The 107,798-nt window shown below is 49.4% G+C and overlaps 1 protein-coding gene across 7 annotated transcripts; it reads left to right on the forward strand.

The window, feature by feature from the left end:
• Positions 1–37,927: 37,927 nt before the first annotated feature.
• On the forward strand, positions 37,928–106,627 carry DMBT1 (deleted in malignant brain tumors 1). Of its 7 annotated transcripts, XM_044240670.1 has the most exons (46): positions 37,928–37,991; positions 59,962–59,991; positions 60,825–60,869; positions 61,733–62,056; positions 63,032–63,061; positions 63,910–63,954; positions 64,699–65,022; positions 65,950–65,979; positions 66,831–66,875; positions 67,659–67,982; positions 69,360–69,389; positions 70,211–70,255; positions 71,024–71,347; positions 71,769–71,795; positions 72,393–72,425; positions 73,390–73,422; positions 74,252–74,296; positions 75,038–75,361; positions 75,790–75,816; positions 76,410–76,442; positions 78,023–78,055; positions 78,867–78,911; positions 79,663–79,986; positions 80,408–80,434; positions 81,027–81,056; positions 82,021–82,053; positions 82,883–82,927; positions 83,670–83,993; positions 84,422–84,448; positions 85,042–85,074; positions 86,655–86,687; positions 87,499–87,543; positions 88,287–88,610; positions 89,032–89,058; positions 89,656–89,685; positions 90,650–90,682; positions 91,512–91,556; positions 92,300–92,623; positions 93,059–93,085; positions 93,640–93,669; positions 97,305–97,325; positions 98,692–98,842; positions 100,087–100,295; positions 101,116–101,300; positions 103,341–103,729; positions 106,006–106,627. In XM_044240670.1, the coding sequence occupies exons 1-46, from the start codon at positions 37,931–37,933 to the stop codon at positions 106,298–106,300; spliced, it is 5,268 nt and encodes a 1,755-aa protein (XP_044096605.1). In that variant the 5' UTR covers positions 37,928–37,930; the 3' UTR covers positions 106,301–106,627. The 7 variants fall into 7 exon arrangements, with proteins under 7 accessions (XP_044096605.1, XP_044096607.1, XP_044096609.1 ...); XM_044240672.1 differs by lacking the exon at positions 85,042–85,074; XM_044240674.1 differs by lacking the exon at positions 76,410–76,442.
• The last annotated feature ends 1,171 nt before the right edge of the window (positions 106,628–107,798 follow it).

Genomic DNA, 107,798 nt, shown 5'->3' on the forward strand with positions numbered 1-107,798 from the left:
ACCACGAAGATGGCAGCTTGGCACACGTTGACACTGTGTTTGGTGCCATGGCCACCCTGACCTGTGGCACCCAGGGTCCTGAGCTGGCTGCACCCCACGCTCCCATGGCAGGTTCTCACAGGCCGTCTTAGGACCATTGTTTCCTCTTCTTGCTTTGGGTTCTGATGGAGACTTTTGCAATATAAAGGAGCCTCACAGCCTGGAGGCAGACTTGAGTTGAAAGCATAACTTTTGGAGTTAGACACACAGGGGTTCAAGTCCATGGTCTGTGGGCACCTGGGCGGCTCTGTGAGTTAAGCATCTGACTCTTCCATGTTGGCTCACGAGCCCTGCGTCGGGTTCTGCAGTGGGTGTGGAACCCAAACCCGTTTGGGATTCTCTCTCTCCCTCTCTCTGTCTCCCTCCCACCCTAAAAACAAAACAAAACAGAACAAAACTCAAAACATGGCCTGTATCTTCCTGGCTGTGCAACCTTTGAACAAGTTAATTAACTTCTCTGTGCCTGTTTTCCATCTGTACTGCTTCTTATGACTGTTGCAGAGAGTGAATGAGTTAATACATGGCGCGTGGTGAGCATTTGATAAATCTTAGTGACATGGATGTTCGCTGATGTCTTTGAGCCTCAGTTTCCCCCTCAGTAAAAGAGGGACTGATAAGTGTCCCCCCTCGCCCTGGAGCTGTGAAGGCTGACCCCGAGGGCGCAGGCTGGAGAGACGTGCAGCTGCATTGTTTCTGCTGTTACCAGCCTGTGCTCATTCCTCCGCTGGCAGGCTCAATAGGAACATCTGTGGGGCCTTGCCGCACGTCAGACGTCACGCCTAGCGTTTTACATTTATTCGCTGTTCCATTCTCTGATCAGCCCTGAGCTGGATGCTATCTTTATCCCCTTTGAGAGGTGAAGAAATTGATGCTCAGAAATTAAGCATCTTGCTCCAGTCACGGAGCTGATAAGGGGGGCTGGGACATCAGCCCACGTGGTCTGAGCGCCTGGTCCGTGTGCAGGGCTGGCAGCCCCTCTTGTAGGATGATAGCTCCCAGCCTGTCCACCTCTGAGCCGGTCTCGGTCCAGCCCCACTTCGAGAAGCTGGTTATGGGGGCCTGCAGCCTGCCCAGTGTGGGGTTCCTCCAGACCCTTTCAGATGCATCCATAGCTGGTGCGGGGCTTGCGGGGGGGCGGCCAGCGGCCCCTTCTCTGTCTCCCGCAGAACTCCTGCTCACCCACACTTCTCCCAGTCTCGGCTCCACGGCTCCAGTCCCTGCTTCCAGCTTTTGTGAAACCTTGAGTGACGCCAGTCGGCACATGTGCATGGCTTGGCAGGTCCCCCATCCAGCCCTACCAGATGCTTCTCTAGATGCGTGGGCCAGGAGAGAGGCCACAGCACGAAGGGGGCTCCTTGCCATATCTTCTGGGGCCCAGCGGAGCAGGTGCTGTGCCCAGAAACCATACAGGGTCCTAGTCTTTCCTGGCTCCATTTCTGCATCTGCAAATTTTGAGGAAGGCTCACGTCTGGTGGGTGTCATGAGGAGCAGCCGCGTTTTTAGTAGAACGTGCGCCGTGCTTGTCTTCACTCGGTCAGGACCTCCGACGGGCCCGAGACTTGGGCAGTGGTATGTTGACTGGCTAGCGAGGTCACTGGCCCATTTCAGCAAACGTCTCTAAAGGGAGCCGGCCTGAGTCTGAGCAAAAGGGTGTGTATATTTGGGCAAATGGCCCAGTGCAGGTTCAAGGTCACTATTAGAAAGCTGGCCTCTCCTTGAAGGTGGTTCCAGGCAAGGTGAGAGGTAGGACAGCACCGGGATGGCACGCAAGTTTCTACTGTGTTCTGCCAGCGTGGGGCAATGGGGAGGAGCTGCCCGCAGCCCTGGGCTGAGCAGGTGGTAAGGCCTGTGTCTGAGTGTCACCCTGGGCCATCCTGGGGAATGGCTGGAGGGCGAGCTTGCTCTCCCAGCTGCTCTCTGCCCCATGCCCCTCACCTCCGGGCAGCTCCTCCTCACCCTGAGGCCTCCTGGCCTCCATGCTCACCTCTGCAGCTGGCTCCCAAGGCCAGCGTCGGCCACACGCCCTTCCTAGGCCCTCCTGCTGGGGCCGAGCCCACCCAGTTCTAAAGAACTCTCCCTCCAACTGACTCAGGAGACGCGACTGCCACCTGGGATCTGAGAGGACCATCAGGATGCTGGCTTGCAGAGCCAGGCCCCTGTTTTAAAACACGTGCTGTGTGTTGTGGGCTGCATTTCAGAGCCCCCCCGGCACCCCCCACATGCCCCTGTCCACCCCCCACCCCCATGCGCTCAGCTACAGCTCATGGAGGGGAGTCTGGCTGCTAAGCAGGAGGCCAGTTCTTGGAATCAAGCAATGCCTGCATGTTAGAAGCTCTGACCAGAGGGCCGGGGGCTTGGCAGGGCGCGAGGCCCAGTCCCGCAGGAGCCACAGGAGCCACACAAGCCACCAATACTGTATGTGTCCTGCATCTGGGGCCCGGTTGGGTGGACTCATGGCTGCCCACACGGGCTGCCCCAGGGGGCTGGCCGTGGCCCTCGGCCCTTCCATCACCCCGCAGGTGGAGAGCACAGCGCGGCCTTCCTGCCATCGGGCAGGGGTTTTACTTAGCCCTTTTCAAAGTGGTGGCCTCGGTGTGGTGCCTGCCAAGAAGCAGCTAAGGCCAGATGAAGTAAACACTAACGGCAGCATTTTTAGTTAAAAACAAATAAAAAGCAACTCGGACTCTTGATGGAAACGGGTTTCCATCAAATGGGTCTCGCTGAGCCCGGTAAGCTCTTGTGCACACGCTGCCTGCTCTCCGGTCAGGCCATCCCCTCCCCCTCCTCCTGCTCCTACCCCCCCTCCTCGTGCACCCCCACGGTCTTCACTGCCACCCTGACCCCACCTGCCACAGGACTCTGCCGTATGCGTCTCGCTTCCCAGCCCCCTGAGGAGGCCGTTGTTTCTCCAATCCCCATTTTACAGACCAGGACACTGAGGCCCAGAGCATCCAGTAGCCACCCGGGGGTCACACAGAGGAGGGAGGTGAAGCCGGCGAGTCGGAGCTCGGGCTTCTAGCTCCGGAATCCTCTCTTCTCACCACAAGGCCTGTACCCACTCCTGCTGAGGATGCTCAGTAACCTGTGACAGAATTTTCCATGGGGCCGTCTCTGAAGCGGTGAAGAAAAGTTGGCCTCACGTGGGCTCCGTGGCTGGTTGGTAAACAGCACTTTGCAAACCGAGAAAGCTCGGCCCCTGGTTCATGGGCAGTGCCCCCACAACAAGGTCATAAAAGCTGTGAGGAGGAATCGAGCCCGCGGGGGCCCTATCTCCTTACGCCCGCAGATGGCCCAGACCCCGCAGGCTCCCCCGGGCCTGCCTGTCTCGGTGGCTTTCGCTCCGTGCTGTCTCCCAGTGAGCCGTGAGAGCTGGACACAAGGGCTGAGGCAGTCCCCGGGGTAAAAGCGTGCTTCACTGTCAAGGCTTTGCCCTGATATGGAGCATCAAGAGTACATCCTAGAAACCTCAGGGAAGGGAAGGCTAGTGCATCATGTACGTAGGACTCAAACCTCTTCAGAAATCCCAACATCAAGAATCCTCAATTAAAGAAAAAAAAAGTATTTATTTGTTTGACAGACAGAGATCACGAGCAGGCAGAGAGGGAGGGGGAAGCAGGCTCCCTGCTGAGCAGAGAGCCCAATGTAGGGCTCCATCCCAGGATCCCGGGATCACGACCCGAGCTAAAGGCAGAGGCTTTAACCCACTGAGCCACCCAGGAACCCCAAGAATCCTCAATTTTTAAGGCTATTTTCCAGCTTGTTATATCCTGTTTCCTTCATAAATTAATTGCACTGACATTTAATGAATGCGATCAAGAGAGGCGGCATCGGCATGGAAGGTTCTGAGCTGCTCTCTCGTACCAGGGAAAGTAGACTGAAGCACACAGAAGCTTCCAGAGAATGTTCTGTTGAATTATGACAACCGAGCGAGGGGCTTATCAGCTCGGCTCATTTTAATCTTGGCTGAGACTTTTCTCCTGCCTGGTCTCGTGCCTGGCACTGTATGGAGGCTTTGTAGCCACCATCCCAAGGAATTCTGAAGGGCTGACCATTGCTGCCCCTCTTTTCAGAGGAGGAAACCAAAGCTCAGAGAGGCAGCTTTCCCTGTTCAATGACACACAGTAACAAAAGTCAGAGCAGAGGGCTCCTGGATGGCTCAGTGGGTTAAGCCTCTGCCTTGGGCTCAGGTCATGGTCTCAGGATCCTGGAATTGAGCTCTGAGTCGGGCTCTCCGCTCAGCGGGGAGCCTGCTTCCCTTCCTCTCTCTCTCTGCCTGCCTCTCTGCCTACTTGTGATCTCTCTTTCTCTGCCAAATAAATAAATAAAATCTTTAAAAAAATTTTAAAAGATTTAAAAAAAAGTTAAAGCAGAGGGTGAAAACCAGGATTCTGCCTCCGGAGCCCACAAGCTGGTTCCCACAGCAGCGGCCACAGCACATCCTCGTGGGGGCACCCGAGGGGTCTTGTCGTGGCTGCCTTGGTGGTCTAAGCCCTGAGCCCAGTCCCCGGCTGGATTTAGGTGGGGAAGGGGGAGAACGATTGTCAGCCATGGTTTTCTCAACACAAATGACTTAAAAAGTGTGAAACTGGAAACCCACAAAGAGTAAAAACATTGAAAAGCATCTGAAAGAAAACTCGTCCACACAAAATCTTGCACACAGATGTTTATAGCAGCTTTATTCACAATTGCCAAAACTTGGAAGCAACCAAGATGTCTGTTGGAGTCAGATGGATAAATAAACTGTGGTCCACCCAGACAACAAAATTTTATTCAGTGCTCAAAGAAATGAGCAATCGAACAGTGAGAAGACATGGAGGAACTTCAAATGAGTATTTTCGAGGGAAAGAAGCCAATTTGTGAAGGCTGCATACTGTAGGGTTCCAGCTGTATGACATTCTGGAAGGGCAAAATTCTTTGGAAATAGGAAAAATTAACCAGTGGCTGCCAGGAGTTAGTGGGTAGAGAGAGATGAGTGATTTTTAGGGCAATGAATAAGAGACCCGCACATCTTTCCAAACCCATCGAATCTACAACAGGGAGTGTGAACTCTAACATAAACTATGAATTCTCGGTGATAACAATGTGTCCGTGTCGGTAACAATGTACCCGTCTAGTGGGAGATACTGATAATGGGGGCCCTGGGGGTGGGAGGGGTGAGGTACTTAGGAACTCTGTACTTCCTGTTTAATTTTGCTGTAGGCCTAAAACTTCTCTAAAAAGTAAGACTTATTAATTAAAATAAAAAAGCAAACTTCGGAACCATATGAGGTTCTAGATCAAGCCCTAGAGCCAAAGGAAGCACCTGTCTGATCCAGGAAAATGCTTCAGATTCGGCACGCTCCCACCAGCCTCCAGAGCGGCCCCCCTGTGCTTACCTTGGCCCAGACTGCACATCCAGGACAGGTGTCCTGGGCAAAGGTGAGAGGGGAGTGTCCCTCAGAGAAGAACTTCTGGAAGCAGCCTTCTCTCCCATCAGGTTCAAGCCTGCAGAGTTGACCTTAAAACAAAAATGAAAAACCCAGTCTAACTGCTGCAGGTGTGGCCCCAGGCTCGTCCACATGGTTCTAAGCCCTGCTCCTCCCAACCTGACCAGCCCCAGCTTCCCGATCCAACATTTTCCCAGGACGGAAACATGTGTCCCGAGGGGAAAAGAATCTGTTCCTGACCCCTGAGGCCTGGGAACGCTATGCCTTGGGCTGGAGTGGCGCTGTGAGGTACTCAAGGGATGGGGGGGGGAACCACTGGGGGAGTTTCTCCGCCCTGGTGCAGACCCCTCTCCTGGGGGAGTGCCCTGCCCTCCTTACAACCCAGAAAGGACAAGGAGGCTCCTGATGACCAGAGCTGGCTCTACTCCACGAAGCCACTCTCATGTCCCTCTTGGGCTCTCGGGTCATGCCCTTCGCCCCCGCGGTGTGCGCCTGCCGGGCCCACGGGCTCTCGTCCCTTCAGGCATGGCCCCCTCTGCACTGTGTGGGGCTCCTCGGTTTGGGACCACTTGGTCTCTGCTCAGACAGGGCCCCTCTCCTCCCAAGGGTTGTTCTTATAACACCCTCTTGATCTGTGAGGTGGGCACACTGCATCTGAGCCCCAGAACCCTTGAGTAATTCCTTACTAGGCTAGCAGAGGTGCAAAGTTTCCCTTGAACACCTTGGCTGGGGTGATGGCAGAGGTGTGTCCACTAGGGGGCGAGCTGGCTTCAGGAAACTCCGGGGAGGCATCCCGAGACCTGGAGGTGAAGGGGAAGGATGCCAGGAGGAAGCAGCCAAGAGAGCAGGAAGGGACAGGAGCCGGCAGCTTCCTCCTGCCCCGCCTGTGCATTGCGCGGTCCTGGGCAGAGGCTCTGAGCCCACCGCCTCTCTGCTCCCTGCTGCCCTCTGGTCGCTGCAGCCCTTTCTTGTGCACGGTGCTCCTAAACCCCAGTGACTTGTTTATTGCTTGTTTCTCTGGCTGAAATGTCAGCCCTGTAAGGGCAGGGACCTTGGGTCACAGCCCATAGGAGGATGAGAGTGCGGCAGGCGAGGAATGCTGGAGGAGAGGCTGAAGACGGGCAGTCGTAGAGACATGTCTGCGGCGTCCTGCCTGTTCTCTGGGAGGCATCCTGCAGCCTCTGGCAGCCTGCGCTTTGGAAGTTGGGACTATTTTAGGGGCAGGGGAGCACCGCTTGGCCCCGGGAGCACTTCTCAGATCTTCCATTTGGGTGGCTTCTTCTCCCTCCTGCTGTATTTACCTTCCATTGATGGCTAAGCATTTCTCCCAATTTTGAAAATTAGTGGGATTTAGGTGCCCCCCGGCACTGGGCTGTGATCTGGTTTAAGCCACTGTGCATTTGCTCGTGGGGACACTCCTGGCCCAAGGACCCCCTCCACCATGGGTGCCTGACCCCACACACCCACCCAGAGCAGAGCCTGGGAACGTGCCTGCTAACGGACACTCCAACTGAGAACCCCCGCCTGCAGAGACCAGACAAGGGGTCTCCTTGTCATGCTGGGCCAGAAACATCGGGAACCAAGGCGACAAGTGGGTCTTCTCCAGGATGGCAAGTTGTCAGACTGGGAACGTTTATTCACAGCCATGTCTGCCTTCCTCTGTGCCCACCCCCTGCCCCTGAGGGCCCCTGGGTCCCTGCCATCATCGGATGCTTTCTCGAGCTCTGATGTCGTCACTTGCCCCTTTCTGGGGTGCTCAGCAAGCATTTCACCCTCCCTGGGCCTCTGGAGCCCTCACTGGTATTACCGGTTGAGGCTGCTGGGGGTCCAGGCAGAGGATGGGGAGAGAGGGGGACAAGTAAGGAGGAGGAGCTGGCAGGCATGATGGGTCCAGCGGGGCGAGGCAAAGGCAGGAGCTGAGCAGAACGGGGTCAGAACGCATTTGCTGCTGGTCCATAGCCGAGAGCGTATTTTCACCAGCATCTCAGGGACGCTGGAAACATTCTTCAGCTGCCTCTGCCTTGGGCTTCGGTTTCTTCCTGTGTCTGACTCTAAGCAAGCAAACACCCCTTCTCCGTCCAACCAGGCTTAACAATTGTTTACACTTTGCTCTACTTCCTGTTGATAAATGAAAAAAAGAAACACCCCGCAAACCTATCTGAGCTCTCCTTCGACTACTTTTGGCAATCCCACTCTCCCTACCCCTCACGCCCTTGTTATTAGTTCTCTGTGTCATTTTTTTCATACACGTGTATGTTACATATGTACCTATGGGCAGTGTGTATCGGTTTATGTGGCTTTAGGAATTTTGTTAATGATATCTAGTGTGTACTATTGTACAACTTTTTTTTGTAACTCAACTTTGTCTTTTGAGATCTACCCTGTATGTGTAGGTGTGTATATATACATTTACATATAATATGTAAAATGTGTATGTATAAAATAAATATATATAAAATAAGTATATATATAATATAATAATGCATATTATAAAATAAGTATATATACACACACATATTTCTATTTCGCTCCATGTTAGTATTCCATCATATGAACATGTCCCAATCGATTTTTCTATTTCCTGAACGACTGGACCTTTATGGCGATGGGGTTTGGCCTCTTGATCTGCAGAGCGGGAATTGCTACATCTCCATCACGTACTGTGGAGCTTATGGGAGGGGTCACAGGGGACAGTACCTTGCATGGCAATTGGCCACAAAAACTTCTCAAGACCTTTCAGGGGGAGTGGTTTTCAGCTCCCAGGTTAAGGCTGGTGCAGGACACTCTATGTCCAGTGTCTTCTCCAATGTCCAGTGATGGCGGCCTCTCAGGTTGACCCCACGAAAGGGGGGCTTGTGACCCAGCGAGTAAGGTCAACACTAGGCTCCATCAGACACTGGAAGAAATGTTAGGAGTCATGTAACCCAATTTCCTCCACAAGGGACCACCAGGGGCTGCCCACTCCTTGCGTGCAACGCCCCCCGCCCCAGGAATGGGGAACCTCTAGCTCCAAAGGCAGCTCAGGCTTATATAGGCTCAGAAATCTGTGTGTCCTGGTGAGTTTCACTTTTCTGTCTGGGGCTCCACGGTACGTGGTATATTTAGCAGCAGCTGGTGTACCAGCCCCGACCCCAGTCTTTCATTCTCCGGGCTAACGTCACACTTCAGAAAGGAGATGCGACTCTCCGAGGACACCTTCTCTCACGCCCCTGCCTCCTGCTCATCCTCTGAATGTGCTCCTGTTCCCAGTCTTCGGTGGCAAATTCCTGGCTGAGCTGAGAGCCGGCTGGAATGCTGGGGCCTGTAGGACACACCAGCGACGGCATGAGGCGCCCTCTGCAGCTGCTTTCTGCCTTTGTACAAACAACCTCCTCCTGAAAGCCTGGGGCTTTTCTGCCCTCGCATCTTCTCCCCATTCATCACTTTGCTTGGAACTGACCCTTCAACCAGTTTGCACGGAAATCCAGACGGGTGTCTAGGTAGCCTCTTATTAATCAGTGCGGCCTCTCTCCTGGCACCGTGAGGGGACCGGGGGGCTGGTGGCTCTGCGAGCCTAGACCCTTCCTTCCTGGGCCTCTGAAGCCCACTCCCACGGGCCCCCATTCTTTGATGAAGACAAGTGGTGCTCAACCTTGGATAACTTACACTTGAAAGCAGCGTCGAGCACTGCCTTTTCACTTGTCTTTTCAGTGAGAACCAAGAGCTTCTGGACTCCAGGTTGTGGGTCTCTTAGAAGGAGCCCATGCAGATGTGAGAGCTGTAGGCCGCCTGAGGCTTCCTTGAGAAGCAGAGAAAATGCAACGAGAGAGATGAGGGGCAGCGAGAGCAACAGAGAGAAGGACGTGGACGGGCAGAGCGAAGGAGGGGGTCCCGGTGCGTCCCAGCCCTGGTTCCCAGCCACTTGGGGGGCCCACCAGATGCCCCGCGTGCTCATAATGAGTCTTCCTTCGGCACGAGCCAGTTTCGAAACTGTGCAGTGTCTGTTCCTTGCAACTGTGTGAGCCTTGATTGATGCAAACACAAAGCCGAGACAACTTTCTTGCCCAAACCAGCCACTTGACCCACTCCGGAGCCACTCCTGCCCGCTCTCTGCCCCTGTGCCCGTGGCCTCTCGGCTGCCGTCCTCCCATCTGCACTTTTGTGATGTGTTTTTATCGCGAGCCGCGCCTATTGCCTTGGATGGTGGGAGGGCACAAACCTGGAATTAATAAAACGTGGGAACATAAGAGGAAACTCCGCGTTAAAAGGGCCAATCTGGTCTTTGTTAGGGACCCTGTTCCCCCAGTTCATCTGGCCTGGAGAGAGGAAAACAGCTGCCAGATGGAAAACACCTGGACTTAGAACCAATCTTTCAGTTTACGCAAGCAGAACCGTCCAGCCCGAGGCCGCCGGAAGTGCTCGGCTGTCTGGGCCTGGTTCAACATCAGTCACACGAAGTTGCTAGAAAAATTGCGTTACCTAAGGAGAAAGTCCACTCCCATCCCTGGCCCACTTCGGGCCACCCAGTGTGGCAGCTCAGAGCCTTGAGTTCCGCAGCAGCTCTGCTGGGACGCAGGGGCCGCCTTGGTTCTGGCCTGAGCTCAGCCCTCAGCTGGGCCACCTTGGCCAAGGGAACCTTCACTTCTGTGGGTTGTTGTTGTTGTTGTTGTTGTTGTTTTTTAATGGTTGTAATGAATCCTGGGGCCCGCCTGTTTCGCAGAGTTTTAGGAGAATGAAATAGTAAGAATAAGGAGTGAAGGAGTTTTTGCCGAGCAGCCATACGCATGACAAGAATGGCTGCCATGTCTACTGAACGTGGAAGGGTGTGGACTCTCGTATTTCGTCCTTCAACACCTGCAGAGGATGAGATGAATTTGGATTTTTCCTGGGCAGCCCAAAGAGAAAGGTTAGCAGGCTCAGAAAAACCAAGGGCAGAGGGGGCAAGGGGCACAGCGTGTGACAGGAAGACAATGGGAAATTCTTGAAGGTGTGAAGAACCGAAGGAAGGATTTCTCCTCTGTGTCCTGGCTCTTCTGTAAACTCCCTTCCTTGCCCCCAGACTTCAGTGCAGGTTTGCTCATGGGTCAACGCTTGGCAGAGAAGAGCAATGGGGGAGGTGGTAGTACCACGACAAGACCTGCTGTGGAGCTTAGTGGGCACAGGAAGCTTGAGCTACAGTGACCTTGAATATGAGCTACAGAAGTCATGGGGATTGTGTTGATGCCCTCAGCAGGTGGCAGAGGAGCGGGAGCCCTTTCTACGTAAATCTTATAGACCTGAGCGACTGTCATGGAGAAGGACTTGAAGGTCATGGGCACCCAACACCTCCATGAGAGGTCACCTCTGCTTTCTACTTCCCCTCCCGTGTTCTGATGTCACCTCTCCATAGCACATCCAGAGGAAACTGGGTGTCTATCTGTGACTTTCTTGTTCCTGTGAATTTATTCCCTCCCTGAGCTAGGATTCTGGCACACAGAGAAGAAGAGCGTGAGCTTCCCATGCTCCAAACTCACTGGCTTTGTACTTTTAAGAATCTTTGAGACGTATGGCCGAGTCAGCTGCCAGGATCATCACCCACAGTCCCCATCACAAACACAACCCAATGCTTTAAAAGAAAACCTTCTCGGAGGAAAGCTGAGGATAGAGCATCTCCCGGGACAATACCCAGCATGCAGGCACAGCCCAAGATAGTGCTGCCCAGGGGCAGTGTGGTGCTGGGTTGTTATGGAAATGGTTTCCTGACTGGAGCCAAGGGCATTTCCTTTGGCTTGACCACACCCTCAGCTTCTTTTTATTTTGGATGAAAATAGCCAAGCAATTTGGCAGGAGACCTTGACCACTGGATGTGGAACTCGTAACTTCTGGGAAAGAGATTAGCACTGCAAGATGTTTATATGGTGACTCTTAGGATGCTACATTTTTCATGGACACTTTCTCTTCTGTTGTGTTCTTTCAGCCTTGAGGGGGCCCAGTGCATAATGAGTTAAGGTAGGTGTCATCTCTGATGTTTGCAAATGTTCTGTAGATTAGTTTCATAGCTTAGCTAGGCCCTTAACATATATCATCTTATTTCATCTTACCATAAATGAAATAAGTATTATTTTAGTCTACGTAGAAGAAAACTGAAGCTTCAGGTTTGCCTGACTCCAAAACTCTTCTCCTCTCCTCCTACCTGATGTGTCCTTCCAAGCTCAGCTGGAAAGCCTATTGTTCTAGAAAGCCAATCCCTACGACTGCCACCTGGGGACTCCCCCAGCCCCAGCCCTCTTTCCTGGATTCCTAGACCTGTGCTTGTGTGATGTTGGCTGAGCACCCCTACCTCACACCACTCCATGTCTTCATCCCAGTTCCTGAAATCTGTCAATATGCTACCCTAGATGGCAAAACAGATTTTTGCAGGTGTGGTTAAATGAAGTATCTTGAGATATGAGAATTATTCTGGACTATCTGGGTGGGTCTAGTGTGACCACAAGGGTCCTCAAAAGAAGGGGGCAGGAGGGACAGAAGGAAAGAAAGGAGATGTCACTAGAGAAGCCGAGGTTTGAGGGATGCCTTGGAAGGCAGAGGAGGGGACATGAGCCAAGGAGTCTGAGTATCTCCAGAAATTGGGAAAGGCAAGGAAACAGCCCCTCCCCTAGCACCTCCCGAAGGAATATACAGCCCAGCTGACACCTGGATCTTAAACTGTGAAGCCCATTTTGCTCTTCTGCCCTCCCAAACTCTAAGAGGATAACTTTGTGTTGTTTTGAACTACCCAGTTAGTGGCACTTTGTTATGAGAACAATCAGAAATGAATACAGTCTGTGTTGGGATTTCTTTTCCCTGCACTTACATCCACCTCCCTGTCAGGATGTACGTTTCTGAAGGCTGGGACCACTTAAGTCAGTAGCTATATTTTGAGCAATCACTCTATTTTTGAGCATCCTGGAAAGCAAGGCAGACATTAGTGACACATGTCTCTGTCCTCAAGAGAGAGAGGTTCGTAAAGATACAAACTTTGTATTTTTAGAGGTCCCACTCAAAACCTTGCACAAAAGAGATGGGCGGTAATTAGTGACTGAGGGTCCCCATGATACAAAGAAAAAATTTTGATAATATGGAAGAAAACACGAATATATTTAGTAAGCTTTTATAAATGAAACTAGAAATAGGGGTCCTCTGATTTTTAAATTAACAGCCGTGAGAGTAAAAATGTCCTTAAGCTTAATTTAATTCCAACTGAAAGAGGACAAGGAGAAGGGGAGGCAGCTGGAGCCTTGGCCCTGTGAAGGGGGGGGGATTTGTGAGAGGCTGGTGGAAATTAGCTGAAGGCTGGGAAGGTCGAAGGGCTGGGAGGTTCTGGAAGGAGGAAGGGCTTGGTAAACTCCTCTAATTAAGTCTGCCTCTATGACCTGTAACTGCTTATTCTTGACTTTGAATTACTAGCTAAACAAATTAAACCATTTGCCCAAGGTTAGAGTGGCCTTTATCTTTACACCTTAGCTCTTACCTCTGAAAAGAATAGCGGGCAGCAAGAACTGGAATTGTTAGCTTCTGCTCCCCGCACCAGGTGTGCCTTGACCCCTATGTCAAGGACAGGCATCCACCCTGGGAGGGAGGGAGACCGCCCTGTACCCAGATAGGTCAACGGCTTCAATGTGCAATTCTCAAAGATCACCTGTATCAGAATTACGTGATTCATATTAGGGTTCCTGAACCCTTCCCTTTCCAGACCACTTGATTCTTTTTTTTTTTTTAATTTATTTATTTATTGCAGAGGGTGGGGTGGAGAAAGAGAGGGAATGGGGAGGGGCAGAGGGACAGAATCCTCAAGCAAACTCCCTGCTAAGCACAGGGCCCAACTTGGGGCTGAATCTCAGGATCCATGGGATCGTGTCCTGAGCCCAAACCAAGAGTTGAACCCTTAACCAACTGAATTACCCAACGGAACCCCTAACCAGTTGAGGCACCACCCAGACCTCTTGATTCTGATGTTACCTAAGATTTGAGAACAGTGCAACTTTGCAAAATAACAATCTTGGTAACTTTATGAGCTCCATTAACATGAAGTTTGGGACCTTATTACACTCGGACTAGACCAACTGATTTTTGTGATTGATTTTCCTTTTAATCTCTAGAGAATTGGACAGTTGGATAAACCATACCTCATAATTGCCCTCTATTAAACCATTATTAGGTGTAACAACAGTAGACATTTTATGGCCATTTCCAGCATGTGCCAGTTGCACGAAATAAAAATTTATTACTCTACCCGTTTGACACATGCTATCAGATTAGTACACTACTCAATAGCATGATGTACGGCTCATAGAAGTCCGATGCTTGAAAACATAGAGGATGGTGGACTTTGCCTAGAATACTTTTGTGGGAGCACCTGGGTGGCTCAATGGGTTAAAGCCTCTGCCTTCGGCTCAGGTCATGATCCCAGGGTCCTGGGATCGAGCCCCGCATCGGGCTCTCTGCTCGGCAGGAAGCCTGCTTCCTTTCCTCTCTCTGCCTGCCTCTCTACTTGTAATCTCTGTCTGTCAAATAAATAAATAAATCTTTAGAATACTTTTGGGAATCAGTGCTATCCATAATAATAAAGCCACTGTTGGGAAAAAGTATATTCCCACATTCCAAGCGTTTGATGGCCTGGATGTCGGTAATTTGGTTGTTTTACAACATGATGAAGCAATGAATATTAATCTTTCTGGCAGATTATTTCATCACTCTTCATTACTGGCATTATCTAAGCTATAAATGATTAACGGCCATGTAGAGATGGACACACTGGGTAATGTCCCTGCATGCAACGCTAGGAGGCTGGTAGGATTCCTTGTGCTCATTTTCATGCACAAGGAACCAGTTTGATCAGTGAAGGTCGGGCAGCTCCCCAGCAGGTGGGCTTCTAGACTCTAGTCCTGGGCTTGTGGTTGGAGATATGAGTTACTCATGATAAAATGATCGGAGAATGGTGAATGGTAGATTTCTTAAAAATGGCATTGAAAAGGAAGGTCAACACAAGGGCTTTAACTTTTTCTAGATCATGGGTGCATGTTGTGTGGTGTTCACATTTAGAATTACACTGCATTTTTTTTTTTTTTTTTTTGAGGGAAGGTAGGGGGAGGAGCAGAAGGAGAGGGAGAGAGAGAATCTAGGCAGGCTCCGCCCAGCATGGAGCCCAATACGGTGCTTGAACTCATGACCCTGAGATCATGACCTGAGCTGAAATCAGGAGTCAAACGCTTAACCGACTGAGCCACCCAGGCACCCTATGCCATATTTTTTAAATTGCTATTTTGAATATGCTTCCTGGAAAATCAAATATGTAAAACAGATGAGCCAGAGGGAGTGTTCACATTACAGCAAAAGTTTTGCAGCAGGAGCCAGTGGGAAGCAAGCAGGCCTCTGGAGGTGGATAGAATTGGGGTTCAGCTGTTGCTCAGCTAGCTTAGTTACTAGCTGTGCGTCACTGGGCATTTTTCTCAACTTTATTTCATCTCTAAAATGGGCCAACAAAGTCCACCTTATAGAACTCTGGTGGGGTTTTGAGACACTTCATATAACATGGCAGCCCTGAGGTTGATCCTTGCTAAATGGGGGTGACAGTGGTGATCCTCAACCCCATTATCACTCTTCAGTCTGACCACTTAAAATATGTAAAACAATAATTTGTGCCTAATTTTAAAAACAGTATTGATTAAAGAAAATGTGTTCTGCCTCTTTTTTTCCCCCTCCAGAGGGATATATGAAATGTTTTATTAATCTTTGTGATCACCTTCCCTCCCACAGTTACCTGGGGCCTAGGGCCTTGTTAAGAGGTGCACGCTACATAGACTGCGGTTGAATTGGGTTGGCAAAGCAGTCTTGACAGGGGGTGGGGAACTTGGGTTTCTCACCCTGTAAGCAGACCATAATTAAATAGCTAGACCTGAGAAGAGTCAACAGAGACTATTATGTCCATATATTTACCTGTAATTAGGATGCACAATGGTTCTTTGAAATAGGTGTGCACTGGGCGTCACAGCTCCTAGCACTGCGAGATCTTGGGAACCTGTCTGGATTTCCTTTTTTTCTAAATTCGATTTTGCCGGAGACGTCTTTGGGGCCTTCTGGTCCCTGGCTCTGGATCCAGTTTTAACAGCAAAGGGAATAAGCTAGAGTCTCTTTGTAATCATAGGCTCCTTGGCTACCATGGGCTTCCACGGGAGGTGGCAAGCATTTCTGACCATAGGAAGAGCAAATGCAGGTCAGGGTTAAGCACAAGTCCCGGCACCACTTCATTGTTCTGTAAAGGGGGTGTGATCATCGTCATACTTGTCTTGGAAGCTCTGTGAGGACATGAGATAAATGCTGCCACCGTTCTCAGCACGTGCACTGAGCCAGATAGAGCTTACTGCTGTCATATCGTCTGGTCTTCCAGGCTGGCTGAGTGCCCTCCTGTGGGTGACCGTGACTGCAGAGCATGGATTTCTGCACGTCAGGTAACAGCATGTACAGCTCCGACTCGCCTGAGAATTGGAGGAAAGCCATGAATTCCACCCGTGTCTAGCAAACGCACACCCCCTACCCCTCACTAAATGTCCATGGGGCCCTCGATTCCATAAGTCTGTGGGACTGGGTTTTGGAACATGCAGCTCAAAGGAAATTACCAGCAAACGTATGGAGCACTTACTGTGAACTGTCCTTGAAGTCCATCAGGATGCAAAATGGCAATGGCATTTATTACTTTTCACCAGCACTTTCTTCTTCTTCTTATACACACACACACACACACACACACACACGTATATATATAAAACTTATTTGACACAGAGAGAGAGAGATCACAAGTAGGCAGAGAGGTGGGGGGAAGCAGACTCCCCGCTGAGCAGACAGCCCGAGGCGGGGATCGATCCCAGGACCCCGAGATCATGACCTGAGCTAAAGGTAGAGGCTTAACCCATTGACCCACCCAGGCACCCCCCCTTTCTTCTTTTTGAAGCTGAGTGTCCAGTGGGCTGACCCCAGCCTTCTTCCTTGAATCTCAAGTTTGACCAAGGTCAGAATCTGGATCTCCACAGAGGAAATGTCTTTCCCAGCGAAAGGTCTAAACGCTCAGATGAGAACATCCATACTAACGAGAATTGCCTTTATGGCGCTTCACTCACGTTAGAAGTATTCTTATGGTCAAGTTCAAGCAAGCTGTCCCAGTAAACTTCTTATGGGGAGGGATGAGGTAAATCTTGAACAGATCACATGGTTCTTTTCTGGTGGTTAGTAGGTGAGTTACCGAATAAGGTACTTGGGGGAATAAAATAAAATAGGAGTGAATAAAGGAGAGAAATGCTGGTTCAGTCCATCTTTACCCACATGCTTGCTTGTTCCTCCTGCAGTCTAGAAGCCCCAAGTAGGCAGGGCCCCTGAGTTCGTGGCTCGCTGCACAAGAGAGCCTGGCCCATAGGAGACCCAATAAACTGTCGTGCTGTAATTGATGAGCTCTGATTCTCAGACCCCTGTTCCGTGACGGAAACTCCACCAACTGGCCCAAGTGCCTCCATGGGTATTTTAAGGACCCATGGAATGGTTTTGGCATCTCTCTTTGTGGTAGAAAAATATATTAAGAGAAAAAGTGCTTAAATATATTAAGAGAAAAGTGCTCATATAGAGCACTGAGCCATCCAATATATCTTTCCCGAAGTTCTTAAAAATTCAAACAAGGGAGCGCCTGGGTGGTTCAGTGGGTTAAAGCCTCTGCCTTCGGCTCAGGTCATGATCCCAGGGTCCTGGGATCGAGCCCCGAGTCGGGCTCTCTGCTCCACAGGGAGGCTGCTTCCTCCTCTCTCTCTCTGCCTGCCTCTCTGCCTACTTGTGACCTCTGTCTGTCAAATAAATAAATAAAATCTTAAAAAACAATTCAAACAAGGCTGGCACAGCTTATGCGAGTTAAAATGTTTCCTTCCTGGCTGTTACGGTCATCTTCGCTTTAGTAACATTTGCTGAATCTGTGACTAATTTGTTGTTGAGTTTTTGACAAGGAATACAACATCCAAATATGATATTGTTTTTGTAAGCTTTTCGGTCATTTTGCATTAAAGCTTCGGTAGTTGGTTTTATTATGAATGTATTTTATGTATGTGCAATAGATTTAAACGATGTCAAAGTTTACACTGTAGGAGTCACATTGCCACTTTCAGAGGCAAATATTTTTCATATCTTGCTGTTTGGTGATCCCAACTTTTATGGATGTTCACATTTACCGATACGACTGGAGGGCCAGGAGATGGCTTTGGCAATGCAGGTACCAGTAGGAAATAGTCTGAAATCTGCTAGTGAAAATACGGGTCTTTGTCTGGTCTTTTGCACTCTTTGAGTGAAGATCTTAGACTGGTACTCGGCTTTAGCATTCCCTTCACAACTACGGGTCTCTTTTCACAATGATAGAACAAAACTCTGGTTCTGATCCATGTTAATCCAATCTGTATTTTGAAAAGCAGAGTGTGTCCTTATAAGCACATTGCTTACCTCTGGGAGCTCAGAGTTAAGCTCAGGAGATGAGAAGTAGACATAGAAGAAATTTGACAGTGCTAGATGCATATGTGAAATGCCCCATCAGTGGGCAGACATTTTCTCATGCTCCATTAAAGGCGGCAGCTCAAGGTGGGTCTTGGGGGATAAAAAAGTTGCAGAAGGAGCTGAGCTGTTATAAGAAAATGAGATGAGTTGAGGCAGGGTAGGTCTATTGCTGGGACATGGGTCGGCCAGGAGGAAAGGTTGTGCAGACGCCAGTGGATTGAAAGGAGATAGTGGAACGCCTTGAATGTCAAACTTGGAAGTCTGTCTTGTAGACGACGGGCACTGAAGGCTTCTAGAAGATTGTCTGATAGCAGCGGGACACAGGGCAAAAGGCTAAAGAATGGATTCAAAGCCCAGAGAAAAAGCCCAAAGCATAGGGGTGGCTATTACGGGCCTCTAGGTCCATTCACAATTTCTGCAGAGAGAAAGCTGAGCCTCGTTCTGCAGCCACAGATGCACCGTCTCTCCTGGATCAGGTGCACGCACGTGGCCCACCACAACTGGCCCACCACGATTGGGCTCCTCCGTGCTTCTGAAAACCCAGCTCTCGCCACTTGCCTTCCTGGATGTTATGCTTCCCTTGCAATTCTCCCAGCGTGTCTGTGCTTTGTTTTTAATTCATGCCCCTGTACATACCAATCCCCGTGCCCTGAAAGCCCTCCTCTCCCGCCCGCCCTCCCCGTGCCTCTCCACTGCCGCCTCTTTTCTTTGGTGACTTGGCCCAAGCACCCCCTTTATGATTAATGCTCCTGCCCTGTGCCCTTCCCTCCAGCTGGGAGCCTTTCCTAGGTGTCCACAGAGACTCTTTGTCACCTTGTCATGCTCTGTTGTTGTCACAGGCCTTCCCGTCGCATCATACACTCTTCAAGGGAGGAGACCTTCTTTTCCTCATTTCGAGTACCTGGCCCAGGACTTGACAGGGAGCGAGCGCTCTATGTACTCTTACTGAGTTCATGATGGAGATGAACTCCTCACTTTCTCCTCCCAGGAACTGATTTGAGCTAAGGCAAAACATTCTGAAGGGATAGTTTCCAGGACGTAAGGATAGTGAAACCCTAGGAGTGAGGTTCTCAAGCTGTAGGCTGTGGCCCCTCGATGTGTTACGAACTCTTCTCAAGAAGGGTCTGTAGAGGTGGATAAACACTTACGATACATTGTTGTTTTATCTTATTATCATGGTGCTGATTGTAGGCTCACCCGGCTAAACAGGGCCTTTGAAGTGAGGGAGCTCTTTCCCTGATCTTGCTTCTAGGAGGCTTAGTGTGAAACTGGGTCAGAGACAGATATGGAGGTGAGGATGTGAGTATGGAAGAGAATATAGTCTGCAATAAATATTCCCGATCAAACGGAAATATGGTCGCAAAGGGCAATTGAGTGACTATCCCACTAACAGTGGATGCTTTTATAGAAGGCATGGGAATTCTGTTGTAATCTTTAATGTTGTTTGTGTCTTATATTCTTCGGGTTCCTTCCTGCCAATATTCTGGGTGGGAACTGCTGCCCTAGAGAGTGTTCCTGAAGGTTTACTAGGCCCCCAGTCAATAGGTCACAGGTCTTAGGGTGCAGACCATGGGGGATGTTAGTGGCCTCCTTGTTCCCTAAACCTGCCACCATTTTTTTTTTCAAACCGATGAAATGATAAAAAGTCAAGGACTGCTCTGCTCTTGTTTTAACAAAATTGTCTCCCTTTGGCAAGTTCTACAAATGTGTCTTGTATTCCATGTTATGTAACCACTTCCCAGTAGCAATTATTTTTCATCTGGGCTATTCAGGGGCAGATGATTTTCAAGCTAAGAGAAAGGACATTCACAATCACAGTGTGGAAACTTACTACCCCTTTTACAATTGTCCTGAAATTGTGTTAGTGGATGGCTCTTCATACATAGATGGTGACTAATGTCTCCCTTCCATATGCATCTCTTCTTCCTGCTTGATCAGTAAGTGTCTGAGAAAAACATGCTGAGAATAACCCCCACCAGGCTTGTGGTTTTATGAATTTTTCTTTGCAATTGTGTCAGTTTTTGCTTGACATGTTTCAAGATGATTTTGACAGATGCAACCGAAATTTGGTAAGATGTTTCTTTTATTACTCTGTGGCATTCCTCTTTCTATTAGTGATTTTTACCATAAGTTGTATCATATTTTGCTATCAATTAACGTCTCCATGCCAATTTTGATTTAGCACTTACGTGTACAGCCTTTCCCAATATTTTCTATGCCATCTTGTTTTAGGCATAACTTTATAGACAGGATATAGCTTGACGTTTTAAAAAAACTATGAATGGATAGTCCTTTTCTTTTAAGCAGTGGGCATAACCTATTTACATTTATTTTGATTCCTTGTATATTTGAACTGATTGTAAAGACCTCTCTTACATTTTGTGCTTACCTTCCTTTCTGCTTGCATCCTTTTCCCATTCCTTCCCACCTTTACTTAGACTGATGACATTTTATTTTGTCCTCTGTTTCCTCTTTTTCCTGCATAAATTTTTCATTTCTTTTTTTTTTAAGATTATATTTCTTTATTTGAGGGAGAGAGAGGGAACACAAGCAGGGGGAGAGGCAGGCAGAGGGAGAGGGAGAAGCAGGCTCCCTGCTGAGCAAGGAGCCCGATACAGGGCTTGATCCCAGGACCCTGGGATCATGACATGAGCCAAAGGCAGACACGTAACCAACTGAGCCACCCAGGCGCCCTGAATTTTGCACTTCTTATTTTGACTCTTGCCACTAAATTTTAAAATATAAAGTTATTCATATCTATAGTTTTCCATCTTGTAATAGCTATTAGCATTTTGATAACATCTTTCCAATGCATTTATTGTGTGTAAACATGTCTCCAGGAGTGATGTCATCATAACTCATTACACCCACCTGCAGACTTACAAATACTTTGTCACAGGTTTCTACTGTTTGGGGTATTTGTCTTCAACTCTTTTGGAAATAGCCTTCCTTTTTCTTTTGGAAACTGTTTCATCTGGGTGGGAGTTGCCATGTTCTTGAGAACCTCAGCAGCTGCCCTTTGACAATTGGATGATGGGTGAGCATGTGACCTCAAATTAGGCCAATCAGAGTCCTTACCTGATTTTTTTGAATGGGAGCAGGAAAAAAAGAGGGCTTGTCCTCTCTAGCCATAGATGCTGGGATGGCTCGTGGGTGCATGAGTACCCTGGCCTCCGGTGGCTGCTTCTTCCAATCCTCAGTGGAAGAGAATGAAGAAACAACACAACCCATCCAAGAGGCACATGACTGAGCAGTTGACTCCTCAGGAGAAAGTACGTGAACTGTCTGGAGGCTGTCAGCCTGCTGAAGGACCTACATAGTCAAATGAGCACCTACATTTAGGGAGGAAAACCCCTTTATGCCTAAAGTACAAATGTTTTTGACTTTTCTGTGGAGATCTAAAAAGGGTGGGGGGGATGTTCGAACTGTAATCATTGTCCTTCAAGGAATAGTGGGAAGAGACTAAGAGGTTCATGCACACAGATACGCCATCCCCTGAGGGAGCAGCTTTGGAAAAGAAGAGGAAGCTGGAGTGGGATTGGAGAACAGTTTCTGGAATCAGGGAGGATGAAAGGATCAAAGAGTTACTCTTTGAAGTCCATGGAAGTGGTCCCTTCAGAACAGGGGACGGGACCATGAACTATGATATATGCTAGAGGGTGAATTCATATACCGTGTGAACGTGAGAGATGACACTGTCTAAAATAGAACATTCAAGATGAATTTTGAAGAAATTTTGAATGACAGGCTTGGTTTAATACCCAACCTCTGCCTGAATCTTCTCTTTTCTCTGTGCTGGTTTGGAGGTGCTCATGTGTGCACCTGCTTACAGCAGGCAGAGGTTATGTGCCTGCCAGGCGGGAGCTGGAGAGGCATGACCGTGGGCCGCTCTAGCTCATTCCCGTTTGTGCGTGTCTCCCAGGAGGACGGGGCAGGGTTGGGGGGAGGATAGTATTGGCCCAGCAGTGCTGGGACAAAGGGAAATGGGTGTTTTCTCTTTCTTATTTTGGGCTGTGTCTAACAACTTTTATTCTCATGGCTTTTGTGCTTTGTTTTCCATGAGAAAGGGTGAGTGAAGAGAATGGGGCCTTGGCTTTTGAAAACCTTGCACAATGTGCAGGCTTCACCATTAGGGCCTGGTTCAAAGAGATATCCTAGCTTGAAGATGGGGGGATATGTTGGCTTCTTAGCTTCTTGTCCAGAGATCTTCAGATATTACATCTGCGTGTGCTGAGATGAACGTGGCGGTGCCAGCAAGCCCTGGCCAGATGCCCTTACGGAGGACACCTGAATGCAGACGCTGACGCTTGGAGTGTTAGCTCACAGGCTCCTGATGACGGATGGCTGCAACACTCTGAACACATCCCGAGGCAAAGGAAAACAGAGAGTGATGGGGAGAGGAATCCCGTGAAAGAGATAGCTGGGAGGGACACCTGCTCCAGGCGCATGCCAACAGGAAAGCAGTCGGGGTGGTGGGGGGCGGGGAGATGGGCAGCCAGGCCAGGGACAAGAAGCCCCGGGCTCTCTGGCAGGACCAAGTGTGACTTCTGAGATGGGGCTGCTGACACACGGGGTGAGCTGGGAGAAGGTGTAGAAAAAGGTCCTGAAAGCCAGCAAGGCAAAGGGGAAGTTAGGACATCAGCTGCGGTGGTTCCAGAAGAGCGTGAAAAGAAAGAGGGAGATGGACCAGGAAAAGGCTGGAAAAGGTTAAGGCCTCACAGCATGGAACAGCAGACACAAGGTGACCGAGCTGAGGTGAGAGAGGGGAGTTGGGCAATCGTGTTGGCAGCGCGAACAGGAAGCTGCCCCGATCCCTCGGCAGCCTCTGCCATGGGCATTGCCACACAAAGGGCACCAAGATAATCTGACCCTGGTGCCAGGGCTTCTGAGGCACCATGGGGGCTGTGATGGATACTCATTAATAGACCATTTCCTCAGTCCTTCTTCCGGAACACACTAACTGCCAAGGGCACCTGTGTGGAGAAGAAGCTGTGTGAGCTGCCCCTCCCCCCCCACGGTGGCTGTCGCACCACACACATCCCTGCCTGAACTGTCTGGAGGACCAGCAGCTCTGTGTCCCCGCCTGCAGCTGCCCTTCCTGCAGGAGGCCTTTTCAGAGGCAGAGTGACCAGTGGTAGGAAGAGGGGTCGCATCTATTCTGCCGACTTCCCTGAAGCTCTGTGGTCTCATCTGTGACATGGAGGGAAGGAGAGAGAGGACTGGGCACAGCTCTTCTCCGGGTGCCTTGCTGGTTCTGGGATCCGGTGACTTAGGGGCACCTTTAGTTGCAGGTGTGCGAGTTTCCAAGTGGAGAAGGGAAGGGGTCCTGGAAACTGCCGTGTTCCTACTCTCTGGACACAAGGCCAATTAATTTCCCTGTCTCAGCCAACAGGAAAGAAAAATTTAAGCTAAAAGTGAAGGGAACTAAACTAACCCTTGGTGCCACATGATAAGTAAGAAGCCCAGCTCCAGTTAGGGGACAAAGAAGCAGCAGGGCTGGGAGGCACAGCGAGACCACGACGGTCACCACGGTGGTTCAGAGAGTAGATCCTAAGAGTTCTCATCACAAGGAAAAAACACATTCCTTCTTCTTCCTGCTTGCTGCATCTCTATGAGAGGCTGGATAGTAACTAAACTTACTGTAGTTGTCATAAGTAACGCACGTCATTATGTTATATACCTTACACTTAAAAATGCCGTATGTCTGATATCTCAATCAAACAGGGAAAAAAAAAGTCTGACTCCCCCCACCCCGAAATCACTAGGAAATGTTATTTTAAGGTATGGGAGGGGTCCCGATGGATTCCTTTAAATAACCAACTTCTCCAATTGCCTTACAAATAGGGTCCCATTTACGCAATGTTTCTCATGAAGTTTGAAGAGCGGGTCTGTTGGGTAAAGAAAAATGTAATTAAGATTCTTTCCGGGGCTGGTTTGTGACTCATAAATTATTTATTTATTTATTTATTTATTTTTCCCCAATTTATTTATTTTCAGAAAAACAGTATTCATTATTTTTTCACCACACCCAGTGCTCCATGCAAGCTGTGCCCTCTATAGTACCCACCACCTGGTACCCCAACCTCCTACCCCCCCGCCACTTCAAACCCCTCAGACTGTTTTTCAGAGTCCATAGTCTCTCATGGTTCACCTCCCCTTCCAATTTACCCAAATTCCCTACTCCTCTCTAACGCCCCTTGTCCTCCATGCTATTGGTTATGCTCCACAAATGAGTGAAACCATATGATAATTGACTCTCTCTGCTTGACTGATTTCACTCAGCATAATCTCTTCCAGTTTAAGAATAGATGGGAGCCTGTGTTTGATGGGAAGCCATTTATTTTATTATTTTATATTTTACTTAAAAACTGTGCTCATCCTTTAGAAATTCGCTAGTATAAGTGATCCACTAAATAAGTGTAATCGACGATATCATCAAAACACAGTTTACTTTTTGTTTTTTTTCCCTTAAAAATGTATTCAATGGGAATCTCTTCCCCTAGTCCAGTAAGAAAACTTGGGCTGGAACTTCTTCAGAAATAGAGTGCTATGGCCCTTTGAATCACAAAGCAGTTTTTGGGCTAGTGACCTGGGGTCACTAAGGCCTGGGCACTAAGCTTAGGGCTCAGACACAAGGGTCATCCACAGCTTTGTGATCCAGCTAGCCGGGGCAGAAAGCAGGTGCAGCAAGACCTGCCTCCAGCAGCTTCAGTGGTGGGTGGGTGGGAAGACCAGGAGTAGCACAGTGTCCGTTAACCACTCAGGGAGGGTCATTGCAGGAGGCAGGAGGAATGCTGAAGGAGGGTGGGTGTGGGCCTTCTCGTCAGCACTGGTGAATGAGAAGCTTATGGCCAGAGCTGATTAAGAAAAATTACTGTAGAATTTCTTCCATCTCATTATTATGGGGGCAAAGACAAAAATGTATTCTCCTTTCTTCTTCTTCTTTTTTTTTTTTTTAAGATTTATTTATTTATTTTAGAGTGAGCATGTGCGCAGGTGCATGCGTGAGCAGGGGGGAGGGCAGAGGGAGAGAGATGCTCGATCAGACTCCAAGCTAAGTGTGGAGCCCAGCGTGGGGCCCGACCTCCTGGTTCCAAGATCATGACCTGAGCCGAAACCAAGAGTTGGATGCTTCACTGACTGACCCACTCAGGGGCTCCTACAACTGTATTATCCTTCTTAAGGATATTTATTTGGGAAGTGTATTTAATACAAATGTAAAGTGAAAGACGGGGATATAGTTTGCTCTCTTAAATAAAATAAAGCATTTTCTCTTTTTAAAAAAATTGGACTTTTTCTTCCATTATGAAATTACAAAATGATCTGGAAATTAAATTTTGATCACTGATTGCAATGATTGGTCAACGGGACTGTTTTTGGTTTTGTTTTTGTTTTTCCGTTTATCATTTTTGCTTCTGTTTTTGAGGAGACTGTTTTAAACCTGGGCATAAGTGATAACTCAGGACTCAAACTTTATCTCATTTTGACTCCCTCTGGCTGCTGTCCTGTCAGTACATTAGAATTATCTGAAATGGTTTGTGATCAGACACTTATGAGATCTGGGGCTATCTCTTCTAGAAATGTCAAGGATCTTCCCATCCCCATCCGCGGGGCCCAGTGGAAGCTCTCACCTCCTCTGTGGAGCCTGGGTAGATCCCCTGTGTCCACAGAACTGGCTTCACAGAGCCCCCCTGGCCCAAACCACCCACCAGCTCCAGTATGGGCAATCTTTGTATTGTTCGTGAGTTCATTTTTACTTTTGAAATTAAAAAAAAAAATCATTTGTATAGATAATAGTTCAAACCAACCAGTGATTTTCTATTTGTAAAAAGTTAATAGGTAATTTAGATGAAGATACACATTTTTCAATGTCTAGGCACTGCTAGTTACGGCCTCATAAATCTTTTACTATTATGGATCTAACTCTTATCTGTGCCCCAGAGACAAGCTTAGAAAGGTCTTTGAATTCACCGAAGCCTGTTTTCTTAAAGCCATTTGCCTCCTGAAGTCTCTAGCACGTGTCTCTAACGCCAGTCCTGATTCAGAGGTCTCTAAGGGGCCAAGTGGTTTTCCTGCGTTATTTTCCGCTGTGCCAGTGACATTTCTCTCCAGTTGGATTGTAAATGCCTTCAGGCAGGGATCATTTTCTTCTTCCTAGTAGGTTTCCAGACCCCTGGCACAGAGCCTTGGGTATGACTGTGTTCTTGAAATATGTGTGCCTCCGTGTACCCCAATATGCACATGCTGTCATGTCTTGTTCTGCCGTCTGTCTTTATAAAACTCACGTCTCACTCCTCTCCTCCTCAAAACCCTGCCAGGGTTCCCCATGTCCCACTGAATTTTATACAGAGTCCTCGAGGAGCTATTTAAGACCAGCGACCCAAACCACTTTTCTGCTCATCTCAAATGAATCCCCTGCGGCCCCATTCTGAATTCCCTCCCAGCCCAGCTCAGAGCGTTTCTCTGGGGGTGCCCCCAAACCACCTAGGAAGTTTGAACAGAAACATCTCCAGGCCCAACACCAAAGGCGATGTATCAGAATCTCAGGGTGGGGGGCCCAGGCATCTGTATTTTAAACTGGTTTCCCTGATGATTCTCCTACAGGACCCACCATAGCTCTGTGACCCCCATCTTAGAATGAGTCCTGAGGAACCCCAGCAGCCTGCCATTGCATGTGGTTCTATTGAAAAACAAAATGGAAATTCAGCCAGCTCCGACCCCGTGTAAGTTTCTGAGTTTAATGAAGATGGCTTCTAGAAGGACCTGGAAAAAGCAGCGTGTAGTTTCTCCGTACCCAGGGAGGGCCCTTCTCACCTTTGGGCCACAGGGCAATGGGAGGCAAGGTGGTTTCTGGTTCAACCGGGAAGCCAAGCTGGAGAAATCTGTCTCTCATATCTCTACTTTTATCTAGCAGATTTCTTTACAGCTTGCTACGGACCAGCAGAGCCTGGTTGAAGAGTAGCGAGGAAACCGACCATGAGAGCTCTGTAGGGAGGCCACAGATGGACGAGGAAGACCCATGACTAGGGGGTCGGGAGACCGGGTTCCAGACTTGGGAAGACATATCCCCTTCTGGGGCTCCATTTCCTCCTTGGAAAATAAGGGGCATTGATTAGGTGACCTCTAAATTCTCTTTTTCTATTGGGAAGATATCTAAGAAAATAGTCATTTCTAACCAATCTATTTTTGTTGATTCTAACATATATGTGTTTTGTTCTGTTTTTAACATTTCTCAGATGGGGAATCATTTCCCCTCAAGAGACACTTTTTAAAAAAAATGTAAATTCAGCTAATCAACATGTAGCGTATTATTGGTTTCAGAGATAGAGGTCAGGGGTTCATCCGTTGCAGGTAACACCCAGTGCTCATCCCATCACATGCCCTCCTTCACGCCCATCCCCCAGCCACCCCGTCCCTGGCCCCCACATCCCCCCCCAGCAACCCTCAGTTTGTTTCCTAGAGTTGAGTCTTTTACGGTTTGTCTGCCTGTCTGATTTCGTCAAGACACCATTTTAACACGTCTCATCTTTCTTCCTCCCTCAACATGGTTACTTGATCCAATGGCAAGACTTACATACAACCCACAACATGCTGTGACCGAGAACATTCTGCGTCTTTTGTGTGGGGGAGGCAGTTTTCTCTCCTTGTGGAGGGCGTGACTTTTTCCCCTTCTCCTTGGTTTCTGAGCAAAGAAGAGACAGTTCTATAGAATTCTTGTGGGAAATAACAAATGTTAGAAGAGGAACTCCCTTTCCTGGACGCTTGTTAGCCCAAGTAGGGCTCGGACACATCACCCAGGCTGCTGGCAGTGAGGAGGAAGTGGAGGAGGGGCAGGAGGAAGGGCATAGGGCATCCACGTGTGGGACCTCGTGTATGGGATTGAGATTTTGCACGTCTGTCTGCGTAGAAGAGTGAAAGTTGTCCGGGAGTTTGGGGTGTTAGAAAATAGGGTAGGATGGAAGGTTTTCAGCAAGTCAAAGTCAAAATTCCAGGCAAGAACTGAAAGGCAGCAGATACCTATCTCTGGGCTGCACAGGTCACATGCTGGGTGGTCCTCAGCATTCCAATGGCTGTCGAGAGACTTCTCTGCTGGAGCTGAGGCTGGTGGGAAGGGGGGTGGCACAGGAGCACAACCAGCCCCTCATCCTCTTCGTTCACCCAATGGTACCTCTGGATGTGGGACTATGCTTGACAGTCTCTGTTCTTCACCTAGGTCATCTGTCCATGAACCCTTTGGGAAATGCTTTTTTCAGGTCTAGGGAACAAGAAGAATTAACACCTCTAGGAACAACAGATGGGTTAAATCTTATGCTGATCTTGTTTCCTTCTTTGCTCGGGTGCCAGGAAGCAGACAGCCACAATTCCAATTGATCTCCAGCAACGACAGTCCTCTAGGGGAGGGCCTTACGGCATTTCCTGTGTGGTTTGTAATTTCACCCCAGCCTCATGTTTCTAGCCCATCTTTAGTTTTCCCTTTACAAGGTCTTCAAAGTTTCTTTCTTTGGCTGTCACTTCGTATGTGGCTTGAAAATTGCGTGAAATTGTTTTAGAGCAAAGGCCCAGGCCCACATGGCGTGTGAAAGAGAGGAGGCCCAGGGGATTGTGGGCCCTGGTGGCAGGCAGAGAGAAAAGTCTTCCCGGAGGGAAGCAAGACAGACTAATCCAGGTTTCTGAAACATTGTTGGGCAATGACAGAGAAGGAAAGAGACCTTGAATAAGTTTCTCGTGGTTGAATGAGAAAGCGTTACAGCCCTTCCCATGCCCTGGCACTTTGGGCATGAGGAAAGGGTTGAACCCTGGCATGCCTCCCAGTCTGTACCCCGTCTGCAGAGCCCAAGCCACTCTGGGAGCGACCCCAGAGGTGCTGGAGGGCTCAGCTGCCCCAGCCCAGCCTTGGGTAAGCATGGCTTTTCCCACAGGGCTAGTGCTCTCTGGACTGGCGCCAGCTCCCCGCAGGGCACTAATCTCTCAGCCTGATCAAAATCACACTTTAAGGTCATGGAAAAAATGTGTTCGCCCAATTACATCCAGTGAAATGGTGGGTCCGACCTCTCCTGGGGGATCCTGTCCAGGCACACATGTGCGTGCACACACACACACACACACACACACACTTGTGCTGGCTCTTGGGGCTTTGTGTTGTAATAAGGAAGAAGGAAATAGGAATGAAACCTTTCTCACTCAAGGAACCAGCTTGAGAGTCAGAGATAGCTTTGTGGAGGTCATCAGTCGTGGCTTCCTTCTTCACTGGACGCACATAAGACGTCCATTATGGCTGGGCTATTGTCAAGCTCTGGGGACACAGCGGGCACATTTGTTTCTTTGGTTTGGCTGAGGGTTGCCTGCTTGTCATTACCCCTTAGGTATTTAAAATTCTTCCTTTGTTCGAATTTCCTTGGAGTCATAGCATTTGTTGTGGTTTTTAACACCACCTGTCAAGACCATGACAAAGACTGACGTGGTGGTTGTTGATGAACAAAGCAGTGGACTTGAACCATTGCCTTGAACCCAAGGTGAACCAGTTCTCCAGAGTGGAAGAGCCATGGCAATGGCTTCCTCGTCTCCAGGGCCATACCTGCCACCTGAGCTCCCTTAGGACTACAGCCAATGTGGGCGACAGATGATCTTCTTTTTGAAGAAAAAGCTTTCCTTCTGCGGGATGGCTGTCCTTCGGGCTGCTCCCCTTGGCCTACTTTGCTTGGAGTTTAGAGCCACTGCCTCCCTTCTCAGAGTCCGAAGGAGAGCAGGACAGAGGCAGCCTCTCTGAGCCTGGAGAGGAGGTGGTGTGGGCCTCATGGATGTCCCCGTGGACTCCCCTCGTGTTGACCTCCAACCCCGGGGCACAGAGAAGTGTGAAGATCGGCAGCGCTGGGGACGGTCAGGCTGGGCTTGAATCTGGGGCCCTTCCCACCAGCATCTCCCATCTTCTGAGCTGGCTCTGCTCTCTTCTTGTTCCCTTTCCCTCCTCTGCCCCCGGCTGGTGCCTCACTGGCTTGAAAGGCTTATACTCCTTGTTAAAGGCGAGAGAGTGAGAAGGACAGGGAGTTCCAGATTCCAAGGGGAGATGCTCCATGAAGTCATCCCACCAGGACACTGGTGGAAGTGGACGTGGGTTCCAGCAGTCAAGGCCCTGGATACAGAGTAAGAAGCAGGATGGTCTTAGGACAACTAGACAGACGTGTGGTCCTGACTCAGGCTCAGCTGTGGAGTTTGGTCTTTCTGTGAATGTACTAGGATTGCCCGCGAAGGCTTCAGCAGAGCAATGGGATCCATCCTGTTTTTTCAAGTTCCCTGTAGCTGCTGGATGGAGTTGAGATTGGAAGGGGGCCAAGGGGCTGTGGGGTGAGGCCAGGCTTGGGGTGGGGGGCTGGCCCTGGGGCTGAGCAGTAGGGGGAGTAGACCTCACCAGCAGGTGACTCAACTAACATCCCTCCTCTCTCTTGGTGGTTTAGTGTCCATTAATTTATGAAATGGTGATGAAAATAGGGATTTAAAAACATTTTCGGGGCACCTGGGCGGCTCAGTTGGTTGAGTAGCTTGAGTCGGTTTTGGCTCAGGTCCTGATCATGGGTGCTGGGATGGAGCCCCACGTCAGGCTCCGTGCTCAGCCGGGAGTCTTCTGGAGACTCTCTCTCTCTCCCTCTCCCTCTGCCCCTTCCCCCACTCTCTCTCTCTCTCTCAAATAAATAAATATATCTTAAAAAAATTTTTTTTTCATTTACCAAATACAGGATGATGGCATTGTGTTAATCGCAAAATAAAATCTGCTTGAAAATCAACAGGTTCATAACAATAAATGTTTGGAAACAGTAGGCCTGCCTGGAGTGTGACAGCCCAGAGCGCTTCATGTCTTGGACCCTCTTCCCAGTGACCTTCCTTTATCCCCCATGGCCACTCCCCAGGTCTTTGGAACTTCTGGAAACTCAGCCTGATGCTGCCAGACCCCAGTCCTCGCACAGAGCCCATACCCTCTCCTGTCTTTGGTGCGCACACACGGATGGTGACCTACCCAGGCCTCACCTCACCGGTGCCTCTGCTCCTCCTCAGTTCATCCACCCCACGCCCAGTCTTTCAGTATACCCATGACCTTCACGTTCCAGACCCCTGGAACCACTGACAGTTTTCTCCACCTTACCCTGGGCCTGGGCCCCTCTTATTCGTGCCCCAATCTCAGCCACTCTGACTGCTTATTAGACCTTCAGTTCACCTTTCCCAGGGCCCCTTTCCCATCCCTCCAGGCTTAAATCAACTGAATATGTAGATGAGGGTTTTGTGCATGTGGAGATAGCCAGCAGGTAGCCAAAGACAGGGGAAGCCAGTTGGATAGAGAATCAGGGTCAGAGGTGCAAAGCTGTGGGGGTAGATGGAGTCCTTCGGGGGAGGAAGAGCAGGGACCTCAGGCAGAGCTCAGGAAAGTGCCCATTATTCCCAGTGTCATCACCCTTTCTTCCTCCCAAGTTCCCTGTCTCAGGTGATGGCTCCTTTAGTTGGTGTCCCAATGACTCAAAGCAGAACCGGACATTCTAGGCTCCCCCATCTCTGTGCCCACTCCTCTGGCATCTAGCTGGACCCCAGCTTATGGCTCTGACTTCAGTTATCTCCCCCTGCCAAAATCTTCCCCACGGCCACTGGCCCTGCCACATTCCTGCAGTGCAGGGCTCTGCCTTACTGGACTGCATGCCCCTGGTTGGGGATACGAGCCAGGCATGTAGGTGTGCTCCCTGCAGTTTGCTTAGTTAGTGTCGCTGTCCTGTGAGCAAGCCTTGGGGTTACCCAAAGGGCCTTCCAAAGCACGGATTGCTGGGGGCCACTCTGCAGCCCAAGATGTTCAGTTTTGACAAGTTCTTGGGTGATGCTGACCCTGCGGGTTCAGGAAACTCACTCCGAGAACCAGCAGTTCAGTGTATCCGATGCCTGGATGAAGCTACATGAGTATCGATGTTCTTGTCCATCCGGAGGGAACTGGGTGCTCCCTCCTTCAAGGCCGCATGCATCAATGAGGACACTCTTGGGTGCCTGTGCTCTCAGTAGTGCCTTGTTCCCCTGGGCTCTGACTACCTTCCCAGTCAATTCTAACCCTGCAGGTGTTGTAGGAGACGAGCGTGAGGGACCGTCTTATGGTTCAGGATGCCCTCTGGGGAGACATTGACCAATCATCAGCCCCTTTGGATCCCAAGACTTCTCCTGACATAACTAAACTTCAGCCTCTTCATGTAGCCAAGCGACCACCAAATGTTATCCTTCTGAAACAAATAATCATGAAGTGAACCGCACTGGCTGTGGCCCAAGTTCACCCGTGCTCCGGCTGGAGGTGCCCTGCCTAAGCGTCTCCCTTGTTTCTTCCATAGCAGGGGCCGCTTGTCTGGGAATTGGGAGCGCAGTCATGACCATGAGCATTTAGAAGTGCCCTGAATAGTTCCTTTTGCAGAGACTTCCAAGAAAAGACAATGACAGGCTCCATTATCTTGAGAGTTTCTTTTGGATACCATCCAGTTTCCTTGTTCTTATTCTTTGCTCACCAAACTATTGGCATATAATTTGGTCTTTCAAGCAGACTGATCCTGGAGCCAAAGTATACTCCTATTGTAAATGAATGAATTGGGCTCCTGGCTTACCAATTAGTGTCTGGTGAGTATAGTTAGTGTAACTGGATTTCCTAGAACCTGATCGCCCTGGGGTGAATTGAACTTGAAAAGACTAACACTCCGTGATGCTGACGTCTCACATGAGGGTGCCCCCACCGTCTCCCAGGCTCCTTCCCCTTGCTTCCTTCCTTTCACCACTGGACCTTCACCCTTGGGGGCTCCCTGCTCAGTTATAACGACCCCCTTGGAGAGGCAGTGCATCGGGCCTATGCTTCCATGGGAAAGAGTTGTAAGTAACTCTTTTGAGAATGGTGATGGTTGTTGAAGGAGAAATGGCTCCCAAGTGTCTGATGGTAGGGAGAGAAAGGGGCAGACAGGCAGCAGAGAGAGACTGGGAAACACAGTTCTGATTTCCTCTAATTTTTCCATTTAGTTGTGAGCCAACTCTGGACGGCAACTGCCTATGTGGCTTCCAATTGTCTTGGTCTAGAGCTAATGTTGTCCTTAAAAATACTCTCTCTTCACTCCTTTGGGGACCTAGGGTCTTTCATAGGGCATAGGTCAAAAAAAAATCAGCACCTGTTCTGAAGACCTCAGAGCCTATTTTCTTTCTTTACTCATTCCTTTGAATGTTTCTGAATATCAGGTTGGCCTTTGGTGGACGGCACTCAAACCCAAGGCTCTGCATTGGATTGGAAATACAGTCTTCTAGGGGTAGGATGAGGAAGGTTTTGGGGTTTAGTGGGAAAATACCAGGCATTAGAGTCAGACTCCTGGTTCAAGTTCTAGCACTGCCACTTCCTAGCTGTGTGATTTTGAGTAAGTTACTAGCCCTCTCTGAGCCTCAGATTTCTCCAAAGCAGTTACTGAGCTACTGTGATATTTGGGTCATGTCGTCCAAAGTAGCTCGCTCTTCCCACCAATACGCTGTTCGATCACCTTGTTCACTTCCTTCCTAATTCTCCCCACAATCTGAAATGCTTGTCCCTGCTTGTGTATTTCTTGTCTGTTCTCTGTGTTGCCCTAATTTATAAAGCCAATGAGGGCAGGTAGCATGTCTGCCTGGCTTTGGACTTTAGCCCCATTACTTAGAGCAGTTCCTGGCACATCATAAGTGCCCAGGACATATTTGCTGAATGAAGAGAAGAACAAATATAATCTTTAGCATGTGGTCAGTACCGGCACTCAGTTAATGTAGAGCTCATTCCGTGTGAACAGTCCTGGTCTCCTTCCAGATCTCCTCACACTCGCTCAGTCAATTCAGTCTGCAAATATTTGGGGGGCACCTACTATGTGCTAAGCATAGATTCTGGGGTTACAGCAGTGAACAAAATAGACACAGATCCCTGCCTTGTAGAGCGTGTATTGTAGCGAGAGCAGACAAGCAAAACAGTAAAGATATAAATTCTAAGGAGGCCAGCTGGTGAGGGGCACATGGTGAGCCAGGAAGGGGTTAGGGAGTGTTAAAGAGGGGTGGTTAGGAAAGTCTGCAGGGAGGAGACATAGACCAGAAAAAATCTGAAAGAGGGAAGGGAGTGAACTCACAGATTTCTGAGGGAAGTGTCTTCCAGGCAGAGGAGACAACAGATGCAAAGGCCCTGGGGCTGGACTATCATTGGAGTAAGCTGGCCCTCTGGGGCCTGTAGACCATGCCAGGGCCCTCGGCATTATCCTGAGACAGATGGGAGGAACGTGATCAGACTTCTACTTTTCAAAGGTCATTAAAGAGTTTGTTTCTGGAAGATTCTTCAGTTGGCTTGTGTCCTGATGGACAGTAAGCTGTATCCATCCTCTTACTCTCCATCCTTATTATGGGAGGCAGTCTCTGCTGGAAGTTGTCCTGGACACTGGCCTGGCTCTGTGTTACCCCCCTCCACCCCACCGCTGCCCCTATCTCAGTGTCCCCACCTCGAGGCTACATGTTGGTAACCCTGGAAAGCAGGAGTGGGAGTGCCTTCTGAGACCCACCTTCCACAGCCAACACCTCTCAAGCCCCCACTCTGCTTGAGACACGGTGATTTCAGAGGAGCAGCAGGGATGGGGAGACAACTTGGTCTTCAGATCATGGCGGGGCTGCACGGGGCGGGGGTCCCTCGTAGCTTGGTTGGGAAGATGGGGTCTCTGAGAGAGCAAAGCTGAGTGGCACCATAAGCTTTATAGACACAGTGCCCCAAGGGTTGTTACCATGGTAACAATGGCTAGCAGGTCTGAGCTGTCAAATCAGATTTCAGAGGTCAAGCTGAAGGGGAGCCACGGTCATACAGACTTCTGGGACCCAGTGGCCAGAAACACATGGCCGTGTCTGAAGTTCTGGCAGCCCACCCCTTCCCACCCAGGCTCTCGGGCCTCCCTCTTGTACCCTCAGCTCAATGACCTGGTTAGTCCCAGGTCACAGGGCTCATGGACTCAAAGACAGGAGACCCAGTGGCGGGGGCGGTGTTGGGGAAACTGTATCGCCTCCAGCTCCCCCTGGTGGCCAGCCGGGCACTTGTCGGTGCACAGAGCCAGTCTCCAGAGAAAGGGGGCTAGGCCACCTGGCTCTGGGGAGTCTGCCTGGGACCCCAGCTCAGCACTGGGGCAGTGCCTCTGGCAATCTCCGGAGGCTCGCTGGGCCTCCAGCTCCCTGCCCTGTAAAAGGAGGGGTGGAAATTGCTCCAGGAATTCGCACAGGCCGCCCTCTAGGAGGAAATGGGATGCGCAGTAAGAGAGAGGGTGGTGAGGACAGAAAGGAGGGCTGCTGACCCCACCGGGGACTCCTCCTACCACGGTCTGAAGAGCTCTACTGACTTGTTCTACCTTTGGGGGCTTCCCATGAATTTCTATTTAGGAAAAGTTTTTGCTGCTGGAAAAGTAAACACCACTTGCAAACCTATAGGATTCCAGCGTGGGCCGCGCCTCCGGGATGGAGGGCGGGGGGCAGGGTGCTTGGTTTCACCTCCGGAGTCTGCAAGCAGGTGGCTATCAGGATCCTATTTGCCTGGGGAAGGTCCTTCACACAGGGGGCCTGGGGGCCGAGCCTCAGAGCTTTGATGAGCTTCTCTGTCCTGTTGCTCTTCCTGGCAGCTCCATAGCTCTGGTCTTCCACCCAGACATGCTGCAGACACATGGGCTTCTGAGCCAGTGGGCTGGAGAAAGGCAGGCCCTCAGAGAGGGAGCAGATGCTGCTGGAATGGGGTGGGGGGTCCTCCCCAGAGCCTCTTCTCCACACAGGAAGACCTGTCTGAATAGGCTCTTATCACCCACAAAGGGCCTCAGCACAAGGGGTTCCTGGTGATGAAGGACCTCCCATGATGGCGGCAGGTGCCCTCAGCTCCACTGTGGTCTTCCTGCTTGCTCAGGACACCCACCTTCCTCCTGCTCCGTGACATCGCCCATTTTCCCACTGGAGTCAAGTGGCTTTGAAATGATGGGCAGGTTCCCTCCACTTCTCTCTCCCTGGAGCCTTATGAACAAAAAGCGCACAAGCTCTCGTTGCCTTAGGCTCTTTACTGCTGATGAAAGAGGAGGAAGAACGGGGTCACAGAAGTAATAAAAATGGGGGAGCTGCGCTGCTGGGAAAATCATACCAAGTTCCAAGAAGGATGTTCCCAGTCTGAGCTGAGCTGTCGAGGGGGTTTATCCCCTGGTCTTCTGGCAAGACACCCTCTTGCCGCCTTTCTCATATGGTCCAGAGAGTGATTCCTTGGTCCTCTCCGGGTCTTCCCACTGGTGGTCACCGGATGGCCCCTGTTTATATATGAAGACTATGTTTAGGTGTCCCCCTCTCTGAGAAACTGCTTCTGTCATCTGATTCAGATACTTTTTTTGTGTGTTCCCAATGCAACACACATGCATGACTGTTCACTGGTCCCTGTTGTGACTGTCACCATGTGGGTCAGGCAGTGTGCTTCAAGTAAGAGAAAGACATACTGATCCCCTTCTCCCTCGCAGATATTTCATACTCCTACCACCCCTTTGCTCTGCTCTGCTCAAGGCAGACATCACTAAGCAATCGCAGCTCCCTTGTTCTGATGATCCCAGACCCACCTCCATGTTCATTTTCAGCCCAGCCCACCAGGAACCAAACTGTCATAGCCTCCAGCAGAGGAATCCGACGTGCTATCTAGTCTCAGGCATTCCTAGCAGATGGGCTTCCTTGCTCTCCTGTCACCTGATACCTACCAATTGTTGGACTGACAGCCGGAGAATAAAAAACAATGAGGCTGTCTTCCAGAAATGTGCCTGCTTTCATCAGGGGGAGAAGTGGAAGTTGAGAACAACAGGATTAAAAATGAAATCCCTAGGTTGAATGTATCTTTCATCTGGATGAAGCCAAGTGTGGATGCCCAGCATTAAATCCTGCTTGGCACAGGTTCCTGGTATCCTTCCAGAATGAAGCACCAGGAAAGGATGGGTTAGCACCTAATGACAAGGCAGCCAAGTGTCATCTGATAGTCTCGGTGCATCAGTGGAGAGGAGGGACACTGCTCCTCCAGGTCAGGATAACAGAGGCAAACGTTACAAAGCTATATGCTAGGGCTACCAACCCCTGGGAGCATTTTGATAAAAATAAATGACAGGTAATCTTCTTGGAGATGGTAGGGGTTCACCAGAGTCTGGTAATAGAGGGCAAAGTGATATCTACATAAGAAATCCAAGGAGAGGGATGGTGAGTGAGGTAGAAGGAGGTCAAGGATTGTGGGTTTGCCAAGCTCCAAGAGTTATACAACGTGAATGCCAAGGGCCAAGAAATCAAAGCCTGTGATATGGTTGGAAGTGGTTCAGTTTGAGGTCACATGTTTCTCAGCTCCTGTGCTACAGGATTAGTGTGAGATCCAGAAGATGGTGGAAGTTAATTCGAGCCCACAGAACCTATGGGCTCAGCCCTCATACCTTCTGCTCTTCCATCATGTTGTTTCTCTAAGGCAAGGGGCCAATAAGAGAGTGCATTGCCAGGACAAATCATCCCAGAGACACTTTTCCCCTTGGCACCACGTCCTGTGTTTGTCCAGCAGCCCACATCCTGCTCTGCCCCGCATCTTCTGACTTCCCACAAGTTAATTCAATTTCTCCACGATTAAAATTGAGCCTCTATTCAGAGAGCACCTGAGAGTCCTTGAGTTGCTCCTAAAAGGAAATGGGGAACTGTATCACTGTCCGTGTGTCTGGCACTGGAGAACAGCCAGATCATTCATACAGCAATCAATCTAACACACCTAACTTGTTCCCACTGATTAGCCATTGACTGTTAGCTCAATCCTCACTTCCTTTACGCTGATTTATGGCAGCAATAGAAATATACCACCCTGGGGGACACGCCTCTTTTCAGCAGGGAACCTATAAAAGTCAAGGTATTTTTATTCTAACTGAGAAGAGCCCAGCAAAATGGGGATCTCCATAGTCATCCTTGAAGTATTTCTTTTACTGGATCCAGTTCTATCTACAGGTATATATATCTAACTCTGCTATTTGTTAATTTCACTCTTGGAATCCAAGTCATGGCAGATTCTATCTACTTACTCCCTGGTGCTAGACTTTGCATTGTGGGGGTAGTTTTGTACCAAAGAGGAGGCAACGCTTTGCTCATAATTGTCATTGCAAGTATTGACAAGGAATGGCTTTTTTTGGGGGGGGGGTGTTCTGTTTTGGCTGAGAAATACAATGGTCATAGTTAGAAAAAGTCAGTCATTATGTTGATATTCCGAGGAGTAGCTCAACTAAGAAAATGATTGATTTGCTGTAGAAAAATTCCTGAAGTTAAGGAAAAGTGCATGTGTACTATTAATTGACGCGAAAACTTTGGCATAGTTGGTTAAGGACGTGGTTTGTGCACTCTAAAATGGGCAGTAAGATGGCCCCTGAAAACACTCATTACGTGGTTTCTTTCTGCGGGTGTCTATGGCTTGGTAGTATTCACCAAGCAAACTCAGGTCAAGTTGCTGAACACAGTCAAGATCATTAAGACTCCAACTTTGTGGCTGTCACTGTCTGCTTTAGATAAATGATCTGAAGCTTAGGGTGTGAAGGTATTGAATGTACACCAAAGAGCCACTGGCAAGTCAGTGTGGCTGTGGCATCTCAGTGTCCATGTAGGGAGAAACTATGTGAGCTGGCCGGCTAGCCAGTCTGCCTGTGAGCTACCTGTGTCTCTCCCCTTCTGTCTCTGCCTCAGTTCCTCCCTTCTGTTTTTTCTTCCCTCCCTCCTCCTTTCTCTGCTTTCCTTCATTCCTTTCTTCCTTCCTTCTTCTCTTCTACCTCCTTCCTGCTTTCTTTGGTGTAACCCTTTGCTATGTTCATGAATTTCAGAAGACAGGGCAAAAGTACCCTAATTTCTGGAGAGCTTCCAGAACTCTCAGTCCTACCCCCAGGTTTTGTTGGGGAACCTCTGGAGATGCAAGTTTGTTTGGGAAATTGCCTTCATGAAAGCAGCACCCCATAAGGGACCCCCCTCCACTAGTGCAGGTGAAGGGGCTGGGTCTGCCCTGTGTGATGTGGGCGGCTGGCATCGTGTCACAGGTGGGCAGGTGGACAGAGGACGCCCACCTTCTTTTCTTGTCAGGGGGACACCAGGAGCACTGGCTCGGGGGCCCTCTGGGGGCTGGAAATTGTGTCTCCTTCAAAATACTTGAAAATGGCCAGGCAGTGCTGTCAGCTCTAGCTTCCATCTCTGGAATGTGGATTGGCTGGGCTTGCTTTGGCTCTGAAAGGGGACGTGGGATTTAAGTTGGCCCCTGAGGGACAAGATGCGAGCAGCCCCGGTCTCATCTACAGAGGGGGCGAGGGCAGCAGCGCTCGTGGCTTGAGGGAACCAGTCGTTTTCCCACGACGTTCTGGGCATGCGCACGCACATGCGCACACGCACTCACACGCACACGCATGCGTGCCCACGCTTGCAGTTTAGAGGTGGGAGCGGACCTCCCCAAAGTGCTTGTTCTGTTTGGAGCGCCCAGCGGAACAGCGTGCCTGTGTCCTCCTGTCTCAGTCTGCTGACCACCCGAGAGCTCGGGGTCACCACTTCCACATGCAGATGCGGGCAACAGCCCCAGGAAGGGTGCGTGGCTTGTCCCAGGTCGGCCGCGGTGAGCGGCTGGGCCAGGATTCCACCCTGGAGCTGGTCCACTGGCACGAGGGTAGCAGTTTCGGCCCAACGACCCTGTTGCTCCGCGCAGAGAGCCGAGGAGATGACCCTCGGCGTTTGCCTCACGTTGGAGCCCCAAGGCGGGGCTGGGGAGCCAGGCGCCAGGCAGCTGGCACGGTCCTCACCTCTGGTCCTTGCACATGCCCTTGAGAAAAAGCTTGTGCTCCCAGGATCGTGCTGGACGGGACGAGCCATGGAGCCCCTGCCTCTTCTAGCCACGTCTTTGGTGCTGTCACTTACTGGCTCTGGGACCCCTCCAAGCCTCCATCTGCTCATCTCATCTGGAACCTTGTTCCAACCTCCCAGGTGGTGTGGACATGAGGCCAGCAAGCAGCGTCTGGCACAGACAGGGTGCCTTGGAGCCACTCACTGTTACTGTCCTGGGTCCCAATGTTGTACCCAGACCTCACTTCCCAAGTGCAAGGTGGTGTCTTAGATTGGATCCTAGAACGGGAAAAGGAAAAGCTGGTGAAGTCCACATAAAGGCGGAGTTCAGTGCGTGGGGAGTGATCGAGGGCTGGTCCCGCACCGTGACAAATGCATCACGGTCTCCCTGGATACCCTCTCGGGAACGGGGGCAGGGTGTGTGGGAGCTCTCTCTCTGGATTAGCTCCGCAACTTGTCTCTCACTCCAAAGTTACTCCAAGAAAAATTTTAGCATCACTGCTTTGGGGTCCATTTCTTGTAGGCCTATGATTTGCAAAGCGAGGAAGCAACAATTGCTTACAAATGAATTCCTAGGGGCGCCTGGGTGGCTCAGTGGGTTAAAGCCTCTGCCTTCGGCTAGGGTCATGATCCCAGAGTCCTGGCTCTCTGCTCAGCGGGGAGCCTGCTTCTTCCTCTCTCTCTCTGCCTGCCTCTCTGCCTACTTGTGATCTCTGTCTGTCAAATAAATACAATCTTTAAAAAAACAAAAAACAAAAAAACAAATGAATTCCTGGGGCACCTGAGTGGCTCAGTGGGTTAAAGCCTCTGCCTTCGGCTCAGGTCATGATCTCAGGGTCTTGGGATCGAGCCCCGCATCGGGCTCTCTGCTCGGCACAGAACCTGCTTCCCCCCCCCTCTACCTGCCTGTCTGCCTACTTGTGTTCTCTCTCTCTGTCAAATAAATAAATAAAATCTTTAAAAACAAAAACAAAAAAATACCCCAAATGAATTCCTAACAGATTGTTCAACCTTGTATGCACCTTTTCCAGTGCTTAGTAGGGGTTTTGCCATGATTAATGCCTTAAATAAGAAGGAGGAAATCGAATGAAGGGACATTCAGATGTTGGAAGAACGTGTTTCATGTGGGTGGCATTTGGACGGTGGTGGGGGTACTTCTGAATCATTTAAATAACAGGCCCCCAGGCTACCTTCTGGAGAAGCTCTCCTTTCTTCAGCATATGTATTATGCAAACTCACCCATGGGTATCTTGGGACTTAGCCTGATCTCAGTTGCTGGATGTTTAGAATGAGGAGAAGGTTCATGGCGGTGTGTCAGACTGAGTCCTGGTTGGGGGGCCTGGCATCCAGGACCCCGCAGTCCTGCTCAGTTGTCTTCTCCAGCCCCATGTGTCTCCACATCTTGCTGGGCATCTCCCACCTGTGTTGCTGTTCCCCACACGGTCCACGCTGTTTTTGACCCCGAGATTTTATTTGTTCTGCAGGATACCTTGGAGCTCACTGTCTGGTACAAACAATCTGTACTCCCTGCCTCCCGCACTCCAGTAGTGCTGCCTCTTTGCCTTGTTGACTACATTCATGCTCTTCCCTTCACCTGGAACAGACCTGGAACAGTCTTTTTTTAAGTACCACGGACACTGCCCATCCGGAATCTCTCCCTCCTTGACATACACTCCCAACACACACACACACACACACACACACACACACACACGGCACCCGGGTGACTCAGTCAGTTAACCATCTGCCTTCAGCTCAAGTCATGGTCGCTGGGTGCTGGGATAGAGCCCTGCGTTGGGCTTCCTGCACAGTGGGAAGCCTGCTTTTTCCTCTCTCACTCCCCCTGCTTGTGCTCCCTCTCTCGCTGTCTCTCACTCTGCCAAATAAATAAATAAAATCTTAAAACACACACACACACACACACTCTGACACACACAAAAACACAAACACATATAGGGGTGCCTGGGGGGCTCAGCGGATTAAAGCCTCTGCCTTCGGCTCAGGTCATGATCCCAGGGTCCTGGGATCGAGCCCCGAGTCGGGCTCTCTGCTCCGCAGGGAGCCTGCTTCCTCCTCTCTCTCTGCCTGCCTCTCTGCCTACTTGTGACCTCTGTCTGTCAGATAAATAAATAAAATCTTTAAAAAAAACCACAGACACATATAGACACACATACGACACACGTGGACGGTGTCATCCTATGGTCATCACTCTTATTCTCCCATGACATCTTAACTCTTGCACCAAATTATCTGTGAATTTTTTCTAGGGATCCTGCTATGCTGGGGGTCCATAGAGGGCAAGGACTGTGTCTTGCTCATTTAGTACCCAGCACAGCACCTTGCGTGGCCAAGAGCCTCCAGCGAGCCTGGCTCCTGCTGAACATAAGGGAGTAGCCTGGATGCCTGGGGCAGGGCCAGCTCGGCCAGAGAAAGCGTGTGCCCATCAGGCGTCTCCAAAGGCGTGTCCCCAGGCTGGGCCTGGGCAGGATTTCTGTGTCTTTGTGTATAGTTTATGGGAAGCAATATTACCCACATTACTGTGTATTATTACTGCAAGGTGTTTTGCTTTTTTGACACATGGCAATGGAATCTCATCATTTTAATCTGAACTGGGAGAGGCACACAGCGGAGTTCTGTGGCACCCTTGCTCAGGGCTCTTGACCTCAGACATGAGTTTCCCTTCTTGGTAAGCTGTGTGACTTTGGACAAGCTGTTTTACCTTCTGAGTCTTGGATTTCCAGCTATAGAATAGAAGTGCACAATACTTGTACTGTAACAGATTTTGTAAAGCATGTCTAGCACTTAGCTCCATGCTGGGAATACAGAGCTTACTCAAAAATATTAGCACTTCTTCTTCTGCTTCTTCCCTTGACCTTCCTCCTTGTCCACTGCTCTCTACCTTGTCCACTGCTCTCTACCTTGGTCTTCAGTTTCTATTTCACCCTTGTTCTTGTCCTTCAGCAGGCAACTCCAATTCCTTCTGCACTGAACAGACTCTGCCTCACACAAAACCTTTTACCCCATCTCCACCTTCCACTTCAAATTGTAGCTCCTAATGCACAGTTAGTGCAGAAAAGGCAGAAACTAGAGAAAAATGAGAGAGAAAGTAATAACATCCCAAATCCATCACTCAAGATGGCTGTTGTTAAAACATGTGTTCCTTTCAAGATACATGTGATATAATGTAACATACAGTTTTTCTATAATTTATCTTCGTATTCTGAACATTCTAACATGCCATTCATAGTTTTTGGACATTGAGGTCATTTTAGATTTTCTCCTTTTTTTTTTTTTTTTTTTTTTTTTTTTTAAGTTTCAGCTTTAGGGGCACCTGGGTGGCTCAGGCGGTTGGGCCTCTGCCTTCAGGTCAGGTCATGATCTCCATCCAGGTCCTGGGATGGAGCTCTGAGTCAGGCTGCCAGCTCTATGTGGGGAGCCTGATTCTCCCTTTCCCTCTCCCTCTCCCCCTGCTTCTGCTCTCTCTTTCTCTCTCAAATGAATAAATAAAATATTTAAAATTTTTTAGCTTTATTGAGGTATGATTATTAATAAAGTTATAGGATATTTGAAGTGCACCCCATGGTGATTAGACAGAAGTATCCATTGTAAAGAGGCTCCCCACTGAGATAGCACATGCATTATCTCTCTCTCCATTTTATTTATTTATTTATTTTGATGTGAACTTTTAAGTTCTATTCCCTTAATAAATTTCAATTGTAAAATACAGTGTGATCAACTGTAGCCACCATGTTTGCGTTAGATTTTCAGACCTTACTCATAGCAGAAATTTGTACCTTTTTACTAAACCCTCCCTTTTCCTTTACCCCTTTCAGGTTCTTTATGTAATGGGCAGTACTGTCAACGCCCACACTTCTTTGTTTACATTGTAGAAATTATCAGTTTTTCCTTTGGCTATATTCTCTCTCTTTTTTAAAAGATTTTATTAATTTGAGAGAGAGAGCACGAGCGGATTAGTGGGGGAGGGGATGAGGAGAGGCAGAAGGAGAGGGAGAAGCAGGCTGAGCGGGGAGCCTGAGGCGGGGCTCAATCCCAGAACCCCGGGATCCAATTGTGTCCTGAGTTAAAGGCAGATGTTATCTCTGCTATTTCTTTCCAGGTGGAACATCGTACAACTGATTGATATTTTAAAGTTGTTAAGAACTATATAATCTCAAATCCTCACTGCAAGTCATCTCCGTCTATAGATGGTATCACTTTATTATATAATTTAGTTTTGCTTACTATAATCCATTGTACCTATCAGACTACAAAAGTATATAAAAAAAGAAGAAGAAAGAAAGAAAAAGACAAGCCAGTGAGAAAAGGAAAGAGAGAATGGCTTAGGGAGCTGACCTGTTTGAAAAATGGGAGACCCTTTTCATTCCTGAGTGCTCAGCCTGCAAAGGGAACCCCAAACTACCCTGGGATGGGATACATGAGGGCCACTCATCCTTCACAAACTTTATTCTTCTTCCACCAACCTCAGAGTATGTGTAAAACTAGGATACTCATTAGTTCACTGGAACCTAATGATGATGAAATCCAAGCCCACCTTAGCCACACTCACATGACATGAAGTGTATGAAGTGAGATTGAGCACTGGAATCCCCAAGACACTCAGCAAGAGAAGTTGCAACCCCTTTCTCTTAAGAAAAGCTAAAGGACATTGGGGAGGGTATGTGCTTTTGGATAAATTGGAAGGGGAGGTGAACCATGAGAGACTACGGACTCTGAAAAACAATCTGAGGGATTTGAAGTGGCGGGGGTGGGTGGGAGGTTGGGGTACCAGGTGGTGGGTATTATAGAGGGCACGGCTTGCATGGAGCACTGGGTGTGGTGAAAAAAAATAATGAATACTGTTTTTCTGAAAATAAATAAATTGGAAGGAAAAAAAAAATAAAGGCTGATGTTTAACCAACTGAGCCACCCAGACGCCCCTTCTTTGTCTATATCCTTTGAAGTGGAATTACAGAGTCAAAGAGTTGATTACTTCTAAGGCTTCTAAAACATATTGATAAGTTATTTTCCCAGACGTGTACCCATTCTTTCCCCTATTGGTAAAATACAAAAGTGGCAATTTTCAACACTTTGTCTAGATCCGAATATTATAGCTCAAAAATCTTGGCTGAAATGCTGGATGAAAATGGTATGGAGTTAATTCAGTTTGCATTTCTTCGCTTACAGTGAGGGTGAACATTTTCAAGCCATTTACATTCTCTTTCCTTGAGAAAAGGAAAGTATATTGTCTATATTAAAAAAGTATTGTCCAATATTTTTGAAAGTTGGTGTCTTCCTTGTCAACTTACATAAACTTTGTATATTAATTGATCATGAATACTTTGTCCATTATATTGATGACAGATATTTTCCCAGTTTGTTATTTGCCTTTAATTTTGGATTTTGATTTTTTTCCTGAACAAATATTTTTTAATTTTTTATGTAATTATTTCTTGCTGTTTTCTTTTGTAATTTCCTACTGATTTTAAATCTAGACATTTCTTACAGAAATCAGATAAACGTTTAACTAATTTCTTATTTTTGTGTGTTTAAATATCTAGTTTTTTAGTTCTAAAAATTATTTTGCTTTTTGGTGCAGTGTCAATCTTCAAAATTATATATATATATATATATATATATATAAAATAATCTACACACACATATATAATAGAGATGCAAGCAGGGGTGGGAAGGGGCAGAGGGAGAGGGATAGAGAGAATCTTAAGGAGGCTCCATGCACAACATGGACCCCAACGTAGGGCTCATCTCAGGACCCTGAGATTAAGTCAAGAGTTGGATGTTTAACCAACTGAATCACCCAGGCACCCTTTTCTCTATATTTTAATTCACATTGCCCTATTTTGAATATTTTTGAGCTAATGATTTTTTTTGAATGCCAGCTACATGAGAGACATTATCTTAAACACTTGATGTATTTTTTTTCTTTGTTTTGTCTTCACAATAACCTTATGAAGTAGTTCGTGTACTTACCCTTTTACAGATAAGGAGATTGAGGCCAGTGAGGTTAATGACTTGCTCGGCTTTAGAGAACGAAAGAACAGCGGAGCTTGAATTTGAACCCGTGGACCCCTGTCCCAAATCCTGGGTGTACAAGTCCCACTCCCACCAACCCTACTTTGCTGTGTCAGAATCTAATCCTTTTCAAGAACTTATCTTTAGCCTGTTAGTTTTTCCTAAAGAACTTTGGCACCCTTTTTTAAAGAGCAACTCAATTAAAGAAAAACCTTCAAACGGGAATTATAGTAAGCCTGTTGGTTGGTTTACAGTGACTGACATTTCTGTATCCAGTCCTTCCATCCAGAAAGCTGGTTCATCGAGCTCTTCCTCTACAGGAGATTGCCAAGAAGCTTTGCATGGAGTTTGTGTTTTTATTCTTTTTATTCTTTCTTTTATTTTTTATATTTTTAAAGTAGGGTCCATGCCCAATGTGGGGGCTTGACCTCACAGCTCTGGATCAAGAGTTAGATGCTCTACCAACTGAGTCAGCCAGGTGGCCCTGTACTTTTATTCTTATAAGACTGTTTGGAAGGAGCCCTTAATTCATAGTGTCCCAACTTCCTCAGAGCCCACTGTAAGCCCTGACTTCTTTCCTGCCTGGCCCACGTCTGCTTGTAGTTTCTGGAGTAGAACCAGGGAGCCACAAATGATCTCCGCCAGACCCTGGGCACCTGTCAACCGAAGTCCCTTGCCCTCTAGCTGGTTACGTGGCCATGTCACCCACTAGAGCAAACTCGTGAAGGACGAAGGATGGTGGAGACACCGTGCCGTGTCAGATCTCCCCATGCCTGAGGCGTCCAGCGTCCTGCAGGGTCTCTGTAAGCGGTTGTTGAAGGACATGTATCTCACCTGCCTCTTGAAACTGCTGTTACATTTCCCTTACATAGGCTGCAACTCAGTGAAACTCAGATCAGAATCACCTGGAGCGGGGCACCTGGGTGGCTCAGTGGGTTGGGCCTCTGTCTCCGGCTCAGGTCATGATCTCAGGGTCCTGGGATCGAGCCCCGCATCAGGCTCTCTGCTCAGTGGGGAGCCTGCTTCCCTTCCTCTCTCTCTCTGCCTGCCTCTCTGCCTACTTGTGATCTCTATCAAATAAATAAATAAAATCTTAAAAAGGAAAAGTATCACCTGCAGTGCTTGTTACAACCCATATTTGGGCTCTGCCTCCAGAGCTCCTGATCTGTAAGTCTGAGGGAGCCCTAAGGATCTGCAGTTTTAAGAAGTTCTGGGTGATGACTGCTGCTGCTGATTCATGGCTCCCACTTGGAGAGCAGCGGCTCTGAAATACCTTTTTACTTTTTTTTTTTTTAATTTAAGAAAGAGAGAGAGAGAGAGAGAGAGAGAAGAGAGAGTGTGAGCCGGGTGAGGAGGAGGGCAGAGAGGGGCAGAAAGAGAGAGAATCTCAAGCAGGCCCCATGCCCAGTGCAGTGCAGAGTGTGATGTGGGGCTCTATCCCAGAACCCTGAGATCATGACCTGAGCTGAAATCAAGAGTCAGATACTTAACCGACTGAGCCATCCAGGCGCCCCTAAAATAACTATTTCTAAAGTGACTGGGAAAGGTAGTTTGTTGGTTACTCAAAAATGTCATTTAAAATGGGGAACCATAAAATATGATACATACAGATTTTAAGTGTTTTGTTTTAACTGAAGACACATCAATACACTTTGAGTAACAAGTTTGTTGCTGTAGGCTTTTCTCCCAGGACGGATCTTCTGTGGATCTGCACTGTCTCTCTTACATAAGGCATACCCATATGGCATATCTGTAATTTCTAGTTTTTGTTTCTCCAAAGGGGAGCGTGAAACAAAAGACACTTGCAAAGTGGTGTGAGCCCCAGAAGGACTGTTGTACGTTTTTCTGTCACTCTTCCCTGTCCCACCTGCCTGGTTTCTTTTTTAGCAACTGGGTTTTATTTGCAAACCATTCAACCTTATTTGTATAGAAAGCCATCTTTCTTTTTTTAGCCCACATTTCTTTGATTTACTTAATATTTAACTGATTTTAATGCCAAGGACAGCTGTCATAAGCAAGTTCAGGGCTCATACCTGCCTCTAGCTCATCACACAATGAAGCTTGTTGGAATGGAATTTACTAGTTAGACTAGAAAACAGCCTACCAGAGCTTGTGATCAGTGGGTTTACAGGGAGGATGGAGGGCATTAGTTGACCAGCGAGGGGCTTAAATAAAGGTCAGTGAAGGGAGCTTCTTGTTTACTGCCCACCTACTGGGTGCATCTCTACTAGAATATTCAGGTACTGCAAATAAAAATACAACTCACCAGTTCAATATGAACTTCAGATTTATAAAGAAAAAGAAGTTTTTGTTTTGCGTGTCTGTGTGTAAGTGTGTCTCAAGCAAATATATTTGGGACATACTTATACTAAAGAAGTATTCATTTTTTATCTGAGATTCAAATAAAAAGAATTTTTTAAGTATAATATGTCCCATAGAATATTTGGGATATACTTATATTAAGACATATCCTTGTTTATTTGAAATCCCAATGTAACTGGGCATCCTGTATTTTATTTGACAATCCTTTTGCTCCATTTTTTTCATGACATATGTGTATGCCTTCTTTCAAGTCTAGAGGAAATATCTGACCCTGTCTGGAATCCTCCTGCTTCTCTTCTAAGCCTATGAATCGCTCCCTTTGAGGTTACCAGCAACCTGTCCTCCGTGTTCCTGCCAGGGCAAGACCAGAGTACTGGCTACCAAGTCTGGCTGCCAAGTTGCCTCTGAGATCCGAAGGCTGAGCCTTGCCTTGCTGATGGATCCCTTCCTCCTCCCTGACTCTCGGGGCAGTGTCTCCTGGGCAGTCAGGGATTAATCCATACCTGATGAGTGAATTATTTAATGAATGAGGCCCAGATAACCCTCCAAAGTCAAATTTGATGCAGCCCCCTCCCCTGCTTGAAATAGCTAGGTGGTCAGATCTAATGCTTGTTTTCAGAAGAGCTCTCATTTGGCCCTTAGTCTTTCTCAGCAAGATCACTTGCTGGAAACACTTTTGAGAGGACACAGACATCAACAGGTAACTCTAAACTCTTGGTGGTTGTGGGGCCCACACCTACCCCCAAGGGCCTATGAGGGACTGCTGCAGAGAACCTTGCTGGGTCTTAGATGTAGGACAAGGAAGGACCTCTTCTAATAGGGTCCACCTGGGCCCTTGGCCCCTTCCTCACAAGGTTCCACACAGACCAGAAGACAGCCCTGGAGTCTCGATGCCAGCCAGTGCCCAGCCACACCTCTTTCCTAAGATCTCTGTCTCCCTGGGTGTCCCTCAGCAGGACAGTGAAGGCAGGTGGGGACGGGCGCATTTAACTAAAGCTCTCTGGGTATAATCAGTTACTATTCTTCTTCTTTCCTAGATTTTTATCAAGTGTTGGGAGAACAGTGGAAACTTCTACCTCTATTGACGCTTTAAGTGCCAACTTCTTCTGCCATTTCTTGGTCTTATTACAGTCCTCTGTGTGCATGAGTGTGCTTGCTTGTGCAAGATGGCAGACCTTAAGATGGGGCTACACAGGTCAAATGTTAAATATGTGTACCAAACTGTGAAATGGTTAACAGCAATGGCCTCAGTACAAAGTCCTGCCCCTCATCACTTACCAGTCGATCGGTCTTGGGTCGCCTTCCTGAGCCTTGGTTTTCCCACCGGTTATTTTGAGGATTAACTAGGATGATACATGGAAAGCCCTTGAATAGGATCTGAGGAAGTCACCGTTTGGTCAGAGCTCAGGACAGACTGTCCTGGATGAAGTGTGCTGTTCAGGAAATGAATCCTACCTATGACCATGGGAGAGATGCCAGGATCATCTGCTTGCTGAGGAGTGGAGGTGGTGGGCTCCAGGAGATAATGGGTATTACATGACTCAGGGCAGAGTAGTAATAGCAATGACCCCTGTTCTCCAAACTTATTTCTCTATCTGGGAAATGGAAATAAGAATAGTACCTTGGCCAACTTATTTTACCTCCAAGTGCTTCAGTTTACTTCTGTGTAAGAGGAGGGAAACCCACCTTTATGGGTTGCCATGAGGACCAAGAGGGACAATGTGGGTGAAGCACTTAAGACAGTGAATGTTGGAAATTGTATGATCATGGTCAGAAATGAGGTGAGGATGTTCTGATGCAGATATTTCCTAGGTCTGTGGCCTTTGTTGGAAGAATGTTCTTGCTCTCTGTTTCTATCTCATATTGCTTTATCATCCTCAGGCATGTGCAGCCACATGTCTTTACTTGCCCTCTTACTGAGTCATCAATAACATGAAGCAGGGCCTCTGGGAAGTGCATTGTGGACCCCACATTCAAGGTGTTGAGACAAATGGCATAGTTCTCTGGCATCAAGTCCCCTCATTGACCTCTTGGTTTTACCAGAGAGATTCCAACCTGTGAACCTCTGACCGTTGCTCCAGCAGCACTCACATTTACAAGGAATCTGAGTTTGTTGGATGCCTCAACTTTCCTTATACCAGGAAGTAAGAAAAAAGGGATCATGAAAACAACCTCACTTGAATTTTTAATAAGAATTTAAACCTAGCAATCCCCTTTTAGCAAGTAGATTTTGGTATATAAGCATTAGAAAAACTAAAAGTTACCATCGTCTTTCTCCACTTGACTTATTTCGCTAAGCATTCACAGACCTGTAACCCTGGGGATAAAAATATATTATATGTTTATAAAAAATAAATTTTTTTTAAAAAGTCACCATAGTATGTCCTTCTAGCAAAAGGAGATGGTCTGAGATCTTGCTGCAAAATATCACCAATGAAATCCTTTCCATTGAAGTGGTTGAGAGCACTATTTGTTTATTTATTTAATTTTTAGAGAGGAGAAAGAGAAAAAGAGAGAGAGAGGAGGGGCAGAAGGGGAGGGAGAGAGAGAATCTTAAGCAGGCTCCATGCCCATCTTGGAGCCTGATGTGGGGCTTAATTTCATGACTCTGAGATCATGAACTGAGCTGAAATCAAGAGTCAGATGCTTAATCAACTAAGCCTCTCAGGCACTCTGAGAGCAGTATATTTTATTTTTGTACTTAAAACTATATTAGTGATTCCTTTATTTTTGAATTTGAAGGAATTCATCTAGGATATTATCAATTGAAGGCCCAGAATCTGAGATTTCAGATGTACAAGCAATTTCACAATTACTCTTAGCATCTACGGGGCTACTCTCTATCTCTTTACATTCCTCTTCTGATTCATCTAGTTATTGAGAAGCATCTTCAATGTCAATTTTCTTCTCTTTGCTGCTGGTAATAGACAATGAAAACGTCTAAGTTCTTAACTGCAGTCAATGAACGCTGAAAGCATCTTACAAAGACAGTGCCTCCAGTCTTTTTAAAAAATACCTTCTTGAAAGGTAATGCAGTATTTGGGGCACTGAAGAATGATGACCTATCTTACCACTTCATCTTTCTTCTAGATAATGCTACCAGTCTCTCACTGTCTTATAGAACTCTTTTTTAGTGATAGTTAATAATTAATGAGTAATGATGGACCAATTCCTTGAATGATGAAATAGCACATTATTTCAAGCTATAGGAAAAATGAGATCATTAAGAGCTTGTAATGTATTTTGGATTTATAGAAGGATCCAATGAATCCATATAGTGACTATAAGATACAATGATTTTTATTCTATTTTCTTTACATGAATGAATATTCTTTTTGTTCTTTGGAAGATCTTCTGAAACATGTAAAAGTCATGAAATATCAATCCTCACAGAGTGAGACCTGCTGGAAAAAGAAACTCGAGAAATAAAATTGAATCTGATGGACCTTGAAGGTGTCCTAAGGGTTAACTTGAAGTAGAGGGACTTAGAGTGCTTTAGAGTGATCTCACAAATAATAAAGACCCAGGGCCCTCTGCATGTTGGCTTTGTTCAAAATACATTAAAAATTTCTCAGGATATGGATCAGAAGGCACAGGATATCGGACAACAAAATATATACTTATTTAGGGAGCCTCTGTGCGGCTATTCCAAATGCTAAGTTCACTCAAATTTCAGACTGGAGTGAGGATTCAACTGGCATCCAGAGTCCTTGACAACCAGTCTGAACTGCCTTTTCTTGCCCTGCCCTTCTTCTGAGCACAGATTACATCCTGTAACTATAAATTGTAGCATTAGGGGACAGAGTAAAAAGACATGTACTTTTTTACATTTAAAATTATTCAACACCCCACATCCAACCCACTTGTAATCTACTACTGCAAAATCCAGAACACTTTGCAAGAATGCAGGAGGCACAGACCCAAGAGTGAGCCACCGTGCCCCCTGGCACGATCGTAAGGTGATACTCAAGCCAATTTCTGTGACTGTAGATCATTTACAAAGAGTGGAACCTCCATTCCAAGATGAATTTGTTTTCTTTCTAGATCTGGAGAGTTTCTCAACTACAGACTATGGGAAAACCTTTTTTTCTTTACTTGTCTTCCTAGAGTTTTGCTTACTGGCAAGGACAGTCAGTTCTGCTTTGCTGTTGGCTTGTTGAGGCTGAGTACAAGTTTGGCCACAGAGCAAATGCCTGCCTTTTGGAACGCAGGGATGGGAAGGAGGGGGTCAGATGATGCTGAGACCCTAGGAATGTCCCAGATGCACACTCAGCCAGTCTCATCTGTCACTTTCCTTTTTTCTTCTCTCTGCCTTTCAATCATTTGGCGCATGGGATTAGCTTCAGCTTTGTGTCAGGAGACATGGATGATAAAAAGTCAGTGCCTCTTCTTACCACTAGTGACAGTTATCTGGAAGATGGCTAATATCCCACAAACATTTGTTGTGTACCTTGCACAAAATTATTTTCATATACCAAATAAGTTAATATAGAGAAAAATCATTTAATATACTACTTGCTGCATAATAAGGGTTCAACGAATGCAAATAGTAAGCACTATGGTCATGAAATCTTTCCAACATTTTGAGGTAAGCAGTATTATTACCCCCAGGTTGCAGATGGGGAAACTGTGGGGAAACTGTGGCATAGTTAGGTCACTTGTAAACAGCTATATGTCCAAGGTCACGTGGTGACTAAGTGGGCAGAAATTAGAACTCAGAACAGGCACCTTTGCCTCTGTCCACTATTCTTACTAAATCTATCCATCTCTCCTCATCCTCTGAGTGAATACACACACTTTGCACTGAATTTGATATGTCAGACCTCGATATGCTCTCTTAGGACAGTGGACCCTGACATGGAATTCTTGGCTCTGTTGAGGTTAATCCCTGCCCATTCAGAGCATGCTCTGAGAGTCCAGAAGTGACCTGAGAGAGGCTTTAACAGAGCTTTCTGGTGATTGACACCCAGCAAAGGGCAGGTTGATGCAGGGAGACTGAGAGCTCTTCTGCAGGGACATTCACAGGAATGACCAAAGAGGACAGCAGGAAGGGCTGAGGAGGTCTGCAGTGCACCTTCGGAGCACTCTAGAAAGAGCCCAATTGGCTTTTCATTACAACAACCTTACAACAACCACAGAAACCATCTTCCCCCTCATCTTACATCTCATTCCAACCTCTCTGGTCACTCCCTGACCATAGATTTCTCATAAATTCAAACTAACCACTGAAAAGCCATACCTAGGACTCACCTCATGCAGTCATGATGTTGGGCTGGATCTCTCAAGACCTGTTCTCTGTTCTGCTTGCATAATTAGTGCAGGTGGTTTAGCGGGCTTGTGTCAGGCAGAAGCATGGTGCCCATGATGGTGGCACTCAGGCTCTGTCAGCCCTCACAGGAGGCTTGAAAGGTGAGTTGAGGCCCGCTCTTGGATGAGTGCTGAGACTTGACCCTGAAGGCAGCAGAAAGTAAATTGAGGCATTTTGAGTAGGGAAGTGAGTTGAACATATCTGTATTTTACAAGGTAAAACTTGGGACATTCTAGGGGAGAGAGGTAAATCCTGTCAGCATAGGAGTGGGCACAGAGTAAACATTCCATAAATGCTTATTGAATCCACCAATGTGGATGGATTACAGAGGGAGGGACAGGGAAAGGGAGATCCACAGGCAGGCCCCTGGAGTAGGCCAGGTTCAAGAATAGGAAGATCTAATCTAGCAAAATGGTGGTGTGTATAAAAAGAAAGACAATCTTGTTGATAAGTTAGATATAAGAAGTAAAGAAGGGGAGGAATCAAATATAACAACCAGATTCCCAACACATTTCTGTGGAGCACGGTGACACTGTTGATTCAAGTGGAAGAAACAGTCTGTGTTGGGTTTGGGACATAGGGTGGATGTCCAAGAGGCCACTGGAAATACGTCTAGAGCTTGACTGGGATTGTAAGGGTTGATCAGCATGGGAGAGGTGGATTTTGGGTTCTTCCTTCTAGAAAGTTCTCAGAGTACATGAGCTCTGTCAGAGGGAAGACAGCATGAGAAGAGACCTAAGACAGTGCTTGGCAGAGCAGCAACATTTAAGGTGTAGGAGGGGAGAAAGCAGGTGAAGGAGATGGGGCAGTGGTGAGAGGAAGGAGGAGACCAGGGGGTGCTGGTGAGTGAAAACCAGGGAGGCAGAGAGAGTGGATGAGGGCTTTCCATTGTGTCAATGCAGGTTTGCCTCTGAGGCTGGTGAATTGAAGTGACCGGTGTCAGGGTCGTATGGAGGTCCTGTACCAAGGCTACTGGGGTACCGTGTGTGATGATGATTGGGACATGCAGGATGCAGATGTTGTTTGTCAGCAGCTCGGCTGTGGCCTTGCAGTGTCGACACCAGGCAGGGCCCACTTTGGTCAGGGCTTGGGGAACATTCTCTTGGGCTTTGTATACTGCTCAGGATGGGAGTCAAGCTGCTCCCACAGTGGGTGGTACAAATACAAATGTGGCCACAGGGAAAATACCGGAGTCGTGTGCTCAGGTAGAGCTGACCTCACCTTAAATGTGCCACTTGAACAATAGGGGCTCCTGCTCATCTAACATCCCCTTGCATGTGGACAGTGCTTTGTATTTTACCTGCTTTACTCTAGGTCATGTCTTATTTGATGTTAGAGGGCAGGTTCCTTTTCAGATAAATGGAGGCTCAGAGAGGGCAAGTAGCTTGCCTGGAGTCCTAAAGCTGGGGAAGTGGTGGAAGCAGCTTTCAACCTCAGCCTCCTCCAGAGTTTGCCAGTGCCTTCACTCAGTGGTGTTGTTCTGAGGATCCTGCCCTGGGGTGACAAAATACCTTTCTACATAAATCTAAATCAAATAGAGAAGTAAACAGTATGTTCTCTTTATTGGGGATTAAATGACCTGCTAGAGATATATACACCTGCAAAGGAAGACAGAAATTCTTCCTGACCCAACCTAGGGAAACCCAATGCTGACTTTCTCCTTTGTTCACAGAGGGCTGATTGGTAGTCACATACCAAGAGGTCTTTTAATCCACAAAGAAACTCTGAAGATAACAATCATTGTGTCCCCCAAAGGGGGTTTCCTAGTTGAGTTGTTCATCTTTAGAGAGACCTCTGGCATTTGCTCTGTGGATTGGTATGTGCGCATGCCACCATGCATGGGATGTGATCCTGATAATCCAACTATGACATGAGAATGGCTTCTGCCAGAGAGTATGGCCCTCCAAGAAATCACTTTGGAGTGGGTTTATTTTAGCATTTGGGGATGCATCCTTGAAAACTACCTTTCTTCTTAGTTGGGGCCACCTTCCAGGAATTCTCAGCAATGGTAGATATTTCTCATCTTAGGGGGTAGATAAGCTATAGAAATAAGAAGTTGGAATTTGAAAGGTGAGCTTGTTAATCAGGTAGGCCTGTTCAGCAATGGGATGATTTTTTGTTGGAGACAGCAGATGCAGAGGGGTGGGAGGTTGATTGCAGGAGCAAAAAACATCTCTGGTGGCATTCCAGCATTGCATAAGGGCTGGCAAAATGGCAGAGAGATGAACTCTGTCTTGTAAGTAAGAAACACAGACTTTTAGCAGTGGGTAGGGTCACTGCATCCAGCCCTTGTTTCAGAGCTGAGGAAGCAGAAAGCCAGCTCTTCTCAAATGAGAGCCAGTGTCAAATGACCTCTTCTGTCCTCCACTCGATAGCTTCTTTGTCTCCCACAGAGGCATCTCTGGCAACCACTGAGGCAGAAGGTAACATTGCATTTATGTGGGATCCTTATGGCCTCATTACCTGAACTCGTGAGGTCATCTCTAATCCAGAAGAGGTACAAAAGGTTTAAGAGATAGGGGTGCTCAGTTCCCAAGAGAGAACCTCTGAACAAGGCCTCAGGCCTAAATGTGTAACCCTTCCATGGGCCATGTCCCTGAGACTGGGAAGGGATAGACCTGCACAGCTACTTCCAGGGAGTTCCAAGTTCGAGCTTGGTGTCCAGGCTTTAGAGTGGGTCCTATTGCTCATGCTCAGAGCCTACCCTTGTGGTCCTTACCACTGCATGCTGATGCCTGGACAGACTGGGGTGCTGGGTCTCTGGCCGCAGGGCCTGGAAAGGCAGATGCATCAGAGGTCCCATGATCCTCCACCCCCTGGAGGCACTGCCAATGAGAGAGCTGAGAGGTAGTCAATACAGCTCAAGTTTTTGGCAACCCGAGCTTTGGGAGGGAAAGTCACTGCTTATAACCCATGGGAAACTTTGACCCTAGGACAAGAGAAGGATAGCCTTCCCATGAAGGCCCCTGACCAGAAGTCAGCATGGATTATTTGGGAATCTTAATGGTACACATGTCAGGCATTTCTGTTCCTCAGCTGTTATGCTTTCCTGTCCCTAAAGCCCATAAGGTGATGTCTGACTTGACCGTTTTCTATTCCTTATGATTAAGGACACAGATGTCACTAGAGCTAAGGATGAGACTGACTTTATGAGACTGACGCGCTACCTACTGCGCTAACGAGGCACCTGAGACTGACTTTATTATAATTTAACCATGTCTCTCCCAAGATTCTTATTTGCAGCAGCTATAAGAGGAGAATCTACTCCTCTCTACAGTAGCTTCCCATGAGAGCCCTGCTAAGTATTAGGAGTTATAGCTGGGCCTGACAAGTTCTTTTGCACAACTAGTTGATCCAGGGTACAAGTGAGGGGCTCAGGGGCTTGGCTATCTAACTATGAGAGAGGACTCCAGATAGGCCTTACCTAGAACTACTTTTGCAGAACCTCGACTGTGGGGTGAAGGTGGGAGCATACTTTCTCTAGATCCAAAAACAAAAAACAAAAAACAAAAACCTCATATAGAAGCCCAGCAGGGCGTTCAGACATACAATGAATGCTCTGGTGTCAGTGGACTAAGAGGAGCCATCAGTTCATCTCCTCTTGAAGCCCTAACACCCAGTAGGCTCTTACTGGGAACTGGGGCAAAGAGCACAGTTTCTTGAAGCAATTTAAAAATAATAATTTTAAAGCAATAATCTTACTTAATGGGTAAACATTAGAAGCATTTTCACTAAAGTAAAAAGGCAAGAGTGGCATTCAAGCCTCTTGTCATTTAACAGTGTACTAGAGATACTAGCCAATACAATTAGACAAGAGAAATCAATTGGAAGCAGAAGGATTAGAAAAGCTATTTTCCCATCTATTCATAGAACCCTGCACTGGTCACATGTGAGATGGTGAGTATCAAGGTCAGTAGGTTAGTAAAGAGATATTCCCCCAAAACAGCCTTCTAGAATGAAAGAGTTTGAGGTTGGCATGTTCTGTTCCCTTTTCTAAAGTTCCATAACAAGATAAAATCCAAGTCAGAAATGATATCTCTTAGCAGATTCTACTTTAATTTCAGTCCTTGAATCTCCTCAGAGAGGACCTAACTTTACATTTTCTTTTTTTCCCTTGTCCTTCTACAATTTGTCTATGCAGATAGCACTATAGAGGAGACTATGCTACTAATACAATAGGTAATGAATAATTTTATTTGATTCTCCCTCTGAAGGTAGTTATACCAACTGTATACATGGGTTTCACCCTTATACAGGGAGACGTCTAGGGGATGGGTTAAAAGGGTGTTGTGTACATATAGCACAAAGGAAGATCCCATGTGACCATGCAGAAAGCAGTTTTCAAAAGCTGTTTTCCATGATGTCTAACTCTAGTCATTACCTTTGTTACTATATATAGCCACCACCTGAATCCCCCGCTTTGCATCTTCAACAACAGATATAGATAAATATTTCAATCCACCACCCAAGGATCATTCTCAGCTTCTAAATAAAGTTTGGGTTTGCAAGTGACAGGAGGCATCTCAGGGTGTGTCTTTCCTTATCCTTGTCCCTGTGTGTGTGTGGTTGTAGAGCTGGGACTAAAGAGAGAAGTCTCTGAAGATCAGATCCCGGATCTGATCTTAGAGCATGGCCCACTAATTCCACTGAGATCCTGGGTTTATTACAAAGATCTTCTCCACAGTGCTCAGTGTAAGTTCTGGGGGCCTCTCCAGGACTGCTGGGACCATGCAGGTCTTGTGGCTCCCAGGCCATGAGATAGAGCCCCGAAAAGAGAAGGGCCATGTGCTGGACTGGCACATTTCTTCCCAGGGCGCATCACTTCCTGGGATGTTGGCAGAAACAAGTCAGGATGCCACAGAGGGCAATAAGTTGCCCATTCATGCACAGGTCTTGGCATGCCCCAGTAACTGTAGAGCTCCATGCTGGGTGTGCCCAGGGTGGATTAGGCTTGTCCACCCTCCCCCCACCTTCATCCAGGTGATGGGGTGCTTCTTTGCAGTGGAGCATCCTCAGTCTTGAGCTGATTAGGATGTCTCTGCTCTTTTACTTGTGCTGAAGATTAACCACTGGGCATGCTGAAAAGTCATAACCTGCCCAGGGGACATGACCCAGAAAGAAGTCACTGAGTCTTACAAATGCTTTTAGCTTATGACCTTGAGATACACTCAGTGGGGGATTTCTGTTCTTTATCCCTCAGAAACTAAGTCAGGTTTGAAACTGAGGCTGGTGAACGGAGGCGACCGTTGTCAGGGCCATGTGGAGATCTTGTACTGAGGCTCCTGGGGCACCATATGTGATGACAGCTGGGACTCCAATGATGCCAATGTGGTCTGTAGGCTTTTGGGCTGTGGCTGGGCCATGTCAGCCCCAGGAAGTGCCCAGTTTGGTCAAGGCTCAGGGCCAATTGTGCTGGACAACGTGCGCTGCTCTGGGCATGAGTCCTACCTGTGGAGCTGCCCTCACAATGGCTAGAACTCCCACAACTAGAGTCAGGGTGAAGATGCTGGTGTCATCTGCTCATGACACCAGGTGGGGATGAAATATACCATTATCTCTCTCTGAGATTATCTTCAACGGGAAGAAACACTACCCTTGATAAGATCCACATCTAATGCTTTTTGAGGTATTCCATGAATCCCAAGGTTTCCTGGTAGCAGCTGGCTACTGAGTGCAATGGAAAGGAAAGTGTTGGGTCACTGTCCTCCCTATTTGACCAACAGAAAAGAACCAATATCACTTGGTAGCAACATGGCATACTGGGGTAAAGGGCCATCCACTATTCACTGAACAGAACACTATTCACTTCCTTCTTGGTAGGATCATGTATTCTGCCAACACCCCTCTTCCCAGGGACTGATGATCAGGCACAACTTTGGGAACACAATTGGAAAATAAACCACCTTCCCTCCTTCGTGGTTGTATTCCTCTGGGTCCTCCATGAAGCTGACTCAGAAAACAGGATTGCAGTCTACACTGTGAATTTGGGAGGGCTATAAAGAGCAGTTCGGAAGTAGGGAATGGCAAATCGCTGGAACATGGAAAGCTAATGAGTCTGATGTAAATGTGGAGTGTGAGCCTGGCCCACTGCAGAAAGGTCAAGAAAGCTTGTGAAGCCTGTGAGCATTGCACCTGGGCTGGTGGAATTTGGCTCCTTCTAAACTAACTGCCCTGAATCATTCTTGATGCTCCTCTACAGAGGGAAAGCTATGTCTTTGATAGTCCATGCTGGCCTGGCAGGGATTTTCCTCCTCCTGGAACAGTAGTACTAAGGCCCAGCAAGGCAAGCAATGGGAGGGTGAAGCTCCCAGAGGACTGAGGGATTCAGAGCGGGCTCTGGCTCTGTCCACCCAAAGGCATGTGGAAGTGTGATCTCAGGCAGTATACACTGACTTTCTTCAACCTTTGGTCCATTTGGGGCACCTGTGTCTGACTCTTGTTTCTTTCTCTCAGCTGCATGGACTCAGTCCACACTTCAGACAGGTGAGTCCTCTGCCACCCCACGGGGCTCTTCTCTCCCACCCACCCTTCTTCAGTCAGGCTGGTCAACCCGCTGCTCTTTGTGAAACTTATGGACACTTTAATTTTCCCCACTGTCACTGAGATGCTGGCAGATGGTTCTTAAGTAGCTGTGGGATTTCCAAGAGTATCACCTTCCTATGAGTCTATGAGATTTCATCTAGTATGTGGAAACTATCCCAAGAGATGGCAGCCTGCAGTTTCAGAGAACTGGCCCATGTGCCATGAATCTCAGCTCTCACGTAATCCGGGCTGATAGGTTGAGTGGGAGAAAGGATGCTGAGGACCGCCTAAGTTCTCATGAAGAGCCACCAGGGCAGGCTGGCTCCTATCCTGGGCTCAATGCTTGTAACAGCCTCAGATTCCTTGGACAGAGATGTGCATCCAACGAGGCAGCGACAGCAGTTGCAGGGGATGGGACTGTCAGAGGTGATGGAGGTGCTCTAGGAACTGGGATATCTAGTTGGATCTGTAGTGACCCTCAGTGCACCTGAATCTTTTCTCCAAGCCCCGGATATGCCAAAGCCCTCAGATCTACATGAGTCAAGAAAGACGGGTGGCAAAAGTTTTCTATGGGAAAAAAGAACATGCCAGGCTTAGAGATATGGAGGCACCTGGCCGACCTCCCCATAGCCTTTGTCCCAGAAAGATTAGAGCAGGAGACTTGCACAGCCCACCCTTTGGGAAGGTGGCAGGAACGCAGTTGGGCAAGTATCATGGTGTCTGTGACAAATGGTTTTCAGAAAATGCTTATCATAATGTTTAACTCTGAGTTTTACCTTTCTTGCCCTATGCAGACACCACCTGGTTCACCGCCACCGCAGCTTCGAACACAGAATTTGGTAAATATTTCAGTCTACCCTCCCAGGATCATTCTCAGCTTCTAGATAAAGCTTGGGTTTGGAAGTGACAGGAGGCATCGCACAATATGTCCTTCCCTATCCTCCTCCTTGTGTGTGTGTGTGTGTGTAGCTGGGGGATAAAGAGAGAAGTCTCTGAAGATCAGATCTGGGGTCTGATCTGAGATGGTGGCCCACAGATTCCATTGGGATCCTGGGCTCGTGTTGAGCAATGATCCTCCCCCACTTGTTGAGTGTAAGCCCTGGTGGCTTCTCCAGGGCTGCTGGGACTATGCTGGTCTTGTGATTCCCAAGCCATGGGTAGAGCCCTGAGAAGAGGAGGGACATGTGCTGGGCTGGCACCTTTCTTAACAAGATGTATCAATCAGGTCCTGGGATGTTGGCAGAACCAAGTCAGCATGCCACAGAAGGCAATAAGTTGCCCATCGAGGCATGGGTCCTGTCATGCCCTAGTAGCTATAGAGCTCCATGCTGGGTGTGCCCAGTGTGGACTGGACTTGACGATCCAGGTCATGGGGTGCTTCTTTACAGTGGAGCATCCTCAGCCTTGAGCTAACTGGGATGCCTCTGCTCTTGTACTGTGGTGAAGATTAACCCCTGGGCATGTTGAAAGGTCATTACCTGCCCAGTTGGGCAACCGTCATGATGCCTGTGACAAATGGTTTTCAGAAAATGCTTATCATAATGTTTAACTCTGGGTTAAACAGTCCCTAAGGAGACTGTCAAACAGTTAAACAGTCCCTAAGGGGACTTAGGCCAGGAAAAAGCCCCTGAGTCTTACAAATGTTTTAACCTTATGACCTTGAGATATACTTGGAGGGGCTTTTCTATTCTTTATCCCTTAGGGACTGAATCAGGTTTGTCCCTGAGACTGGTGAACGGAGGTGACCGTTGTCAGGGTCGTCTGGAAGTCCTGTACCGAGGCTCCTGGGGTACCGTGTGTGACGATGACTGGGACACCAATGATGCCAATGTGGTCTGTAGGCAGCTGGGCTGTGGCTGGGCCATGTCAGCCCCCGGAAGTGCCCGGTTTGGTCAAGGCTCAGGGCCAATTGTCCTAGACAATGTGCGCTGCTCCGGGCACGAGACCTATCTGTGGAGCTGCCCTCACAATGGCTGGAACTCACACAACTGTGGCCATGGAGAAGATGCCGGTGTCATCTGCTCAGGTGGGGATGAAATACACCCATCTCTCTCTCTCTCTGAGATTGTCTTGGATGGGAAGAAACATTCTACCCATGACAAGGCCCACATCTAAACCTCTATGAGATATTCTGAGCCTCCCAAGTTTTCCTGGAGGCAGCAGGCTACTAAAGTACAATGCAAAGGAGAGTGTAGGCTCTGCTGTTCTCTCCTATTTGGCCAACAGAGAAGGGTCAATTTCATATTGGCAGCATGTTGGCAGCAACATGGCATACTGGGGGAAAGGGCTATCCACTATTCAGTGAACAGAAAAAATGGTGTTTTTCCTTCTTGGTAGGATCATCATCTCAGTCCGCAACCCTCTTCCGAGGGCCTGATTATGAAGGCACAGCTTTTGGGAGCACAGTTGGAAAATAAACCACCTTCCCTTCTTCTTGGTTGTTTTCTTCTGGGTCCTCTATGAAGCCGACTCAGAGAACAAGATTGCAGTCAACATTGTGAACAGGGGAGGGCTGTGAGGAGCAGTAGGATACTGGGAAAGGTGCAAGGAATGGCAGCTCGCTACTCATGGAATGCTAAAGTAACACCTAGGAATGTGGGGCTTGGATTGACTCCCTACAGAAACCCTGAAAAACCTAGTGAAGCCTGGGAGCATTGCACCTGGGCCTGTGGAATTGGGGTCCTTCTAAACTAACTGCCCCAATTAATTTTGTATGTTTGTATGCAGAGGGAACCTAAAGCCTTTGATGGCCCATCCTGGGCCAAGCCGGGACATTCCACTTCCTGGAAGGCCAACCCTCAGTCCCAGTAAAGCAGGCAATGGCAACAGGACAGAGTATGGGGCTCCAAGAGGACTGAGGGATTCAGGGTGGCCACTGGGTCTGTCCACACAAGGTCATGTGGAAGTGTGATTTCAGGAGGTATACACTGAGTTTCTTCAACCTTTCATCCACTTGGGGCACCTGTGTGCTGTGTGTCTGACTCTTGTTTCTTTCTCTCAGCTGCTCGGCCTCAGTCCACAATCCAGCCAGGTGAGTCCTCGGCCACCCCACTCAGGCTTTTCTCTCTGCAGACCATTCTTACTCCCCCCTGCCCCCGATCTAGACTGCTCGAACCCCTGCTTTTGTAGAAGCTATGGGCACCTTAATTTTCCCCACTGTCACTGAGATATTGGCAGGTGGTTCTTAATTAGCTGTGGGATTTCCAAGAGTCTCACTTTCCCATGAGTGCATGAGGTTCCATCCAGTATGTGGAAACTGTCCCAAGAGATGGCAGCCTGCAGTTTCAGAGAACCGGCCCATGTGCCATGAATCTCAGCTCTCATACAATCTGGGCTGATTGTATGACTAGGAGAATGGATGCTGAGGACTGCCTATGTCCTCCTGAAGAGCCACCAGGGCAGGCTGGCTCCTGTCTAGGGCTCAGTGCTTGCCACAGCCTTAGATTCCTTGGACAGAGATGTGCATCCAATGAGGCAGGGACAGCAGTTACAGGGGATGGGACTGTCAGAGGTGATGGAGTTTCTCTAGGTCCTAGTGTAGCTATTTGGTTCTGTGGTGACCCTCAATGCCCCTGAATCTTTTCTTCAAGAACGTGATGTGCCAAAGCCCTCAGATCTACATGAGTCAAGAGAGACGGGTGGCAAAAATTTTCTATGGGAAAAAAGAACATGCCAGGCTTAGAGATATGGAGGCACCTGGCCGACTTCCCCATAGCCTTTGTCCCAGAAAGATTAGAGCAGGAGACTTGCACAGCCCACCCTTTGGGAAGGTGGCAGGAACGCAGCTGGGCAAGTGTCATGGTGCCTGTGACAAATGGTTTTCAGAAAATGCTTATCATAATGTTTAACTCTGAGTTTTACCTTTCTTGCCCTATGCAGACACCACCTGGTTCACCGCCACCACAGCTTCGAAAACACAATTTGGTAAATATTTCAGTCCACCCTCCCAGGATCATTCTCAGCTTCTAGATAAAGTTTGGGTTTGGAAGTGACAGGAGGCATCGCACAATATGTCCTTCCCTATCCTCCTCCTTGTGTGTGTGTGTGTAGCTGGGGGATAGAGAGAAGTCTCTGAAGATCAGATCTGGGGTCTGATCTGAGATGGTGGCCCACAGATTCCATTGGGATCCTGGGCTCACGTTCAACAAAGGTCCTCCCTCAGGTGCTCAGTATAAGCACAGGAGGCCTCTCGAAGACTGCTGGGTCCACGCTGGTTTTCTGGCTCCCAGGCAATGGGTTTGAGAATCGAGAAGAGGAGGGCCATGTGCAGGGCTGGCACCTCTCCTCCTGAGGGGCAATACTTCCTGGGATGTTGGCAGAACTAAGCATACCATGGAAGGCAGTAAGTTGCCCATTGATACACGGGTCCCGTCATACCCCGGTGGCTGTAGAGCTGCATGTTGAGTGTTCCCAGGGCAGATTAGGCTTGTCCACCCCCTCACCTCCATCCAAGTCATGGGGTCCTTCTTTACAGTGGAGCATCCTCAGCCTTGAGCTGATGGGATGTCTTTACTCTTTTTCCTGTGGTGAAGATTGACCTCTGGCATGTTGAAGGTCACTACCTGCCCAGAGGATTAGGCCAGGAAGAAGCCCTTGGGTCTTACAAATGTTCTAAGCTTATGACCTTGAGATAGACATGAAGGGGGTTTTCTGTTCTTTATCCCTCAGGGACTGACTCAGGATTGGCCCTGAGGCTGGTGAACGGAGGTGACCGTTGTCAGGGCCGCGTGGAGATCCTGTACCGAGGCTCCTGGGGCACTGTGTGTGATGATGACTGGGACACCAATGATGCCAATGTGGTCTGTAGGCAGCTTGAGTGTGGCTGGGCCATGTCAGCCCCCGGAAGTGCCCGGTTTGGTCAAGGCTCAGGGCCAATTGTCCTAGACAACGTGCGCTGCTCTGGGCATGAGTCCTACCTGTGGAGCTGCCCTCACAATGGCTGGAACTCACACAACTGTGGCCATGGAGAAGATGCTGGTGTCATCTGCTCAGGTGGGATGAAATAGACCCATATCTCTTTCTGAGATGGTCTTGGATGGGAGGAAACACACTACCCACAAAAAGGCCCACATCCAATCCTCTCTGAGGTATTCTGTGCCTCCTAAGCTTTTCTGCAGGCATCAGGTTACTGAGTACAATGGAAAGGAGAGTGTAGGGTCTGCTGTCCTTCCATATTTGGCCAATAGAGAAGGGCAATATCACTTGGCAACAACATGGCATACTGGGGGAAAGGGCCATCCACTATCCAGTGAGCAGAAAAAAATGGGTCTCTTCCTTCTTGGTAGGATCATCTGCTCTGCCCACATCTCTCTTCCCAGAGCCTGATTATCAAGGCACAACTTTTGGGTAATGGTTGGAACATAAACCACCTTCCCTCCTTTATGGTTGTATTCTTCTGGGTCCTCCATGAAGCCGACTCAGAAAAGAGGATGGCATTCTATACTGTGAACTGGGGAGGGCCGTGAAGAGCAGTAGGTACTGGGGAAGGTACAAGGAATGGCAGCTCACTACTACATGGAATGATACAGATACACATAGGAATGTGGGGCTTGGATTGACTCTCTACAGAAACCCTGAAAAACTTTGTGAAGCCAAGAGCACTGTACTTGGCTCCTTTTAAACTAATTTCCCCAAATCATTCTTATTGCTCCTGTACAGAGGGAACACTATGTCTTTGATAGTCTGTCCTGAGCCTGCAGGGCTATTCCTCCTCCTGGGACAGTAGTACTAAGGCCCAGCAAGGCAAGCAATGGGAGGGTGGGGCTCCCAGAGGACTGAGGGATTCAGAGCGGGCTCTGGCTCTGTCCACCCAAAGGCATGTGGAAGTGTGATCTCAGGTGGTATACACTGAGTTTCTTCAACATTTGGTCCACTTGGGGCACGTGTGCTGTGTGTCTGACTCTTGTTTCTTTCTCTCAGCTGCTTGGCCTCAGTCCACAATCCAGCCAGGTGAGTCCTCGGCTACCGTCCTCAGGCTATTATCTCCCACCTACTCTACTTCCGTCATGCTAGTCAAACCACAGCTCTTTGTAGATCCTGTGGACACTTTATGTTCCCCACTGTCACTGAGATCCTGGCAATTCTTAACTAGATGTGGGATTCACAAGAGTCTTAACTGGATGTGAGATTCCCAAGAGTGTCACCTTCCCATGAGTCCATGAAGTTCCATCCAGTATGGGGAAACTGTCCCAATAAATGGCTTCCTGCGGTTTCAGAGAACTGGCCCATGCACCATGAATCTCAGCTCTCGTGTAATCCGGGTGGATAGGTTGAGTGGGAGAATGGATGCTGAGGACTGGCACCTTCCTACCAAAGAGCCACCAGGGCAGGCTAGCTCCTATCCCTGGGTCAGGGACAGCCCCCAATTCCTTTGACACAGATGTGCTTCTAACGAGGCAGGGACAGCAGTTGCAAGGGATGGGAGTGTCCCAGGTGTTGGAGGTGCTCTAGGTTCTGAGAGAGCCATTTGGCTCCGTGGTGACCCTCAACACCCCTCACTCTTTACTCCAAGTTTTGCTATGCCAAAGCCCTCAGATATACATGAGTCAAGGGAGACACGTGGCAAATGTTTTCTATGGGATAAAAGAGCAAGCCAGGCTTAGAGATGTGGAGGCACCTGGTTGGCCTTCCCAATGCCTTTGTCCCGGAAAAGCTAGTAGAGCAGGAGACTTGAACAGCCCACCCAGGGGGAATGTGGAAGGATTCAGATGGACAGCTGTCATAATGCCTGCCACATGTGGTTTTCACAAAATGCTTTCTGTGTTATCTAACTGTGGTCTTTCCTTTCTTGCCCTATGCAGACACCACCTGGTTCACGACCACCACAGCTTCAACCACAGATTTCGGTAAATATTTCATCCACCCTCCAAGGATCATTCTCAGCTTCTAGATAAAGTTTGGGTTTGGAAACAACAGGAGGCATCTCATGATGTGTCCTTCCCTATCCTCCTCCCTGTGTTTGTGTGTGTGTGTGTGTGTGTGTGAGTGTGTTTGCATGTGTGTAGCTGGGGGATAGAGAGAATTCTCTGAAGATCAGATCCGGGGTCTGATCTTACAGGGCGGCCCTCTGATTCCATTGAGATCCTGGGCTCAGGTTCAGTAAAGATCCTCCCCTAGGTGCTCAGTGTAAGTCCTGGAGGCCTCTCTAGGACTGCTGGAACAATGCTGGTCTCATGACTCCCAGGCCATGTGTTTGAGCCCTGAGAAGAGGAGGGCCATGTGCTGGGCTGGCACCTCTCCATCGCAAGGGGCATCACCTCCTGGGATGTTGGCAGAAACAAGTCAGCATGCCATGGAAGGCAGTAAGTTGCCCATTCATGCACAGGTCCTGTCATGCTTAAGTAGCTGTAGAGCTCCATGCTGGGTGCTCCCAGTGTGGACTAGGCTTGTCCACCCCCTCACATCTATCCAGGTCATGGGGTGCTTCTTTCAGTAGAGTGTCCTCACCCCTTGAGCTGATGGGGTGTCTCCGCTTTTTTACTGTGGTGAAGATTAACCTCTGGGCATGTTGAAAGGTCAAAACCTGCCCAAGGGACTTAGGCCAGGAACAAACTCTTGGACCTTACAAATTTCTTAGCTTATGATCTTAAGATATACTCAGAGGGGGTGTTCTATTCTTTATTCCTCAGGGACTGATTCAGGATTGGCCCTGAGGCTGGTGAACGGAGGTGACCGTTGTCAGGGTCGCGTGGAGATCCTGTACCGAGGCTCCTGGGGCACTGTGTGTGATGACGACTGGGACACCAATGATGCCAATGTGGTCTGTAGGCAGCTTGAGTGTGGCTGGGCCATGTCAGCCCCCGGAAGTGCCCGGTTTGGTCAAGGCTCAGGGCCAATTGTCCTAGACAACGTGCGCTGCTCTGGGCATGAGTCCTACCTGTGGAGCTGCCCTCACAATGGCTGGAACTCACACAACTGTGGCCATGGAGAAGATGCTGGTGTCATCTGCTCAGGTGGGATGAAATAGACCCATATCTCTTTCTGAGATGGTCTTGGATGGGAGGAAACACACTACCCACAAAAAGGCCCACATCCAATCCTCTCTGAGGTATTCTGTGCCTCCCAAGCTTTTCTGCAGGCATCAGGTTACTGAGTACAATGGAAAGGAGAGTGTAGGGTCTGCTGTCCTTCCATATTTGGCCAATAGAGAAGGGCAATATCACTTGGCAACAACATGGCATACTGGGGGAAAGGGCCATCCACTATCCAGTGAGCAGAAAAAAATGGGTCTCTTCCTTCTTGGTAGGATCATCTGCTCTGCCCACATCTCTCTTCCCAGGGCCTGATTATCAAGGCACAACTTTTGGGTAATGGTTGGAACATAAACCACCTTCCCTCCTTTATGGTTGTATTCTTCTGGGTCCTCCATGAAGCCGACTCAGAAAAGAGGATGGCATTCTATACTGTGAACTGGGGAGGGCCGTGAAGAGCAGTAGGTACTGGGGAAGGTACAAGGAATGGCAGCTCACTACTGATGAATTTCTAGAATAAAAGTGAGGCTCAGTTGGGTGGAGGACCTGAGCCGATGACCAAGAACAAATTCTTGAGATATCTTTGGTGAAAAATGGTGGTTTATTGTAGCCTGGGGACAGGTCCTGTAGGCAAAAAGAGCTGCTGTCACCAGGTTGTGAGGGGTGGCCGATATGTAGGATGTGGTTGGGAGGTAAGGAAATGGGAAGTTTCAATAGAACTTTCATAACTAAAGAGGACCTACAAGATATTGGATACCAGAGGCCTTGTCATTGTCAAGGTCCTTTTCCCCTTTTTAGCAAGCTATTAACATTAAGATAGTTGGGAGATTCCTAAAGAATGTCACATATGTCCCACCCAGGAGTGGGGTGGGGAAATGTTGCAGGGTGTCAGCTTTTGATTTGTCCTTTGCCAGGCTTCTGTTCCCTCATCATAGTACATGGAATGCTAAAGAAACACATAGGAGTATGAGGCTTGGACTGGACCTTTAGAGAAACCCTAAACCTTGTGTACCTTGGGAGCAGTGTACCTGGTCAGGTGGTACTTCTAGACTAATGGCCCCAATTCATTCTTGATGTTTCTATGCAAAGGGAATACAATGCCTTTGATGGCCCGTCTAGGACCGGCGGGGACATTCCCATACCTGGAACACCAACCCTCTGGCCCACCAAAGCAGGCAGTATCAGCAGGACAGAGGGTGGGGCTCCCAGAGGACTGAGGGATTCAGGGCGGGCCCTGGCTCTGTCCACCTGAGGGCATGAGAAACATGATCCTAGGTGGTATATTCTGAGTTTCTTCAAACTTTGGTCAGGCTGGGGCACCTGTGTGCTGTGTGACTGACTCTTGTTTCCTTCTCTCAGCTGCTCGGCCTCAGTCCACAATCCAGCCAGGTGAGTCCTTGGCCACCCCACTCAGGCTTTTCTCTGCCAACCACCGTTCTGTCACACTGGTAAAACCACTGCTGTTTGTAGAACGTATGGACTTTTAATGTTCCCCACTGTAACTGAGATCCTGGTAATTCTTAACTGGATGTGGGATTCCCAACAGTGTCACCTTCCCATGAGTTCATGAAGTTCCATCCAGTATGTGGAAACTGTCCCAAGAGATGGCTGTCTGTGGTTTCAGAGAACTGGCCCCATGCACCATGAATCTCAGCTCTCATGTATTCCGGGTAGATAGGTTGAGTGAGAGAATGGATGCAGAGGCTGGCGCCGTCTTACCAAAGAGCCACCAAGGCAGGCTGACTCTTGTCCATGGGTCAGGGACAGCCCCCAATTCCTTTGACACAGATGTGCTTCCAAAGAGGCAGGGACAGCAGTTGCAAGGGATGGGAGTGTCCCAGATGTTGGAGGTGCTCTAGGTCCTGAGAGAGGTATTTGGCTCAGTGGAGACCCTCAAAACCCCGGACTCTTTTCTCCAAGCTTTTGCTATGCCAAAGCCCTCAGATCTATATGAGTCAAGGGAGACACATGGCAAATGTCTTCTATGGGATAAAAGAGCAAGCCAAGCTTAGAGATGTGGAGGCACCCGGTTGGCCTCCCCAACGTCTTTGTTCCGGAAAAGGTAGTAGAGTAGGAGACTTGAACAGCCCACTGAGGCGGAATATGGCAGGATGCAGATGGACAATGTTCACCATGCCTGCCACAAATGGTTTTCACAAAATGCTTTCCATGATGTCTAACTCTGGTCTTACTGTTCTTGCCCTATACAGACACCACCTGGTTCACCAACACCGCAGCTTTAACCACAGATTTTGGTAAGTATTTCATCTACCCTCCCAGGATCATTTTCAGCTTCTAGATAAAGCTTGGGTTTGGAAGTGACAGGAGGCATCTCATGGTGTGTTCTTCCCTAACCTCCTTCCTGTGTGTATGTGTGTGTGTGTGCGCACGCGCGCCTGTGTGTCGCTGGGGGACAGAGAGAGAAGTCTCTGAAGATCAGATCCGGGGTCTGATCTTAGGGTGGCCCACTGATTCCATGGGGATCCTGGGCTCATGTTTAGCAAAGGTCCTCCCCCAGGGGCTCCGTGGAAGCCCTGGAGGCCTCTCTAGGACTGCTGGAACCATGCTGGTCTTGTGGTTCCCAGGCCATGGGGTCGAGCCCTGAGAAGAGGAGGGCCATGTGCTGGGCTGGTACCTCTCTTCCCGAGGGGCATCCCTTCCTGGGATGTTGGCAGAACCAAGTCAGAATGCTACGGAAGACTAAAGTTGTCCATTGAGGCAGAGGTCCCGTCATGCCCCAGTGGCTGGAGAGCTCCATGCTGGGTGTGCCCAGGGCACATTAGGCTTGTCCACTCCCTCACTTCCATCCCGGTCCTGGGTTGTTTCTTTCAGTGGAGCATTCTCAGCCTTGAGCTGACTGGGGTGTCTCTGCTCTTTCCTGTGCTTGTGATTGACCTTTGGCATGTTGAAGGTCCTTCCGAGCCCAGGGGATTAGGCTGGATCAAGCCTTTGGTCATACAAATGTTCTCAGCTTATGAGCTTGAGATAGACGTGAAGGGGGATTTCTGTTCTGGATCCCTCAGGGACTGATTCCGGTTTGGCCCTGAGGCTGGTGAATGGAGGTGACCGTTGTCAGGGCCGCGTGGAGGTCCTGTACCGAGGCTCTTGGGGCACCGTGTGTGACGACAGCTGGGACACGAATGACGCCAATGTGGTGTGCAGGCAGCTGGGCTGCGGCTGGGCCAGGTCGGCCCCCGGAAGTGCCCGGTTTGGTCAAGGCTCAGGGCCGATTGTGCTGGACGACGTGCGCTGCTCCGGGCACGAGTCCTACCTGTGGAGCTGCCCTCACAACGGCTGGAACTCGCACAACTGTGGCCATGGAGAAGATGCTGGTGTCGTCTGCTCAGGTGGGTCCTCAAGATTCTGAGCCTCTACTTCTGCTTGTTAATTCTCTAGAAGAGCTATTTTCTCTCACAGTCGCTTCCCCTTCCTGAGTTTGCTGAAGGGCGGCCATTTTCCCTCTTAGCTTGAGAGGAACGTGCATCACCAATCTCCAACCATACTGATGTGGCTGAGTTTCTCGGGAGGACACAGCATCTTTATCAGCCCGTCGAACAGCTGTGTGTTAGTGGGCATAAAAGCTGTGAGAACAAATTCCTGCAGCACTTTTTTTTTTTGGTGGTTTCCTCTGTGAGGCTACCACGGGACCCTTCTCTGAAAGTCTTCTTAGCGACAGGGGGTCAGGCACTCAGCATTTCTGGTTCTCTGGATCCCGTAAGGCTTCTTTCTGCACAGAGACTGACAATGTGTCCTCTTTTTTTTTTGTAGGAGTACAAAGCACTAATACTACCCCAGGTGAGTAGCTATATCCCAGCCCAGTATATTTCCTCTCTGGAATTCAACTCTCATGTTTCTAGAAACTAAAGAAGAGGTCTGGCCCTTCTCTTGGAGGCCTCTGGTATTTGTTACAGTGACCAGCTGCGTCCCCAGTGCTTTGGCTCCAACTTAGCTTAGCCTCAGGGCCCACCGGGATCCCCTGCCACTGTCCGCTGCCAGATTTGCCCAGGGGAGCTGAGGCGGAAGGATTTTTGGTCTCCTCTGCTCATTTGAGAGGAGAGCAACTGCTCAAGTCAGAATTGTGATCATTTGAGAGATAAGACAGGAAAACGCCAACCACGGCTTGTGTGTACAAGAATCCTATCCCGTTGGGAGAGTAATCCCCAAGGTTGCCTTTGCCCCAGTGAAAGCATTCAGTGCCAAGTCTGTTGCACAGGGTAGCTCCATACTCTTGCCCATCTGGGCCATTCCCAGTGCACACTGGAATGGTCCAGGTTCTGAGAAGTGCGGCCGTCAGGGAGAGATTTGTGTAGAGTTACGTTTCCTTACAAACTAGTGACCATGGAATGAAAACTTTCCCAATAAAATCCTAAAGTCACTTCACTTTCCTTCCAGATTGGTGGCACTCATCACAGACAGCCACTGCTGGTAAGTCTCACGTTTGTCCACCTGAGGGCTTGGGCTGTGGACGCAGCCGGTGGCTGTCAATGCCCAGCCCCGGTCAGCCTGTCAATGCAATCTCCCCGCTGTATTAGGCTCCCAAGGTGCCCACATACAAGAATCTTCTATCTTCCAGACACTCAGCCTTTTATCCCCGCTGCAAGGTGGATGATTTTCGTTTTAATGAGGAGACCTACTTCCCCTTCTTCTAAGGAAGTGAAATAAGTTGTTCTTCAAAGAAGAAACTTAAAGGCTGCATTTCTTGGGGTACCTCAGAAGCTTTGAGAGAAGGGAGAGAGACAATGAATGGATATTTTCACCAATCATCTATCCTTTCAAATAAGTTTACCTCGTGGCTGTTGCTCGATTGCTTTCCCTCGCTCTTAAGAAATGATAGGGCCACTTGATTCTGTCATTGAATATTTTCTCCCCAGCCGTTTAAATGCCTGCCTTGTATTTCATTACACAGCTGTGACCATGAAATAGTGAACTAGTCCTGAATTGCTGGACACTTGCGCTGTTCACATTTCCTGATTCTTAGGAATGATCCTCTGATGCAGAATAGTTTTTGAGTCTCTGCATCCCTCCCCAAGTTTTCCCAGAGGAAAGCAGTAAGTTTACTGGACTAAAGTTAACATAGTGCCTGGTACATAGAATGTGCTCCCTAAATGCTAACGCTTGTGATGCTAAGTATTCTATGGTCTTTGCTATATATGTGGTCCAATGGCCGTCAAGGCTGTTGTCACATTTCAGAATGTTGGAAGAGAAACTGATCTCCTCCCTCTGCTCCCAGAGGACTGAGGGATTCAGTCCTGGCTCCCCGAGTCCCTGATCAGTGTGCCTTATGGCATGTAGAAACTGGATCTCAGGTGGTATAGCTGAGTTTCTTCAACCCTTGGTCCCGTTGGGGCACCTGTGTGCTGTGTGACTGACTCTTGTTTCTTTCTCTCAGCCACTTGGCCTCAGTCCACACCTCGCCAGCCAGGTGAGTCCGCGGCTACAATCCTCAGGCTATTATCTCCCTACCGCCCTGCTGTCTCGCTGGCACAACCACTGCTCTTTGGAGAACCTGTGGACACTTTAATGGTCCCCACTGTCACTGAGATCCTGGCAATCCTTAACCAGATGTGGGATTCAAAGAGTCTTAACTGGAGGTCGCATTCTTAAGAGTGTCACCTTCCCACGAGTCCATGAAGTTCCATGCAGTATGGGGAAACTGTCCCAATAAGTGGCTGCCCGCGGCTTCAGAGAACTGGCCCGTGCACCATGAATCTCAGCTTTCGTGTAACGGGCAGATAGGTTGAGTGGGAGAACGGACACTGAGGACTGGCGCCTTCCTCCCAAAGAGCCACCAGGGCAGGCTGGCTCCTGTCCCTGGCTCAGGGACAGGCCCCGATTCCTTTGACACAGATGTGCTTCTAACAAGGCAGTTGCAAGGGATGGGAGTGTCCCAGGTGACGGAGGAGTTCTATGTCCTGAGAGAGCTATTTGGCTCCATAGGGACCCTCAACACCCCTGCCTCTTTCCACCAAGCTTTAGCTATGCCAAAGCCCCCAGATCTACATGAGTCAAGAGAGACACGTGGCAAACGTTTTCTACGGGACATAAGAGCAAGGCAGGCTTAGAGATGTGGAGGCACCTAGTCGGCTTCCCAACACCTTTGTCCCGGAAAAGCTAGTAGAGCAGGAGACTAGAGCAGGGGGAGTGTGGCAGGATGCAGATGGACAATGTTCACCATGCCTGCCACAAACGGTTTTCACAAAATGCTTTCCATGATGTCTAACTCTGGTCTTTACCGTTCCTCGCCTATACAGACACTGCCTGGTTCACCACCACCGCAGCTTCAACCACAGATTTCGGTAAGTATTTCATCCACCCTCCCAGGATCATTCTCGGCTTCTAGATAAAGCTTGGATTTGGAAGTGACAGGAGGCATCTCATGGTGTGTCCTTCCCTAACCTCCTTTGTGTGTGTGTGAGTGTGTGTGTGTGTGTCGGCGCGCGCGCGTGTGTGTCGCTGGGGGATAGAGAGAGAAGGGTGGCCCACTAATTCCATGGAGATCCTGGCCTTATGTTCAGCAACAGTCCTCCCCCAGGGGCTCCGTGGAAGCCCTGGAGGCCTCTCTAGGACTGCTGGAACCATGCTGGTCATGTGGCTCCCGGACCATGGGGTCGAGCCCCGAGAAGAGGAGGGCCATGTGCTGGGCTGGTACCTCTCTTCCCGAGGGGCATCCCTTCCTGGGATGTTGGCAGAACCAAGTCAGAATGCTATGGAAGACTAGAAGTTTTCCACTGAGGCATGGATCCCGTCATGCCCCAGTGGCTGGAGAGCTCCATGCTGGGTGTGCTCAGGGTGCATTAGGCTTGTCCACCCCCTCACTTCCATCCCAGTCCTGGGTTGTTTCTTTCAGTGGAGCATCCTCAGCCTTGACTGACTGGCGTGTCTCTGCTCTTTCCTGTGCTGATGATTGACCTTTGGCATGATGAAGGTCATTCCGAGCCCAGGGGATTAGGCCGGATCAAGCCTTGCGTCTTACAAATGTTCTAAGCTTATGAGCTTGAGAGAAACACGAAGGGGGATTTCTGTTCTGGATCCCTCAGGGACTGATTCCGGTTTGGCCCTGAGGCTGGTGAACGGAGGTGACCGTTGTCAGGGCCGTGTGGAGGTCCTGTACCGAGGCTCTTGGGGCACCGTGTGTGACGACAGCTGGGACACGAATGACGCCAACGTGGTGTGCAGGCAGCTGGGCTGCGGCTGGGCCAGGTCGGCCCCCGGAAGTGCCCGGTTTGGTCAAGGCTCAGGGCCGATTGTGCTGGACGACGTGCACTGCTCCGGGCACGAGTCCTACCTGTGGAGCTGCCCTCACAAAGGCTGGAACTCGCACAACTGTGGCCATGGAGAAGATGCTGGTGTCGTCTGCTCAGGTGGGTCCTCAAGATTCTGAGCCTCTACTTCTGCTTGTTAATTCTCTAGAAGAGCTATTTTCTCTCACGGGTCGCTTCCCCTTCCTGAGTTTGCTGAAGGGCGGCCATTTTCCCTCTTAGCTTGAGAGGAACGTGCATCACCAATCTCCAACCATACTGATGTGGCTGAGTTTCTCGGGAGGACACAGCATCTTTATCAGCCCGTCGAACAGCTGTGTGTTAGTGGGCATAAAAGTTGTGAGAACAAATTCCTGCAGCACTTTTTTTTTTTGGTGGTTTCCTCTGTGAGGCTACCACAGGACCCCTCTCTGAAAGTCTTCTTAGCGACAGGGGATCAGGCACTCAGCATTTCTGTTTCTCTGGATCCCGTAAGGCTTTTTTTGCACAGTCTTCCCAGAGACTGACAATGTGTCCTCTTTTTTTCGTAGGAGTACAAAGCACTACTGCTACCCCAGGTGAGTAGCTATATCCCAGCCCATCATGTTTCCTCTCTGGAATTCAACTCTCATGTTTCTAGAAACTAAAGAAGAGGTCTGGCCCTTCTCTTGGAGGCCTCTGGTATTTGTTATAGTGACCAGCTGCGTCCCCAGTGCTTTGGCTCCAACTTAGCCTCAGGGCCCACCGGGATCCCCTGCCACTGTCCGCTGCCAGATTTGCACAGAGGAGCTGAGGCGGAAGGATTTTTGGTCTCCTCTGCTCATTTGAGAGGAGAGCAACTGCTCAAGTCAGAAGTGTGATCATTTGAGAGATAAGACAGGAAAACGCCAACCACGGCTTGTGTGTTCAAGAATCCTACCCCGTTGGGAGAGTAATCCCCAAGGTTTCCTTTGCCCCCAGTGAAAACATTCAGTGCCAAGTCTGTTGCGCAGGGTAGCTCCATACTCTCGCCCATCTGGGCCATTCGCAGTGCACACTGGAATGGTCCAGGTTCTGAGAAGTGCGGCCCTCAGGGAGAGACTTGTGTAGAGTTATGTTTCCTTACAAACTAATGACCATGGAATGAAAACTTTCCCAATAAAATCCTAAAATCACTTCACTTTCCTCCCAGATTGGTGGCACTCATCACCGACAGCCACTGCTGGTAAGTCTCACGTTTGTCCACCTGAGGGCTTGGGCTGTGGAAGCAGCCGGTGTCTGTCAATGCACAGCCCAGGTCAGCCTGTCAATGCAATCTCCCCGCTCTATAAGTCTCTCAGGCTGCCCACACACAGCCAGCCTCTACCTTCCAGACACTCAGCCTTTTTATCCCCCTTGCCAGGTGGATGACTTTCATTTTGTTTTTGTTTTTCTTTGGTTGTTTTTAAAGATTTATTTATTTATTTATTTATTTTTCTTTATTTTTTAAAATTTATTTTCAGCATAACAGTATTCATTGTTTTTCTACCACACCCAGTGCTCCATGCAATCCGTGCCCTCTATAATACCCAACACCTGGTACACCGACCTCCCACCCTCCCGCCCCTTCAAAACCTTCAATTGTTTTTCAGAGTCCATAGTCTCTCATGGTTCACCTCCCCTTCCAATTTCCCCCAACACCCTTCTCCACCCTATCTCCCCATGTCCTCCATGCTATTTGTTATGCTCCAGAAATAAGTGAAACCATATGATAATTGACTCTCTCTGCTTGACTTATTTCACTCAGCATAATCTCTTCCAGTCCTGTTCATGTTGATACAAAGGATGGGTATTCGTCTTTTCTGATGGAGGCATAATACTCCATAGTGTATATGGACCACATCTTCTTTATCCATTCGTCCGATGAAGGGCATCTTGGTTCTTTCCACAGTTTGGCGACCATGGCCATTGCAGCTATAAAATTTGTGATACAGATGGCCCTTCTGTTCACTACATCTGTATCTTTGGGGTAAATACCCAGTAGTGCAATCGTTTTAATGAGGAGACCTACTTCCCCTTCTTCTAAGGAAGTGAAATAAGTTGTTCTTCAAAGAAGAAACTTAAAGGCTGCATTTCCTGGTGTACCTCAGAAGCTTTGAGAGAAGGAAGGGAGACAATGAATGGATATTTTCACCAATCATCTATCCTTTCAAATAAGTTTACCTCGTGGCTGTTGCTCGATTGCTTTCCCTCGCTCTTAAGAAATGATAGGGCCACTTGATTCTGTCATTGAATATTTTCTCCCCAGCCGTTTAAATGCCTGCCTTGTATTTCATTACACAGCTGTGACCATGAAATAGTGAACTAGTCCTGAATTGCTGGACACTTGCGCTGTTCACATTTCCTGATTCTTAGGAATGATCCTCTGATGCAGAATAGTTTTTGAGTCTCTGCATCCCTCCCCAAGTTTTCCCAGAGGAAAGCAGTAAGTTTACTGGACTAAAGTTAACATAGTGCCTGGTACATAGAATGTGCTCCCTAAATGCTAACTCTTGTGATGCTAAGTATTCTATGGTCTTTGCTATATATGTGGTCCAATGGCCGTCAAGGCTGTTGTAACCTTTCAGAATGTTGGAAGAGAAACTGATCTCCTCCCTCTGCTCCCAGAGGACTGAGGGATTCAGTCCTGGCTCCCCGAGTCCCTGATCAGTGTGCCTTACGGCATGTAGAAACTGGATCTCAGGTGGTATAGCTGAGTTTCTTCAACCCTTGGTCCCGTTGGGGCACCTGTGTGCTGTGTGACTGACTCTTGTTTCTTTCTCTCAGCCACTTGGCCTCAGTCCACACCTCGCCAGCCAGGTGAGTCCGCGGCTACAATCCTCAGGCTATTATCTCCCTGCCACCCTGCTGTCTCGCTGGCACAACCCCTGCTCTTTGGAGAACCTGTGGACACTTTAATGGTCCCCACTGTCACTGAGATCCTGGCAATCCTTAACCAGATGTGGGATTCAGAAGAGTCTTAACTGGAGGTCGCATTCTTAGGAGTGTCACCTTCCCACGAGTCCATGAAGTTCCATGCAGTATGGGGAAACTGTCCCAATAAGTGGCTGCCCGCGGCTTCAGAGAACTGGCCCGTGCACCATGAATCTCAGCTCTCGTGTAATCCGGGCAGATAGGTTGAGTGGCGCCTTCCTACCAAAGAGCCACCAGGGCAGGCTGGCTCCTGTCCCTGGCTCAGGGACAGCCCCCGATTCCTTTGACACAGATGTGCTTCTAACAAGGCAGTTGCAAGGGATGGGAGTGTCCCAGGTGACGGAGGAGTTCTATGTCCTGAGAGAGCTATTTGGCTCCATAGGGACCCTCAACACCCCTGCCTCTTTCCGCCAAGCTTTTGCTATGCCGAAGCCCCCAGATCTACATAAGTCAAGAGAGACGCGTGGCAAACGTTTTCTACAGGACAAAAGAGCAAGCCAGGCTTAGAGATGTGGAGGCACCTGGTTGGCTTCCCCAACACCTTTGTCCCGGAAAAGCTAGTAGAGCAGGAGACTAGAGCAGGGAGAGTGTGGCAGGATGCAGATGGACAATGTTCACCATGCCTGCCACAAACGGTTTTCACAAAATGCTTTCCATGATGTCTAACTCTGGTCTTTACCGTTCCTCGCCTATACAGACACTGCCTGGTTCACCACCACCGCAGCTTCAACCACAGATTTCGGTAAGTATTTCATCCACCCTCCCAGGATCATTCTCAGCTTCTAGATAAAGCTTGGATTTGGAAGTGACAGGAGGCATCTCATGGTGTGTCCTTCCCTAACCTCCTTTGTGTGTGTGTGTGTGTGTGTGTGTGTGTGTGTGTGTGTCGGCGCGCGCGCGTGTGTGTCGCTGGGCGATAGAGAGAGAAGGGTGGCCCACTAATTCCATGGAGATCCTGGCCTTATGTTCAGCAACAGTCCTCCCCCAGGGGGTCCGTGGAAGCCCTGGAGGCCTCTCTAGGACTGCTGGAACCATGCTGGTCATGTGGCTCCCGGACCATGGGGTCGAGCCCTGAGAAGAGGAGGGCCATGTGCTGGGCTGGTACCTCTCTTCCCGAGGGGCATCCCTTCCTGGGATGTTGGCAGAACCAAGTCAGAATGCTATGGAAGACTAGAAGTTTTCCACTGAGGCATGGATCCCGTCATGCCCCAGTGGCTGGAGAGCTCCATGCTGGGTGTGCCCAGGGTGCATTAGGCTTGTCCACCCCCTCACTTCCATCCCAGTCCTGGGTTGTTTCTTTCAGTGGAGCATCCTCAGCCTTGACTGACTGGCGTGTCTCTGCTCTTTCCTGTGCTGATGATTGACCTTTGGCATGTTGAAGGTCATTCCGAGCCCAGGGGATTAGGCCGGATCAAGCCTTGCGTCTTACAAATGTTCTAAGCTTATGAGCTTGAGAGAAACACGAAGGGGGATTTCTGTTCTGGATCCCTCAGGGACTGATTCCGGTTTGGCCCTGAGGCTGGTGAACGGAGGTGACCGTTGTCAGGGCCGTGTGGAGGTCCTGTACCGAGGCTCTTGGGGCACCGTGTGTGACGACAGCTGGGACACCAATGACGCCAACGTGGTGTGCAGGCAGCTGGGCTGCGGCTGGGCCAGGTCGGCCCCCGGAAGTGCCCGGTTTGGTCAAGGCTCAGGGCCGATTGTGCTGGACGACGTGCGCTGCTCCGGGCACGAGTCCTACCTGTGGAGCTGCCCTCACAACGGCTGGAACTCGCACAACTGTGGCCATGGAGAAGATGCTGGTGTCGTCTGCTCAGGTGGGTCCTCAAGATTCTGAGCCTCTACTTCTGCTTGTTAATTCTCTAGAAGAGCTATTTTCTCTCACGGTCGCTTCCCCTTCCTGAGTTTGCTGAAGGGCGGCCATTTTCCCTCTTAGCTTGAGAGGAACGTGCATCACCAATCTCCAACCATACTGATGTGGCTGAGTTTCTCGGGAGGACACAGCATCTTTATCAGCCCGTCGAACAGCTGTGTGTTAGTGGGCATAAAAGCTGTGAGAACAAATTCCTGCAGCACTTTTTTTTTTTGGTGGTTTCCTCTGTGAGGCTACCACGGGACCCTTCTCTGAAAGTCTTCTTAGCGACAGGGGGTCAGGCACTCAGCATTTCTGGTTCTCTGGATCCCGTAAGGCTTCTTTCTGCACAGAGACTGACAATGTGTCCTCTTTTTTTTTTGTAGGAGTACAAAGCACTAATACTACCCCAGGTGAGTAGCTATATCCCAGCCCATCATGTTTCCTCTCTGGAATTCAACTCTCATGTTTCTAGAAACTAAAGAAGAGGTCTGGCCCTTCTCTTGGAGGCCTCTGGTATTTGTTATAGTGACCAGCTGCGTCCCCAGTGCTTTGGCTCCAACTTAGCCTCAGGGCCCACCGGGATCCCCTGCCACTGTCCGCTGCCAGATTTGCCCAGGGGAGCTGAGGCGGAAGGATTTTTGGTCTCCTCTGCTCATTTGAGAGGAGAGCAACTGCTCAAGTCAGAATTGTGATCATTTGAGAGATAAGACAGGTAAACGCCAACCACGGCTTGTGTGTACAAGAATCCTATCCCGTTGGGAGAGTAATCCCCAAGGTTTCCTTTGCCCCAGTGAAAGCATTCAGTGCCAAGTCTTTTGCGCAGGGTAGCTCCATACTCTTGCCCATCTGGGCCATTCGCAGTGCACACTGGAATGGTCCAGGTTCTGAGATGTGCGGCCGTCAGGGAGAGATTTGTGTAGAGTTACGTTTCCTTACAAACTAGTGACCATGGAATGAAAACTTTCCCAATAAAATCCTAAAATCACTTCACTTTCCTTCCAGATTGGTGGCACTCATCACCCACAACTGCTGGTAAGTCTCACGTTTGTCCACCTGAGGGCTTGGGCTGTGGACGCAGCCGGTGGCTGTCAATGCCCAGCCCCGGTCAGCCTGTCAATGCAATCTCCCCGCTGTATTAGGCTCCCAAGGTGCCCACATACAAGAATCTTCTATCTTCCAGACACTCAGCCTTTTATCCCCGCTGCAAGGTGGATGATTTTCGTTTTAATGAGGAGACCTACTTCCGCTTCTTCTAAGGAAGTGAAATAAGTTGTTCTTCAAAGAAGAAACTTAAAGGCTGCATTTCTTGGGGTACCTCAGAAGCTTTGAGAGAAGGGAGAGAGACAATGAATGGATATTTTCACCAATCATCTATCCTTTCAAATAAGTTTACCTCGTGGCTGTTGCTCGATTGCTTTCCCTCGCTCTTAAGAAATGATAGGGCCACTTGATTCTGTTATTGAATATTTTCTCCCCAGCCGTTTAAATGCCTGCCTTGTATTTCATTACACAGCTGTGACCATGAAATAGTGAACTAGTCCTGAATTGCTGGACACTTGCGCTGTTCACATTTCCTGATTCTTAGGAATGATCCTCTGAAGCAGAATAGTTTTTGAGTCTCTGCATCCCTCCCCAAGTTTTCCCTGATGAAAGCAATAAGTTTACTGGACTAAAGTTAACATAGTGCCTGGTACATAGAATGTGCTCCCTAAATGCTAACGCTTGTGATGCTAAGTATTCTATGGTCTTTGCTATATATGTGGTCCAATGGCCGTCAAGGCTGTTGTCACATTTCAGAATGTTGGAAGAGAAACTGATCTCCTCCCTCTGCTCCCAGAGGACTGAGGGATTCAGTCCTGGCTCCCCGAGTCCCTGATCAGTGTGCCTTACGACATGTAGAAACTGGATCTCAGGTGGTATAGCTGAGTTTCTTCAACCCTTGGTCCCGTTGGGGCACCTGTGTGCTGTGTGACTGACTCTTGTTTCTTTCTCTCAGCCACTTGGCCTCAGTCCACACCTCGCCAGCCAGGTGAGTCCGCGGCTACAATCCTCAGGCTATTATCTCCCTACCGCCCTGCTGTCTCGCTGGCACAACCCCTGCTCTTTGGAGAACCTGTGGACACTTTAATGGTCCCCACTGTCACTGAGATCCTGGCAATCCTTAACCAGATGTGGGATTCAAAGAGTCTTAACTGGAGGTCGCATTCTTAAGAGTGTCACCTTCCCACGAGTCCATGAAGTTCCATGCAGTATGGGGAAACTGTCCCAATAAGTGGCTGCCCGCGGCTTCAGAGAACTGGCCCGTGCACCATGAATCTCAGCTTTCGTGTAACGGGCAGATAGGTTGAGTGGGAGAACGGACACTGAGGACTGGCGCCTTCCTCCCAAAGAGCCACCAGGGCAGGCTGGCTCCTGTCCCTGGCTCAGGGACAGGCCCCGATTCCTTTGACACAGATGTGCTTCTAACAAGGCAGTTGCAAGGGATGGGAGTGTCCCAGGTGACGGAGGAGTTCTATGTCCTGAGAGAGCTATTTGGCTCCATAGGGACCCTCAACACCCCTGCCTCTTTCCACCAAGCTTTAGCTATGCCAAAGCCCCCAGATCTACATGAGTCAAGAGAGACACGTGGCAAACGTTTTCTACGGGACATAAGAGCAAGGCAGGCTTAGAGATGTGGAGGCACCTAGTCGGCTTCCCAACACCTTTGTCCCGGAAAAGCTAGTAGAGCAGGAGACTAGAGCAGGGGGAGTGTGGCAGGATGCAGATGGACAATGTTCACCATGCCTGCCACAAACGGTTTTCACAAAATGCTTTCCATGATGTGTAACTCTGGTCTTTACCGTTCCTCGCCTATACAGACACTGCCTGGTTCACCACCACCGCAGCTTCAACCACAGATTTCGGTAAGTATTTCATCCACCCTCCCAGGATCATTCTCGGCTTCTAGATAAAGCTTGGATTTGGAAGTGACAGGAGGCATCTCATGGTGTGTCCTTCCCTAACCTCCTTTGTGTGTGTGTGTGTGTGTGTGTGTGTGTCGGCGCGCGCGCGTGTGTGTCGCTGGGCGATAGAGAGAGAAGGGTGGCCCACTAATTCCATGGAGATCCTGGCCTTATGTTCAGCAACAGTCCTCCCCCAGGGGCTCCGTGGAAGCCCTGGAGGCCTCTCTAGGACTGCTGGAACCATGCTGGTCATGTGGCTCCCGGACCATGGGGTCGAGCCCCGAGAAGAGGAGGGCCATGTGCTGGGCTGGTACCTCTCTTCCCGAGGGGCATCCCTTCCTGGGATGTTGGCAGAACCAAGTCAGAATGCTATGGAAGACTAGAAGTTTTCCACTGAGGCATGGATCCCGTCATGCCCCAGTGGCTGGAGAGCTCCATGCTGGGTGTGCCCAGGGTGCATTAGGCTTGTCCACCCCCTCACTTCCATCCCAGTCCTGGGTTGCCTCTTTCAGTGGAGCATCCTCAGCCTTGAGCTGACTGGGTTGTCTCTGCTCTTTCCTGTGCTTGTGATTGACCTTTGGCATGTTGAAGGTCCTTCCGAGCCCAGGGGATTAGGCTGGATCAAGTCTTAGGTCTTACAAATGTTCTAAGCAAATGAGCTTGAGATAGACGTGAAGGGGGATTTCTGTTCTGGATCCCTCAGGGACTGATTCCGGTTTGGCCCTGAGGCTGGTGAACGGAGGTGACCGTTGTCAGGGCCGTGTGGAGGTCCTGTACCGAGGCTCTTGGGGCACCGTGTGTGACGACAGCTGGGACACGAATGACGCCAACGTGGTGTGCAGGCAGCTGGGCTGCGGCTGGGCCAGGTCGGCCCCCGGAAGTGCCCGGTTTGGTCAAGGCTCAGGGCCGATTGTGCTGGACGACGTGCACTGCTCCGGGCACGAGTCCTACCTGTGGAGCTGCCCTCACAAAGGCTGGAACTCGCACAACTGTGGCCATGGAGAAGATGCTGGTGTCGTCTGCTCAGGTGGGTCCTCAAGATTCTGAGCCTCTACTTCTGCTTGTTAATTCTCTAGAAGAGCTATTTTCTCTCACGGGTCGCTTCCCCTTCCTGAGTTTGCTGAAGGGCGGCCATTTTCCCTCTTAGCTTGAGAGGAACGTGCATCACCAATCTCCAACCATACTGATGTGGCTGAGTTTCTCGGGAGGACACAGCATCTTTATCAGCCCGTCGAACAGCTGTGTGTTAGTGGGCATAAAAGTTGTGAGAACAAATTCCTGCAGCACTTTTTTTTTTTGGTGGTTTCCTCTGTGAGGCTACCACAGGACCCCTCTCTGAAAGTCTTCTTAGCGACAGGGGATCAGGCACTCAGCATTTCTGTTTCTCTGGATCCCGTAAGGCTTCTTTTTGCACAGTCTTCCCAGAGACTGACAATGTGTCCTCTTTTTTCGTAGGAGTACAAAGCACTACTGCTACCCCAGGTGAGTAGCTATATCCCAGCCCATCATGTTTCCTCTCTGGAATTCAACTCTCATGTTTCTAGAAACTAAAGAAGAGGTCTGGCCCTTCTCTTGGAGGCCTCTGGTATTTGTTATAGTGACCAGCTGCGTCCCCAGTGCTTTGGCTCCAACTTAGCCTCAGGGCCCACCGGGATCCCCTGCCACTGTCCGCTGCCAGATTTGCACAGAGGAGCTGAGGCGGAAGGATTTTTGGTCTCCTCTGCTCATTTGAGAGGAGAGCAACTGCTCAAGTCAGAAGTGTGATCATTTGAGAGATAAGACAGGAAAACGCCAACCACGGCTTGTGTGTTCAAGAATCCTACCCCGTTGGGAGAGTAATCCCCAAGGTTTCCTTTGCCCCCAGTGAAAACATTCAGTGCCAAGTCTGTTGCGCAGGGTAGCTCCATACTCTCGCCCATCTGGGCCATTCGCAGTGCACACTGGAATGGTCCAGGTTCTGAGAAGTGCGGCCCTCAGGGAGAGACTTGTGTAGAGTTATGTTTCCTTACAAACTAATGACCATGGAATGAAAACTTTCCCAATAAAATCCTAAAATCACTTCACTTTCCTCCCAGATTGGTGGCACTCATCACCGACAGCCACTGCTGGTAAGTCTCACGTTTGTCCACCTGAGGGCTTGGGCTGTGGAAGCAGCCGGTGTCTGTCAATGCACAGCCCAGGTCAGCCTGTCAATGCAATCTCCCCGCTCTATAAGTCTCTCAGGCTGCCCACACACAGCCAGCCTCTACCTTCCAGACACTCAGCCTTTTTATCCCCCTTGCCAGGTGGATGACTTTCATTTTGTTTTTGTTTTTCTTTGGTTGTTTTTAAAGATTTATTTATTTATTTATTTATTTTTCTTTATTTTTTAAAATTTATTTTCAGCATAACAGTATTCATTGTTTTTCTACCACACCCAGTGCTCCATGCAATCCGTGCCCTCTATAATACCCAACACCTGGTACACCGACCTCCCACCCTCCCGCCCCTTCAAAACCTTCAATTGTTTTTCAGAGTCCATAGTCTCTCATGGTTCACCTCCCCTTCCAATTTCCCCCAACACCCTTCTCCACCCTATCTCCCCATGTCCTCCATGCTATTTGTTATGCTCCAGAAATAAGTGAAACCATATGATAATTGACTCTCTCTGCTTGACTTATTTCACTCAGCATAATCTCTTCCAGTCCTGTTCATGTTGATACAAAGGATGGGTATTCGTCTTTTCTGATGGAGGCATAATACTCCATAGTGTATATGGACCACATCTTCTTTATCCATTCGTCCGATGAAGGGCATCTTGGTTCTTTCCACAGTTTGGCGACCATGGCCATTGCAGCTATAAAATTTGTGATACAGATGGCCCTTCTGTTCACTACATCTGTATCTTTGGGGTAAATACCCAGTAGTGCAATCGTTTTAATGAGGAGACCTACTTCCCCTTCTTCTAAGGAAGTGAAATAAGTTGTTCTTCAAAGAAGAAACTTAAAGGCTGCATTTCCTGGTGTACCTCAGAAGCTTTGAGAGAAGGAAGGGAGACAATGAATGGATATTTTCACCAATCATCTATCCTTTCAAATAAGTTTACCTCGTGGCTGTTGCTCGATTGCTTTCCCTCGCTCTTAAGAAATGATAGGGCCACTTGATTCTGTCATTGAATATTTTCTCCCCAGCCGTTTAAATGCCTGCCTTGTATTTCATTACACAGCTGTGACCATGAAATAGTGAACTAGTCCTGAATTGCTGGACACTTGCGCTGTTCACATTTCCTGATTCTTAGGAATGATCCTCTGATGCAGAATAGTTTTTGAGTCTCTGCATCCCTCCCCAAGTTTTCCCAGAGGAAAGCAGTAAGTTTACTGGACTAAAGTTAACATAGTGCCTGGTACATAGAATGTGCTCCCTAAATGCTAACTCTTGTGATGCTAAGTATTCTATGGTCTTTGCTATATATGTGGTCCAATGGCCGTCAAGGCTGTTGTAACCTTTCAGAATGTTGGAAGAGACACTGATCTCCTCCCTCTGCTCCCAGAGGACTGAGGGATTCAGTCCTGGCTCCCCGAGTCCCTGATCAGTGTGCCTTATGGCATGTAGAAACTGGATCTCAGGTGGTATAGCTGAGTTTCTTCAACCCTTGGTCCCGTTGGGGCACCTGTGTGCTGTGTGACTGACTCTTGTTTCTTTCTCTCAGCCACTTGGCCTCAGTCCACACCTCGCCAGCCAGGTGAGTCCGCGGCTACAATCCTCAGGCTATTATCTCCCTGCCACCCTGCTGTCTCGCTGGCACAACCACTGCTCTTTGGAGAACCTGTGGACACTTTAATGGTCCCCACTGTCACTGAGATCCTGGCAATCCTTAACCAGATGTGGGATTCAGAAGAGTCTTAACTGGAGGTCGCATTCTTAGGAGTGTCACCTTCCCACGAGTCCATGAAGTTCCATGCAGTATGGGGAAACTGTCCCAATAAGTGGCTGCCCGCGGCTTCAGAGAACTGGCCCGTGCACCATGAATCTCAGCTCTCGTGTAATCCGGGCAGATAGGTTGAGTGGCGCCTTCCTCCCAAAGAGCCACCAGGGCAGGCTGGCTCCTGTCCCTGGCTCAGGGACAGCCCCCGATTCCTTTGACACAGATGTGCTTCTAACAAGGCAGTTGCAAGGGATGGGAGTGTCCCAGGTGACGGAGGAGTTCTATGTCCTGAGAGAGCTATTTGGCTCCATAGGGACCCTCAACACCCCTGCCTCTTTCCGCCAAGCTTTTGCTATGCCGAAGCCCCCAGATCTACATAAGTCAAGAGAGACGCGTGGCAAACGTTTTCTACAGGACAAAAGAGCAAGCCAGGCTTAGAGATGTGGAGGCACCTGGTTGGCTTCCCAAACACCTTTGTCCCGGAAAAGCTAGTAGAGCAGGAGACTAGAGCAGGGAGAGTGTGGCAGGATGCAGATGGACAATGTTCACCATGCCTTCCACAAACGGTTTTCACAAAATGCTTTCCATGATGTCTAACTCTGGTCTTTACTGTTCCTCGCCTATACAGACACTGCCTGGTTCACCACCACCGCAGCTTCAACCACAGATTTCGGTAAGTATTTCATCCACCCTCCCAGGATCATTCTCAGCTTCTAGATAAAGCTTGGATTTGGAAGTGACAGGAGGCATCTCATGGTGTGTCCTTCCCTAACCTCCTTTGTGTGTGTGTGTGTGTGTGTGTGTGTGTGTCGGCGCGCGCGCGTGTGTGTCGCTGGGGGATAGAGAGAGAAGGGTGGCCCACTAATTCCATGGAGATCCTGGCCTTATGTTCAGCAACAGTCCTCCCCCAGGGGCTCCGTGGAAGCCCTGGAGGCCTCTCTAGGACTGCTGGAACCATGCTGGTTATGTGGCTCCCGGACCATGGGGTCGAGCCCTGAGAAGAGGAGGGCCATGTGCTGGGCTGGTACCTCTCTTCCCGAGGGGCATCCCTTCCTGGGATGTTGGCAGAACCAAGTCAGAATGCTATGGAAGACTAGAAGTTTTCCACTGAGGCATGGATTCCGTCATGCCCCAGTGGCTGGAGAGCTCCATGCTGGGTGTGCCCAGGGCACATTAGGCTTGTCCACCCCCTCACTTCCATCCCAGTCCTGGGTTGTTTCTTTCAGTGGAGCATCCTCAGCCTTGACTGACTGGCGTGTCTCTGCTCTTTCCTGTGCTGATGATTGACCTTTGGCATGTTGAAGGTCATTCCGAGCCCAGGGGATTAGGCCGGATCAAGCCTTGCGTCTTACAAATGTTCTAAGCTTATGAGCTTGAGAGAAACACGAAGGGGGATTTCTGTTCTGGATCCCTCAGGGACTGATTCCGGTTTGGCCCTGAGGCTGGTGAACGGAGGTGACCGTTGTCAGGGCCGCGTGGAGGTCCTGTACCGAGGCTCTTGGGGCACCGTGTGTGACGACAGCTGGGACACCAATGACGCCAACGTGGTGTGCAGGCAGCTGGGCTGCGGCTGGGCCAGGTCGGCCCCCGGAAGTGCCCGGTTTGGTCAAGGCTCAGGGCCGATTGTGCTGGACGACGTGCGCTGCTCCGGGCACGAGTCCTACCTGTGGAGCTGCCCTCACAAAGGCTGGAACTCGCACAACTGTGGCCATGGAGAAGATGCTGGTGTCGTCTGCTCAGGTGGGTCCTCAAGATTCTGAGCCTCTACTTCTGCTTGTTAATTCTCTAGAAGAGCTATTTTCTCTCACGGTCCCTTCCCCTTCCTGAGTTTGCTGAAGGGCGGCCATTTTCCCTCTTAGCTTGAGAGGAACGTGCATCACCAATCTCCAACCATACTGATGTGGCTGAGTTTCTCGGGAGGACACAGCATCTTTATCAGCCCGTCGAACAGCTGTGTGTTAGTGGGCATAAAAGCTGTGAGAACAAATTCCTGCAGCACTTTTTTTTTTTGGTGGTTTCCTCTGTGAGGCTACCACGGGACCCTTCTCTGAAAGTCTTCTTAGCGACAGGGGGTCAGGCACTCAGCATTTCTGGTTCTCTGGATCCCGTAAGGCTTCTTTCTGCACAGAGACTGACAATGTGTCCTCTTTTATTTTTGTAGGAGTACAAAGCACTAATACTACCCCAGGTGAGTAGCTATATCCCAGCCCAGTATATTTCCTCTCTGGAATTCAACTCTCATGTTTCTAGAAACTAAAGAAGAGGTCTGGCCCTTCTCTTGGAGGCCTCTGGTATTTGTTACAGTGACCAGCTGCATCCCCAGTGCTTTGGCTCCAACTTAGCTTAGCCTCAGGGCCCACCGGGATCCCCTGCCACTGTCCGCTGCCAGATTTGCCCAGGGGAGCTGAGGCGGAAGGATTTTTGGTCTCCTCTGCTCATTTGAGAGGAGAGCAACTGCTCAAGTCAGAACTGTGATCATTTGAGAGATAAGACAGGAAAACGCCAACCACGGCTTGTGTGTACAAGAATCCTATCCCGTTGGGAGAGTAATCCCCAAGGTTGCCTTTGCCCCAGTGAAAGCATTCAGTGCCAAGTCTTTTGCGCAGGGTAGCTCCATACTCTTGCCCATCTGGGCCATTCGCAGTGCACACTGGAATGGTCCAGGTTCTGAGAAGTGCGGCCGTCAGGGAGAGATTTGTGTAGAGTTACGTTTCCTTACAAACTAGTGACCATGGAATGAAAACTTTCCCAATAAAATCCTAAAATCACTTCACTTTCCTTCCAGATTGGTGGCACTCATCACCCACAACTGCTGGTAAGTCTCACGTTTGTCCACCTGAGGGCTTGGGCTGTGGACGCAGTCGGTGGCTGTCAATGCCCAGCCCCGGTCAGCCTGTCAATGCAATCTCCCCGCTGTATTAGGCTCCCAAGGTGCCCACATACAAGAATCTTCTATCTTCCAGACACTCAGCCTTTTATCCCCGCTGCAAGGTGGATGATTTTCGTTTTAATGAGGAGACCTACTTCCCCTTCTTCTAAGGAAGTGAAATAAGTTGTTCTTCAAAGAAGAAACTTAAAGGCTGCATTTCTTGGGGTACCTCAGAAGCTTTGAGAGAAGGAAGGGAGACAATGAATGGATATTTTCACCAATCTTCTATCCTTTCAAATAAGTTTACCTCGTGGCTGTTGCTCGATTGCTTTCCCTCGCTCTTAAGAAATGATAGGGCCACTTGATTCTGTCATTGAATATTTTCTCCCCAGCCGTTTAAATGCCTGCCTTGTATTTCATTACACAGCTGTGACCATGAAATAGTGAACTAGTCCTGAATTGCTGGACACTTGCGCTGTTCACATTTCCTGATTCTTAGGAATGATCCTCTGATGCAGAATAGTTTTTGAGTCTCTGCATCCCTCCCCAAGTTTTCCCAGAGGAAAGCAATAAGTTTACTGGACTAAAGTTAACATAGTGCCTGGTACATAGAATGTGCTCCCTAAATGCTAACGCTTGTGATGCTAAGTATTCTATGGTCTTTGCTATATATGTGGTCCAATGGCCGTCAAGGCTGTTGTCACATTTCAGAATGTTGGAAGAGAAACTGATCTCCTCCCTCTGCTCCCAGAGGACTGAGGGATTCAGTCCTGGCTCCCCGAGTCCCTGATCAGTGTGCCTTATGGCATGTAGAAACTGGATCTCAGGTGGTATAGCTGAGTTTCTTCAACCCTTGGTCCCGTTGGGGCACCTGTGTGCTGTGTGACTGACTCTTGTTTCTTTCTCTCAGCCACTTGGCCTCAGTCCACACCTCGCCAGCCAGGTGAGTCCGCGGCTACAATCCTCAGGCTATTATCTCCCTACCGCCCTGCTGTCTTGCTGGCACAACCACTGCTCTTTGGAGAACTTGTGGACACTTTAATGGTCCCCACTGTCACTGAGATCCTGGCAATCCTTAACCTGATGTGGGATTCAAAGAGTCTTAACTGGAGGTCGCATTCTTAAGAGTGTCACCTTCCCACGAGTCCATGAAGTTCCATGCAGTATGGGGAAACTGTCCCAATAAGTGGCTGCCCGCGGCTTCAGAGAACTGGCCCGTGCACCATGAATCTCAGCTTTCGTGTAACGGGCAGATAGGTTGAGTGGGAGAACGGACACTGAGGACTGGCGCCTTCCTACCAAAGAGCCACCAGGGCAGGCTGGCTCCTGTCCCTGGCTCAGGGACAGCCCCCGATTCCTTTGACACAGATGTGCTTCTAACAAGGCAGTTGCAAGGGATGGGAGTGTCCCAGGTGACGGAGGAGTTCTATGTCCTGAGAGAGCTATTTGGCTCCATAGGGACCCTCAACACCCCTGACTCTTTCCACCAAGCTTTAGCTATGCCGAAGCCCCCAGATCTACATGAGTCAAGAGAGACACGTGGCAAACGTTTTCTACGGGACATAAGAGCAAGGCAGGCTTAGAGATGTGGAGGCACCTAGTCGGCTTCCCAACACCTTTGTCCCGGAAAAGCTAGTAGAGCAGGAGACTAGAGCAGGGGGAGTGTGGCAGGATGCAGATGGACAATGTTCACCATGCCTGCCACAAACGGTTTTCACAAAATGCTTTCCATGATGTCTAACTCTGGTCTTTACCGTTCCTCGCCTATACAGACACTGCCTGGTTCACCACCACCGCAGCTTCAACCACAGATTTCGGTAAGTATTTCATCCACCCTCCCAGGATCATTCTCGGCTTCTAGATAAAGCTTGGATTTGGAAGTGACAGGAGGCATCTCATGGTGTGTCCTTCCCTAACCTCCTTTGTGTGTGTGTGTGTGTGTGTGTATAGGTGCGCGCGCGTGTGTGTCGCTGGGGGATAGAGAGAGAGAGAGAGAAGGGTGGCCCACTGATTCCATGGGGATCCTGGGCTCATGTTCAGCAAAGGTCCTCCCCCAGGGGCTCCGTTGAACCCCTGAGGCCTCTCTAGGACTGCTGGAACCATGCTGGTCTTGTGGCTCCCAGGCCATGGGGTCGAGCCCTGAGAAGAGGAGGGCCATGTGCTGGGCTGGTACCTCTCTTCCCGAGGGGCATCCCTTCCTGGGATGTTGGCAGAACCAAGTCAGAATGCTACGGAAGACTAAAGTTGTCCATTGAGGCAGAGGTCCCGTCATGCCCCAGTAGCTGGAGAGCTCCATGCTGGGTGTGCCCAGGGCACATTAGGCTTGTCCACCCCCTCACTTCCATCCCAGTCCTGGGTTGCCTCTTTCAGTGGAGCGTCCTCTGTCTTGAGCTGACTGGGATGTCTGCTCTTTCCTGTACTGACAACTGACTTTTGGTATGTTGAAGGTCATTCCGAGCCCAGGGGATTAGTTCGGGATCAAGCCTTGCGTCTTACAAATGTTCTCAGCTTATGAGCTTGAGAGAAACACGAAGGGGGATTTCTGTTCTGGATCCCTCAGGGACTGATTCCGGTTTGGCCCTGAGGCTGGTGAACGGAGGTGACCGTTGTCAGGGCCGCGTGGAGGTCCTGTACCGAGGCTCTTGGGGCACCGTGTGTGACGACAGCTGGGACACGAATGACGCCAACGTGGTGTGCAGGCAGCTGGGCTGCGGCTGGGCCAGGTCGGCCCCCGGAAGTGCCCGGTTTGGTCAAGGCTCAGGGCCGATTGTGCTGGACGACGTGCGCTGCTCCGGGCACGAGTCCTACCTGTGGAGCTGCCCTCACAACGGCTGGAACTCGCACAACTGTGGCCATAGAGAAGATGCTGGTGTCGTCTGCTCAGGTGGGTCCTCAGGATTCTGAGCCTCTACTTCTGCTTGTTAATTCTCTAGAAGAGCTATTTTCTCTCATGGTTGCTTCACCTTCCTGAGTTTGCTGAAGGGCGGCCATTTTCCCTCTTAGCTTGAGAGGAACGTGCATCACCAATTCCAACCATACTGATGTGGCTGAGTTTCTCGGGAGGACACAGCATCTTTATCAGCCCGTCGAACAGCTGTGTGTTAGTGGGCATAAAAGCTGTGAGAACAAATTCCTGCAGCACTTTTTTTTTTTTTTTTGGTTGTTTTTTCTGTGAGGCTACCAGGGGACCCCTCTCTGAAAGTCTTCTTAGCGACAGGGGGCCAGGCACTCAGCATTTCTGGTTCTCTGGATCCCGTAAGGCTCTCTTCTGCACAGTCTTCCCAGAGACTGACAATGTGTCCTCTTTTTTTTTTTGTAGGAGTACAAAGCACTACTACTACCCCAGGTGAGTAGTTATATCCCAGCCCAGCATGTTTCCTCTCTGGAATTCAACTCTCATGTTTCTAGAAACTAAAGAAGAGGTCTGGCCCTTCTCTTGGAGGCCTCTGGTATTTGGCACAGTGACCAGCTGCGTCCCCAGGGCTTTGGCAGGGCCCACCGGGACCCCCTACCACTGTCCGCTGCCAGGTTTGCCCAGAGAAGATGAGGTGGAAGGAATTTTGGTCTCCTCTGCTCATTTGAGAGGAGAGCAACTGCTCAAGTCAGAATTGTGATCATTTGAGAGATGAGACAAGGAAGACGCCAACCACGGCTTGTGTGTACAAGAATCCTATCCCGTTGGGAGAGTAATCCCCAAGGTTTCCTTTGCCCCAGTGAAAACATTCAGTGCCAAGTCTTTTGCGCAGGGTAGCTCCATACTCTTGCCCATCTGGGTCCAGGTTCTGAGCAGTGCGGCCGTCAGGGAGAGATTTGTGTAGAGTTACGTTTCCTTACAAACTAATGACCATGGAATGAAAACTTTCCCAATAAAATCCTAAAATCACTTCACTTTCCTTCCAGATTGGTGGCACTCATCACCCACAACTGCTGGTAAGTCTCACGTTTGTCCACCTGAGGGCTTGGGCTGTGGAAGCAGCCGGTGTCTGTCAATGCACGGCACAGGTCAGCCTGTCAGTGCAATCTCCCTGCTGTATATGGCTCCCAATCTGCCCCCACACAGCCAGCCTCTACCTTCCAGACACTCAGCCTTTTTATCCCCCCTGCCGGGTGGATGACTTTCGTTTTAATGAGGAGACCTACTTCCCCTTCTTCTAAGGAAGTGAAATAAGTTGTTCTTCAAAGAAGAAACTTAAAGGCTGCATTTCTTGGGGTACCTCAGAAGCTTTGAGAGAAGGAAGGGAGACAATGAATGGATATTTTTACCAATAATCGATCCTTTCCAAGTAAAGTTTACCTCATGGCTGTTGCTCGATTGCTTTCCCTCGCTCTTAAGAAATGATAGGGCCACTTGATTCTGTTATTGAATATTTTCTCCCCAGCCGTTTAAATGCCTGCCTTGTATTTCATTACACAGCTATGAACATGAAATAGTGAACTAGTCCTGAATTGCTGGACACTTGCGCTGTTCACATTTTCTGATTCTTAGGAAAGATCCTCTGATGCAGAATAGTTTTTGAGTCTCTGCATCCCTCCCCAATATTTCCCAGAGGAAAGCAGTAAGTTTACTGAACTAAAAAGTTAACATAGTGCCTGGTACATAGAATGTGCTCCCTAAATGCTAACTCTTCTGATGTTAAGTATCTAAGGTCTTTGCTATATATGTGGTCCAGTGGCTATCAAGACTATTGTAACATCAGAATGTTGGAAGAGAAACTGATCTCCTCCCTCAGGAAGCTCAAAGTAGTTAATAATTACTACTGATTTATGATGTAGTTAGAGGTGTGACAGGTGCTTCAGGGGCTATGTTCGGTGTGCTAAGAGGGCATATTCGAAGAGGCTTAACTTGATCAAGAGATGAGGGGATGTTTTTTACAAAGGTGCCTCTTCTGCCAAGGCATACAATGAGAAGCAGGCTCACTTGCTGACATGCCTTCTAGCCGTAAGGAACACTTTGTAGGCCTGGGTGAGAAGGAGCCTGGCTGTTGTCAGATCATTTGGGGGAGCTTTGTGCACAGGTTAGAACTCCTGACTTTATCCTAAGGACAATCAGAGCTGCTGGCAAGTTTTAAGCTGGTGAATTGCAAAAGCGAAGTCTGTTTGCAAAAGATCATCCTTAACCTTTATGCCAAACTGTGCACTCCCTGAGGGCCAAGGCCATATCCGCCTTTAACCCTCTTGCATCCTTATTACCTATCATTGTGTCTGGCGCAACATAAATGTTTCTAGAAAGAATAAATGAACACATGAATGAATGGGTGAATATTTAATCCCAATTGCATTTTGATACATTCGCCAGTGTGGACACATACGCAAATGACAGCCTGCTTTATGCCTTATTTTATAAGATCCGTTCTCACATGAGCGTAGAATACTTATTTTTATGTCCTTAACATTGGCATTTTTATGGCATTTATGTAAAAAAATTATTTTTACACCATAAAGTTTAATGGGCATGTAGTTTTTCATTCTATGGTTCTATCATGATTTCATTAAACAATTAGTAATCACAGGACAAAAGAAATAATTCTTAGTCTATTCTATATACTTAGGTAATCACATACAGTAACACTTTTATTTTATTTTACAGTTGTGTCTATTCCATTTTAGAAATCTGTAATGCATACCCAGCGTTATGAAACTTTCATTTTTGATTACTTTCCAATATAGAAATAGAAATTAAGGGTAGGCATATTTTAAAGGCTAGATTATCTTTAAGAAGCTCCATTTTTCCATAGAAACTGAGGAGATATTTGCAAATGATACATCTGATAAGAAACTTGCATTTAGAATCCTAAAGAACTTTCAGAAGTCAATAATAAAAAGTCCAATAACGCACTTAAAGAACGAGCACAGGATCTGCACAGATATTTCTCCACGGAGGAGATACCAATACTCAGCAGCATATGCAGATGTGGCCACTTGGTTATGTCATTGAATTTTCTCAGTGCAAATGTGTGTCACATCACTACGCATCAGGGAAATGCAAAGCACATCCACAAAGACATTCTACTTCACACCCAGTCGGTTGGCTAGAATCAAAAACTCAGATAATGACAAGTGCTGGTGAGGATGTGGAGAAGTCAGAGCCCTCATGCCCTGCTGATGGGAATATAAAATGGTACCTCCACTTGGAGAAACCCTTTGGTAGCTCCTCAAAAAGTGAAACATAGAGTTACCATATGACCCAGCAACCGTAGCCCTAGGCATACACTCAGGAGAAAGGAAAGCACGTGACTGCACAGAAACTTACAGATGAATGTTCACAGGTGGGCAGCTGTGTTCCTAAGAACCCTAAAGTGGAAACAATCTGAAAGTTCATCCTGGTGAATGGATGTACAAAATGTGGTTCTTACACACGTGAGAATAGTTCTTGGCCATGGAGGGAGGTGAAGTCCTCGTGCTGGTTCATAGATGCTACAACAGGGACCAATTTTGAAAACAAGATGCGAGTCGATTTTGATTTCTGTTATCACTCAGTGACTAGGTATTTTTAAATGGTCTATTAAACCAACCAACAAAAGTTTGAACACTTAATATTATTAATATGATTAATAATAATATAATAATATGATTAATCATAATATGATTTAGCATTCTGTGATAGATAATAGCAGCTGATACTGTAGGGCCCTTGCTATGTGCCAGGCCCCATTCTCAGGGTTCGTATGTATTATCTCATTTAATGCACACAGGAATCTGACGAGGCAGACTTTATTAGCACTCCCATTTTTCGGATGAAGAAACTGAGGCAGAGAGTTTCTGTAACTTGCTCGACTTCATGGAGCTGATAAAGGCAGAGACAAGATGCAAGCCCAGGCCTCCTATGGCAGAGACTGTGTTCTAGACCCCACTTCCCACTGTTTCTTGTCAACTGGCGGGAAACCTGGGGTATCAGTTACACTGCAGGGTGCTCTCCAAGGGCCAGCACTCCCACTCAGCCAAGACGATCCCTGTACTCCACTGAACAAAGACAATAATCACTTTGTTGCTTTCTTGGCATTTTTGCCCCAAGGTGACTCGTGCTCCCTCTGGAGCCTGGGTCATCTCTTGGCGGAGAGTCGCTTTTCTAGGCCCTCTGAGGAAGGCAGATCCTCAGATCAAGGCCCGTAATGTGGGGCAGCCCAGGACCAGGAGCTTGTCAGCGGTGCACCTTGGTCTTCCCGCTCCAGGAGGCCATGAAGGGGCCACTTCATCTCTGGGGGTTTCCAGACCCGGGGGCCGTCATTATGCTGCACAGCCGGTATGCACATGTGTTCTCCCGCTTCCATTTGCTCTGGGACCTAAGTGGAATGCCAGATAAGTAGGAAATGAGGAATAAGTGATGCTGTGACCTTGGCTGTGGCCCTAATGACCCCCAAGTGATGATGGGGCTGGGGGAGCAGCTGGGGAGAACTGCCTGAAGCCTCCTGCTGGTAGCACAGGCCTTACCGCCATAACTCCATGACCCACCGGTGCGTTCATAGAAGGGATCAGACTGTGAGTCACATGGGTGTGCTCTTGCCGCGTGCAAGCCCCTCCTCCTGCCACACTTCAGCGACTCATGCTTTTCTCCTATCCCTTTCCAGGAAGCCCGCCAATAATGCACGGTAAGTCCCCGTGATTTCTACCCAGCCACCTGGCTGGCCTCTCCACGGCTGGTCCCAGGTTGTCCTTCGCTCTCCCAGGAATTGCCCCTCATGTCTTCCTGGCACTGGTATTCCGTGCAGCGGGTGTCCCCACCCGAGCAGGGCTGGGCCTCTCTCTGGGCTCCTCTTTGAGCAGCAGGAGCCTGGCCAGCCTAAGGTTCAGATCTCCAGTCAGCCCCCAGGAGAGGCCAAGCACTGTCGGTCCTGCCGGTCCCGTCAGACACCAGGCCCTGGTCACTGAAGGCCAGTGGGTCCTGCCTCATCACCGAAGTCTGTGTGGAGCCACCAACAGCTGCGCTGGCCCACGTCGGAGCTGCTGCTTCGCGTGCTCTAAGCATTCTCAGCAACTCGTGGCTCCTGGGGGCTTTCCCCTCCATCCCCATCCTCCCTCCTCACCACCTGCTTCCTGCAGCAGCGACCCCTCAACCTTGTCCCCGTCCATTCTTTACACAAGAGCTGGGGGCGTCCTTATGAAACGCCGGTGTCAGTCGCAGCCTCCATACCTTCGCGCCCTTCACATGACTCCTCGGGGCCTCCGGGTGCAGATCTCCACGGCTGGGCACAGAGCCACCTCCCTGTCTGTTTGCTTTCCTCCCTCCCCGCTCCCTGCTCCATCCACACTGACGTTCGTTAAGCGTGCCAGTGGCTCTCAGGCCCGTCTCTTCGCACAGGCTGTTCTCTCTGCATGGAATCGCCCCCCCCCCTACTTTTTTGCCTGACCGCTCCCCCCCAAACACTTGTCCCGTTTTCTCCGTTCAGTCTGGGTCAGAAGCCAATGCTCTGAGCTCCCACCCTGTCCTGTCCCCTCAGGGCTTACCCTGTCCCCTGTCCTGGGCTTACCCTGATCACAGCCCGCTCCCGTTATGCTAGGATTTCCTCATTCCCGTGCACCGCTCCAGGCTGTGAGCTCTCTGAGGGCGAGCGTCCAGCATCTCGCTGGGAAGCCAGGGCTGGCTCATTTCCGCCCAGAGCCAGTGAACACTGAACAATTGTGCCAACAATCAGGAAAGTGACTGTTACCTTTTTTCTTGGTCAACAGCTCCTGCTCACAGTGTCACCCACCCAAACAATAAGTTCTGGCCTCTCCGACAAAACCCCCTTTCCCTTCCCCTCCATGACTGTGCCGCTGGGTAGGGAGGTGAGGGAGGGGGGTGAAGGGACAGTGACAAAAATGAGGAGATGGCTTCCCTAAGTAAAGCCTCCCTGTACAGTCTGGATCTATACCAGCTCCTGCTGAATTTCTGGCCAGGGGGTTGTTTAAAAATTTCCCCAGGGGACTGTGCAGTGGGCTCGGCGGGCCCTCCACATTTCCATTTCTTCTCGACAGCAAATTATTCCTGCGGAGGCTTCCTGACCCAGCCATCTGGGAACTTTTCCAGCCCGTTCTATCCGGGGAACTACCCAAACAATGCCAATTGTCTGTGGGACATTGAAGTCCAGAACAACTACCGTGTCACCGTTATCTTCAGAGATGTCCAGTAAGTGCGTGGGTGCAGAGCCTAACATGTGGGGGACCTCACAGATATCTTAGAACAGAATGAATGGTACCTAGCCCTTTGGAGGGATGTTGGCCCAATTGGCATTTTCTCTTAAAGGTTCAATTTTTTTTTACCCAGAGGCAGCCTGTGGAGGTGGGACCAGCACCAGAGCCCTGGTTTAAAGTCCCGGGTCTGTCGCTAAGTTGCTGTGTGACCACAGGAAATCACTTACATTTTTCTGAACCTCAGTCAAAACAAGGGAATAAAATACCTGCTTTCCTCTTATCTCTGCCTACTGAGAAGGTCACAAGAGAGAAAGAGGCGAAAATGCTTGGAAATGTTATCCTGCGGGAAGGGTGACTATTAGGAGTAATGGTAAAACACAGAATCCTATTAACCACACCAGTTGTTGTTTTTTAACCCTTTTCTCTCCATGGCCTCCTTTCTTGGGGGGTGAGTTCTGGGGGGATGGCAGTCAAGCAGTGGTGGAGAAATCTCGGCTACAGAGGCTACATTATCCGTTCCTCATTTAATAAAGAGTGGGGATCACTGCTTTAAGCAGAGGAGACAGCGTCAAAGCCCCAGTACTATATGATCGGTCCAAGGAAGGGGTGACCACGCAGAGGAATGAGCATTTTCTGGTGTCCAGAAAAGGGGGTGCAATCATTTCTTCTGTGAAAGCCACTACTGAACACATCAGTCGTCTCTCTGGCTCTTTCGTTGCTGTGGCCTTGCAAATCCCTGCTTCGGAAATTCATCCGGGTTTTGCACAAGTTATAATATTATTTTAATCGCCTCATCATTGCAATTGATTTTGGGTCCCAGATACTGTACCTCGAGCTCACGTGATCTGTGGAGAAGGTCGACCACCTAACCCTCAGAGAGCTTATTTGACTTGTCCGATATTCATTAGTCCAGTTAGGTATTTCTATCACTATAGATTCATGATTACTTCTTTTATTCAATTACTTCTTTTATTCAAGCCAGGGTCTTCTTGATTGAAGAAGCGGTCCAGGACAGGCTGTGACCCCTTCCTTTCATGATGCAAAGGACTGTCAGGAGAGGGGCTGTGGGTTTCGTATGTGCGGACAGAGATCGGTGCATGCAGGTCATGGCATAATTATCCTCCTAGTATTCGCAACTGTTACTTTTGTCAGCATTTCTGCCACGGAGGTGTGACGCCCACTCCCTGCCTCCCATCGCGGCTGAAAGGGAAGCTGAAACTCTGCGTTCTGTCCCCGCAGGCTTGAAGGGAGCTGCAGTTATGACTATATTGAGGTGTTCGACGGCCCCTCCCACAGTTCCCCTCTGATCGCCCGGGTTTGTAACGGATCCGTGCGTCCCCTCACTTCTTCATCGAACTTCATGTCCATCCGCTTTGTCAGCGATGGCAGCATCACGATGAGGGGCTTCCAGGCCGACTACTACTCCAGCCCTTCTGAAGAGAACACCAGTAAGTCCCCTGGTGGGGGCTCGTGGGGGGGGGGGCTCTGCTCAAACCTTCTGTGGCTGCTGAATAAGAAACGAGAGCAGCTTGGTCCCGTCACCAAGGCTTGATCTGGTGTCGAAAGGGGAGCAGTGGTCTTGGGACTCTGCTGCCCAGAAATGAGGTCCGGGGCCAGAACGGGCTGATGGGCAGTGTGGTGGTCTTCCTGTGGTCGACAGAGACTGAAAGGAAGGTGTGAGGTCCTACCTTCAGCAGATGGTGAGACGCCAGTGCCAAGGACACAGGCGACCTCCTGGCCGCTGTGACTGCGTCCGGAGACTTAGCGGGTTTGGCTGCTCCCTGAAGATGGACTGAGCCGGTCCCTCGGCCACTTGCAGCTAATGGCCACGATTTGAGCTGTGAAACGGACTGATTTACAGATTCCCTAGGGACTGGGTGAGGGGACGTCCAAGCTCTCTTTGGCAGTCAGGATTCTAAGCATGACCCACTCCATAGCTAAAGGACTTCAGGTTATAACGTCTCCTCCATTCAGCCGGAGCGTTACTTTTCTTTACGGATACGTGGCAGGTTGGCAAAACATTTTACTCATCTCACACCCTGCCTCCACTGCTCCATCAGGGGAATCTGAAATCCCCGTGCCCTCAAAGGGGTCTTGTGAGAAAGACACGGACCTGAGGCATGGGGCACCTGCGGGGTTGTGGCGAGGCCTATTCCGATGTGGACCATCCTTGCCCGCCATCGTGGTCTCTGCACCTGTATGTGGGAGGAGCGCCAAGTGGGCTCGCTGGGGTGCTGACTGCCTGCATTGTTTGCCCTCGGCCACCAGAGTTGCTTTGTCTGCCAAACCACATGCAAGCCAGCGTGAGGAGGAGCTACCTCCAGTCCCTGGGCTATTCTGCCACGGACCTCGTCATTTCCCCCCGGAATGAAAGCTCCCAGTGTCAGCCCCTGATAACGGCCAGCCAGGTGTCGTTCACAATTCCATATTCCGGCTGCGGCACCACCGAGCAGGTAAGTCTGGGGCTTCCCACTCTATCTCCTGCTGAATAAGCTTTCTTATAGTGATGTGTGCTGTGATTCTTGAATTCTGGGGATCCCAGAGACGTGATGACGGTATAACCAGGGTAATGAGGGTGAAGATTTAAATCTGTCCCTCAGCGCCATGATGTGTAGCTATAGCCGCTTTGAAATGTAAGGATGAGGAAGGAAGGTCAGCAAGTCATCTTCCCCTACCTTGTTGGGCACAGGGGGTGCGTCGCAGGCTGCCTTCCCATCAGCAAGGACCACAGCAGCTCTGGGGGCAGCTTCAGATTATACAGGGCCTTAAGCTTTTAGAGTTTGGGGTTGCTGTTGTTGAAAGAGGCGGGTGCCTCATGAAGCAGAGAAGGCAAATGCATCTTACTTCCTTAAGTACAGAAACGTAGGGCTGTGCCAGCACACTGCTAGGCCTTGGAGGAACCTGTGCACGGGGGAGGCCCAGAGGCTGAAGTTTTATTAGCTTTAGAGTAAATCAACCTCTGCAGCTGAGCTGTCACCATCTAGGGTGACCAGTTGTCTTGGTTTGCCTGGGACTTTTCAGATGTCAGCATGGAAAAGTCCCACGTTCTACCAAACTCCTCGGTCCTGAGCAAACTGGATGGTTGGTCATCCTCCCAGAGCCAAGCACTAGGACTAGCAGGTGTCATACTCCCCGGACACCCACCCAGAATTCTCTCATTGTCACCCACTTTAAATACAGGGAGGCTGGACTTTGAGGGGTCCAGCAGGTGGCCCAAGGCCACTTGGCCAAGAAGTAGCAGGACAAATGTCAGACTCTGAAAATCTCCAGAACCTTACACTGAGCGAGAGAAGCCAGCCACATAAGAGTACCCACTCTGTGATTCCATTTCTATAAAATTCAGGAATGGGGAATAAATGTAGGATGGAAAGCCAACCTGGTTGGAGGGGATTGCCTGCAAAGGGGGCAGGAAAATGTTGATTTGTCTTGTGGCCATGTTCTGGATTTTATTGTGGAGGTGATTATCCTCAAACCGCACTGGATGGCATGCTTACAATGGTTGCATTTAATTTTATGTAAATTTATTTGAAATCATCTAAATTCTGAATTTTGGGATGACACCAAGAAACAGGGAACAGACACCATGCAAATATTTTTATGTGGCTTAGGACTACAGTAAATACACAACATGAAATGCTCGAATATGTACAATGTGCATGGCCCACACACTCAGAGGACATCAACTTGTCATTCACCAAAGATGTACTGAGCATTTGCCGGGAGCCAGTACTGGGCTAGGTGCTGAGATGACACTGTTTCTTACCCAGCAAGGTCATTGCTGATCCTTTGACACATAACAAACAGTGGGAGAGGAAGGGGATAGTCATTTAGCCCAACAGATCCCCGTGGTTGGGGGAGTGACAAAGGAGTGTGTGACAGGAAGTAATCCAGCGTCGCTCAGCTGTCCACATGAGTCTCCGCGGGAGCCCCTGCCCCAGAGGTCAGATACCCACCGCAGCTAAAACTCCACCCTCTGTCACTTCCAGTCCTGGCAGCCTCAGGTACCAAGCTGTAAGAGCTACTGAGCCATTCAAACATCACAGTGAAAACTAATCCCACCAGCCCCTCCTTCGGGTGCATGGCTGCCTCCTTCGCTATCTCCCAGCCACAGCGAGAATGAAGCGAAGCGAGAAAGGCCCTGAGCCATGGAGTCTGGACTCAGGGTGGCCATTCAGCAGGGCAGGGGGGCATCCAGACACACCTGTCTTCTCACAGGGAGCAGCTCCTAGGAGGCCCCCAAACCTGACCCACACTGCGCTCCCCATTACGTGGAAGAGGAAGGGGTTGTATGAAAGGACGGGGTCCTCCTAGTTCGACAGCATGTCCAGCCCAGATAATGGGAACATGGCACCCATGCGCCTTCTCTGTGTGGTCCTGGGAGGGTTCTGAAGTCTGGCTGAGTCACTTCGCTCTCATCGTAACCAAAATCAGCAGTGAGCTTCCCTTAGCAGGTGACATTTGCTTGACTTTGCTCTCCTGCCTTCCTCTCCCAGGTAGATAATGATACCATCACCTATTCCAACTTCCTCAAAGCAGCTGCTCAAAGTGCCATCATCAAGAGGAAGAAGGATCTCCACATTCACATCAGCTGCAAAATGCTCCAGAACACCTGGGTTGACACCATGTACATTGCTAATGACACCGTCGACGTCAATGAAGTGCAGTATGGCAACTTTGAAGTGAACATTTCCTTCTATGCATCATCTTCATTTTTATACCCGGTGACCAGCAGCCCCTACTACGTGGACCTGAACCAGAACTTGTACCTTCAGGCCGAGATCATCAATTCTGATACCTCCCTGTCCTTGTTTGTGGATACCTGTGTGGCGTCGCCGTATTCCAATGACTTTACATCTTTGACTTATGATCTAATCCGAAGTGGGTAAGCAGTGTCTTCGTGGGGGCGAATGTCAAGCTTCACCCGACAGTTCAAACATGAGTAGCTCAAAGTCTCAAGGATTTTTGGTTCTAGTGGATCCAACTTAACCAGTCAGGTTGTCCTACCTGGTTAACATCCATGGAAATGGATGTGTGGAGAAGTAATGAGCCACCAGTGGTCACCAAGCAGGTTAGCTGTAACTGGGATTCGACCCAGATGGCCAAACTCTGTAAGAAGATATGCGTGTAGTGGGGAAAGCCTTGATTCTGCAACAGCTTGAGACTGAGACGCTGGCTCCGCCATGTACCCATTGCATCACTCTGGGCAAGCAGTTGTATCTCTCTGGGCCAGTCTCTTCACCCTTCAGATGTGAAGCGTGGTGCCCACATCATAGGCTGTTGGGAGGATGAAATGGGAAGGAGGCAAAGGGGCTCTGGGTAAAGAGTATGCACGGCAGGTGTTCCACAAGGAACGTTGCCAATAACAGGGTCAGCAGGAGTCTCTTGACCTAGCAGCTGAGAACGGTGGGTCTAACCAACTCTTGAGATGCAGAAATCAGGTCAGTGGTGTCCAGACTGGGGTCAGTGGTGCCCAGATTAGACTCGTCCACTACAGTCCTGCTCCCCGGGATGATAGGACTCTGGGGAGGTAGAGTTTGCTTCTTCTGAGCTCATCAATGGGTCCTGGGATGCTGGGATGTGCAACTCCCATCCCTACTCTTCCGTCCCTGCCCATTGGTGTGTGCACCCTTCTTTGCTGATAATTTGACCTTGGCACTTCAGTAACAATCACACAGAAGTATCACATAGAAGTTGTTCTGATAGGCAAAGGGGCTCTGCTAGGAATCAGGGTTGGGAAGTGCGGGGACTCACTAGCTATCCCTGGGCACCAGCTGGGTCACCCTCCTGGATGCCCGTTAGAGCAATCGGGAGCTTCGGACACAGCCGGGCCCGGGCCCCACCTGCACATTCACTTTATTTGGTCTGCCGTGGGGTTTGGGTATCTGTAGTTTTAAAATCCACACCCCCCGGCCCAGTGATTCTGAAGTGCGGCCTGGGTTATGGAGCTCAGCTCCTCCAGACCACACTGACTGGTGTGGTTTTATGCAAATGCAGTTATTGCCCAATAGCCCTGGGGTTACCCTGACCTCATTTACAACTGTCCTGCTTCCTGACAAGGCTCTGGGTACTTTCTTTCTCATCTTTGCTGTTAAATTGACCCCTGTGGGAAAAAAGAACATGGTATTTGAGAGGATGTGCATTGAAAGCGGAGGAAGGAGACTCTGGAAGGGGCAGGAAGATACCAAGGGAACCCTGGGCACATTTCCAGGCAAATCAGGCTGCCCCAGTGACGGCTCCCATCCACCACAAAAAAATTTCCACCCTAAACCCCAAGGACCAGTTTGCTTCCATTTTTGCTACGTCACCCCAAATCCTCCCGTTAAGAGATGTTGTGGGTTACGGAAGTTGCTTCCTCCACTGGGGCTAGAGCTGGGAAATGTTCCTCGTCTTGATCTTTCAGGAGATTCTTCTTCTTCTTCTTCTTTTAAGATTTTATTTATTTATTTGACACAGAGAGAGAGCAAGAGCGAGAGACAGAAAACAAACAGTGGGAGTTGGAGAGAGAGAAGCAGGCTTCCTGCTGAGCAGGGATCCCGATGCGGGGCTCGATCCCAAGACTCTGGGATCATGACCTGAGCTGAAGGCAGATGCTTAAGGACTGAGCCCCCAGGCACCCCTCTTTCAGGGGATTCTTAACTAATCTTCCTGCTAACACCGGTGGAGATGAGGCAGCCTCTGAGGGAATAAGGAGGGGGTTGCTATTGGAGTAGGGGGTACTGGAGAGCACTCAGGCTTGCGTGGAAATCAGGGCCACCCAGGGCCCAGGGCAAGCTGAGGTGGGTCAGGAGACATGGCCCCAGAGACTTTGGTGGGGGTGAGGTGCTAGCCATCGAAGATACCAGAGAGTAGCCTAGTGTGGCCTTGCCTGGCCATGCGGGCAGGGAAGGAAAGGAAATGCCGCCTTCCCCAGTGCCCTTTCTCTGGGCCCCGCGTTTCCAGGCCCCCCAGCACCCAGGGGCACGGAGCCCCCACTGTGCCACCTGGGGCCTGCTCGTCTGTGTGGAAGCCCGGGCTGCTGTGCGGCTTCAGGATCTGCTGCCGTAGCTGCCGGGTTTCCCAGCTGTCGGTGTGGGGCCTCGCGTCCTGCGGAAGGTGGCGCCCCCCGCGCCCCCTCGCCCCCCGCGCCCCCCGCTGACGGCCGCTCTTCTCCTCTTGCAGGTGCGTCAAGGACCGCACCTACCGCTCCTACCCCCAGCCCTCGCCTCGCATCGCCCGCTTCCAGTTCAGCTCCTTCTTCTTCCTGAGGCGCTTCCCCTCCGTGTACCTGCACTGCAAGATGGTGGTGTGCAGGGCCGACGACTACTCCTCCCGCTGCCGCAGGGGCTGCATCGTCAGGGCCAAGAGGGACGTGGGCTCCCACCAGGAGGTGGACGTCGTCCTGGGACCCATCCTGAAGCGGGACCCGCGCACTGAGAAGAGGGACCTGGCGACGAGCCTGCCCTCCCGCCCTTAGGCCCCAGAGCGGCAGGGACCCGGGATGTTTCTGTGGGCGTCGCGTCCCCCCTCCGATTGGACACCCCTCACGTGCCAGGCCTGCTGGGGCGACATGGAGCCCGCTGGATCGCTCCCTGCCTTCTTCCGGGGGTTCTGGTCTCTGGGGGACCACGTGTGGTGCTTGGCCAAGAGAGTTCTGATCTGCGACACGGACACACTTGCCACCTTTGTCCTCTGGCTCCCGAACTCCCCGCACCTCACGCTCCTTTTCTGTGGACAAAGACGTGACTATCTACCGGTTAGGACTGTTGGGGGGGTGCAATAAAATAACGTCAGTTAAACTGCCTTCGTGTCTGCCTGGGTCAAGTTCTTGCGTGCGATGAGTGGCGGGTGTTGGTACTGTTGTCACCATCATTGACATCAACGACATGACCCCAGCGGTGACGTCAGTGCTCACGAGAGTGATAACAAGAGGCCCCTGTGTCCCCGGGCAGGGCCGTGCAGGTGCAGGCAGGATGGATTTATCCAGCGGCTCGCAGGGCTGACATTTTGGGGGTCAGGCACGCCGTCTCATCTCCAACAGGGATTGCATTTCTCGCTCTGCTGTTTTCTTGTGGGTGTGGGCGAGGAAGGGTCCTCACACTGAGACCCAGGGTTTCTGTCTAGGCTGAGGACAGGTCAGCAGATGCAGCAGCACGGGGGACAGGGACGGGTGTGGGGTAGCCGCACTTGCCACGAACCCTCCTCTTGGTTGTTGGGATCCACCTGTGGGGCGTCTTTGGTGGCTCTCTTTGTGTCGCGTATTCGGTGGGCGTGTCCAGCTGATTCTGGGCTCTTACCTCACGTTTGCACTCCTTGAAGGGCTCTTATGTGCCAGGAGACAGATAAACAAGCAGAAGGAGATTAAAATGCCTTCCCCTGCGGAGCTCACTTCCCACTGGAAGGGGATGTAATTCAGAAATAAGTTGTGTGCATGGACCCCGCCGTGGGGGCGGAGCTAGGGAGAGACTCGGGATAGGGTGACCGGTGAGGGGGGCTGACAGGGATGCTGCCCACTTCCCTCTCCTCCTCCCCTTCCCATGAGCACTGCAGTAGCTCTGGGCCGGAGGACCTCTGGCCTGGGGTGCTTGTACCCATTTCCCAGCTATCTAAATGTCCCAAGTCACCCTTCCCATCCTTCTGGAACCTCTGGCCACGTTTGAGCTCCCAAAGCCTAGCTCTGACTTCCTGTCCGAAACCTTTCCTGGCGGACACTGGCTGACCAGACACTGAGATCCTTCTGGCCACCTTTGGGCTTTGGCCTCAGTTTCCTATCTGGCACCTCTCTGTCCCTTCCTTTTTCCTCTCCTGTCACACAAATGATTCTGATTATCATCACCCAGACCACCATCCTCACTTGTCACTCCCCCCTCTCCACGGGGCTCACTCCGATTCCCACCCTCCTCTCCTTCCCAGACCTGCCACCGACTGATGTGGGAAAGGAGGCCAGCCCTTAGGGGAGCTGCCACAGTCCTGCC

The sequence above is a fragment of the Neovison vison genome, chromosome 2 (assembly GCF_020171115.1).
Source record: "Neovison vison isolate M4711 chromosome 2, ASM_NN_V1, whole genome shotgun sequence".
Taxonomy (NCBI): Eukaryota; Metazoa; Chordata; class Mammalia; order Carnivora; family Mustelidae; genus Neogale; species Neogale vison.

Coding starts and splice junctions, on each gene's coding strand:
- DMBT1 (XM_044240670.1), top strand. CDS start 37,931: ATGGGGATCTCCATAGTCATCCTTGAAGTATTTCTTTTACTGGATCCA. Junction 66,876..67,658: donor AGCTTCAACCACAGATTTCG/GTAAATATTTCA, acceptor TTTATTCCTCAG/GGACTGATTCAGGATTGGCC. Junction 74,297..75,037: donor AGCTTCAACCACAGATTTCG/GTAAGTATTTCA, acceptor TGGATCCCTCAG/GGACTGATTCCGGTTTGGCC.